The following is a 144,179-nucleotide window of genomic DNA, read 5'->3' on the forward strand; positions in this document are numbered from 1 at the left end:
TAAAAATATTTAGGTTTAATTAATTTTTAGGTTAGTATTTTCATTTAAAAATCTTAAGTTAGTCATTAAGTTTTTTCTAGTCTTAATTTGATTCGACTTTTGAAAAATTGATACAATTTGGTTATTCTCGTTAAATTATTGAAGTGGATAAACAATTTTCATCAAGATTGATAGCGAGATTATGTTAATTACACCAATAACACAACTATTTTTATTTACAACTTTAATTTTAATGAAAAAAGATTTATCTGTTTCAAGAAATTTAATAAAAATAACCAAATTGCATTAGTTTTTCAAAATTCATAACCAAATTGAAACTAAACAAAATTGAAAGACCAACTTAACATTTTTGAACTAAAACAATAATAAAAGAATAATTAAACCAAATATTTATTAAGATATTTTTTATGTCCTTTCTTGTCGTCTTCTTAATTTTACAAAAATTGTACTCATCTCTCATTGTCATATTTTTTTTAAGAAAAAAGGTAATTATTTTTTCTCTCATTTCTCATTTCTCTTATTTATTTTTTGAAGAAAAGAAAAGTAATTATCTTTTATCCTACTTGATAGTGAAATATTAATTTAATAGTTAGCATTGTTTTTTTTATCTCATGAGCATGTGGTATATTCATTTTTATGAATATAAAATAAAAATAATGTATTATGTGTTTTTTCATAACCGATTTTTAATTGTGACTTAACTATAGTATATTTTTCCTTTAATATTTACACTTCTCAAATTTTTTAGTAATGTATGATAAATTATTTTTAATATTATTTTAAAAAATTGGTATATTGATGAAGAATAAAAGAATAAATTCATTATTCAAAAATGATAAAAGTGAAGCTATTCGTGAAAATGGAAACAAGATAGATTATATTTTTCACAACATTATACTAAAGATCAAATTATTCAGTTAGAAAAACCAATTCTTAAAATATTATATTAATAATCCAACAATCTAATGATTAAAGAATTATATTATTTTGGCCCCTCCAAAATTTGTGGGTAAGATCCGCCACTGAATATTGAAGGGTTGAAACGAGAATTGACAAACCAAGATGCACTTAAATGAATGACTTTTACAAATACAAACATGATGTAAGAAATTAAGTGACTTTTGGTGAAAATAAAGGAGAAAATACTATATTATGAAGTAAAGAAAAGGGTTGCGAAAAGTCTTATACATAATTACAAAGGAGTAACATAATATTTATACATAGATACATAGCAAACGCAGATGAGATGAACATGAGCATAACTGCTCTAGCAAATGAAATTATAGATCAATCCTCCATCTTTCATTAGTCATTCCTTTACAACAAAAGGAGTTGTTTTCATTATGATGTAATGTAATTGTGTCCAAATATTTAGCGTGTGATAAGGTATGATTATTCACTGTTTTTTTCTTTTCTTTTTTCTAATTTTTACAAGGGTTTGACAAGTCTATTGTCCAATTTCAATGGTATTTATTTTTGCTAATAAAGAAAAAATTACATTACGATTAACATATTAACTAACTATAATATGATTAACACTAAACTATAACTGTAATATGATTAACACTAAACTATAATGTTGATAATATTTGAATAAATTAGTAGTTACTTACATATATACTATGTTAATGCTTCTTACACCTTCGTTTTCTAAAGACTAACTCAACCCTTTCACTTTATTTCTAATTATTATAACACACAATTATGTAAGTTCTTGCCATCCAAAGAAAAAACAAATTCTGATCGATGTTAAATTTATGTTGTAAAACTGTGAGAGAGTACTCACTTTCTTTATTGAATATGCTGGTATCGAGTTTGGGTGCTCACCAAACATAAATTATATTGGTTATTTATTTTGAAAATTTATATTTTAAAGTGTTATAGAAAAATGATGTGTAGATAAGAAGTTAAACACGATCTTTTCCATATATATATATATATATATATATATATATATATATATATATATATATATATATATATATATATATATATATATATATATATATATATATATATATTATTTTCCCATTTATAACACTTTAACAGATCATTTTTTTAAATTAAAATAATTATAAATTATTTTTTTAGAATTTATTGACTTTTTAAATTAAAACAATTGCTAATAACAAAAACAAATCAGAAAATTATTAAAATAGTATTATTATTAAAATATTATTACTATTATTATTAAAAATACATATAATTTCATTTATCAAAAGTAATATTATTATTATTATTAAAAACAGTAACACACTAATTTTATAATAGATATATATTTTTTTCGATAGATTACAAATAAACTTCAAGATATTACATTTCCATATACTATATCTTTCTATATTTCTATAATACATTATATACAAATGATATATTCTTTTAATATACATTACTTATTTAATTTTACTCTTTAAAAAGTAATATTTTTTAAATTAAAATAATTCTCTTACTAATTTTACTATTAATATTTTAAATAAACTAATTTTAATAAATAATTACTTTATTAATTTTACTGTTAATTTTAGATTATATTTATTCTTAATAATACATGTATTTTCATTTGCTATAAATAAAATATATAGTAAATCAAAACGTTAACTTTTAAATAAATGCTAAGATATATTAATTGTTCAAATGTGAATTAAAATGATTTAATAAAAAAATTAATATGAATAAAGTATTATTTATAAAAATTAATTTGTATAATTACTACCATAAATAACAATAAGTTTATATACATAATATATAATATATATAATAGATAATAAATACTATATAATATAATATATAACATTATATAATATATGATATGTAATATATATAATATATTATTTATCTTCAAATATATAATTTCTACATTTATTTTTATTGAATATTTATGAAAAATAATGTTCTATTTAAAAAAATAATTAATAAATATTTGCAAAAAAAAATCTTAGAAAGAATGAATAATCTAATAATACATTTTCATCACAATATTAATCATAAAACATTATAAACAATATTAATCATAAAGTGTTATGGACAATATAGTCCACAAAATTATGTGTGTAGCAATATGCTTGTTAAAAAAATTAAATCAAAATGCAACTACCATATTCTTTTAATAAATCTAAATTTAATTTTTTTTAATATTTGAGTCTGAATTTATAATTCTTTTTTAAGATAATCTAATTGTATATATAATTATTAAATAATAATTAATAATTTAACAATTAATATTAATTTTGAATCAGATTTTATCCATTAATATATAATATACTAAAAAGGTAATTAATGTTTAGTTTTAAAAAAATGTAATTAAATATAATTAATTAAAAAATTAATTAATCATACAAATTAATTTGTACACCTTAGTCTAAATAGTAATAAAAATATACCTAATGTTAATTAGTTATTACAACAAATTTCTTTCATCAAATAGAATTAATAAATTCCCAATTCGTAAATATAAGCTAAATCAAAGTGTTATCTTTTAAGTAAATGATAAAATATAATTCATGGTTAACATTTGAATTAAAATGATCTAATAAAGAAAAAAATAATATGAACAATTCATATTATTTGTATATAACTAATATCATTATCTTTCTAATCAAGGTGGATATAACAACCGAAATTAATAATTAATAATAGATACATAATACATAATATATATATATATATATATATATATATAATACATATAAATATGAATAATTTAAAAATATTAATTGAATAATTAAAGTTAATTGTTGTGTCAAATTTTATCAATTAATATATAAAATATTAAAATTAATTATTAAAATATTGTAAGTATCATGATTGTAACGTCTCATTTAATCAATAATCTTAATTAAAGAAAATGTCACACAAGGTAATACAGAAACGTAGTCCTAAAGTTTAAAACACTACTCCATACAATCCAAGACACCCAACTATGCTAGAATTAAACCAGATACAATGTTCATCAGAATCAAGATAGGAATTTAAGAGACATACTAGTACATGGGCCATAGCCCTAAAATAAAGTCCAAAGCAGAAGAATCCGACCCAGATGGGCTACACAGCAGAACCATCACCTTCCTGCTGGCCACGGGTGTTTCTCGCATTTACTCCATCAATAAATTGATGATCATCGCAAAAGGAGAAGAACCACACACAAGCGATCAAACAAGCAAAAGGGTAAGCTAGAGTATAAAAACATTTTGTCATGCAGTCATAAAATATTACACAAACCAAGCAGTACTTATCAACCAATCATGTTATGACTTCTCAAGCAATACACTAGACTCAGACTCGACTCATCCGGATTACATATAATCTAATCGGATTCAGCGGATGCTTGCACTTGTGGTGGATTACCCTGCTCACCCCCGAGTTGCTCACTCCCGAGCTAAGTGTTACAAGTGTTATGATGTTTCAATCCCCCACACACAAGGTTAGCCTTTAATGAGTTTCAGGCCTCCTGCTACTCTCACCACAAGAGTCAGTCTGCTCTAAGTGAGACTAACTGACTCCTTAGAGTGTCAAGATGTAACCTTACCTTGAATCCTTACCAAATTATATAGATTTGGCACCACCATGAATTCCCACTAACAGGGTCATGGAATCATGTCCCGACCACTGAAGCTGAAGCACGACCCTAGAGATTTCAAGAAATTACATACTGACCACATACCAAACATATTCAAACAACCACGTAATATATATATATATATATATATATATATATATATATATATATATATATATATATATATATATATATATATATATCATGCATAGAAACTTCATGCCAATATCCGTAACCAATCCTCATTCATATCACATGTTGAATCAATACCAACTCAGTATTCCCAAACCATGAGTATAGGGCTTCCTCTCATACCAATACCATGCCTCTTGATTATTAACCATCTCATTAGCTTCACATGCCAAGACCACACAAGCACATCAATCCAATTCATAACCACAAATTATACCATGCATTTCATAGGCCTCATGCATTAAATAAAGTATATCATCAATTCAAGCAACCCACAACAAAAGTGAAGTAGACAGCGTGGCCTACAGTAGATCTCGCTCAAGCTAGAAGCCCTCGCTTAGGCGAAAGGAGTTCCCTTGCTCAAGCTACAGACTCTCGCTTAGGTGAGATCGCGACAGAGGCACTGGGAGGTTCTCGCATACTCGTTTAGGCAAGCCCTCCCTCGCTTGAGCGAGACAACCCCTCGCCCAAAGGTGAGGTTCCTCGCCTGGGCTAAACTGCAGCGACACCCTAAGGCTTCCACGCCTTCTCGCTTAGGCGAGCGTCTCTCGCATGAGCGAGACACTGTCTCGCTCAAAACAAGAGCACTCCGCCTGAGTGAGACTTCGGGTGTGTCACCCTGGTTTGCTCCTGCAAGTCTCGTCTGGGCGAGTTGGTCTCGCTTGGGTGAGAGCAATAGATCTCGCCACTATCCTTCCTATAACAGTCATATTTCACATCCAAAATAATAATACAAGGCATCTCATATATTCACAGCAACGTACAGTCTATACAAGCACCAAGTAAATTCCAAAACAGGCCAAACATAACTTAAACTTGAAACCCTAGCTTCCCTTACCTGGAAAGGGGTTAGCAGAGGACTTCGCCACCCGAACCGTGACGAGCAGTAGCTTCGAGAATTGGAAAACAGTGGAACAAGCTTAAAACGAGTTCATTAAGACAAACCCTAGTTGGAACTACGGTAAGAGCATGAGTTGGAAACTAACTTTTACGAAAAGTAGAAAACTGGTCTGAGCTCACCTAGTTGGAACTACGAAGAATGAACAGAATGGGTAAGAGCATGAGTTGGAAACTAACTTACGAAAAGTAGAAAACTGGTCTGAGCTCACCTGATGAGAAACAGTGGTTGAACCCTAACAAAGCTCTTTTGGAAAAGTTGAAGGAGATGGCTGTGTTTCTGTGAATGAGTGAAAGTGAAAATGTTATGACAGATTAGGTCTGGACTCCCTTTGAACCAGTTCTAGGCCCAAACAATTTGGGGTAGCCCTTTACATTTTAGGGCAAAGTAAAAATTGAGCCTTACCATCATAATTTTAAAGTTCATGATACCTACAAGTTTCACTTTACTGACTACTAATAACCTACGAAGCTCCAACATGGCGTTGGAGCACACTTCTTCGTTTCAGAGGCACACCGAACACAAACACTTGTCAGAAGCACACATGACGCGGTGTCGGACGCTGTTATTTAGGCCAGACACGGTCTTTTCTCTTGGACATGTGAAAACGACACATTTGTGGTGTTTCAAAAAGGTGGAACACCGTTGCAGAGTTGCCACCGTTGCAAGCAAAATAGGATTACACAGATAAGAGAAGATAGGAAAGGGAAAGTTAGGTGAAAGAAAAAAAAATTGAAAAACTAATCATATTCTTATTAATTTAATACTTTAGTTATTTTATATAATAAATTTGTTTTAATTTCACGGATCATCAAATAAATTTTTTCAATTATCATATTTTCTTTCTTCTTAATATAATATTTTATTTAAAGAAATTTTAATTGGTTTTATTTGTATATAATATATTATATTATAATTAATTTTAATCTATGACATCTTTTATTTTTTATATTTAAATAATTTAATTTCTATTACATTAATTTATATGATTATATAATTAATATATTTTACTACCCGTATTTCAAATAAATTTAAATAAATTATTTTATATAAAAATAAAAATAAAGATAAATACATAAATAATTTTAACTAAAAATATTAATAAATTATATAGAATTAAAACTAAAAATTTTAACAAAATAATCTTCAAATATATCTATTTGAATATCTTTATATCTCATCTTTTAATAATAAAAACCGTATACATATCCTATAAATACATAAAGAGACTTACAAAATATAAGAACTAAACATTATGATTTACATACTTTTTTTCTAGCAAATATAGAATTAAAACTAAAAATTTTAACAAAATAATCTTCAAATATATCTATTTGAATATCTTTATATCTCATCTTTTAATAATAAAAACCGTATACATATCCTATAAATACATAAAGAGACTTACAAAATATAAGAACTAAACATTATCATTTACATACTTTTTTTTCTTTTGCTAGACTTTGTTTCTTTTATAATTGTTTATCTTGATTTCTATTAATTATAATTGGTAAATTGTTTTTTATATAAATATTAATTTTGAATTTTTTAGACTATGACCTGTAATTATTATATATATATATATATATATATATATATATATATATATATATATATCACTGTGTTCGTATTTTATATTTTTTTAATTTAGACGTTTTTTCGTGTCCGTGTCTGGCTTCATAGCTAATGACTTGGTTGTGGTATCATTGTCATTTGATGTCAGGTGAATCAATTATTCGATGGTTTAGACAGCTGAATTTGAGTCTGAATTTGAGACTTAAGTGTAAAAGAAGTGATCATTGGTTGTGATATATTTAATGTTTGTGTCATCATTCAAACCAAGACATTTAATAAAGTTTTGTTGGCTCAAAATTTTGATGGTGTTGATGAAAATTTAAATATTTCAGAAATCATGATTTTGGAGGATTGGGTTAGTATTGTGTTCAAAGATTTTGCTACAAACACCTTTGTAGTATGGCAAATGAATTTGGAAACCAGATTCTTCACCTTTTTGTTGATGCATGAAGAAGAATATTGTTGGATTTATGTTTGTTGAAATGTGCATACAAAATTATAATTTTGTACAAAAAAATTATATAGTAATTTCTGTAGGGTGTATCACCTATCATGAATGCAAGTAATGATAGATTCTGATGTAAATTTGCAATGCATCATCTGCTAACTAAAGAGGTAAATAAGTACTTAGATATTATAAATTTGTGTATAAAATTATAAGTTTGTACAAAAGTTATAATTATTCGTAAGCAAAATTCTAATTTTGTACAAAATTTATATCGTAATTTCTTTAATATTTGAAGGATGCATTTTTTATAATACAAGTGTTTAGAATGATAGATTTTAGTAATAATCTAGTCATAGTTTTATTAAGGACCATGTTCTTATTCATATGTTCATATGAGAACTAATGAAAATTTTTTAGTTTTTATTTTAATTTAAATAATTTATATTACATAAATTAAATTTAATAAAATAAAAAATAAATAATGAATTTGTAAATTTAAGTTTGATTACACGTTAACAAGAGATTAATTTTATTTTTATGACATATTTGTTCTTTTACTATATGGAACCCGGCCACAATAACAAATTTTCGAGTTCTAAGATTTATCTTTCCTTCCTATATATTGAAGTTGGTGATGCTTCTTTTAGGTTTGGATAGGACGACAGAAGTAATACATATAAGGTTGTGACAATAATTTCCTATCTTAATTCTAAATCATCGATAATGTGGTGAAATCTTGGAATGAAGTCAAGATTTACTCTATCAAATAGAAACGATGACTAGAGAACTATACACAAATGTCCTGCAAATTTTACTTAAACTAGTCTTTTACCGTTAAAGAAACTCCTTTATCAAACTCCTTTAAACTAGTCTTTTACGGTTAATCCATTCATGACTTGTTCTGCTTCTTATACATATCTAATGTTCATAGCTGATCATTGACTAAACTATGTGTATTATATTTAAAAGTAGTTGTTAGTACTTAATTTGAGAGGAGTCCGAAAGAAAAGGACAACCCTGTTTCCAGCATTTTAACCGTGACCTCCAAGTGAAAAGAAATAGCAGCAATCTTACTCTTTTATATGCTCGGTCGTAAGTAAAGTAAAAATATCATAATAAAGTATATAAGAAAAGAATAATAAAAAAATGCAAACTTTTGAAATTTTGGTAAATTTTGAAATGAAATGGAGTTATACTTTTGTGACAGAAATATTAAAAATATTAAAATTAAATAATGATAATTCAAATTATAAAATTTATATCAAGTTAATTGATTGTAAGTATTAAAATGAAATAAAGAATATATATATATATATATATATATATATATATATATTAAAATGATATTCACCTTGTTAAAAAACTATAAGCATTGAGTAATTGTAAAAGGTGAATAATTGTAAGGTTGCTTGCACTATTGTTTGGATATAAATAGGATAAGTTCATTGCAACATAACTAATTAGTGAATCACTTAATTTAGTAGTTTAGAGCTTAGGCAATGATAATATCATTTGGAAGTTTATGTGAATAACAATCTTGAGGGCATTTGGAATATGAAAACCAAAATTATTTTTAAGAATTCTAATACGAATACAGTAAAAAGATAATTATATATATAGAAACATTAAAATTAAAGGTGTTCTTAGATGTGTAGTTTTGTTGGTCCCAAGTTCTTAATTAAATTGTAAAATCAAACTTAATTGCAGTTATTTTATTTGATTGTTTACGATTATCTATATTTAGTTTGTGCCTCCTACTATTTTTTACTTAAATTTGATCTTACAATGTTTTAAACGAGTTTTGCATGACCGGAACTTAACATACTCAACTTTTTCGTAACTTTTAAACTAATTATAAGACTCAACACATCTACTTTACTTAAAAATATGTTTCATATTTACATTTCTTTTTTCTGCCTAAAAACCATTTACGTTATAAATTGATGTTATTGGTTCCTGTGCATTGCAGTGGGCAATCTTTCTGTTTTAGTTCTTCAGGAAGAAATTTTACAATTCCTTTCTTCACTTTTGTCTTGTAAAAAAAACTATATTTTGGTCCTTACAGTAGAGACACATTTCCTGAATTCTTTAATATAGTGATCCATGTGTGAAGTTTGTTCATGTACGGACGAAAAACATGTATATTCTGTGTACGGACGAAGTTTTTTAATTCGAACATTTTCTTCTATGTTGGATTGTAATGCTGACTCTTTTAGTCTATAATTTCAGAAAAGAGTACATTTCAGCAATGTATTTTTATTCAGCAATAATATTTATTAATGAGATACCATCCTGTGTGTTATTGTTGAATACTTGCAGGTTTATTCATGAATATTTTTATTATTGTTTTTGGTTGGTTGTTATCATTCAAACCATTGTAGTTGAGTCCTTCATCAATGTCATTAATGTTGGGATGTTACACAATTCCTTCAACAATTCCTCATTATTGTTACTCATTTGACTCGTCACTCGTCTTTTTATTTGCAGCGGAAGAATCATTGTATTGTTTGTTACAACTTTAAAAAGAAGCGTTCATGTTCTTGCTTGCTTCCTCTTGTCACCATGGCACAAACATAGAAGAAGGACAACCCAAAAATAAAGCCACCCCTTTTATTTTTCTTTGCGTTACGGAAGAATGAATATGTAGCTTGAAGTCCGACAATGGAAGATGGGATTATGTATTTGGAGTTTTAAGAAGTAAGGAAGGAAGAAACAGTTGCTTTGCTATTCGAAAAAAAAAAAAAGACTGAAACATCTATGTGACAGCTAGGATTCAATGAAAATATAGGGGTTTTATTTTTACATCTGGTCAGTTCAAATTCTTTTGGGTTTCTTTTTTCAGATCTGTACCCGACCAATTATACATGTTTTACCCGATTTAAAGTATCCAATACAAACCGAATTCATTTAAAACCGACCGAATGTCCAATTTTTTATTTGGGGTGGTCAGGTGCAGATGGGTGAGGGTTTTTTACTCACCCCTACAAAGGTCAACTCACACTAGTGCAGGGAAGGAAAATGACAGCGGTTATTTTTACCTTTTAGCTTCGGGTGACCAACTGAGGCATATACTATCGAAGTAAAAAGCTAGTTCTTTATGCCTCAATTATGGAGGCATATTAAGTAGTTATTGTCTCGGTTCCCGCAAAACCGAGGCCTATTGCGTATCAGGAATAAAAAAATATTAAATAACTCTCCACTCAATCCACTATGTGTAAACCCTAATTCCACGAGTGGTGACTTTGTTGATGTCGCCCTCCAATTCCCTTCCGCTCGCGCCAGTCCTCCACCTCCGCCCCTTTCCAAACCAACCACAGCCACGAAGAATTCCTCTCGCCGCTCTCAGACCTCCTCAAAACGAGCGTTAAGGCTCTGTTCGAGGCACTATTCCCGCTCTCATTCTGGAGAAGTTTTGTTCGAGGCATGAGAAAGTTCTGGAGGCAAACCCTCTCTCGTTCGAGGCGCTGTTCGAGGCGCTGTTCGAGGCATTGTTCGAGAACGCCTTGCTGATGGATCGGTCAGGGGAAGGGGGGGGGGGGCGACTATCTGGTGGCTAAAGGAGGCGTTGTGCGTGGTAGAGGAGGACAACAATAAGAAGGAGGCAAGGGATGTGAGGCTCATCATTGCACAAATCTCATTGTGGAACGCCGCTACGAGATTCAAGGGAGGCAATGGCGCCGGAAATGCCTCTTCGACGGTGCAACGATGGTGCGACGACGGTGCAGCGACGATGCAGGCAGAATGGGACGACGCACAGTGGCTGGATTCTCGAAGAAGAAGAAGAAGGGAGGACGCTACTACAATGAAATGGTTTGGGGTTTTTTAACCCTACGAAGCCCCACTGCCTCGGTTATTCGAAACCAAGGCATATTCAATCAGGTAAATGAAAACAAATATTAAAATACAGCAACTTAACTGCATCGAGTGAAAAGTAACTTAAGCAAAAAACATATTATATCGCGGTTGAAGAGTACCCGAGACATAAAGTTATCTTATAATTTTCAAATTCAAAAATAGTGGGAATCATAAAAATTTTTGAAGTTATATACCTCGATTAAAATCACAACCGAAATATATAAGTTGACTTTAATTTTAAAAATACCATCACATGTTTATATATTTATATATGTTTATATGCTTTAATTATTCGAGAACTGAGACATATGCCGATGTAAAAAGTATAAAATGCACTAATATTATAGTTGCTGCTATGATTTATTGTATGTTTGTTAAAGATGCATTTGATGCAGTTGGAAATTACGACACGTCGCTGCCATGCCATGCAACTTCTGAATTTTAAAATTTTTCATAATATTTTGTAATTTCTATAATTCCTTTCTGTTATTATCATGCAACACGACAGACTCGAAACTCCTTTCTTTTGAATGCTTATCTGAGTCTCTTCACGTCCTTTCCTTTATGGCATTATCTATTATGTACAACTACACTTTTTCTTTTTCTTTTTTTATTTCTTTTCACGTTTAATAATGTATTATTTTTATTATTTCAAAACATTTCTGGCAATATCATAATAATAGTAAATAACAATAGTAATAATAATATCAGAAGAGTAGTTGTGTCAATTTTATTTTAGTTTTATGAGGGGAACAGAAGGTAATAAGAGTAATAAGTTCTTGGCATAGAAAAGTTATAAGTTGATATTTAATAGCCTTACCTAGCAGAATCATTCATGTTCATCAGATATTTTCCAGAATTTTAAATTAAAATATCTTACTAATTAAATAAACCAAAACATTTTACACGTAAGGATAATGTTTATATATGGCAAATTTACTATGTTGGTGGTGTACTTTTCACCAAAATTATCGAAAATGAACAAAGTTTCAAAATAGTACGTGTAACTTAGATAACATGATTTTATTGAAAAAACATTATGTCATGTACAGGCTTCGACATAAAGTGTTATATAATTTCGGTATAAATTAATTTTCGTTATTTTTTTTATTTGAATTAAAGCAAACATAATAACTTCAATTCATATGATACAAACACACTTACCCATATAAATAAAATTTTAATTTTTTTCTGTTTTAATGATTTTAGTGTAGAATTATAGTAGTACGGTAAACTTTCCTTTATTTCGTACCTACTGTGTGTGTGACACTATGAATCCATTCTGGTGGTGGAATTCGGCACAGAGGCCTCTGCACATTCATCAGTAACACTCTTCAAGCAATAATGTAGTAACCATCTGTCTTATGGGAGTGAAAAGAAATTATAAATAGAGTGGATAAGAACCATTTTTACTTGTTTAGCAGAACCAGCTTCTAGAAAATAAAACAAAAAAATAAAAAATAAAAGCTACCAAAGCATTTGTTATTTTATTTTGCTATTTGAGACTTTACAGACAATCTTATATGTAGCATAATGTATAGTTAGATATAAATATAGATTCATTTTCTAAAATAACTTCGAAATTTTAATTTGTCATGAATCAAACATAATTTTAGTTTTATTTTTTTATGAAATTTTAACTGCCACTACCTATTGAATATAATTAAATAAGTTGTTTACAATAATACCTTTATCACATGAATCTGTATACACTTTTTTAATCGCAAATTTTATTTTTAATGTGTGATTTACAATTTTGATTCCCTGTTTTTATTGTAGTCTCTAAATTTAAATAAAAAAATCACAATTTTAAGTTAATATCTCAATTTTATTCATGTTTTATTTTGTATTGACTTTGATTAAACACAAATCTAACATATCCATTCGACATTATTATCAGAATTTAATTAAATCAGTTAGAACATAAAAATAAAATGCAAAATATTAAAATGAAACGTTATATATGTATGCCCCATTTTTATATTCTGTCCTAAAGTTGATGGGCTGCCTTTGTGAGTGGGCCTAAGGCCGGCCCAATGTATAAAATTTTTAGGTCTGCCCTAAACCTAGAGTTCCTTGCCATTTTCAGAAAAAAGCTTTGTCCTTGCCTCGAGCCACAGCCGCCTTTACCTCTGCTAGGGTTTGGAGAAGTCGCAGTCTAGCAAGTTCAGCCGCATTTGTTCCGTTCCGCTTCGCTAAGCCGTTCCTTGGGCTACTGTCCTTCGCCGCTCGAGTATCGGAAGCTCTAGCTTGCATCTCCCAGGTACGGGAAGTTAGAGCTCTTGTTTTCCAGTAGTTTTGTTCTGTAATGGCGTTGATCCCACTTGCATGATTTAAATCCTTCGACTTGATGTATGAGAATGCGTTGTATGCTGGTTTGGTTCGTTTTCCATGGCTGTGCAGTGAAGAACAGTGACGAGACCTGTTAATCTTGCCCAGGCGAGTCAATCTCGCCTAAGCGAGATGAAACAGGGAGCTCGCCTAAGCGAGATGAAACAGGGAGCTCGCCTAGTGCTCCTGCGCAAAAAGTCGCCCAGGCGGCTCGCTCAACTTTTGAGCGAGCAGGCAACTCGCCCAGGCGAGAGGGATCTCGCTTAAGCGAGATCCCGCGTTGCTCATGCACCTGATTTTTTGTGCTCTCGCCTAGGCGAGGGGGAGGCTCGCCTGAGCGAGACCCTCCAGCCTAAGCGAGGTGCTGGGCGAGGCAATGTGATGTGGGATGTTCTTCTGGGTTTTGTGTGGATAATATTTGCTTGGTTTTGAGTATCTGTGCTAAAGGCTTGGTATGCGTGGGCATGATAGAGAAATACAAGTTGCGAATTATGTATAAAGGGTGGGCATGAGTTTTACATGAGATTGTATTGAAAGGGTTGGTATGAGAGAGGCATGATAACGATATGGATTGGAAGTCCTTGGTACATGAATGGTTCATGATGAGACGAAATGTGTTGAGCCTGGAACATGAAAGGCGTTGACTTAAAGGTCGGTACAATTAACGTATACATGCGTAGTGGATATCATTTGGGTTGTGCGGTTATGTCCTGTATGTGTCAGTGCATAAGTCCTTGGGGGTCTCTAGGTGAGGTCTCCGGGGTCGCGCTTCAGTGGTCGGGACGTAATTCCATGGCCCCTGCTAGTGGGTGTTCATGGTGGTGCCCCATCTGTATAACTAGGTAAGAATTCAAGGTAAGGTTGCATCCTGACGCTCCGAGGAGCCAGTTAGTCTCACTTAGAGCGGACTGACTCTTGTGGTGGGAGTAGCAGGAGGCCTGAAACTCATTAAGGGCTAACCTTGTGGTGGGAGAGATTTTGATTCATCGTAACACTGGTAACACATAGCTCAGGATCGAGCAGCTCAGGGTCGAGCAGGGGTATCCACCACAAGTGCAAGCATCCGCTGAATCCGACCGAGTTATACGTATCCGGATGAGTCGAGTCGAGTCGTAGTGTATTGAATGAAGAGTCATAACATGTTTGGTTGTTATATGGATGTGAGATGATGAAAATATATTTGACTGTATGATGAGTATGTGTTGGCTCTAGCTTACCCGTTTTGTTACATGGTTGTGTTGTATGTGGCTGTTCTTCCTTGCGATGATCATCAACTTGGTTGATGGGAGCAGATGGGCGAGGTTCTCGTGGTCAGCAAGGGAGTAGTGATTCAGTAGCTTAGCCATCTGGACTGGAGTCATTTTATTTACGATTTCTTTAGGGCTACGGCCCCTGTATCGTCTTATGATTTCTTACTCTACACACCTTATTAGGATTGTATATGTTTTATGTTGGCATCGTGGTGTGCCAGGTTGTAGGGGTTGCGTTAAGGACCCCAAGACTACGCTGCTATACTTTATCACGTGACGTTTTCTTTAATTTCGTTTAATAATTAAATGGGACGTTACAATATATGTAAATAAAAAAATAAAGATACGCTTACAAATAAAATAATACAGCAGCAAAATTAGAAAAAAAAAAAAAAAATTCTCAGCCCAAGCGAGTTTTGTATATATAACGAAAGATAAATTTTATATTAAAGAAAAATAATTCATGGACATAAAAGGTACATCAATACTTAATATACACCTAAAGAGAGAGTGAAATGATAAATGTATATGTTATATAATGTGAAAAGAAAAATATAGAAAGAAAAAACAAGTACAGATAAAATAAAGATATTGTGTGTTATTATTCTATATTAAATGTCAATGAATTACTTATAGGTACAATATTAAATAGTACCTAATTTTATTAGAAAAAAGGTCGAACCCTGCCTTAAAATAGGGGTAGTAGAACTTTAAAAAAATGAAGTCAACGTTACTTCATAATCTGACATAATTAATTATCATAAACTAAGTGAATGAAATCACCAGAATCATGACTGCCATGTGCTTTTACCATCTTTCAACAAACTAAAAAATTAATCTTAAATAATTAAAATTAACAATTTTTTATTATTTTAGTATTTAAGAGAGATTATAGATTTCTTACTATAACAATTTCAGTCTTTTTATGTGCATTAACGTTAGTAATTACGTCATTTGAATTTGACTTATGGCTTGACACACATTTGAATTTGACTTTTAACCAGGATAACAAAGTCATGCAAGAACTAAATCAAAAGTTTGTGTAATAATTAAAGTTATAGATATAAAAGAAAAAAAAACATGCTTTGTTGTTTTGCTAAGCGACAAACACCACAAATTGTCTTATTATATTTGACGTAAGAAAAGGTGACATGAATTTTATCAAGAACATTATTTGAGGATTATGAAGTCTACAATATTTCATAGAACAAAAAAACAATTTGCATTTATTCTTTATGTAAGTAGTATTTACATAAATATCTTAAGGAATTAGGAAAATTTGGTTTTCTAGATGATTACACTAATATTAAACCCAACGACCCTTGTTAGGGAAATAACCGAAATAACATCTATAAAATTATACATGAAATTTATTTTCTAGATAAATTCTTTAAATTATAATAGTAATCACAGTCATGTTTTTTTTTATTCCTCTAAATAATAGATTTCACATACCGACATGTAGCATGTAACTAAAGGCACGTCTCAACAGTTTGTGCACTTCACACGTGTGTATTGCCAGCTGTACGCAGCCTTAAAAAAGCAAGGCCCACTTTACACATGGCGGTTTCATCTAAGTCATCATCTTTTTCAAGTAAGGATCAGTTCGATTTACCTCCGATTGTTTGATATACGTTTTAAGAAAATTTAAAATTTACTTTATTTGAAGATAAAAAATATTACATTTAAGATATAAATGAATATATTATTAAAACTTTCAAATATAAGACTCAAAATTAATTTTAATCATGCAATGTGCACATATATTTTAATAACATAAATATTTTATTTTTAAAAATTCTAATTATTGATTATATTACCATTTATATAATATTTTTTGAATTATCTTTAAATATAATTATTTATTTTGTATAACATAACATATATATATATATATATATATATTACTTTTTTAAACCATTTTATTTAACTTTTATCATGCAAAATATCTCATACTTTATATTTTTCTCTCAATTACTGTATTAAGATTTAATAATGACTCCGATTATTTTGAAAATTTTTAAAAATAAAACATAACCACCTATATTTTCGCTAATATAAAGTAAACACGTTATAGTAGTATGCTTAGTTCAAATTATTTTTAAAATGATAAATATAATGTAGTATTATTCTTTACTATTTTTAAAACAAAATAGTATTTAACAAAATAAAAAACAAGACTTGGTATATTTAAAATTTTAGTACATCAAAGATTTTTAGAATTTCGTACATATTCAAAATTTACCCAATCACAACGGTCGCAATGTCTGTAGAAAAACCAATCCTGACCGTTGGATGGAAAAACATGTTCGAGCTTTAAGTCCCTTTCTCCGTTGACAGTGTAAAATAATGCCTTTTACAGAGAGAATCTTCATCTTCGAGACAGCGAGACTGACATATTATCTTCCATTTGTAGAGAGAGAGAGAGAGAACGGTTGGAAGAATCAAGTTTGATTTTTGAATTGTGGCTGGCTGTGAACCTTGAAGTGAAGTGAATACTTCTATACTGCACTTGGTAGTTAACTTGGTTACTTTCTCAGGCTTAGCTGGTAATTTTTTTTGTCTCTTAATTTTTATTTGAAATTTCCAGACTTTATTGTAACCTTTGACTCTGGGTGGAAAGATTCTTTCTTCTGATATCTTCAGTTTTTTTTTATAGTATTATTAAATGAGATTTTGAGTGTTTTGTGTCCGTTTCTCAATTATGAAGCAGAAACCGTTTCTGGATGTTTCTGAGTCCGCTGAAACTGCTTCTGGTTTGTAGTGTTGTGTGATTTGAGCATGAATACGCGTTTTTTTCAGAATATCAAGGTTTTCCTTGATTGCTCTAAGCGTTACATTTAAATGACTCAATGTTGTCGAGAGTTGTCAAAAGCAAAGGCTTGGGGTTGGTTTGTGATCCTTTCTGGCATTTCTGTGTGTCACTACTTTAGTGTGCGTCTTTGTCAGAGATATACAGTGTGTGGTTGCTCTGTGAAGTTTGAAGATTAAGCTACAGCAATTTGCTTTCTCAGTTATCTATTCTGAAAAGGTCGGTTGGTTGGTTCTATAAATTTTTCGATATTTTTTATTTTTGCTTTTGGGTTTGTTGCTTTGATTTGATCTTCATTTTCCGGAAAGAAAAGTAGTGTTCTTTTACTCTTTTTTCATGTTTTTGTTTTTGCAAAATCAGATTTTTGTCTTTCTAGATGTGGGTAGCTATCACCGATCATATCATGGAACATGGGACTCTAATGGTTTTGGGTTTTACAGAAACATTGAGGATTGAAGAACAAGGATGTTTTGTGCATCATCCAATGTCTCTCAGGTGGATAAACTCTTGCAATATTAAGCAAATCACCTTAATTTGAGGTATATATCATATATTATTTATAAATATTTTGTCTGGTGATGGTTCATTGTACGAACTAGCGTGTATACAACTGTAGACAGGGACTTGTGTCTTCCCTTCAAAGGAAAGCCTCTCCCTTTCTCATACCAGTTGCCTCATTTATGAGGAGAAAGAAGGGAAAACACACAGCTAAGAAAGACTTCTATTTTTCTCAAACCATTGATAAGGGTCAGAATCTAGCTGATTAAGCTCACTTTTCTCTCTAGATTCATCTTTGACAAATCTCACTATCATGGTTCAAAAGTAAAGTTGGGGTTTTGTTTCTTATTGACCAATATACCCCTAGAAAGTATACCATATTGCATCAGTGCCATGTGTTAGGTGTGCCTTTTGGAAGGGCACTCTTGGATTTGTGTCTAAAATATCTGCCGACGGCTTTTTTATTGTTTGCTGTTAAAAGTATTTATTTTCCTTCGCTTTCAGCAACCATTCTATTTCATCTACCATGGTTTAGCTTCAATGACAATAATAATGTTTAATTTACAACAAATTTAATACGTACTTGTGATTTTTCAAGGGGCATTGAATTGGCAAACTGAGAGAAAAAGAAAAGACTAGTGGGGCATGCTTTGGTACTTCAGTTTTGTTGGTCGAGTCATGCTTTCAGTAAACAAGCTTCTTGTGTGATCATAAGAGATTCTCGAAGTTGTTGAGGTTATTGGGGTGGTTGTTTTTTTGTGCCTCAGAGTTTTCTAATGGAGTCTTAGTTTATAATTTACGGATCATATGATTGCAACTGCTCCACCACAGCCTTATAATTTTCTACGCTGATATCGTTTTTCTATTTTACCAATTTGCATCTGGGTCATTTCTTTGAAGGCTTGGTTTGGTTTTGTTGTGTTCGCCTACCAAACCGAAATCATGGTGGAAGATGGTGATGAGGTTGCAGTTGATGCACGTTCCACAGAAGACTGGTTGTTGCATGCACAGGAACTTGTTCCCGTTGTTCTTGATAAAGCAAGAGAGGCCAAGGGATTTGCCGGTAGATGGAAGATGATCATTGCAAAATTGGAACAGATCCCGTCACGATTATCAGATTTGTCAAGCCATCCATGCTTCTCAAAAAATGCTCTATGCAAGGAGCAGTTGCAGGCCGTGTCAAGGACGCTTGGGGAAGCGATTGAATTAGCTGAGTTGTGTATGAAGGAGAAGTATGAGGGGAAGCTTCGGATGCAGAGTGATCTAGATGCATTGACTGGGAAGCTCGATTTGAATTTGAGGGATTGTGGGCTTTTGATCAAAACCGGTGTGCTGGGTGAGGCTACTTTACCATTGGCTGTGTCAAGTTCTGTGGCAGAATCAGATGTTGCAACACACATAAGGGAATTGCTGGCGCGTCTTCAGATTGGGCACTTGGAAGCAAAGCACCAAGCTTTAGACAGCGTTGTTGAGGCCATGAAAGAAGACGAGAAGAATGTTTTAGCGGCTCTTGGTCGGAGCAACATTGCTGCTTTGGTTCAACTGCTTACAGCTACCTCTCCCAGGATAAGAGAGAAAACAGTAACTGTTATATGCTCGCTTGCAGAATCTGGTAGTTGCGAAAACTGGCTGGTTTCTGAGGGGGTTCTGCCACCTCTTATAAGGCTTGTTGAATCCGGCAGTGCGGTGGGGAAGGAGAAGGCTACGATATCGCTTCAGAGGTTGTCTATGTCAGCCGAAACAGCACGCGCAATAGTGGGGCATGGTGGGGTTCCTCCGTTGGTTGAACTTTGTCAAATCGGTGACTCTGTGTCACAGGCTGCGGCTGCTTGTACTCTGAAGAACATATCAGCTGTGCCTGAGGTGAGACAAACTCTGTCTGAAGAAGGGATTGTGAGGACCATGATCAATCTGCTTAACTGTGGTATTCTGCTAGGTTCCAAAGAGCATGCTGCAGAATGTTTGCAGAATCTCACTGCAAGCAATGAGAATCTAAGGAGGAATGTGATATCAGAAGGTGGTGTTAGGAGTCTTCTGACATATCTTGACGGTCCACTTCCTCAAGAATCCGCTGTCGGAGCGTTGAGGAATTTGGTCGGATCGGTCCCTGAGACATCCTTGGTCTCTCTGGGTTTGGTCCCCCGATTGGTTCACGTGTTAAAGTCCGGATCTTTAGGTGCCCAGCAAGCCGCGGTCGCCGCCATATGCAGAGTTTGCAGCACCACAGACATGAAGAAAATGGTTGGTGAAGCTGGATGCATCCCTCTCCTTGTGAAAATGCTTGAGGCCAAGTCAAACAGTGCTAGAGAGGTTGCTGCTCAAGCAATTGCAAGCCTTATGGTTGTGTCTCAGAATAGGAGAGAAGTTAAGAAGGATGATAAAAGTGTGCCAAACTTGGTTCAGTTGCTTGATCCGAGTCCTCAGAACACTGCAAAAAAATATGCAGTTTCATGCCTTGGATCACTTTCTTCAAGTAAGAAATGTAAGAAGCTAATGATCTCGTATGGGGCAATTGGGTATCTCAAGAAACTTACTGAGATGGACATTCCAGGAGCTAAAAAGCTGCATGAACGGTTGGAAAGAGGGAAATTAAGAACTTTTTTTAGCAAGAAATAGAGAAAAAATTTGTTAATTTCCTTTTTTGTACCAAGAAGCAAAATGCCGAGTTGCAAACTTGAATGAAACAAGTTTGTTAATCTATGTATTATAATCAGTGTTAGTTTATATTATAAATATTTAAATTTCTGTACACTTTTTTCTTCTGAAATTCTTATTGGAACTCGAATAAGTTAAGTTAAATCTACTGATTTTTCTGTAGTTTATACTAAATCAGTGTGAAAATTTCAAACTATAGATGATTCTGTTTTGTCTTCATGCAGTGATTTTTAATTTTTTTTTGTTATTTATTGGCCACTTTGTGAATCTATATAATGATTGTAATCAATGTTGGATTTATGATAAATCATTAAAGCTTTTGTCTCCTCTGCTTTCGATGCTAACATGTGAGAAAGTTAAAACTTCTGATGTAGTGATTCTTTAACCATGCAGTGGGTTTTCTTTTTCATTGTGTATTTTCTCAATTAGAAGTAAGGGTTCTACAAAGAAACTTAAAAAGTACAAAATGCATGACAGCAATTGATTATGGGATCTGAATAAGCAAGGAATATAAAAAAGGAAAGAAACGTAAGTGGCGATGATGAGATAATGTAATATTTGTCGTTCTTTTTCCATTTCCATTTTGGATTAGTGGTGCTTCTAGTTATTGAAAAAGTTCTGAATTTGATTTTAGTTTCTAGGCGTGGCAAAACGGGAGTTTCTGACATTTTAAAACTTTTGTTTTAGTTATCTATTTTGAATAAACATGTAAACTTTTGATTTTTGTATGATAGGAAAATTAAAAAAAAAATACAGAATAAAAAATATTGATTTCAATAGTTAAAAGTTAAAATAAAAATATAAGTAATCACCTTCCAACAAAAATATTGATTTCAATAGTTACCTTCCTTATATATTATTTTAAGTAATCACCTTCCAGCACTTCAATTATTTTATAATTTTGACCTGTTGTTGTGCTCGGATGCCTTCGCATGAAAGAAAAAAAAAATCATTTTTAAAAATATATTATTTATTAACAAAATAAAAGATTAAATATATTTTATCCTTTAATTTTTAATAAAAATTAAAATTAGTACACTTATTTTCCAGAAATAACATTTCTATATATATATATATATATATATATATATATATATATATATATATATATATAAAGAAGAAAATATGGTATTCATTTTACTTCGTATTTTACATTTTTATATCTCAAATTGGTGTACTTTTTGTGTTCTGATATATTTAATAAAGTCGTATATCACTTAAGAGTCAAAGTTAAGCGAAGTTTAAATATTTTTATTTCTCTATTTTTTGATACGCCTTTTAAGAATAATCTGTGACAGAGTTTCACACTACTTCAAAAAGGAACAATATCTCGAGAATGCTGTTTTTGTTTCTAACGATATCTCAGAACACTTTATTTTTGTTTCCATTGTTCAAGTCTCATAATAGAAGAAAATTTAAAATATCATATTTTCCTTAGTTAACATGCTTTCGTAATGTTGTCCCTATCATCAGGATGTTTCCCTCTTCTGAATGTGCAGCAAGATTTCTGAAATCAACTTCTAATAATCTTCTTTTTGCATGCCCTATTTGTATGGTGAAACCCCTTTTAAAAATTGTCCATTTCTTTTAGCACACTACAAAAAGCACCAAGTAAAGTTGACTAAGATAAGTTGGACATCAAATCAAATAAATAGTACACAAAACACATGCACATAATTAAAGAGCTAAAACCACAGGACATCAAATAAAATATATAAAATTATTTTTGGGTCTCAATTCTTTAAGTTATAAATTTGTAATAATCAATGCAATAAAACTTATGAAAGAATGAAACCATTACAAGTATTATACATTTTAGAAATGGTAAAAAGTGTAAAACATTATTTTAAAATAAAATAATTAACAAATCCAATTAATTAGGAACAACCATTAGTCTTTTGGGTACAATGTTTAAACTTAAGTGAAATGTAATTACGAGTACATTTTTTCTTTGCAAAACATATTTGCTCTCTCTCTCCCTCTTCTTCATTTTGTTAATGTATTCTCTTAATGAAAAAGAAAGAGTTGTATATCCTTCTTACTAAAACAAAATAAAATGTGAGATTAACCGTTAACCTTTTCTCCAAGAAAACACTTGAAGCTCAAAGAAGGGTTGACTAAAAAGATGTACCTTGTTAAACATGATTTGTCTTGGGTGGGCAAGGTGAAGGATTGTCAAGTAGCTCTCTTTGTTATCTAACTAATACTAAAAACGTATTAGTAACATTTTATTTTATAATTTTAACTATTTATTATAGATTAAATATATTTTATTTGTATCGACCTACAAATTAGTTAAAAGAGTAAAAGTAATCTTCTAAATGACACTCATTTTAATATTAAAATATCAAACTATAAATAAAAAAATTAATTAATCAAGTTTCAATTTATAGAGGTTACCTTTCCTCTAAAGACTACTCTCTATCTTTTCTTTACCCTTTTTCTAAATTTCTGACATTATCTTTTATCTTTTTAAAGACCAAAATCTATCATAAGAATTATTGTTTAGAGCACAACAAATCTACTTGATTAAATTTGTGATTAGAGTAAGTTCATCTTTTATTCTTTTTTACATGTGATTCAAGAGAGTCCAAGATGAATTTTTGTCTGAATGTGATCATGAGGGTATGTTCAAATCATTGATTTAAGTTTTCTTTGTGTAAATAGAGTGCCTTGTGAGAATTAGAGTTTTTTGAACAAAAGTTGAGTTAGGAACTCCATCCATGTAAGAGAAGTTAGTATATTTTCCTATTAGTAGTATTGTTTTAATGAACTAATTTTCAGAATTGGGATTTGTTAGTGTGCTTAGTAGTGATTGTTGATAGAATGTGATTGTATATAAGTTAGTGAACCGTTGAATATTAGATATCCAAAAATTGAACTGAAATTTGTGATGATTATTATGTTGATTTGATTTTGATTTATCATTTTGGTCAATTTATTCTATCTGGAGGTTTTTGAATTAAGTGGTAATATTTTATAACCTAAAAAAGAAATAGAATAGTCTGAATAGACAAATAGGCAATTTGATATATCAATTCAACTTTTGAAAATTGTGCAAACTTGTTTGAAAAGTCAGTCAATTATTGGACAAAAATGTAATTTTGAGATTACTCAGAGCTTGAGTGATCTTACTCGTTGGACGAGCTAAGACTCATTAGGCTAGCTTTAAGAAAGGCTTCCAGAGGTTTTATTTGTTGGGTGAGTAAACCACTCACTAGATAACAATATTTTTGTGAATTCTAGTGAGCTCGAGGTGGTTGGATTATTGGGTGAGAGATGAGTATAGTTGAGCGAGAAGAGAATTTACATATGAAAATAAATGCTTTTATATTTTGAAATAAAATAGGTGGGTAAGGTGAGTAAAGCCAAGGCGTTAGCCATAATCTACTCTTTTGTGTGGGTGAGTAGTTGAGAGTTAGGTCATGAGTCATAATCTACTCTGAGATGTTTGATGTGTGAATGTAGTTATTTTCAAGGAGATAATACTACATTGAGATGCTATAAGATGTGTATTAAATGGTAATTCCATGCATGAGATTACCCTAACTCTACTAGCATTGAAATCACATAAATGAAGATGCTACGTTGTGAGAGTCCAAGAAGGCTCCAATGTCCCGAAGGAGCAATATGAAAAAGAATCGCGCCTCACAAATGATATAGGAATTTACCTTGTCGTATGAGTGGAAGACAATTGCTTATATATGTGGCTTTATGTGAGCATGATGTAGTATGACAATTACAAAATCTAAATCTATTCATTCAATACACTCGTCTTCCAAATGTAGAGCCAAATGGATTGTTATTGATGGATATTTCATTTTTGATATTGTGAATGAATAATTGTGATATATATGACTTTATGATGTTTTTATGAATCATTTAGCTTGCCCTTTTTTTATGTATGTGTTCGTTGTAACTATAATGACATGTGATACACAAGAATAGATGATATTTCATGTAGGAGTGACTTAATAGTAAGAAGTAGTGAAACAAATGATATTTTAGATTCATTTATGTATACTTGTATGATTATAATATCTCCTATTTAATTTTCTTTGTAGTTGATTTTGAAAAATTTACTTTTATATGATAATATGCTTATATATATATATATATATATATATATATATATATATATATATATATATATATATATATTTCCATCTTTATATATAAATATTATAATATAATCATTACATTACTTTTTCAAATTGCAATATAATGTATACGTTAAAATAAATATTTTATTATAATTTATAATTATTTCAAAATAGACATTTATCCTTTATACCACTTATAACATCTTTTTTATACCAATTAAAAGTGACAGTTAGTATAGTACTTTTAGTAATTATAGTAGTGGTGTAAAAATTCATTATATTTTTTTTCACTTCTAATACTCAAATAAGAACATTTGTATAAACACTTTTAAAGAAAAGAAAAAGAAAAAGTTTACCTTTGTTAAAAGTTAACTTAAACACAAATCATTTTATGGAAGCTATTTATTTAATACTTAAAATCTTTTAAAAAAGCATTAACTAATTTTAATTTACGAGAGAATTATTATTTTTTTAGTAATTATATTTAGAAGTGTCAATTTGGCCCCTAGTTCACGGATCAGTCCTGACTCACTTTTCATAAAGTCTCCTTTTAGGGGGGTCCCAAATGAGGGGGTCAAAAAAAAGTCCAAACCTCTAAAGCCCCCTCTCTTGTGGGTTAGGGTTAGGACTAAGGTGGGTTAGGCCTCCCAAATAATACTACATTAAGTTAAAGTCAAAAGATCAAGCCGAGCGACCCGGACAGGTCTGAAGAACCAGACAGGCCCGACGAGCCAAACAAGTCTAATCACCCGGACAAGTCTGAACACCCAAGACGAGCTTGACGATCCGGACGGACCTGATGACCCATACAAGCACGATGACACGGACAAGCCAAATGAGCCAAACGACCTCAACGATCCAGACGGGCCCAACGACACGGATCAGCTCGAAAACCTGATGATCTGGACGGGCACGACGACCTGGACGGGCCTGACGATTCAGACGACCCAGACGACCCAGACAAGCATGACGATCTAGACGGGTCAGACGACCCCAACGACCCCAATGACCCCAATGGGATCGACTACACGGACGAGCCCGACGATCCAAACGCTTCTGATGACCCGAACGGGCCCAACGATCCAGACGGGCTGGATGATCCAAACAGGTCCGATGATACGGACGTGCCTGACGAACTGGACGGGCCCAACGACTCGGACGTGCTCGACTATCCAGACGGGCCCAATGATTTGGACGGGCCCGTCTATGTCATTTAGCTCGTCAAGTTTGTTGGGCCCATTTGGATCTTTAGGACCGTTCTAGTCGTCGGGCTCCTCGTGGTCATCGGGACCATCTGGTTCGTCGGGCCCTTCCGGGTCGTTATGCTTGTCTGGGTCGTTGGGCCCGACCAGACGGGCCCATCCAGGTCATTTGGCTCGATCGTATCTTCTGGCCCGTCCGAATCGTTAGGCATGTTCTGGTCATCGGACTCATCTTGGTCATTGGGCCTGTCTGGTTCGTCGGGCTCATCCGTGTTGTCGGACTTGTTCTGGTCGTCACGCTTGTCCGTGTTGTTGGGCCGTTTGGTTTGTAGGGTCCATCTGGGTGATCGGGGCAGTCCGGGTCATCATGCTTATTCGATTCGTTTGGTTCGTCCAAATTGTCGAACCAGTCAGAATCGTCAGACCCCTCTGGCCCGTTCATGCTGTCGCGCAGGTTCGGGTTGTTTGGCCTGTCTGGATCGTCAGACACAACCGAATAGTCGGGCCCAACTGGATCCTCAAGCCCGTTTGGATAGTCGGGCATGTTCGAGTTGTTGGGCTCGTTCGGGTCGTCGGATCCGTTCAGGTCGTTTGACTTGTCTGGGTCATCGAGCCCGTTTGGGTCGCCGTGCTAGTTGGGGTCGTTGGGTAGGTCAGGGTCATTAAGCCTAGAGCCGTCAAAATGGGTTATAACCCACGAGTCAACCCAGCTCATCACGTGTTCGGATCGGGTTGGGTTGAAAAAAAATTACAAATTTTAGTACGGGTTAAAAATGAACCCAACCCACTAAAAACTCAACTCATTCGTGTTGAACCCCATGATGAACCGGATTGACTCACCAACCCACCAATAAATTTTAAATATTAAATTAATATATATATATATATATATATATATATATATATATATATATAATATATATATTATATATATATATATATATATTTATTTATATATATATATATATATGCATATATATTAATATATAAATATAAATATATATATATATATATATATATATATATGTATATATATATATATATATATATATATGTATATATTGTTAGTGAGTCTGCTTTTATATTGGTTTTCATATACTAATTAAATATCGTTTTTCTATTATTCTAGAAAATATTGAGGTACTCATTTTAATATAAAATTGGTTGCATGGTTTTGAATTAACAGGTAATATTATTGTTAGTACTGTAAAATTAATTTAATTATATAATACTTAATCTTTTAATATTATTAGTTAACATTATTTTTGTTTTGTTTTATTGTAGATGGGGATAAAGAAGATGCTTCAAGAGATGAAAATGTTGTGGATTTATCCATTCAAGATTCTAATACTATAGTTTGATAAGTGACAAGAATGATTTGAACTTAGATAGTAATTTATATTTTTGTGATTTTGGTTTGTATTTGAAGTTTAACATAATTTGGGATTTTATTTGGATTGTATTGAAGTTTATTTAGATTTTAATCGGAATTATAATTTAGTTTTCTTGAGATTGAAGAAAAAAAATTGTGTGTTTTTTTTTTAATTAAGTGAGCCAGTGAGCCAACCCGTTTAACCCGCCAACCCGTGGTGGGTCGAGTCGAGTTCTAATTTTGTTGGCTCGCTAATTAGTGAGCCGGGTTGGGTCGGGTTATCCATTTTGATAGCTCTAATTGGGCCTATTCGGGTTGTCGTGCTTGTCCGGGTCGTTGGGTCTGTCCCACATATATTTTTCATGTTGAAGATGAAAGCCCATGGGTTGGCCCTGACCCACAGGACTTTTGTGGGATTTTTGGTCCTTTGAACTTCTTTGATGGGGTTTTTTTCGACGTAAACTTTTTTGGCCCTAACCCACATGGGCAGGGCCAAACCCTGTGGGCTGGGTCAAATTGACACCTCTTATACATTTTCAAATATGACCAAAACCTATCTTGACAATGAGGTGTATATACTTCAGACAACTTCTTACCTTAAGAATCTAAAAGTTTACATTTGGTTAATTAGTCGGATAGTATTCATTTTGTTTTAAATTTGTTAGTTTGATATCCGTTTTTAGAAGAATGTCAATTGAGTCCCAAATTTTAAAATGTCTCAATTAGATTTTTTAGAAAAAAATTATTAACGCGATTAAGGATATTAATATTTAAAATAAATTACAAAATTAAATATTAATATTTATATTAAAATTTAGTAGTAAAAGTCACAAATAAATATATCAATATTAAGAAATTTTTTTTTTTTTAGAAAAGAAATTTTTTTTTGACAAAAAACGAGATACTATTGGAATTTGATTAACAACTTATTAAAAACATATATCAAATCGATACATTTGAACAAAGAAAAGATGGTATCATCTATTAATTAAACCTTTACATTAAGTGATTAATCTCCAACATTCTTCTTCGTTTATCAGCAATCCATGGTGAAAGACTGGTGCACAGAAAAAGAAAATATTAATGCCATTATCATCTCCCTTTAAAACAAATCTATTTATTTATTCTGTGAAGATAAGCTTTTACGTCACGACATTGTGGAGGGTGTTGGGGTGCGTGTGGGAAAAACCAAAGCGACGCAGTTGAGTTGAATCCCTTCACAATACTGATCCAATCCAAGCCCAATCAAACGGAGTTAAGAACTTTCAACGCGTGGCACGTTGACATCGGAATCATCGAACGGTGCAAGATTGTTCCAGCCAATAGAGCACAACATTTCCATTTGTTGCGTTGCTCCGAAAAGAGAGGACCAAACAAGCCCTTATCACAACTCTATCTAACATAGTACAGGCCCAAACCAAAAAGCTTCGTCTCTCAATTCGGATTCTCCAGCACAATTCCCTTCCCCAAACAACCTTGTTTTGGTATTCTCTCTCTCACACTATTGTTTTTCTTTTATTCGTTTAATTAGTGTTGGGAATTCGCGTGCCCCGGTTGTTTGATCCTTTGACCTTGTAACTTGAGATACTAAAGTTGCAATCTTTAAAGGTGGGGGTTGCGCCTTTTGATTTTGGGTCAACTTAAAGGGGGTATCGATTTGATACGGTCGTATGATTGACTTGATGGGTTGGCTATTATTATTGTTGTGTTGTTTGTAGTATGCTTGGTTGCTTTGGAAAATGATAGAAACGATGAGGGAAATCGAAGATTTGATGATGTGGTTGTTGTTACGACATAGGAAAGGGATTGATGTAACTGTACTTTGGGGTAGTTTAGATGGATTGATTCTCTTTCTCCCTTTATACTATATCATGTGCCAAACATGGCGTAATTGAGTTAAACCTTTTTGTTTTAGCAATATGAATCTTAATCCTGGTTAATGGATTCAATGTGATTTTGTTGTAGTCTGATGTTATTGGAGAAACTTGGATGTTGTTGCTTTCAATATTTTGACCTAGATAAACCGGAGGGTTGTTCTTTTGGGTGAATTCTAAGTGCTAAGTACCCTGGAGACCGGGTCAATATACAGAAGTTTGTCTTGGTTTTTGTTTATTCTCGCAAATAAACCCTCTCTTCTCTTGGCTTTGAACTTGAATAGATTCTTTTGAAACCCTATTCTATTGAAGCTAGCTAGAATTAGAGGTATTCGTGCAGTTCTGCTAATTTATTCGTCATATTTGTTGGTATGGTGAAGAAAAACAGATTCATAGAAAATAATGGTTTAGTGATTCTATATAAGAAAAATGTGTAAATTTACCTACCATGGAGTTTCAAGAATACCTCTAAAACCTTGCAAGATGTGATCTAAAGTAGTCACATTTGGAAGCACTAATACAATAAGTATGGAATTTTATTCTTTTCTGCTGAGCCAGCCTCATCAATTATCATGTTGTCACTTACTCTATATATTTCCAAGGGTGACAGTTTAGGAGTTGCCTTCTTGATTATGACAGAACACAATTACATTATTTGATCCATGTAGCTGATGCCACTTAGTGGCAAAAACACTTTTGTTGTTGAGGAGGGTTAGATGGTCAATTAGTGGCTGCTTGAGTGCTTTGAAAAGGTTATTGAATTGAGATTGCTGTCGTGAATCGCCAACTATTTATTGTATCACCAAATTCAGGTAAAATGAAAAATTACTTCAAATATATATAGATGATATATAATATTCAATGCACATAATGTAAGCTAGAAATAGATAAAACAACTTAAGTAGAAGTTGTACAAAACAATACTATTAGCTATGTCTAAGCTTAAGAAGTCTTTAGTTTAGAAGAATGGCTAGAAAACAATTAAATAGTTAAATGGACTACATGCATTGAATGATTGGGTGAAAAAGAAAGGTGAAATAATCAAATAGGATATGTTCACAAGTGTTCTTTAAAATTCTTTTTCATTTACACATTTGAGCTCGTTTTCTTTTCATGATAATTGGCAAAAAGGTGAAAACATACAGAACATTGAATTGAATGTTGATACGAATTACATAGGTTCATTATGTATCATAATATACAAAGTATTTAAGATTCTTCTTGTGGTACGAATAGGTAGACAACCAAAATGTATCAAATCATAAGACTCAAATAGTGAATTGTAAGATTCTGAAAACTATGCTCTAACAAGTACTTGTGAGAATGGATTTGCGGTTTGAAGAAATTGAGGAAAATTCAAGCAAGGAACAACTAGGAATTTGGTAGGATGGAGATTAAAATATTTGTGTTTTAGTATTCTTTATGAAAACTATAAAGCTTGGCTACTTTGTTTTCAGAATGTGTATATATAAATTTTCATTCTCAATTTAGATTTTTGTCATGATGATTTTTGTATAAAGGAATATTTTCTAGCTTCCCAACTGAATTAACAGATCCTGATTTGATCTGATAGAGTAAATTTTTACAGAATTGAGGGGATGTTACTTGGTGTTTGTGAGGTGGGTAATAAAAATGTAGAACCTACTACATGATTTTGGCCCCATAGTTTACCTACTACTTGAGCTTTGAAGCTACTGTAGTTGAAGATTTTATGCCCCAATAAGTTAAAATTGGAACTTTACAGGTTATACGATACTATTGTTTAACATTCTCAGAACAGAATACTATTGTTTAGTTCCTTGCATGAAGGTTGAGAGAATAAATGAAAATGAGAAGAAAAATGACCTTAGTAGTAAATTGAAATTTGATGAGATTGTGTTTGCTTGTGTTCTTCAATTTTTAAATACAAATGGTGTTACTGTTGGATTTCATGTTTGCAAGAAGTATGGGTCTTCAAATGCACATGCATTATAGAAACTCAAACTACACATTATCACATGAATGATGCCACTTAGATGATTGGAAGGTCTACTAATTATTCCTGCTAATTGATTATCGTGCTTTTGTGATCTTCATGAAGTATTTGTGGAGGTGCCAAATTGTAATTCTCAGAATTATTTTCACATTTAAAAATTTTGATGATAACTTAGTTCTTACTGTTTTAATATTAGTACCGTTTAGTTTATGAGTTGACATGTTTAACAACTTAATCTGACACCTTTTTTTTTATAAAAAAAAAAGAAGAAAAAAACTCTACACAAAAAATTGCTATATCAAGTGAGAGCTCTAAACACCATCACCCTCCCTATTTAATATGAGAATATCGCACTTTACATTACCTACTCCTGTTTCTAATTTAGTTGACATGAACTGTGTCATTTGTTATATAACAGCAATTAGTAAAGAAGATGAGTACGTTGGATGCAACAAGGGCTGAACTTGGTCTTCTTGTTTTATATTTGAGCAAGGCTGAAACAAGGGACAAGATATGCAGGGCAATTCAGTATGGTTCCAAATTTGTTAGTAACGGGGAACCTGGTACTGCTCAGAATGTTGACAAATCAACCAGCCTGGCACGAAAGGTCTTCCGTCTTTTCAAGGTTAGGTTATTTTCATTTTCTGAGTTTTGAAACATTCTTTTTCATCTGATCATAACTTCGGTATAGGAAGTTATTTCATATTTTCTGTTTGTCACTTAGGGAGTTTCTGTATATTAATGATATTCCTTAGATTGGTTTGCGCTCAGAAAAGACTAGAAATCTGTTGTATGCATAATTTTCTCTTTTTGTTTTAGGTTCCATGGCCATGATAGGAAAAAAGGATAAATCAAAGACAGTCAAATACTGTTAATTTTTCAAAGTACTAGCCAGTTATAAAATTCAAGCAGTCGTTTTGGCAAAAAATTAGGTGTTACAAACTATTGAGTTCATGCAATGACCATCACTCTTATACTTCACTCTTTAATTCGCAGTTTGTCAATGACCTACATGCTTTGATAAGTCCAACGCCACAGGGCACTCCCTTGCCCCTAATTCTGTTGGGAAAGGTATGGGCACTGCAAGAACATTTAACCTTTTATCATCCTTTTCGTGTTTCTATATTTTACTTATTTTGCTTATGACTAATCTCCATCAGGAAACTTAGTTGGCTACCTATAATGAAGTTTCTCTTCCCAACCATTTTCTTTCATCTTTTGTTTTATGTTTCAGTCCAAGAATGCTCTTCTCTCTACTTTCTTGTTTCTTGATCAAATTGTGTGGCTTGGCAGAACAGGAATCTACCAGGTTGGAAATTATAAAATATATGTTTTGTTTAGCATCATGTTTGTTTCTACTATCATATAGAAATCATCTAGCAGTGTGTTAAGAGTTTTTCTGTCCAACTACAGAATAAAGAACGCACCGAATTAATTGGCCGGATATCTCTTTTCTGTTGGCTGGGTTCCTCGGTGTGCACCACCTTGGTTGAGGTTTGTGGCTTACCTACCTTCACTGATTTTAACATTTGTGCATTTATGCCCTCAAGTTCCCTCACTGTTTACCCTTGTAATATGTTTTACTTTGATCAGCTCGGGGAGCTTGGGAGACTCTCTGCATCAATGAAGAAGTTAGAGAAAGAACTCAAGAACAAGAATAAATCTGATGTATGTTGTCCATGCATGTGTCCAAATTCTTCAGACTTCTGTTTTTTTGTTTTACTTTTGGACTGTGATTGCATTACTTTTCTGTTTATTCCATTACTTATGTCTGCAGGATGCGCAATACCGTGGCAAAGTAAAACAGTCAAATGAGAGGACTTTATCACTCATCAAAGCAGGAATTGATATAGTGGTAGCAGCTGGACTGCTTCAACTGGCACCTAAGACAGTTAATCCACGTGTCACTGGTGCATTCGGATTTGTATCATCTCTAATATCTTGCTATCAGGTACATGCTTGTAAACTTGTAGTATGCTTCGTTTGTGCTTTTATTTTCTATCCCTAAAATTTTGTATCCGTGACCTTTCTGTGTGCACAAACATACATACCCTTTTGCAACTATTGACCAAGAAACAGAAAAATGCAGACAAAATGAGCTCTTGACAATTTTTTCTCAAAAACAGTAGTAACCTCGTTGGCAATGTTTCAAATTAAGTTTTGTAGATAGTTGTCTCTCTTGATCTTTAAGGTTATGGTTTCTTTACATTCTTTAGAGTGCCAGTTTTACTGACAAGAATTTCTGGTTTGTGCTATGCAGCTGCTTCCTGCTCCGGCCAAATCCAAAACCTCGTGAAGTGTGGAAGAATAGAATGGTTTTCATGAGGTCTCACTGTTGTCAAATAATTATATGAATTGGTCAGAAAATGTTGGTCGGTGTGATCATTGACCAATTTTCATCATAGTCGCAGTTGCTCCCAAAAACTGCTATGTAGGGTTATCTATGCAACAATATTCATAATTTACATACATAAATTTAAGACATCCAACATCAAATTAGTTCACCCTTTCCCCTCAATGCCTTATTGTGTTGTCAAAACGGTTCAAATTGATCTTTGAGGGACAAAATGAATGCGTTGATTTTCTCTATAAAGGACTCATTTGATGTTTTTATAAAGGATAATTGTGGTTTTGTTTTGTGTATTGAACAAATGAATGAATAGTCTGTTCCATTGTCATGAGGAAATGAGTTTGGAGTGAAGACAGTTTTGAATTGGATTAGATCAATAGGATTCCAGAAAATATATTGAAACGAACTTCAAATTTTTCAGATTGGCAAGAGATAGTTTTGAAAATTAAATCGTATTGAACGAATTAACTAGTTCAACAAGGAATTTGTCAACTGTTTATTGACGTAAAATTATTAATTTTATATATTACATTTCTAAATTACCATGAATTATTAGAACTTAAGGAATGTTGTCAATCATCAACATCATTGAATGATTAGTAAGTTAATTACGATTAACTTTATACTAGTTATTATTGAATTTATGAAGTCACATATGGACGAGGACTCGATCTTTTAAATAAATATAATTTATCTAATAATCAAATTAGTGGGTTTTGTTTCATCAAAAATAAACATTTTAGTGAATTTATAACTTAAATATTACTAAAATAATTTAGTGATATTATAAATATTATAAAGTACGACAATAATTATTAAATTTGATGAAGATACGAAAAGCTTCGACTATAATTCCTTAAGGAGATATTTGTTGACAAGGAAAACAAAATAAGTTGATTATTTTCAAAAGCATTTAGAAGATAATGCCAAAAGTTTTGCAAATATCAAATTAAATATGCATTTAAAGATACATATTTAAAGTCTTTTTTATAGTTCTATTCATCAAATAGTTATAAAATCAGTAGTCATAGAATACAAGTATTATATCTTCGTGCAATTAAGAAAAAGATTTTGAAATTCCAAGAACAAATATATAAATACACCCTTTCAATTTTTCTATTCTATTGTCATATTATCATTCCGCAAGGCAAACTAATATTAATATTCTCTAAAATATTTGGAAATTTTTTACATAGACAATACATGTAATAAAATAACATCACTGAAGTTCCTTCCCAGTTGAGGTTATTTTCAGCCAAAGCCAAAGATTTGCTCAAAGTGCATTCATTTTTTTCTTCCACGAGCACGTAATTCGAAACACAACAAAAGGTTAGTACAATAAATTAGGAACGAAGTCGATTAACTTATCATGCTTAGTTTGTGACAAATGATGTTGTCAGCACGTAGCATCAGATGCTAAAACCCCATAATTGGGTAGATGATACAAGTTTACGACTTGTGAGAGAGCTCAAGTTTCAAGCATCATGTTAAACCTCAGACAAAAAAGGCGCAATATTTGTTCAACACCATATCTACAAGAGGAATAAATTCTTAGTATCAGTAGCAAACCAGAGAAAGACCAGAGTTTTTGAAGGGTAAACATTAAAAAAAAAAAAAGGAAAACTAGTTGGAATGTAATCACTCCTTGCCTGGGGAGATTATAATTTTTTTTTCCCTTTTCTTTATTTGGGAGGGGATCATAAAAGCAAGCAAAGATCAAAGGGCAAATTCTGGATCAAAATCATCAATATCATATTCTTCATCATCCCACTCATCTTCCAAGACTCCTACTCCTTGTGCACGCAATATAGTCACAATTCGTTGGATATCTCTCATTATTCTTGGCTCCTCGGAAGCATCTTCAGATTCATTTCCAGATGTCAATACAGGTTGATGGTTAGCCAGCTGGTCCCTCTTCAACACAAACATTCCAGAGGGCTCAAGAATTTCCACATTGAACGGTGGTGACAATGAGCCTCCCAGAACTTGAACATGGGAAACACTGCAATCACAATTTTCAAGTAAGGAACTGAACAAAAACAATATGTGATATGACTTGTATGCTACATTAGGAATTCTTTTCAAATGAAAGTGCCAGCATAACAACTATGTCATAAATTGTCGCAAACATTTTTGGCCAATATTCACTAATTCGTGATGTGTCACATTTTTAAAGACAGCAACGACATTAAAACCTAGCACTGCATAAGGCTTATTAGACATTGTTTAAGATACTGAATCAGCTCTGCCACTAATTAAGTTTCATAAATCCTCAACAACAAAACAAGTTTGACAAGTAGAGACCAAATGGAAGAACAGAACGCACCAAATGTATAACAAACCATCCATTTCTTGTCTCTGTACTCTTCCCAAAAGCTCAATCTGCAAGATACCCCCAATACAAAGCACAGGTTCTGGAAGCTTGAACTTCTGTAGTTCGTTTTCCTGTTCACAAGGATTTTTCTCTCTAAGATTTATGTAAAGGGATACACAAACCGAATCATGATGCTAATAATTTTAGTCATGCAGTTTTCTTTAGTATTTCACTCAGCAACGACAATCCGGGTTATTCTATTTTTTAGGGAAATAGATGTTCCCATTCTCCAACAACTTTTATTTTCAAATTTGTAATATTTACATTGAATAATGCATAGACCCAGAATCAAAGTCATGGAAGTGCGTCAACAATCTAATAAATAAATCAAACTTGATATAATTCATTCTCCTCATCACATGCATAACACATTATGAACTGACAAAAGCCTGAAGGGACATTGGATCTTCCCAACTAAAGCATTTCAATATAGGATTGGTGTAGTTTCCCACTTTATGTCAGCCAAATATTCTTTCTTATTGCGTAAGAATGTGACTTCTGATAATTCATTATGATTTATGAAATGTGAAACTTTTTTTAGTTAGTTTTTATATATATGTTATATAAATTATTTAACTTGTATGCAGTTGGGGAATTGACCCCTCCATATCTGTCAACATGATGGATAACTACGATTTTCAATGTTATGGCTAACGGAACTTATTTGTAGCATAGTGTCACTAGGGAAGTAACCATTTGAATAAAAGGAGAATATCAAATGACAGGTCATGCTGGAATTTGAATAATAGGCTCCTTCTGAAACCTAGGATTCTAATGACAATGAGAAGTGAAGTAACCATTAGTTAAAAGGCCCAATCAGAAGATTCCCTTACTAGCATATCTACCTCCCAATAATTTGATATAATATGTTTTAATTTGATAAAAAATAACCACCAATTTACCATCTATTGCCAACAGTAAGATTTAATGTACTCTTGACTGAATGAATGTGGCATGCCTAATTATTTATTTACTTCAATCATTTTAGCCAACTAGAGCATAAGAGAAATTTGGGGTCAGGCCATCTGATTGCTTTTCCAATGCGGATATGAGCCACAAGGGCATGGTTTGGTCCAATAGACCAAGGGTGTGATTCACGTTATTTTCAACAGTAGAAAGGGAACTGGGAGACAAGCAAATATTACTTATGAGGCGACTTCTTATTACATCATATAATGTGGTAAAGGAGAGGAAGAGTTATGAAGCCTTCTGACGATGACACAAGCGACACTCTTAAACAGAACTTAAAGAGATTTGAATTAGATGTAGATCTGCGATATGGACCTGGTTTGTCCAATAGATGTTGGATAATTCAAATCATTTTTAACAGTGGAATGTAAATTAAGTAACCAAAGAAATCATTTCCTTATGCAGTGATTTCTTATTAATATATATCATGCAGAGAGTATATGTTGTCTAAACATAAGGGAGCTTGAATAAATTTGACAATATAATTGTGGCTGTACTAAACACCTAATAAGCCAGATGATAATGATGACGATTGATTCATAAAACCAGGTCTTTCTTATCCAATGCTAAAAAAGAAGCCTAAGTTGCATTAAGACTTTTTTTCAATATTCTGTTCAGTTCAATCAAAAGCATCACAATTATAACACTAGGGAGTTCACTGGTTATAGAAGGGGGTTATTACAATTTGGGACAAACTTTGAGTACAAACCTGCAGAAGGATAAGGCATCCTTTAACAGGAAAGGATCTACTTTTTCACATCAACCATTGGGCAATCAATGAAATAGATATTATTCATTGGAAAAACAAGTTGACAAACTAGATAAGATGTAAGTTAAATACCTGAGACATTGGAAACTCCGGTGAAGTATAGGTCCACACAAACAATTCATCATCTACAGCATCTAAAGAGGCTTTAGGATGACCCATTTTAAACCGAACAGAGCTTGCGGAGTATATTGGTGACCCCAGCTGAAAGTAAGCTAGAAAAGGCATGATATTGTTAGCAAAAAGATGAAAGTATAGCATAAATGGGTCAAGCCATCATCTGTGAATATTTCAAAGAGCACCTTGAAAAGGCTGGATATTGATTTCTGTAATAAGACAAATTTGAGAGACCAACTCGTATGTTAATGTCTCGGGCACATTGGGATTACTTTGTCCGTTACTTGACCAGTAGGAATATCTACCACCAATGACATCTCTTGGCTCAAGTGTATTATCAATGCTCTCCTGAGGAAAGTTATCAGTGCTAGAAGCACCAATTGTCTTAGCAATGCAATTCATTGCAACAGATGACATGAGAGCTTTACCTAAATAAGAAAAAACTCTATGTTCTCTCTGTAGCACTAGCCATTCCATAGAATTACTAGATCCAACCTCTGCATTTTCCTTCCCTCCATGTTGATTGAGTTCAACAACAAAAGCAACTCTAGATAATTGAGGAAACATTCTCAAGCACAGCTGCTTGCAAAGACCATTTGCAATCACTGCAAACCAAAATAGTGTTGATCAAATTTGAAACGTAAAATTCAAGGCAACAAGGAACTAGAACTGAATTTTCATGAAACTGATGCATCAGTTGAGAAACAAAAGCATACTTTGAACTAGTGTAACTCACCAGATTGTCTCCAAGATCGGGAGACACAGGTCACACGAACAAGATCAGCAGGATCATCCAGGCACATAAGTATCTTAAGAGACGTATCAGAATCAAGATAGCTGATAAAATCTTCATGATATTCCATTGTGGACATTGTGATGATGAACAAAAAAAACTACGAATCTTCTCAAGACGGATTGAATTGCCTAATAAAGTCAGCTGTAACACCCACTTTAAAGTGAAAAACAAAGATACTTAAAACAAAAAGTATGGTCTTGTTTTACAACCTTTTTATGGACAAATTGCTTCCTTTTCATGAATGCTTAAAACCAAATTTGAAATAAATATACCCATATCTCAAAAATTCGGAAATTTCCACCCCTTCATTTTCTCATAGTTATAGCATAACAATGGGATACAGAACTCCTCCACCCCACAGGCTAATCAAACAATGACACAAACAGGAAATGATTGAATAGATTGCACGTGAAGGGTGAAAAACGTTACCAAACCAGCACAAAACCAAAAGATAATAAAAAAATGAAACCCGATTGAGTAATGGGCTATGAAATTCAGACCTTTTGGGTTAAATCTTTCGCAATCAACTCAACAAGGAGGAAATTTCGAAAATAAAATTGAATATAGAGTAAACAGAAATGAAACTAAGAATGGAAATTTCTGAAGATACAGGGGAAACTTAGGGTAGAGGGCAAAAGGGTGGGTGTGTTGAAGGGAAATGAAAAAAAAAAAAAAAATCACCTTTGATGTGTGTAAGAAGGCATACCCGTTGCTGCAGAAGCGAAACCCTAGAAATGGATGGGCGAGAAAATTGAACAGATAAAGAGAGAAAGGTAAGTTTGATGTTGGTACGTACTGAGGAACGGCAAATAACCTTACCAAACACAAACCTTCATTATTGCTCTATTGGTTTATACCAAAAAAACAAAAAACAGGTTCAGAACTGTTTCGTTTATGTTTTGTTTGGTTTTGTATATTAAAAAATAATCAAAATTCTACGAGTACGAATACCATATCGGATAAAATATGTTTTTTACAATAATTTATAATATAATTCTATTGTCAATACAATTATTGTGTTTACTGATTTTCATATACAAATAATTACCCCGTTTCATTTGTAACTGCTACAGTTAACTTAGTTTTAAACATGTACCCATATGTGTCTTTATTTTTTTTAAATATACCGGAAATTAAATTAGTATATAAATTCTTTTAAATTGTATAAGAGTTTTAATCTATACCATTATACGAAAAAAAATATCGTATTTGATAATTTATTTTAATGCATTATTTTAATTAATTTTATTATTTATTAAGGAAAAAAAATATTTTTAAATAACAGCTATATAATACTTTTTAATACTACTTTTACAAAATTATATATATATATATATATATACACGTATATATTAATCTATTTCTATTTTATAACAAAATTACTCATGAAAATAATAAAATTATACAAATTATAAAACTGTTTATACTTTAATATAATAAAAATATGAATACACGTCTCCTCGGATTTTAATTACACATTAGTGTATTTCTCAAAGTTAAGTATTTTTACTCGCAACATTGAATATGTCAAAAGAATGTGTTTTTCTATTGCCTGGCCTTCTTAATATGCTCGAAAGAATTATCCAACTATAAAATAAAGGTTTCAGTTTGAATAATGTAGTTTTACAGTTTAAAATGAAACACACGGGATTGATATTTTATAAATAAGTGATGGACATTTTTTCTATCAGCATTTATATACAGGGTCTTTAATTTTACTTTTTTTCACACGTATTTTACAAGTTAGGGATCAACATTTTTCCTATCTATATTTACATTTTCCTTATCTACATTTATTTATAGGGTTTTCAATTTTCTTCTCACCGACATTTTATAAGTAAGGGATAGACATTTTTCCTATCGCAAAGAAACATCATCTTTCAAGATGCTTGACGAAATAAATAACAAAACATCTTTCAAATATCACTGCAAAGTAATTTGAGAGTTCTGGTGATCAAATTCTAAGAAATCAAGTAAAAGAAAAAGAAGAGATATGGAAAAGGGAGAACGCACATTTAAGTTTTAATGCAAAAAAATTGCTTTTGCAAATTATTCTTTTAAATAATTAATGTAACATCTAAAAAACAATTGTAATGCAATATTAAGTTTGCAATCATTATTCTAATAACCAACAATTTTAAGCCTTATTTGACATTTTAACACTCATATGTATTGGATTTGATGTCCAAGTCAATTTAGGTAGGTCTTCATGATTGTCACGGTTTAGGAAGGTTACTGCCACAGTTTGGGCAAGTTGTAACATTCCTAAAGAATATTACTAATATTAAATAAATAAAATTTCTAATTAAAAATAAATACCACATTGATTATAACCATTTTCCAAAAAACGCGAGAAATTAAAAACTTTAATTGCAGCATAACTCAAATATTCGCAATTACTTTAATACAAAATATACCAAAGTTTCAACATAATTATAAATTACATCAAAATCCTTTAAATGCAAATCCTTTCAAAAGCCCCAGGTAAACCCTGCTCTCCGTCTCTAAGTAGCTCCTGGCTCACCTATTACACCATTTGCTCCCAGATAACAAATTATTCGATCATCGCCATACACACACAGATAGGGTGAGCTATGCACAATAACAATATAAGAATACATATGAATTAAATATGTTTTCCCCAATCCCAAGAGAATACATAATTAAAAATCCTCATACTTTTCAAATCACCCAACCATGTCCTCATAGTCCTTCATGAGTCATATGCATGAACTAAGTCTTGGGACTTCCCTGTGCTCCCATGAAACTAACTCATTCGTGGTTCAACCCTATGAGCCTATCTCGCTCATAGTCCTGCCCTACAGACTTCTCGTCTGTAGTAAAACATCTAAGTCTCACACTTGGACCCTGGCACACACGCAATCACCATACTATGGACTCCTCGCCCAATAGTAGCCGACGGGAACATCATAGTTCCTTGCCCATCGTGCGCCCGACACATGCAATCACCATACTAAGGACTCCTCGCCCATTAGTAGCTGACGGGAACTCAACCAGTTCCATGCCCATCATGTGTCCAACCACCGAGCACAACCTAGACCCCTATTGGACTTAGTCCTTCAAGCCCAAACATCGCACCACATGCATATACAATCTAAACTTGGTATAAACAACCAAGACACACTCACAAGCACATAAAAACATAGCAATTCACATAAACTCACTTAAGCTAGGGACCCTTCGCCCAGGCTAAGCCCTCAGCCTCGCTTAAGCTAGCTCACCTCACCTGAGCGAGCTTTAAACAACAACAACATCAAGTTATCTCGCTTAGGCGAGATCCGCTCGCTTGGGCGAGATCATCTCTTGCCCAAAAACACATTTCAACTCGCCTGAGCTAAAATACACGCAAAACACCAAAAAATGACCAAGACATCTCGCTTAGGCGTGCCACTCTCGCCTAAGCGAGAGAGTTCGTCGCCCAAACCCAGAACCCCTCGCCTGGACGAGAAGTCGTGCTCAATACGCACACATTTCATCACAATCTCGCTTAGGCGAGTCCCACTCGCTTGAGTGAGAATTGCAGGTTCTACGCTGTTTTACGCGAGTCCCACTCGCTTGAGTGAGAATTGCAGGTTCTACGCTGTTTTACGCACACCAACGCATCATCGACCAAACACGCTCCCAAAACCCACCAATGACCTTCCACTCCTAAGGCCAAAGCACAACCACTATGCCAAATCACATTTGATGATATCCTCCAACCCAAACAGTTTACATCATCAATCCCATACTCATACGTATTATTAAAAGGCAATAATAAAATAACAACACATAATTGGCATACATAGGACTCGAACCCAAGTCCTCTCACAAAATCAAAGTACTCTCAACCATTTGAGCTAGTACTTTCCCGCACCAAATTAAACAACAATAATTATCACAAAGACGCCTTTTACCTACATTTATTAATTAATTAATTTTCCCGGGTCTTACACAAGTCTCCATGATTGCCCTGATTTGGGCAGCAGGGTGTTGTAACTGCCACAGTTTAGGTAGGTCTTCATTAATACCATAGCTTGAATAGGTCCACATGACTGTCACGTTTTGGGAAGGTCCCCATGACTGCTACATTTGGGAAGGTCTCCATGACTGCCACAGTTTGGGCAGGTTCCCATAATTGTCAAAGTTTAGGCAAGTCCCCATGACTATCACAGTTTGGGCAAGTCCCCATGATTGTCACAGTTTGGGTAGGTCCCCATGACTGTCACAGTTTGGGTAGGTCCCCATGACTGTTACTGAATGATGTGATTGACATATATGTAACATCGACAGTTCTTTTATTGTAATCATTGTTATATTAGTTTACCCTTTTGTTGATGGTTATGATTTCCACCTGTGATGACCGTGTATGTTACACGGAACAAATGATGAAACATGCCTAAATGCACAATATTGACAATGAGTTGAGTATTAGGAGCTGGATGTTCATGTTTTATAGGCTTTTCAATTGTTTAAGAATAAGGACATACATGTTCTAGATGTCGAATATTTTTCTTTAACATATTTAAATGTTAACCAATTTTTTCCGAAAAATATTTAACTCTCGTTCTTTTGCTTAAGGTATCTTATTTCTCTGTACATAAAATATCATACTTTAGAGGACAATACTATTAGACTTTGTATTTCAAGACGAACCAATTTTGAAAGGTTTTTCGATCAAATTTTTTCTGATCTTGAATTAGCAACTCATTTCTTTAAATAATATACTTTTAAAATATTATGAAAAATAGGAATGTTACATTTTTCATAATCTCTAGGTATTTATTCCTAACCTCTACGAATTTGTCTGTTTATCTGTCTTAAAATCATCAATTTACTTTATGGACAATGATTATTTTTTTTCTAAATGCTTACAACATAAGTTGAACTATGAATATAGTTTTGTGAAATGTATATATAAATTGTTATAAATTATTAAAATAACAATATAATTTATTTTAACTAATGTCATAATCTTTAATGTTATCTACAATAAAATAAAGTCAATTTTATATTTTCGTACTAATCAAATAAAATAGGTCAAAACTTTCAAATAATTGCACATTTACATGAAATAATAAATTCCAATGGCCAAACTAGTTTTAGTCTAAAAAAATATGTTGATCTCCAAAAGAAAATTATCAGTTTTTTTTTTTCTAACATAGGCAAATTTGCCTCCATAATTACAAAAATAGACAAATTTAAAAAAAAATGAAATTAGGCAAACACGATTTCATCATGAAGAACTTGTGTCCCTCCTAAACGATTTTCCCATGTCAAATGGTCACCTATAAAATTGAGGGGACCAAGACGATTTTCGATTTGAAATCATATGGAGTGTCAGACGATTTTTATTGTAATGGATTATGAAAGAGCGTAATCGATTACAAAATGCTATGGTGTGTCCATGTGATTCTGTAATCAATTACAGACTCCATCTAATTGATTACTAGAGAGGTCAATACCTAAAGGATATACAAATACCACCTCCTTTATCTCTACTTTTACCTTTATCTTTCTTTTATTATTTTCCTCTAACCTTGACTGCATACCACATTCTTATGCGCATTTATAACCTTCCATGTCTCCATCTCACACACTCACAATCTATTAATGCTTTATTATTGTCTTTTATTCAAAATTGAAATAAGAAAAAAAATAAAATTGAAAAAGAAAAAAAGTCTTAACAAAATTGTCTCTTAGATCAATATGAAGGTAACAAGAAAGAACGTTGATAATTGGATATGAACGCTTTCAGCTTGCTTTCTTTTCACGGGCTGCAGTAAGTCCTGCAAAATAAATGAAGTTAATTCAATTATACGAAAAAAAAAAACCGTGAAAGAGAAATTGACATCACACAGCCAGAGACCAGATCTTAGTAGTAGTGTAGGGGCCATGTAGAAATTATCATATTTTTTTTAAATAATTAGATCTCTCAAATTTTTACTACATATGTAACATTGGTCTTACACATATAAAACATTTGATATCATTTTTAATAAAAAACTTTAAAACAATGAGATTATGATTTTTCATCTTATATAATGTTTAACTTTGTCTTTTCTATCTGATGTGAGACTTTGATTCACACTTAAATTTTTTTCGACAATATCCCCTCAAGGGTTTGTCTTTTCTACTAAATCATATTATGGATGGAAATACGGTGATACAAATGTTGGTCGTGTGATAATTCTTCATTTATTTTTACTTTTACAAAGTAATTATATTTATTTTTCTTACTTATAAATTTAAGCATAGATTTACATTTTTTTATAGAATTTAGGAGTTGTAATGACTTTAGTATAAATATTGTATTTTTTTAAACTACATTCTACGATATTGAGCTTTGCTGGTCGTTGAATTTGTGATTTTTTCTTTAGATGTTCAATTGAGCTAATTTTTATTACAGAGGATTCTTAACTTATAGACTTTTTTTTTTTAAATTTGGATATTAGAACGTGATGTTTTGGAGTCTTGAGCAGATTGTAATAAATCTTACAAAGTCACAACACAGTAATTTTCAGTTAAAAATATACTTAGGGGTGGTTTCGTATTTTCACTCAATACAGAATCTGCGTGGGCCAATTTCAGTTTATTTAAGGCCCATGAATGTTTAGACATTAGAAATATATAGTGTAGTTGAATGGACAAAACACAATTTACTTCGGATAGTACAATTCAGTTTTTCAGTTGCTGTTTTTAGTTTTCCGGTGAATGCAAAGATTTTGTCTATTAGACCTTCCACTGTTTTCAAGTTTCTGAAACCTTCTTTATTGTTCGTTTCTTCTTCCTTTCTCTTTACTTATGCATTTTCAATTTTGCTTGGGTTTTCAATTACAGATTCTTACCGATTTCTGTTCTATTTTTATCGATCACTTTCTTTCTTGTAATATGTTCCAATGTTCTTTCTTGTAATATTTTTATCATTTTCAATACGGATTCAATTCAATCCCACCGTTTACAATAGTTTCTTGAATAGTTTTTTTTTCTCAATTTTAGTTGTGTTTTCTTGGATAGGTTTTTCGGATTTCAGTTTTAATTCTCTGTCCACGGAATTCAATTCTCGAAATAATAAACATCAAAAACATGTTAAACGGTGGGTTTTTGTCAAGTTTATTTCACTTTCTTGAATCCCTAAAATTTTTAGTTCTTGATAAAAAATTGTCTTCTTGAGTTCATTGTTGGAAGGGATAAAAGTGAGAGTGGCAGTAAAGAAGAAATCGTTAGAAGGGATAAAAGTTGGAGACAAAAATATTGAGGTGAACATATTGCAATTTGCATACGATACATTGTTCTTGAGGGAAGCAAGAATTCAAAATATAAGAGTCTTTCATTTGAGGCTTGATTGAACTCTAATTAAATTTGCCCCTGAGGTTTGAACTCACGCAAATCAGGTACATAAGAGTATTTCATTTGAGGGCATTCCTTTAAAGTCACTTGATCCAAGCATGGGAACTTTAACTTGAAAGTCCCTGAGTAAATTCCTACTATGTTTGGTAAAGATTCAAGAGACAAAACACTGAGCTGGTCAAATGTTATATATTCATCTTTTGATTCATCATCTCCCTCTTTCGACACTATTTCCTGTATTGCTTCACAATCCTGTATAGAAATGTGCTTCAGTTGACGTAGTCTTTTGGCCGTTGAGGATGTGAACAAAAATAACATTCCATGGCATTCACCAATACTCAAAGAGGTAAGATTTGAAAAAGACAAGGTGGATGGTACCAAAATTTTCATGGTAGGACATGAAAACACTTCCAATGTTTCTAGTGTTTTTAGTAAGGGTTCTACCCATGAGTGCTCTAATCCGATGGCACTAAGCTGTGGGAGATTCTTCAAATGTAATCTTTTCAACTTTGAAAGTACTTTGCTACGATCAGTGGTAGGTATTACTTGAGAGTAGAATAATTCGTTAAAGGAACTGCAAACCACTTCAAGATTTTCAATGTTGGGTATCTCTTCAAGTAATCCACTGGAGAATATATTTGAATCATCATCCTCATGATAGCACATTAACTTGACAAGTTTTAAATTTTGCAGGAGGTATGCAGCATTTGCTCCAAATTGTCCTTGTCCAATCATAGTCTCGTTGTAAGTGATTGCTTGATGCTCCATGCTTGGCATAACCTATGAAATTTCGGAACAGAAAAAGGTACATTAATACCAAAATGTGCCATTCAGGGAGAGTTATGAAACCAGTAAAATTTGAGAAATTGTCCTTGCCTGGAGCTGTCTTTGCGAAATTGCCATGGCGTCTTCCTTTTTGAGTGATAATTGCACCAACTTTGGAAAAACCTTGCAATTGTTCGAAACATATATAGAATAAAGGAAAAATTTACATAAAACCCTCTTAATATTTCTAAGTGTTAGATGGGTGTTGAGTAAAAGATGAGGTGTTTGTCTATCACTATGATAAATTTCGCAGTAATATGAAGACATGCAAGCAACATGAAAATGGGGAGGCAATGTTTGGTACCTTTTCAACCGAAAAAACTACTTGCTGATGTATTGAAATACCGAGTTGATCATCTGTATGAGCAACTTCATGACTATGATGCTCAGTTTTAAACAATTTCAACTGATCACAATGATATATATCTATATGTGTTAGCATCGGCCATTCCAGAGTGTGTTTTCCAGGGTACAAGTGCTTGAGCTCTGGCAATTCCCATAATGTTAATGAGGTGAGACAATGGAAATTGAACTGTTTAGTTTCTCCATTGATGGCTGCATCAGCTTCTTCAAAAATTTGCACCAATGTTGCACAAGCTCTCACATCAAGCTTAACAAGATGATTGGCCACTGATGTTGGAAACAAACTTTTAAGGGTTTGACAATTGGAAATTGACACTTCTTGCAACTCTTGAAGGCTCAGAATTTCATCAGGATTCAGATTCCAGATATGCTCCAAATTTGGCAACTGATTTAGAATGAGTTTCTTCAAAGGAACTGTAATCGACATCATTTTTGCTGCTTCTACTTTCACATCAAAAATTGCCTTCACAGATTGACAGTTGCTTACCTCAATCTCTTTGAGGTTAGAAAGAAAGCGTAGTAAATAAAAAGGAATGACATTGGAGAGAGATTCACATTCAACCACAGCTAAAGATTTCAAATTGTTGAAACAATTGTTTGTTGGGATTGGAACCACACCAACCCACATCTCTTCTAGCCGTGAATGATCACTAAATTTTAAATGCTCTATATCACATGCAGACTTTTCCACCTGTACATGACCTCAACATGTTACAATATATTCACATGGTGCTTGTAATATTCTTATTCGAGACAAAAATTTCACTTATTTCAGATAATCATAAAATGAATGCTTATGCATGTGTAGTATGCCAACATGTTTTGGATATATAGATATATAGATGTAATACAAAACTATTCACATTTTTGTATTAACAGAATTAAATATTTTGTACAGAGACCATTTTTTTTATTGTTGTGAAAACAAAATATATCAATAGTTAATATACTAAGCACTAAATTTATCCTAACTAATTATACGAATGACTTAAACTAATAGTAATTTAAATAAATATTTAAAACTAATAATATTGGTATCGTAAAGTCTAACACTAACTTAAATACATACGAAAATAACCTTACCTGTTTTTGAAACAGCCTCTGAAATGACGTGTTTAGATCATCATTGAAGAATAAATCTGAATCCTCCAATGACGTTTTAATCCCCAAAAACTTTGGCGCATTTAGGACTCCTTCAGAGAAAGTTTTCATATTGGGGCAATCAATTACATTTGCGTTTTCCAAACATGGAAATTGCAGAGTGGCATTCCCTGACAAGAAGCTTTGAACTCGAGGTAAGCAATTCAAACTTAACGTTCTGAGTCTTTCAAATATGATCTCATCACAATCATCTTCATCTTCCTTTTTTGCTATTTCTTTTATCGATTCACAATTCTTTATAGTTAGGGTTTCAAGTTGCCCCAAACTTTTTGCAGTTGAAAATGTGAATAAATACTCCATTCGACCACAGTCCTTCACAAACAACTTTTTAAGACATATGAAAGACATTGCACGATACCCTAAATTTTCCAACCGAGGACAGCTGATAACCTTTAATGTTTGAAGGTTTTCACAGAATGGCTTTACCCATGGGTGCTGGAACCCTATTGATTCTAGCTCATTTAGTTCAAATAGGGTTAATTCATTCAATGTCGCAGGAATTCCATCATGAACTTGCAATTTCTGAGATGAAAATATCTCCTTGATACCAAAGCATCTCTGCACTTGAAAATGTTCTAAATTAGGTACCTTGTGTAGGAAATCAAAGGGCAAAGTACCTTTCTCATTTTTATCATCCTCAAAGCACAATCGGAGAAGATTTAATTTGCTGAGATAGTCTTGTTGCACATGTGCATCGCTAAACAACATCATGTTTTTCTCATTCAGTGTCAATCCCTTAAGTTTAGGAACAACCTAGATTCAATTCAAACCAATTCAAAAGAAAACACATGGTGGAAGTTAGAAGGGAAAAGTTGGAAAATATACAATGAAAAGAAAAGCAAGCACGAAGAGTGAAAAATATACAACGAAAAGGAGGAATCTACTTAATGCTGTCACCTTTTCAACAAGGAACAGAGGTTGTTGAAGGCAACTTATTGGAGCCTCTGTCATTGCTTCTTTGTGACTGTCATGAATTTTTGATGTGAATAGCTTCAACTTGGGACAGTAGGCCACATGTATGATTTCTAATTTGGGGCATTCCAGATGGTGTTTTTCAGGATAAAAGCAGCTCAGATTTGTTAGGTTATAGAGAGTTAGCAAGAACAGACAGGGGAATTCAAACATTAATATTTCAGGTGTTCTGTTTTCAACTGCATCTTCCTTTCCAACAATTTCTACCAACTTGTCATACCTCTGCAGTTCATGTGTCTCGATCATCCCAAGTTTTGTGGCAAACAGTGTTACCAAGCTTCCACAACCATCAACAAACAACTCATGCAAATTAGGAAAACTGACACTTTCTTGTGGATTTTTGTTCAATATACATTTCAAATTTGACAAGTCTTTCAAAATAAGTTTTTTCAAATGAAAGACTGTTCCTTTGGTCTTGGTGTGGCTGTCATTCATACCAAATATTACCTTCACCTCATCAGCGTTATGCACATTCAATTCTTCCAAACTCTTCAAATGAGAAAGTACATCAGATGGAATCACAGTATCTCCTTTACTTGTTCCATCAAATTCCAATTTCTTTATATTGCCAAAAGATTTCCCCGGAAAAGCTTGTTTTACAGATCCAAATCCCCTCATCTCAAAATAATCCCGTAGAATTGTATGCTTTGAATATTCGAAAAAATCCTTAAAATTTACACAAAATAAAAAGTGTTAGAATAATTGACAAGTCTAATGCTTCGTAATTAAGAACGCTTGCATACAACATATATATACCACTTAGATTTTCCTTTTATTGTAGAAAGCTATGTATGTGCCTCGTTAATTTATATGTGTGCAATAAACTCGTATAGGAATTCATTTTTGTTGCATTTTTTATTAAATAGTGTGTTTAATTTTGATATATATTGTTTATATACCAATTTTATATTGTAAAATAGAAATTAGCTCAGCTATAACATTTAAAGGAGTAATTTTGAAGAAGCTATTTAAACTACGTTTTGTAATTGGCAGGAAGCTTACTTTTATTTATTTATTATTACTACTATTTATATTATTATTATTAAAATTTAGAATGCGTTAAAAAAATGTAGAAAGAGAAAAGTAAGGAAAAATCGTTGCTAAAGGTCTTGGCCTAATTGTCCATGACGACGAATCATGATAATGAAATGAAAAGAAGAAATAATGAAAACTAAACTCATTTCACCCATGCAACCCAAAACGTAAAAGTTAGAATGTAATAATGAAAAGGAAAAAAAATAAAGTTGAAGAAAAAAGGAAAAGAAATTATGGAGCGATAGAGAACCAATTAATATATATATATATATATATATATATATATATATATATATATATATATATATATATATAAAATATACATACATACACACAGAGTGAGAGAGAGAATCCATTTTGTGTAAAAAAGTAGAATAAAACTAAAAAGCACAAGAATAATAGAAAAAAAAAGGATAAAACAAGTGTTTAAGTTTAGGATAAAAAAGAATGCATAAATATGAAGAAAAAGAAAGATTAATAAAATTTAGTAAAGTAAAACAAAAAATGGTACAACGGACGGTGAAGAGAGGATCAAAGAAAAACGAATTTTGAATGTACTTTAACTCAAAAGAATAAAACAAAGTTACAAATAAAGGAATAAAATACAGTTTGTCAAAAATATATAAACAATTTAAGGGCAAAATATATAATCATATCTTGGTTATATTTAAATAAAGAACAAGTGATAGTGAATTTCTCACCTTCTCGTAGAACAAACTCTGAATTGTTGTGTTGAGATCATAGAAGAAGATTAGATCAGAATCATTCATTGAAGGTTTGATTCCATGTAGCATTGGTGCATTTATGCTTACTTCAGAGAAAGTTGTCATATTGGGACATTTAAACAAGATCACATATTGTAAAGATGAGAAATGTAGAGTGGCATTTCCTGAATAAAAACTTACCAGTCTTGGTAAGGAACACATGCTTAAATTTATCAATCGTCCAAATACGATCTCACCATTAACATCTTCATCTTCTTTTTCTATTATTTCTTGTATTGACTCACAATTCTCGATAATTAGAACCTCAAGATTCAAGAGACTTTTGGCCGTAGAAAATGTGAACAGACACTTCATTTTTCTACAACCCTTCACAACCAATTGTTTCAGATTAATGAAAGATGTAGCACAAGACACTAATCTGTCTAACCGATGACACTTAACAATTCCTAATACTTTTAGCTTTTCAATGTATGGCTTTACCCAAGGGTGTTCCAACCCTATAGACTCCAACTCAAAAAGATTGTGTAGGCTTAATGTTTTCAATTCAGTTAGAATCCCATCATGACCATTGAGTTTTTGAGAGGGAAATAACTCCTTCAAACCAAAACATCGTCTCACAACAAAACATTCTAAATTGGGTACCTTGTGAAGGAAATCAAAAGGTAAAGTATCATTCTCATTATCATGATCTTCAAACGATATATCAAGGTAATTTAGTTTGTGAAGGAGGTCTTGTGGTGAATGTCCATCGTTCAACAAGATAATATTTTCCTCACTCATCATCAGTTCCTTCAATTTGGGAACAACCTAGCAAGAAAAAAAAATTCAATTAGGAGAAAAATACTTAAAAAAAAAGAAATAAAAACATTAATTGCTAATGTTTTCGTCACCTCTTCAATTGAGAACATATGATGTTGTAATGAACTATGATGGAATACTGAGTTGAATAGCTTCAACTTACGACAATAGGCCACATGTAACCTTTCTAACATAGGACATTTGAGATGGTGTTGTCTAGGATAAAAGCAAACAAGTTGTGGCATATTCCAAAGAAACAATTTTGACAAACAAGGGAATTCAAATGTTTCAGTTGTTCCATGTATAGTTTCCTCTTCCTTTTCAACAATTGCTATCAACTTGAAACACTGGTGCATTGTAAGTGTCTTAAGTTTCCCAAGATTTTTGGCAAGAGTTAAAGGGAATAATGTTACCAAGGTTCCACAACCATAAACAAACACTTCTTTCAAATTGGAAAAATTGACTATTCCTTGGGAGTGTTTGTTCCACACACATTTCAAATTTGACAAGTCTTTTAAAGTAAGTTTTTTCAAACGAAAAACTATTCCCTTAGTCTGAGTCTCACTCTCATCTAGGTCAAATATTACCCGTGCTAGTTTGCAACTCTCCACATTCAATTCTTCTAAGTTCTTCAAGGAAGGTAGTACATGGGACGGAAGTACAATGTCTCTCTTACTTACTGCATCAAATTCCAATTTCTTCAAACTACCAAAGAAGTTGTCAGAAAAAATAGGTTTGCCGTAACGAACTTCCTTCATTTCAGGATAATCCACTAGCTTCATATCCTTTGAATGCTCAAAAAGCACCTGAAATAGGAAAGAAACTCGTTATTAGATGTGTATGGAAATAGGAAAGAGTCATGTAAAAAAAGTCTTATATGGTTGACACATTTTAATTAAAATTTCAAAGTAAATATTAAAAATATTAATAATCATAACATACACGACAATAAAAAATTAATGGAATGACACGAAAATGTTTGAATTCCTATATTATATCGTTAATTTATTAAATTAAGTATAATACAAAAGATGATATGTACAAAAGTGAATATTACTTTCTCACTTGGATATCATAAAATAAGTCTACAATTTTGGACATAAAACTTGATTACTACGAATAAGAAAACATCAACCAATCAACTATAGAAGAAATATATCTTACTAAACCTGTATAAATGTGCATGCTTAATATAATTTTACGCATAAATGCTACACCATACCATTTATGAATGTTTGTCACTATCACATAGCTATCCAATTGTAGAATATTTTGTTAACGAAGTTTGAAATGAAATGAAAAATAGTTATAAGTGGAGGAATACATTTGATCAAAATTAACAATAATGAATAAATATTATGATTCGTACCTGATATGGAAAATGTTTTTGCAGAGTTGCATTCAAATCACCTTCCCAGTACCATTTGTCTTTTTCTCCGACCACAACATGTACTTTTTGTAATTGTGGAGCACTTAGGACATCAGAGAACTTAGTCATTTGAGGACATTCACTCACTACTAAATTTTCCAATAGTGAAAAGTTTAAGACACACTTATCAGCAGTCAAAAAACTTCTGAGATTTGGTAGAGAAACCAATTCTAATGATCGTAACTGTTTAAAATCAATCTCTTGTACATTTTCCTCTTCATTTTCTGCAACAATTGCCACAATCATTGGACAAGAACTTACCTTCATAGTTGTGAGTTGATCCAAGGTTTTAGCAGTTGAGTATGTCATTAAATTTCTCATCATACAATTCACCACTTCCAAATATGTCAAGCGACGAAAAGATACCAAGGATGATACCAAAGTTTTCAGTTTTGTACATCGTTCGATGATTAAGTGTTGTACCCTTTGAAGAAGCATGTCATGCTCAAAACCAATCTCCTCTAGAAACCACATGTCTCTTAATTCCAACTCTTTAAGCTGCATAACAACTCCTATTTTTTCACGTGAATTATGAGTTATAGGAGCCCAAATCCTTCTCATGTGACAAAATCTCAATATTAACCTTTTCAAATTTGGAAGCCTATGTAGAAACCAAAAGATTACTTCAGCATTCTTCAACCCATGCAACACAACTGATTGCAGGTTGTGCATTCTGTGAACATTAATAATGTACTTTTGCAACCACTTTACTTCTCTGAAGCTCATCGCCATAAATTCCAAGTTGTATATCACCTAAAAAGTATATAAATAAAAATAGTATCAATATCTAAGTATATTGAAACAATATTTTTATAAATATCTTTTTAGAATAAATAAAGGGCATAGTATTCTTAGATCTTGTAGTGTGAGGTTTTGAATTAGCTACCTTTTCTGTAGCCAAAACAATTGGTTTCGCTTGTGAGTTTGAGATTTTTGTAGTGATCCCTTCTAGCTTACCACATCTTAGTATTGACAATTTCTTCAATGATGGCCACTCCAAAGTATGAGTTCCCTCATAGAAACTCACAAGTTCAAATAATGAACGTAATGATACAGTTTTTAGATGAGGAAACTTAAAGGTGATAGCATTTTCATTTGAACCTTTGTCCCAGGCAACAATCTCTTTCATTGTCCTACAGTTCCATACCTCAAGCGATTCCAAATTTTCTAGGTCATTGGTAACAGAAAGTGGGAAAACATATTTTAAATTTGGACTCCCAACAATTTTTATGCTTTGCAGATTATTATGTTTTAATATTTCACCAGTGCCATCCTTCCATAAGCTCACTAAATTTGGTAGCCCTTGTAGAATAATATTGTGCAAGTTTGTTTCATTTTTATCACAAGTTTGTGAAATATTTGTAAAGTCAAATATGTTTTCCACTAACTTGCAGTTAGTAATTGTCAAGCTTTGAAGACTCTGAAATCTTTGCCTCATAAAATCGGGGAAAATTGTTTTAAGCTTGTGGCACTCTTTTATTGTCAAATAGTCTAAGCTACGAAAGGAATGAAGGCCAATATTAGGTTGCCAAATGGTATTGAGTTTCTCCATGCACATGATCTCCATTTTCTTCAACTTAGGAAAAACATAATCAATATTTCCCTACAATAGAAATTGGTAGCTAGATAAGCAATTAGAATATCTCAGGAATTAATGTAATTAAACGACAAATAATAGTAAGAATCAAAGTCAATACTAAATGAATCCACACACCTCAACATCTTCTGGAAAAAATATATCCTCCATCATTTCACATTCACTGACGAAAAGACTTTGGAGATTCTCCAAATGTTTAGCCATAGAGAATGACAGTAAATATTTCAAACTACCACAATCTGTCACATTTAATGTAAGCAAATTTTTAAAACAATGTTCAGTTTGGTCACTCCATATCTTTTGGATGTTGATAGAGGATAACTCCAACCACTCTAATTTTGGAATCGACACCTGTAAGAACAAGTAATGTCTTAGCAGCATATTTTGATGTTCACAAATTGATTTGTCCTAGAGAAATGACAAAACTTATTCAATTTAAACTAGAGATTATAAAGGATTGAAGAAGATAGATATATTACATATTTTTGGATAATGTTTTACATTACCTTTTCATTGAAGAGTGAATGACAAGAATTGGTGCCATCTTGGTCAACTTCAACGATGATATCTTTGTTCATGTTTTGCCCTTTGTCTTCAAATGATTGTGCACAAGGCAACTTATCATAGGTATACAAACAAGTAAATGCATGTAAGGATTTTAATGTTAAAGTTCGTAACTCAGGGAACTCGATATTGTCACCGTTGTCAGTATGGGTTTGTCTTCCAACTGAAATTATATCCTCCAAAGAATCACAATCACACACTTCAATTGTTTCAAGCATGGCGAGGTGTCCAACCATGCAATATGGGAAAATATTTTCCAACTTTCCACATGATTTGATCTTGATGATTTTTAGTCTGCAGAAAGAGGCCTCAAGAAGTTGATTGTTGCATATTTTCTCCAGATTATGAAGTTTGTAAAGATACAACGACTCCAATTTGGGAAAAGCCAATAAAGGATGGAACTGTTCCATTGAGTTAATGATATATTGAATGCCAAAGTTGTTTACAATGGATAGATGTTTCAATTTCAGAAATCCTTCAACATTTAACTCATAGAAAACGTCATGAACATTAATGAGTTCTCCCAGCCACAAATATTCAACATTTTTTAACAATATTTTAATCCATATTTCAGAATGAATGTCAATACCTTCTTTTAGGTTCAATACCAAAAGTTTCACCACTTCATACTTGTCAGGGATTTTGAATTCTCCCTCCGTGAGCATGTTGAATTCACCGATGACAATCTTGTAGCTATCCAGCTCATCAAAAAACAAGTTTTGTGGAACATAGACAACATTCTGAATGTGTATGTCTAGGTTTCGTAACTGATTTAAGTGACTCAACTCGCATAGACTACAATTTTGACTTTGGATATTCTCTTCTGTCTCCCATTGAATCAAGCTGTCTCCTATATAAAATTCTTCCAAAATGTTCATCCTTGATATGACATTGGAAGGTATTAGTCTCAATTTTGAGCAATTACTTAAGTCTAGAAGTTGCAATTTATCTAGCTGTCCAAATTCAAAGGGAACACATTCAATGTTGGATCCTGAAAGAGTAAGAATTCGCAGTTTCTTTAACTCTCCAATGATTGATAAGTTCTGCCCTAGAGTGCACTTCTCCAGACTGAGCATTCTTAGTTTTGTTAAGCATATCATTGAAGAAGGTAAACATGGTAAATTCAAACCAATCAATATCAAGACTCTGAGTTCAATCATGTCTTTAAAAAATTCATCTGGTATTTTCAAAAAGTGATCTTTATTGTCAATATGTAAGATTTCAAGTCTAGGACAGTATATACTCCCTGAAAGATCATCAATGATATAACAAGAGTGTACAAAAATAGCAGTGTACCTCTCAAGTTGATTTTTGTGAGGCCACTCATCGAGTATGCTATTCTTCATGAAAAATACATGCTTTTCTTTCGATGATATTGAAAGAGCAACATCACGCACAATGTCGTGCATGTTAAAGCGATTGCTAGAGTAACTTTCCAACACCAAACTTGATTCTTTTAGCTCTTCTATCAGCATACTCACTTTGTTTCTCGCTTCTCTAATTGTGTGGACTCCTTGTAATAAACCTAAACCAATACAAAACTTCACCAAGTCCATAACCAAAGCATCGTTTCCCATTCTTGCACATTGTAAGAAAATACACTTAAGTTGTTCATTTTCTAGATGATCATAGCTCAACTTTATAGAGAATTCAATAGGTTCTTTCCCTTCTATATAACTTTGCCTTTTCATTTGTTGATAGACATCCTCCCATACAAAGGAGCTTTTATTCTTTAATGTCCTTCCTATGGAAACCAATGCAATAGGCAACCCATCACACATTCTTGCAATTTCAATGGCTTTCTCATCATACACTAAATTTTGGATTTCTATTCCAGCCACTTTCTTAAGCAAAATCTTTGCTTCATTTTCATTAAGGACTCCAATAGAGAAAGTTGATCTCTCCTTCACATCCATTTGATTACACAATACTTGTTTTCTTCTAGATGTTAGAAGAATTTTGCATCTTTTGTGATTGCTAGATAAATTCTCTTCTGTCATGTTATTGAAATCGGAAGGTAACTCTTCTTTTTCCATCTTATGGTAACCAGAATCAGATATATCATTGGCATCCTGTTGGCTTCCATCATCTTCATCACTGATTGGAATCCCCAATCTATTCAAGTCCAACCTATCCCATAGATCATCTAGGATTATAAGGATGTTCTCCTTTTCTTTCTTTAACCTTTTCCGAATGCGATCTGCTCTTACAATCTCACTTTCCTCTTCCAATCTCATTCCTAACATCTCACCAATTTGTCCTTGAATTTTTATGATGTTAGGATTTCTGGTTATATTTGCCATAACCACCACAGTGAACAACTTCTTTTCTTGAGCTTTCTTAGCAACTTCTTTGACTAAAGTGGTCTTACCTACACCACCAACACCATAAAGGCCAATCATATTAACCGTAGTATCTTCCAATGCTTGCATAAACATATGGATAGTTTTTGTTCTTGATGCAAAGCTTTCATAGCTAGTGTTTGTCAAAGAAACATTAATGGATGGGAGTACCCGATAGGAAACTTCATCAAACCTTTTATTCCAAAGTTCTTCCACTTTCATTTCCTCTACCATTTTTGTAGCATTTCTGCCCAATCGGTACCTTAACGACAAGTTACTCGGAAAGAAACCAATGGAACATCTTGTCTTCGAATGATATTCATCGTGGACAAACTGCTCATACTTTTCAATCTTCTCATCCAACTGTTTTAAGCAATGTTGAACTTCATGTTCAATTTCTTCTGCATTCATTTCTGCATTATTAACTTGATGTTGTATCCTTTTCCTAGTATTATCCATCAACTCAATGTAACATTTAACCTCTTCAAATTTGTCATTGTAATTAAAAAAGTAGCTCAACTGTCGTTTCACTACACGTCCTGCAATTTGCAGTGCACTTTCAGTTGTCGTAGAGACAACTGCTTCCATGCTCCCTTGACAATTGATACCTTCTCCTTTGCTTTAATGGTTTCTACTAGGGCTACTTCTTTTTTCTGATACAAATGCAAAATTTAAAAGTTTTTGACTTATAAGGGAACCAATATATAAACATTAAGTAAATAGAATTGATAAAAGTTGATGCAAACATCCAGGAAGTTCATGTAAGAAAATCTTAGAAACTAGAAAATATAGAAATAATACCACACTATAAAGACTTGAAAGTTGTAAATGTGTTAAAAAATTGTATAACTGACATTTGACATTAATTGTAGTAAGTGGAGTGATGTTTTACGCCATGAAATTGTATCAAGCACGGAATCAATATATTTTTATCATTGATAGCAACTACCCGAATACTCACACTATTTGATAATAAAAAAATTCGTATTAACTCTTAATGCATATAAAAAGGTGTTGGGTTGTTTTGAAATATATCTTCAGAGGTAAAATTGGACGGTTATGGTGGAAAATAATGTAATGAAGGGGTTTGTGACTATTTTGAATTGTTCCGACATGAGGATGCCCTGTATGTATCTAGGGAGGAAAATAATAGGATGAGAGAGTCTGTGGTTATTTTGAGTAGTGCCAACATGAGTATATATATATATATATGGGCGTGATGGGTGCAAACCCAATAAAAATACAAACTTGAGAACCAATTTCAGTTGAAACAGGAGAGATACTAGTTAGATGGAATGGTTGATTTTTGTCCTTTGTTGGTGGAGCTTGCTTGATTAGCTCAGTCCATTATCTGCTTTGCCTTTGTTCTTCATCTCTCATTTTAGAGTGTTGGGTGAAATTCTGATAAAACAGTGACAAATTTCAGAAATGACCAGGACACGGACATATCCTTGAAGATAAAATTAGAGAGATAACCACACTCATCTATTCATCATTTCGCAGATTTTCTCAATTAGAGATTCTTATTTCTAATTCGTGAACTTCTTCTAGTTACTGCACTTCTCTGCATTCCTTTGGCTGAAGCATATGAAGTTCTGAGACTATGTAGGTGTTAAAGTGCAGGATTTGATTGGTAGGAGGGAACTCATTATAAAGAATGGAATGACAAAATTATGCAAAACTTAGACTGCATAATGAGCAAGCGTAAAGAATATGAGGTAGTAGTTGAACATAGAAGGAGAAACATCTCTTTATTTAATGCACGTACGATCGTATGTAAAGTTGAGGCTAAGGCAAAAAGATATACGATAGGTTGGTGACTTTGGTGTAGGGACACTTTGTGATGTGTTAGCTGCAATGGGAGATGTGTGAAGATTAATACTATACATTCACGCCATCTTGTTTGATTTTTTTTGTCGATGTATAGTCTGCTAATTATTAGAGCTGTCAAAATGGGTCGTCTGGTCCGGCCCAACCCGGGTCCACCATGGGTTGGTCACTTAGTGGGTCAACCAAATCCGATTCACTTATTAGCGAGTCGAAAAAATTTGAATCCGGCTCGGTCCACCACGGGTTGATGGGTTAAACGGATTGGTTCACTAGCCCATTAATTTAAAAAACATAATTTTTTTTCTTAAGTCAGAAATTATATTTCGGATTAAAATTTAAATAAATTTGAATACAATATCAATATATTCCAAAATGATGCTAAACTCCAATACAAATCAAAATAAATAAATAAAAATACAAATTATTATCTAATATCAAAGCATTCTTGTGAATTACTCCATCTTTTATTAAATGCAATACTTTTTTCAGCAAATTAATTATACTTTTTTTCAATAATCATACTTTTATTAGTTGAAGCTAGGTTTCCATTTGCCAACCGATCAATGTGTTTGGTTAAAAAAATAGTCCAACATTGCAAAGTTCAACATAATGTGTCACTATGTGGGTTGTGGGCCAACCTGGCTTACTACTGGTTCAATTCGGTGAGCTGGATTCTTGGTGGACTGGGTCAAAAATTGACCCATATTAAAATTTGTAAAAAAATTTTAATCCAACCCGGTTTGAACTCGTGGTGGACTGGGTTGGCCCACGAATTCTGACCCACTTTGACGGCTCTACTAATTATGGTCATGAATGCATGCATGCCTATCACTGTTTGTTCATAGCATAAATGTCAAATGCAGTGATAGTTTTAGGGTATGCTCAAAGTCTAGATAGAAGATACATACAACTAATATTTACTACAACTTTTGTCCTGTGAAACTATTTTAGGTTCGAAGATGAATTTGAGAGAGAATGAATAAATGGATGTTAGAGGATCTAAAGGTAAAATTTGTGGTGTTTGTTTTAAGAGATTTTGAGATAAAGATTAAGATATTTAAAAGTAAATTTTGTGAAAATTTGTAAATTATTGGATTAGATAAAAAAATGTTCTAATAGATTAAAATATAATATTACAATTTTATAATTATGATAAAAACTAATCTATAAATTATTAATATTATTATTTCAAATAAAAAAGTTAAGAAGATGAATCAAATAGAAATAAACTGGACAAACAATAAAGTAAGAAATATAAGCACCATATGCAGAGGAAAAGCTTCATGTACACAGTAAAAAGTAAAAAAAATTGCAAGTTCTGCACCATGAAATTATACATAAGAGTGTAGACCAATTTGGTAAAAGAACAAGTATTTACCTTCACATTCCCTCTCCAGATCAGAGATACTTTTTTCAACCCATCCCTTAAATCAGTGCCTGAAAACATATGCAAAAGTAATTTCGTCTGTAGGAACAGTATATGTGGAAGTAGATTTTATACTTTGTATTATTTCGAGTTGTGTAAAAGGGTTGGTGCTCATAAATATTGTTTTTCTTTCTTGACACATTACATATTCAAGAACTAAAAGTGACCACTAACATTCCTTATTTCATAGTAAATAAATCTTCCAAACAAAAAAGAGGTAAATCTAGAATGGTTTACAACTATAAACGTTTAAACGATAATACAGTTGAAGATGGATATACAATTCCGTCTAAAGAAATTTTTATAAATTGTATTAAAAATGCGAAATGGTTTTCAAAATTTGATCTCAAAAGCAGATTCCATCAAGTAAAAATGGAACCAGAATCTATAAAATGGACAGTCTTCTCCTGTTCTGAAGGATTATACGAATGACATGTAATGCCTTTTATTCTTAAAAATGCTCCTGCAATTTTTCAAAGAAAAATGGATAACATCTTCAATGACTGCAAAACTTTTACATGTGTCTATATAGACGATATACTAGTTTTTTCTAAAACAAAAGAAGATCATTACCTTCATTTAAAACATGTATTATATAAACTTGAAAAATATGGTTTAATTGTATCAAAAGCAAAAGTGGAGATTTGTAAAAATTTCATAGAATTCCTTGGAACATAAATAGGTAATGGAACCATAAAACTTCAACCTCACATTTCTAAAAAAATCCAAGACTTTCCTGATAAAATGGAAGACATAAAAACCCTAAGATCTTTTTTAGGACTCTTAAATTATGTAGAAGTTTTATCCCAGATTTGGGAAAATACACTGCCCCTTTATACAATAAAACTTCTCTGAAAGGGGAAAGAAAGTTTAATTCTGAAGATATAAAATTGGTTCAGGATATAAAACAAAAGGTAAATAAATTACCTACTTTACAACTACCATTAAATTCAGATTACTTAGTAGTCGAATGTGATGGATGTGAATTAGGATGGGGAGCTATCCTAAAAAGGAAGAAAAATAAATATCTATCAAAAGATAATGAACAAATATGCAGATATGCCTCTGGAAAATATACTGTTAAACCACAGGTTTACCAGACCAGCACTGACTACGAAGTCAATGCAATTATACACGCCTTAGAAGCATTTAAATTATTTTTGATAAATAAACCAGAAATAACCATTAGAACCGATTGTGAAGCAATTGTTTCTTATGGAAAAAAACCAAATAAATAATGACAAAAAACCTCACAAAAGGTGGTTACTTTTCCGAGATTACATAAATTTTGGAAAAATTATAAATTTTGAACATATCAAAGGATCTGACAATATGTTTGTTGATATCCTTTCCAAGTACATCATACAAAAGTGAGACTCAAAAAGTCTTCTATATAGTCATAATACATGAATATTTTACACATTGAAGACCCTGAACTTCCTCCTGGATTCTGGGTCAGAGTACAAATACAACCACTAGGGATTAGTCCTGTCTTTAGTCCTAATCCTGCCATTAAAATCACTAAACAAATAAAAAGGTTTAAAAGAAGGATATTCTGCCTAAGGCTACAAAAAACAAAATTATGCCAACAAAATCCTTTCCAATATTATTCTACACTTACCTCCTACAAAGCTAACATCAGAGTTTTGGAGTATCATCTACAAAGGCTCAGACATTTTATTGCTTAACCCGTTTGCTTCTATATTGCAGGTACAAATATTCCAAAATGGAATTTATACAAAACACAAAGAAAGGATCTTTAGGTCCTAAACCAGTAAAGTCCCCCTTTGTGGTGGAACAATACACAAAGTATGGCAAACAAGAATTGTCAATACTCACAAACACCTACCATTTTCCTAGTAGAGATAATACAAATGTCAAATTAAATGTTTTAATTGACAACATTTGGAATATTCCAAAATACACAGTTCAAAATGAACACCAAGTCACTAAGGTGAAACAAAGTATCATTAGCGCACTATACAATTTCTGCTATGCAGATAACAAAGGAGTTCTGTTAACTTCACCAGCCTCTCCCTCTGGAAAAGGATTTACACATTATGCCCTAATTACAGGGCCAAATAAAGGAGTTTATACTTCCTTCAAAGACCTCTCTGAGGCAAATCAAGACCAATTTTTGTCTACTTACAAAGGCTTTAATTCTTTAGAAGAAGCCCAGATGGCCTTAAAGTTGGGAACCATTGATGAAGAAAAAATAAAAACAGGGTTGACATTTGAACTAAGAACCCAAACACATACCTATGCTGCCTCCTGTAGCTTCTCACCACAAATGAACCCAAACATTTTCCTTGCAAAGTTCGAGGTCATACAAGAATTCTTGTTTGAAGTTCATGCGGAAACACAAAATTACAATGGATTATTTGTAAAACCCCAGACTTATTTTGACACAAAAACACCATGTCAGGAGTCTTCGGACTATTGCAAAACAATAACCACAAAGTGCACATGCCAAATAAAATTCATTTTTAGAAAGGCTCAAATTGATTTAAAAACCTTTAAAAATCAATTATATAGAGACATAGTCATATGTCCTTCACTATTATTAAAGGCAGGATGTCTCCAAACACTTCTTATCCCACCTACCGAAAAATTCAACTCTCTAACCCAAGAGATAAACTCGGTAGTAAATGAAATACAAGCAGAATATATGGTCAATATCTGCTTACAAATCACCTCCTCACCAAAAAGAGCCACAACCCCTGATAGTGTGGCAACACATGTCATAAAACTATTCACAGAGTCAAATCTAGAGGCCCATGTCCATCTAGAACACGGTCCCTTGAACGGGTTGTCACTCAACAAAGAAAAGCTATACCAGTACCAACTCTGGAAAGCTTACATTGAAGGGTCAAATTGGAATTTCTCGAGAAAGGATAATACAGAATATATCCTTTTGAAAGAAACCATAAACACAAAAATATACTGGAAAAAGTTTATGGGAAACAAATTTCATCCTTTTCTATAAAGACTCTTTTATAGAAAAATTTTGAAACTTGTAACTTGTTGAACCAGTTTTCAAGTGACCGGTTACGTAGAGTCTAAGTCATCTGGCTTCTATAGGGAAAGGATGAAATTTGTTTTCCATAAACTTTTTCCAGTATATTTTGGTGTGTATGGTTTCTTTCAAAAGGATATATTATGTATTATCCTTTCTGGAGAAATTCCAATTTGACCCTTCAATGTAAGCTTTCGAAAGTTGGTACTGGTATAGCTTTTCTTTGTTGAGTGACAACCTTTTCAAGGGACCGTGTTCTAGATGGACATGGGCCTCTGGATTTGACTCTGTGAATAGTTTTATGACATGTGTTGCCACACTATCAAGGGTTGTGGTGCTTTTTGGGGAGGAGGTGATTTGTAAGCATATATTGGTCATATATTCTGCTTGTATTTCATTTACTACCGAGTTTATCTCCTGGGTTAGAGAGTTGAATTTTTCGGTACGTGGAATAAGAAGTGTTTGGAGACATCTTGCCTCTAATAATAGTGAAAGACATATGACTATGTCTCTATATAATTGATTTTTAAAGGTTTTTAAATCAATTTGAGCCTTTCTAAAAATGAATTTTATTTGGCATGTGCACTTTGTGGTTATTGTTTTGCAATAGTCCGAAGACTCTTAACATGGTGTTTTTGTGTCAAAATAAGTCTGGGGTTTTACAAATAATCCATTGTAATTTTGTGTTTCCGCATGAACTTCAAACAAGAATTCTTGTATGACCTCGAACTTTGCAAGGAAAATGTTTGGGTTCATTTGTGGTGAGAAGCTACAGGAGGCAGCATAGGTATGTGTTTGGGTTCTTGGTTCAAATGTCAACCCTGTTTTTTTTTTCTTCATCAATGGTTCCCAACTTTAAGGCCATATGGGCTTCTTCTAAAGAATTAAAGCCTTTGTAAGTAGACAAAAATTGGTCTTGATTTGCCTCAGAGAGGTCTTTGAAGGAAGTATAAACTCCTTTATTTGGCCCTGTAATTAGGGCATAATGTGTAAATCCATTTCCAGAGGGAGAGGCTGGTGAAGTTAACAGAACTCCTTTGTTATCTGCATAGCAGAAATTGTATAGTGCGCTAATGATGCTTTGTTTCACCTTAGTGACTTGGTGTTCATTTTGAACTGTGTATTTTGGAATATTCCAAATGTTGTCAATTAAAACATTTAATTTGACATTTGTATTATCTCTACTAGGAAAATGGTAGGTGTTTGTGAGTATTGACAATTCTTGTTTGTCATACTTTGTGTATTGTTCCACCACAAAGGGGGACTTTACTGGTTTAGGACCTAAAGATCCTTTCTTTGTGTTTTGTATAAATTCCATTTTGGAATATTTGTACCTGCAATATAGAAGCAAACGGGTTAAGCAATAAAATGTCTGAGCCTTTGTAGATGATACTCCAAAACTCTGATGTTAGCTTTGTAGGAGGTAAGTGTAGAATAATATTGGAAAGGATTTTGTTGGCATAATTCTGTTTTTTGTAGCCTTAGGCAGAGTATCCTTCTTTTAAACCTTTTTATTTGTTTAGTGATTTTAATGGCAGGATTAGGACTAAAGACAAGACTAATCCCTAGTGGTTGTATTTGTACTCTGACCCAGAATCCAGGAGGAAGTTCAGGGTCTTCAATGTGTAAAATATTCATGTATTATGACTATATAGAAGACTTTTTGAGTCTCACTTTTGTATGATGTACCTGGAAAGGATATCAGCAAACATATTGTCAGATCCTTTGATATGTTCAAAATTTATAACTTTTCCAGAATTTATGTAATCTCGGAAAAGTAACCACCTTCTGTGAGGTTTTTTGTCATTATTTATTTGGTTTTTTTCCATAAGAAACAATTGCTTCACAATCAGTTCTAATGGTTATTTCTTGTTTATTTATCAAAAATAATTTAAATGCTTCTAAGGCGTGTATAATTGCATTGACTTCGTAGTCAGTGCTGGTTTGGTAAACCTGTGGTTTAACAGTATATTTTCCATAGGCATATGTGCATATTTGTTCATTATCTTTTGACAGATATTTATTTTTCTTCCTTTTTAGGATAGCTCTCCATCCTAATTCACATCCATCACATTCGACTACTAAGTAATCTGAATCTAATGGTAGTTGTAAAGTAGGTAATTTATTTACCTTTTGTTTTATATCCTGAACCAATTTTATATCTTCAGAATTAAACTTTCTTTCCCCTTTCAGAGAAGTTTTATTGAATAAAGGGGCAGTGTATTTTCCCAAATCTGGGATAAAACTTCTAGCATAATTTAAGAGTCCTAAAAAAGATCTTAGGGTTTTTATGTCGTCCATTTTATCAAGAAAGTCTTGGATTTTTTTAGAAATGTGAGGTTGAAGTTTTATGGTTCCATTACCTATTTCTGTTCCAAGGAATTCTATGAAATTTTTACAAATCTCCATTTTTGCTTTTGATACAATTAAACTATATTTTTCAAGTTTATATAATACCTGTTTTAAATGAAGGTAGTTATCTTCTTTTGTTTTAGAAAAAAACTAGTATATCGTCTATGTAGACACATGTAAAAGTTTTGCAGTCATTGAAGATGTTATCCATTTTTCTTTGAAAAATTGCAGGAGCATTTTTAAGACCAAAAGGCATTACATGTCATTCGTATAATCCTTCAGAATAGGAGAAGGCTGTCCATTTTATAGATTCTGGTTCCATTTTTACTTGATGGAATCTGCTTTTGAGATCAAATTTTGAAAACCATTTTGCATTTTGAATACGATTTATAAGAATTTCTTTAGTCGGAATTGTATATCCATCTTCAACTGTATTATCGTTTAAACGTTTATAGTTGTAAACCATTCTAGATTTACCTCTTTTTTGTTCGGAAGATTTATTTACTATGAAAGCAAGACTCCTGTGAGGACTTTCACTTGGAGCTATTACTTTTAGTTTCAGAAGATGGTCAATATGCATTCGAGATTCCTCCTGTTCCCAATTATTGAATTGTATATCTTTAGTTTTTATAATTAAATCAGGGTTGATTATGTTTAATTTACAAGTAATAGGATCACGATCCAAAAATTTTATAGGATCTTCTCCTATTATACTAGTTTTATTTAACCTATCCAAAATCTGTTGGATATTATCAAAAGTGATTGTTTTGGATATTTTTATGGATGAAAAAGAGTCCATAGTGTCATCTGGATAGTAATCTATGAATTCTAAATTCTCTTTCATACAATCACATTTTTCTGAGGATTTGGGGCTTGTACATGAACATTCATCAGAGGATTGTTTTATATAGCTGTCTCCACTAATGATGGGTGACATTTGTGTTTTATCACTAATAATGACATAATCTTTGTTTATAGTGATAGTTCTATTATGGCCTAAAATAAAATCTAGACCAATAATCATGCTTTGTTTGAAGGGACTAAATTTTCTACACGCATGGTTTTAAGATGTATTTTTTGGCCAAATAGGTCACAATTTGTACTAAATTGAAGAGAAATATTGTTTATCTCTTTGTCGTTTATCATTACTACTCCAAACAGAGTTCTTATTTTTTGTATATGTTTACTTTTAGTAATCATATATGAAGGTTTTTTTGTTTTACAGACGATTGTCTCAGAACATCCTGTGTCTAAGAGGGCCTGCATGATTTCTTCTTTAGCAGGATTTTTGTTTTGTTTAGGAAAATTTAATTTTACTAACACTTTAACATATATTAGTTGCTTTTCATTGCAAACTAATGGGATACATTCTATGGTTCCCATCATGTTGTTTTGTATGTTTTTTGAGATGATATCTGTTCCAGAATCTTGAATTATTTGTTCTAGACGAAGAATTTTTTCTTCAAGGTTGTTTATTCTGGTTTCTAAAATTGAAGTCCTAGTGTGAATTATGTTTTTATCTCTTATATTTTCTTTTTGTTCTAAAAAAATGGGTGTGTCTTGTATTTTCAGATGTGTTGTAATATATTTAATACAAAAATTTTTGTAGCATAAAGGACAATGAGCCCTTTGAGATTTATGAAAATATCTATCACAATACTGGCAGGGAATAGATGCTGGTCCTGAAAAGTATTGTAATGTATGAGGACAAATATTTGTTTCAGTTATATTCATTAGATAATATCCAGAATCATCTAATATTTCGCCCAATTCATTATATTTGTCATTTAATTTGAAATCATATTTTTTGGGGTAAATTTGGATAAATTCATTATTTGTAAAATCATTTATTAAGTCATAATTTTTGGGTTGTTTGTCTAAATTAATTTCATCAATGTATTCTGTTATACTAACTATTGATAATATTTCAGAATCAGTAGATACATCTTCGTCAATTGGAAGAAGATTCATGTGGCAAGATTTGATGAGCTCTGCTTCTTTTGTATAAAGATTTGCTATGTTTGGATAATATCTTGAGAAATGTCCAGTTTGGCTACAAGCATAACATTTTAGTGTTTGTTTGTAATTTTTATTTTCTCTAAATTTTCTGACGTGTCTATTAGGGTTTAGAGTGGGTTTCCTAGAATTTGAGGATCTTATAGTATAAGTCTTTCTAGAATTAGTAGGTCTTTGTACAGTCGATTGAGACCTATGACTATAAAGTTGGCTATGTCTAGGTTTTCTTCTGGGCATATATTTTTTGTTAGTTTTATTATGATTGTATTGTTGTGGAGTGTATATTTGTTTACAAATTCCAGAATCAGAATTTTTTAGTTGTTTTTGTATTGCAATATGTGTGCAAGTGTCTTCCATTACTTTCATAATATGTTGTATTCTTATTGAGAGGTTACTTAACATGGGAGTTACCTCATCATTTTTCCAGGATTCTCTAATTTTCTGACCTAATTTTCCTGGAAGTTTGAGAAACATTTTTTCTCCAACACTTATATCATGAAAACATCCGGCTATGGAGGCATACATGAGATAATCTTGTAAAAATTCTTTAATTTTTCCAAAATATGTTATAGACAACCTTTCAAGATGTCCTAAATAAATTTGTTGTCTGAGTGTATTCCCATCGTTTGCAGATTGAGAAGTGAGTAATCTTTGTATTAGAGAGCGAAAATTGTAAATGTTAGGACCTGGTTCGATCACTAATGTACTTAATTCTATTGGGTAATTTTTTTAGAAGATTCCCAACATACTCTGGCTATATCACCTAAGTAGGTTTCACCTTTGGCAATCATGTCTTGTGAAGACTAAACTTCTTTTTCGTAATGGATACCATAATCACGGATTATAGTTGCAGTCCACTGTTCAATGTATGTTGGTAATAATTGAGGGTCAATTCCTCCTATGTTTAATAAAAGATTAGGCAATGGGAAATTTGGTTCTATTGGGAGCCTCTTTCCATGTGTTGTATATTGATTATCTGTAAAAGTAACATTTGTTGGGGATTCCCTGGGTATGAATCCAGTAGAATAACTTTGAGTACCAACATGTTCTAACTGATAACTGTTGGGGTTTACTGATCCTACACTTGTATTGACGAAACCTATTGTAGATAAAGGTTCTGATATTACTGAAGAGCTATCTTCTTTATCTAAACGCAGGCTATCAAGAAAATTATTTATGATATCGTCTGTTTCATCGTAAATATTTTCAATATTTGTGTTTGTAGAGGAATCCAAAGATCCTTGTCTATACATGGCTATAATTGCCTGATGATGATTCCATTCTTCATCAGTCATTTCATCATTTTCATTTTCTTCGTATTGTATGATATTCATCATGGAAATGTGTTCGTTATCAGGAATGGCTGAAGTGCTATGCCTGTTTTCGGCTGACCTATCTTGTTCTAGGTCAAGTCGTGGTATATTTGTGTAGTCTACAAAACTTAGATTGAGTCCTCTAGACCTATTATGTAAAATAGCAGATGAAGGGACTGTAATTGGATTATTTTCTTCTTTGGGTAAATGTGTTTGCCATAAATGTTCTTCATTTTTTTTTGTGAAGGCTTGGGCTGGTAAGAATTGTGTACCATAAGAGCTAATGGCCTCCTCTAATGGTCTAGTATTTATTCTATACACAGAAGAAATATGGTTACTTATTCTTCCTATGAAGGTTATGTCTAAATGTAGATTTTCACCCATCCAATTGGGTCCAAAACCTATCGTTTGTACTTCTAAGTTTATATGATTTATAAAATCTTGTAAAGTTAATGTGAAATTTGGAGCAAGATAAATAAGGGAAAAGGGTTGATTTAAATCTACCTCTAAAATCCCTATTACACTTTGTGAATCATTATTCTGGAATCTTGAATCATGTAGAACTATCAAAGCTCTAGCTCCAATCATATGTCTGGCTAAGGATCTGACTCCAATGGTAATTAATCCCATGTGGACATATCTTTCTTGTTGATTTTGTAATTATCTACCTGTTTGTGGAGATATTAGAGGGATTATCTCATAGGTGTTGTCAGGGAGATAAAAATCTTATATTCTCCTATATCGATGGAGGCTTGTTCGTTCAGAACTTAACCATCCTATGTTGTATAACTGTCTAGGATTTAGAGAATCTATCCTTGAGTTAGATCCTATATCTGTATTTTGTTGTATGTCTACTAAGTCTTCTAATCTTCTAATGTTAGTAGTTCTTTGTCTATTTAAGAATCTATCTAAGATTCCTGGATGTTGTATAAGATTTTGACTTCTAGTTTGATGTTCTCTTAATCTTCTGGGGGTTCCAGGGAATCTTTGTGTGCTGCTAAGTTCTGTTGTACTATTCATATTAATATTATCAATTTGTGTTTGTGTAGAAGTATTGGGTTGTGTTATCATTATAAACTATTATCATTGTTTGAAGAAGGTGCTGCGTTGGTACTTGCAGCTTTTGAATCTTTTTTAGTTGTAACTTTGATAAATTTATGTGAATTTTTAGAAATTGTTTTTGTATGTGTGTGTGTTCCTAAAGATAGTTTTGATACTTGCTTTATAAGACCATCTATGTCTTTGGATAAGTTCGTCCCTTTAGTAGAATCAATCAGATGATTCAATTTTCTAGAAACTTCTTCTAGAAGAGCTATTATAGTGTTATTTTGCCCTATAATAACTGTGTGTATAGGGTCTACTTCTGAAGTAGGTTTTTTATAACCTACAGGAGGAGAGTTTGTAATTTTTTCAACCGTAGTTAGGACTGATTTGTAGTCAGTGCCTAGAAATGGTTGTATGTTATCCATTAAAAAAAAAATTTAAACAGAAAAACAAGAAAGCAGTATAGAAAGTAGGAAAGCAATAGTAAGTAGACAAAGCGGAAAAACAGTAGTAGAAGATAAAAGACAGGAATCTACGGAATACACTGTAGAGTAATACTTATAAAAGAATATAAATGGTCAAAAAAACTCAAAAATCTCTTTTTTTTAGATCTGGGGAGATAAAAAAGGGTCCATCACAACAAAACATTAGCATGATATGTACAAGATAAAAGCAAGACAGAAAAGTTTTATATATATATATATATATATATATATATATATATATATATATATATATTTTACGTAACATAAAATTAAATTTTAAATTTTACACTTTTTTATAATATTATTTAAAAACTAATTTTATATTTTACTTTTGGCAAAGTAGCACTGAGATTTATAATTCTACAAACAATTCAACATGCTTACCCCACCACCCCCACAAGCGATCCTAAAGCCGGATTTTCCTATCAAGTACAGTACACTGTCTTTGTAAACATAATGACGAAACTTTGACAATAAAAAAAACAAAGACACTTCAAAATGATATGTTTAACCCTACCAGCGATTCTAAAGCCAATTTTTTCTCTTTTTCTTTCTTCCTTTATCGTATCTTCAACATCTAGCATTTTTTTTTATAAAAAAAAAAATGCAAAAACGCGTCTTAATTACTAATAATACTTTAAAATCTAAAGTTTTATTATATCTAGCCACAAAATAGTTAAAGTGACAACAGCTGTCACACACAATTATTGTACTTGTATCCTATCGTCACTCACCATTAGGCCCATGGCTGATTCAGACGTGTTTGGACAAATATATATTGAAAAAGAAACGACAGCAACAAAATAGTAGGTCATATTTATCCCTTTCCATTTCCACCACTTGCTTTTATTATTATGATGCCAAATAATACTACTTTAATTTCTTTATGATATCAAAATATTACCTCCTAAGAGTAATAACTTTTATGAATTATGATTTGTTAAACCATATAACTTGTATAATATGAATATATTGAAGTAAAAATTTTGTTGTATCTAAGATTGAAAATTTAATATAGTATTTCTCATTTATTTTATTATAACAAATACAAATATTGATAGTAATAAAAAGACTAAAAATGCTTGTTGCCTTGTCATAACCTTAATTGGGTTTTTTTCTGGTGCTTGATGTCATATTAAATCATATAGCCAAAAATGTAATATTCCGAAAGATAAATTTAAAAACTTTTAATCTTTATAAAAATAAAAAATAAAAACAATCAATAAGTGTTGACAAATTGTCGGATTGTTGGGCGAATTTCTCATAGCGCAAATAAAATAATAAACGAAAAAGGGTTCATGCCATTTAACAATGATTCTTATAAAAAATAAAATAATCTTAATAAAAATTAGTTTTTATATTTTAAAAAAAGGAAATGAATAATAATAAAAGATAATGTGAAATAATAAAAAAAAATGTAATGTTAAAATATCAATATCAAATAATAACTAAAATAATGATGGCTTATGTTATGCCGTTATTGGGTTGGCGACTGTCTTATTTTTTTATTTATTAATAGTTGTTTGTTTATTTATTTTTTTATCATAATGTGTCTTTCTATATATGAAATATAAAATTTAAATAATTTATTTTTGATTTCAACGACGTATTTATATTTAGTAATAAAGGATGCATCACAAAAGAGCACTCAACCATAACAATTTTAAACAAATTCAATGCCTTTCGTGTTCCTACTCGTCCACAAATTTATTCTCACAATTTATACTAAATAAAGCATAATAATGAACCAAAAATAGAAAAATAGAATATATATATATATATATATATATATATATATATATATATATATATATATATATATATATATATATATATATATATATATATATGAAAGAAAAAATTGTACTGCATATCCGTCACCGAAGCTTAGACACATGACTGACTTACAGTAAATTAATTTTAGTACATCAATTCGTTTACGGAAAAATTACAATTAGTTATTTTTTAAACGTGAATTTTTTATACGATTTAGTCGAAAACTAAGCACACTTTTAACATATATGAGATTGATGTTACCTTGTATGAATTTGACAGTTGTCACTTAATGCATCTAAATCTTTTACAGGGTTCCTGGAGAAAGAAGATGGTGAATAGTTCCGAAACCCTTGTAATTTGGAAAAGTTGAAGTTAAATAATGAAAAAGGAAGGAAGAGAGATATGAGAAGTCAGAACTCAAAGTGTGTTGAGTGTATATGAACAGAAGAAGACTTACAGATTGTGTTGCAGTGAGGTGATCTAAGAAGATGAGTTTTTGCAGAGGAGGAGAATGAAGAGTAGAGTTCTTTCTAACACAGACAGTTGAAGATGTGAATCAGATTTTAACATAAGAAAGAGAATGTTGGTGTTCTTGTGACTATGAATATAAGGTTAGTAGTGTGTGGGTCCTTCTTATTTGTTTTTGTGATATAAAAAAGTTGTGTTGTTCACACTAAACATATTGCAAATTGTTTCATGTGGATATTTATCAATTTATTTGTTTATTGTTTTAAGTAAAAGTATTTGAACATTATTTTAAAATATAATGTCAAATAAGTTTTTTTTATCTTAGATTATATAATAATTAAAAATTAATTTTATAAGTAAAAGTAAAAGAATATAAATTTATAACATCATTCAATTCTCTATAATTCTGATATTATAATATTTTTTAAACAAATTTATTTTAATCCTTCAATTATAAGAAACGGGTGGTTGATATGTATATTACAAGTAGATAAATTTGTTTTTGTCCGTTATGAAACACAATATTTTATATGTATTTAATAGAAATAATTGCCTTATATATACTATCAATTTAAAATAAAAAATTTAGAGACGTAATAACGATGGAACGTAACTTAACAAAATTTTAATATTTAAATATTTTAAATATAAATTTAACCTGACAAAAAAGTGTTCACATTAATCAAAGAGTAAAATGTCATTTCCTTCATCAATAGTTTAGGTCTACTTTGCTGGTCCATGGTCCATTTATATGGGTCCATCAAAGAAAACCGAAGTCAAGTAGTTACTAATCTATAAATAATACAAATTGAAGAAGGAAGTTTTTTTAAAGTATCTTAATCAGAAAATATTTAAAAAAGAAGAAAACAAAATAAAACTTAGTTAAATGAAGAAACTAATATTTTTTCAAAGACTTCACAGACCTATTATTCAAAAATTCCTCTCACATGCCTATTGTTTAAAAATCTTCATCTGTTTTCACCAAGCTGATATTCAAAGACTTCATATTTTTGGGTCAAATACTTATCTTTTTCTATTTTTACTTTCCTCTATTATAGTTCTCTGTTTCGGTAAAACTTACATGGTAACATTTTTTTCATTTTAAGGAGTCCTCTGCGGTGTGATTTTTTTTCTTCTTAAAGTTTAAAATTGTTTTTAATTTTGTTTTTGTTTTTTAGATGAAAAAATGTTGGAGATGGAGATGCTGTAACAAACGTGCTTCGTGAGTTAGCACATGTGTATCATAATAAGTGGGAAGGTTTGATTTTTTATTATTTTCCTGTATTTTTTTTTATGGTGGGAGTTTCACTTGATTTTTTTGTGAGAATTTAATGGCTGTTGGTTGTGAATCTCCGGTTTGCTTTGATTTTTGTGATACATGCTTTAAATTAAATTAGTGTTGTTTTCATTTTTTTGTGTCATAAAGTATGAGTTTGCTCTTGGTCCTAAAAATTTTATTTCACTTTCCATTGTAGAGAGAAATTTTGGGATGGAAACAAAGAAAGACATGATCAGATTTAGTCTACGTTCTTTTGTTGATTCATGGAAGACTTCATAAATTGAGTTGACCGAGAAAGGTAAATAATGGTTGAGTTATCTAGGTAAGTGCTGGATATGCTTATTTAATCCCAGGTTCCTGTTATTGTGTTTGAGGTCAAGATTATATGTAATAAAGTTAAAAAAAAGGTTTAGTATAATTCAAAATGAATAATTCACTAATCTTTAAATATACTACCATTTGAAGCATGATCAGCACAATCAACATTAATCTTTAACCAGCTAACGTTAGACTTAAATCAACATACTCATTTAACTCTAGTACTTTTAAAATTTTTGTTTTGAACATCGAAAAACTTTAAAATGCAAAAGTCAATATCATTATAAACATTCTTTTATTTTTGTCATATGAATGTTTCATTAAACCAAATGAAACACCAACTGAAAGAGGTTAGAATAAAACTGTATCAGACTATTGAAGGAAGTGTGTCATAATAAAACTGATATTTGTGTTTCCATAAGTTGCCTCAGACAGAACGTAGCATATACGTTCTGTTGAAGTGTGAAGTGTGGAGGAGCAAAGAAGACTCTGATATGCTTTTAGTGTGCTTTCATAACCTATTCCTTTGCTTGTAGAACGAGGCAAGTCTTCCAACTATACTCTTAGCTGATAAACAAAATTAATTTGAGGGTTTAATTGGGATGTTAGAGTTTAATATCAAAAAAAGACTTTTAAAATATTAACCTAAAATTGTGAGAAAAATTAAAAAATATGAAACAGTTGAATGTAGATAATAAATTCTTCACCTGTCTTTGAAGCAACCTTTGGAAGATCATTACTACCGAGGAATGAATCCGAATCCTCGAATTGTGTTTCAATCCGCAAAATTCTTGGGGCATTGAGGACTCCTTCAGCGAAAGTTTTCATGTTGGGGCAATCAATTACATTTGCATATTTTAAACATGAAAATTGCAGAGTGGCATTCCCTGATAAAAAGCTCTGTAGTCGAGGTAAGGAATACAACTTCAATGCTGTGAGTTTTTCAAATATGATCTTATCATCACAACCATCTGCATCTTCAATTTTTGCTATTTCTTTTATTGATTCACACTTTTTTATAATTAGGGTTTGAAGTTGCCCCAAACATTTTGCAGTTGAAAATGTGAATAAATACTCCATTCGATCACAGTCCTTCACATACAACTCTTTCAGATTGATGAAAGACATTGCGCCACACCCTAAATTTTGCAACAGAGGGCAATTGACAACCCTTAATATTTGAAGCTTTTCAGAGTATGGACTTACCCATGGGTGCTCCAACCCTATTGACTCAAGCTCGTTAAGTTCAAACAGGGTTAATCCTTTCAATGACGCAGGAATTCCATCATAAACTTGCAATTTCTGAGAGGGAAATATCTCTTTGACACCAAAACATCTCTGCATTCGAAAATGTTCCAAATTGGGTACCTTGTGCAGGAAATCTAAAGGTAAACTATCTTTCTCATTTTTATCATCCTCAAAGCATAGCCGGAGAAGATTTAATTTGGTGAGGTAGTTTTCTGGCACATGTTCATCGCTCAACAACATCATGTTTTTCTCATTCAGTGTCAACCCCCTAAGTTTGGGAACAACCTAGATTCAATTCAAGCCAAACCAATTCAAAATAAAGTTAGAAGGAAGAAGTTGAAAAATGAACATTGAAAAGAGAAGCAAACACAAACATTGAAAAATATATATACAATGAAATTGAGGAATATACTTAATGTTGTCACCTTTTCAACCATGAATAGAGGTTGTTGTAGGCAGTTTATTGGAGCCTCTGCAGCTGTTTCTTTGTGACTACCATGAATTTTTGATGAGAATAGATTCAACTTGGGACAGTAAGCCACATGTAAAATTTCTAACTGGGGACATTCTAGATGGTGTTTCCCAGAATAAAAGCAACTGAGCTGTGTTAGGTTATAGAGAGTTAATGAAGACAAACATGGGAATTCAAACATTAATATTTCAGTTGTTCCATTTTCAGTTGCCTCTTCATTCCCAACAATTTCTACCAACTTGTCACACTTGTGCATTTCAAGTGTCTCAAGATTTCTCGCAAACAATGTTACCAAACTTCCACAAGCATCAACGAACAGTTCTTGCAAATTGGGAAAGCTGACACTTCCTTCGAGATTTTTGTTCAATATACATTTCAAATTTGACAAGTCTTTTAAAATAAGTTTTTTCAAGTGAAAGACTATATGTTTGCTCTTGGCCCGGCTATCATCCATACCAAATATTACCTGCACCTCATCAGAGCTATGCACCGTCAATTCTTCCAAACTCTTCAGGTGAGGAAGTACATTAGATGGAATAACAGTATCTCCTTTACTTGATCCATCAAATTCTAATTTCTTTAAACTGCCAAAAAATTTTGGTGGAAAAAATCCCCTCGTCTCAAGATAATCTCCTAGAATCATTTGCTTTGAATATTCGAAAAACCCCTTAAAAGTCACCAAAAGTGAATGTCAGAATAATTGACAAGCCTCATATGCATAATTAATTTACATATATACAATAATTTTGCAGTAAAATTCAAATTGATGTTGTTTTTCAAGACTAAAAGTAAAATCTATAGAAAATTTAAGTGAAAAATATATAGTCACCTCTTAGTTCAATATAAATAAACGACACTCAATTTGGATAATAAATTCCTTACCTGCTCGTGGAACAAACTTTCAACAGTCATGTTGAGATCCGAATGGAAGGTTATATCAGAATCCGTTGAAGATTTAATTCCATAAAACATTGGTGCATTTGTGTCTCTTTGTGAGAAACTTTTCATATTGGGACATTTAAATAGTCTCATTATTTGCAGAGATGAGAATTTCAAAGTGCCATTTCCTGAATAAAAGCTTACCAGTCTTGGTAGAGAGTACAACCATAATTTTGTGAGTCGTCCAAATATGATCTCATGACAACCATTTTCATCTTCTTTTTCTATTATCTCTTTCATTAACTCACAATTCTCTATACGTAGAGTCTCAAGCTTTCCCAAACTTTTGGCTGTTGAAAATGTGAATAGATACTTCATTCTTTTACAGTTTTTCACAATCAGCTGCTTCAAATTGATGAAAGATGTAACACAATTCACCAATTTGTCCAAACGAGGACACTTAATAACTGCTAATCCTTGAAGTTTTTCAGTGTATGGCTTTATCCAAGGGTGATCTAACCCTATAGACTCCAACTCAAGAAGTTTATTTAGGCTTAATTTATTCAATCCAGCTAGTAATATTCCATCATGATCATCACCATCTAGTTTTTCTGAGGGAAATATCTCTTTCAGACCAAAGCATTGTCTCACAACAAGATATTCTAAATTGGGTACCTTTTTAAGGAAATCGAAAGGTAAACTATCTTTCTTATTTTCATAATCTTCAGAAGACAAGTCAAGATAATTTACTCTGTGAAGGAGATCTGGTGAATGTCCATCGTTCAACAAGGTCATGTTTTCCTCATTGAGTATCACTTCCTTCAGTTTGGGAACAACCTACCAAGATCAAATGATTTCAATTAGAAAGAGAAAAATTATGAAAACAAATGGAAATGAAAACATTAATCACCTCTTCAATCAAGAACATATGATGTTGTTCACTATGCTGAGTTTGTGATGTGAATAGCTTCAACTTACGACAGTATGCCACATGCAACCTTTCTAATGTAGGGCATTTGAGATTGTGTTGTCTAGGATAAAAGCAAACAAGCATTGGCAAATTCCAAAGAAACAACTTCGACAAACAAGGAAATTCAAACATTTCTGTTATTTCCTCCTCCCTCTCTTCTTTCTTTTCAACAATTTCTACCAACTTGCAACAGTTATGTATTGTGAGTGTCTTAAGCTTACTAAGATTTCTGGCAAGAGTTGATGGGAACAATGTTACCAAGGTCCCACAATTATTTACTAACACTTCTTCCAAATTGGGAAAATTGACTATTCCTTGAGGGTTTTTGTTCCATATCCATTTCATATTTGACAAGTCTTTTAAAGTAAGCTTTTTTAAACGAAAGACTGTTTCCTTGATCTCACAGTCATCTATGTCAAATATTACTCGTGCTGATTTACAGCTTTCTACATTCAGTTCTTCTAAGTTCTTCAAGTAAGGTAGCACATAAGATGGAAGTACAATCTCTCTTTTACTTGTTGCATCAAATTCCAATTTTTTTAAGCTGCCAAAGAAATTATCTTGAAAAACAGGTTTGCCTTGACAAATTTCTTTCATCTCCGGATAATCCTTCAACTTCATATGCTTTGAATACTCAAAAGACACCTTAGACGCCAAAAAAACTCATCATTAGAAGTGAAAATAATGTACAAGAAATATTACTGAAGTTTTCTTGAAAAAAGTAAAATCTGTTTTGGTATTCCACAAAGGCCTTGCTTCAAATTATATTACACAAACGCAACAACATGCAATTTATATATGTTTTTCAACTATGACAGTTACCCCTGTTTTAAATGAAATGAAAAGTATTGATGGTTTACCGATCATAAATAAATATTATGATTCGTACCTGATGTGTGAAATGTTTCTTCAGAGTTGCATTTAAATCACCTTCCCAGTACCATTTGTCTTTTTCTGTGGCTACAACTTGTATTTTTTGTAGATTTGGAGCACTTTGAACTTTGGAGAATTTCGTCATTTTAGGACATTCACTCACTACTAAATTTTCCAGCACAGGAAACTTTAAGTCACACTTATCAACACTCATGAAACTTGTGAGATTTTGTAGAGAAATCAGTTCTAAGGATCTCAATAGTTTAAACTCAATTTCTTGTACTTTTTCCCCTTCATTCTCTGAAATGATTTCCGCAATCATTGGACAGGAACTTACCTTCATCGTTTTGAGTTGAATCAAGGTTTTAGCGGTTGAGCATGTCATCAAATTCTTCAACATACAATTTGTCACTTCTAAATATGTTAAGAAACTAAAAGATACCGAGGATGACGCCAAAAATTTCAATTTGGTACACCTTTGAATGATTAAACGTTCTACCCTTTGCAGAAGCACCTCATGCTCAAAACCAATCTCCTCCAGAGGCCAAATGTTTTTTAGTTCCAACGCTTGAAGTTGCATAACAACTCCAATTTTTTCACGTGAAATAAGACTTGCAGGGGCCCAAATCCTTTTCAAATGACAGAACCCCAATGTTAACCTTTTCAAATTGGGAAGTCTATGCAAAATCCAGAAGAGAACTTCAACATTCTTCAACCCGTGCAACACAACTGTTTGTAGATTTTGCATTCTGTGAACATTGTAAATGTAATTCTGCAACCACTCTACTTCCCTGAAGCTCATTGCCATATATTCCAAGTTGTATATCACCTAACAAACATATAAATACAAATATTATCATCACCAAAGCATATTTGGAACCAATTTTTCATCAAGATATTTTCACATCCTATAATGAGAGGTTTTTAATTCATGTTTTCTATTATTTACCTTTTCTGTAGCCAAAACAATTGGTTTCACTTGTGAGTTTGAGATATCTGTATTGATCCCTTCAAGCTTACCACATCTTAATATCAACAATCTCTTCAATGATGGCCACTCCAAAGTATGAGCTCTCCCGTAAAAACTCATAAGTTCAAATAATGATTGTAATGATAGATAGTTTAGACGAGGAAACTTAAAGGTGATAACATTTTCATTTGTACCTTTGTCCACAGCAACAATCTCTTTCATTGCCCTACAGCTCCTTACATCAAGAACTTCCAAATTTTCTAGGTCATTGGTAATAGAAAGTGGAAAGAGATAACTTAAATTTGGACTCCCAGAAACTGTTATGTTTTGCAGATTATTATATTTAAGTATTTCACAAGTGTCATCCTTCCATATGCTCACTAAATTTGACAGATTTTGTAGAACTATTTTATGCAACTGTGTTTCATTTATATCAGAAGTTTGTGGAATCATCTCAAAATCAAATATGTTTTCCACTAACTTGCAATTAGTAATGGTCAAGCTTTGAAGACTCTGAAATTTTTGCCCCATAAAACTAGGAAAAATCGTTACAAGTTTGTGACACTCCTTTATTACCAAAGAGTCTAAACTGTGAAAGGAATGAAGACCGATATGGGGTTGCCAAATGCTATTGAGTTTCTCCATGCAGGTGATCTCCATTTTCTTTAACTTAGGAAAAACATTATCAATATTCCCCTACAGGAAAAATTCGTAGTTAGATAAGCAACTAAAAGACCTCAACAGTTAATGCAATTAATTCTACAACAAATGATAATAAGAATCAAACTAGATACTAAAAAATCCACACACCTCATCATCTTCTGGACGAAATATATCCTCCATCATTTCACAATCACTTACAGAAAGACTTTGGAGATTCACCAAACTTACAGCCATGGAGAATGACAATAAATATTTCAAATTACCACAATCTGTCACATTTAACGTAAGCAAATTTTGAAAACAATGCTGACATTGGTCACTCCATATCTTTTGGATGTTGATCGAGGATAACTCCAATGATTCTAGTTTTGGAATCGAAATCTGTAAGATTAATAAATTTCTAAACAATAAGATTTTGAAGAATAACAATCAAATTTAATTAAAGATTGTAAAGGATTTTAGAGGATACATATTTTTGATAATGTTTTACATTACCTTTTCATTGAATAGTGAAAGGCAGGAATTTGTGCCATCTTTCTCAACTTCAATAATAATATCTCTGTTCATGCTTCTCCCTTTTTCTTCCAGTAATTGTGCACTACAAGGCATCTTATAATTGTAATACAAACAAGTAAATGCTGGTAAGGACTTTAATGTCAAAAGTCGTAACTGAGGAAACTCGATATTGTCATCACTGTCATTATGTGGTTGTCTTTCAATAGCAACTATGTCTTTCAAAGAATCACAATCACACACTTCAATATTTTCAAGCACGGTAAGGAGTCTAACCATGAACAATGGGAAAAGGTTTTCCAATTTGTCACATGATTTAATCTTGATAGTTTTTAATCTGCAGAAAGAGGCCTCTAGAAGTTGATTGTTACATAGTTTCTCCAAACTATACAATTTGTAAAGATACAACGACTCCAATTTGGGAAAAGCTAATAAAGGGTGGAATCGATCCACTGAGTTAATAATATATTGAAGGCCAATGTTGTTTACAATAGATAAATGTTTCAAATTTTGAAATCCTTCAACATTTAACTCATAGAAAACATCATGGACATCAATGAGTTCTCCCAACAGTAAATACTCAACATTTTTGAACAACATTTTAACCCATGTTTCAGAATGAATGTCAATACCTTCTTTTAGGTTCAATACCAAAAGTTTCACCACTTCATACTTGTCAGGGATTTTGAATTCTCCCTCTATGAGCATGTTGAATTCACCAATGATAATCTTGTAGCTATCCAACTTATCAAAAAACAAGTTTTGTGGAACGTGAGCAACATTCTGAATGTGTAAGTCCAGGTTTCGCAACTGATTCAAGTGTCTCAACTCAGAAAGACTAGCATTTTTATTTTGGATCATCTCCTTGGCCTCCCATAGAATCAAGGTGTCTCTCATATAGAATTCTTCCAAAATGTTCATCCTTGAAATGACGTTGGAAGGTATGACACTTAATTTTGAGCAATTACTTAAGTCAAGAAGTTGAAGTTTATCTAGTTGCCCAAACTCAAAGGGCAAACTTTCAATGTTAGACCCTGACAGAGTAAGAATTCGTAGTTTTTTTAACTCTCCAATGATTGATAAGTTCTGTCCTAGAGTGCACTTTTCCAAACAAAGCATTCTTAGTTTTGATAAGCATATAATTGAAGAAGGTAAACATGGCAGATTAAAACCAGTCAATATCAAGACTCTGAGTTCAATCATGTCTTTGAAAAAGTCATCTGGTATTTTCAAAAACTGATCTTTATTGTCAATATGTAAGACTTCAAGTCTAGGACAATATATACTCCCAGGAAGATCATCATTGATATAACAATAGTGTAAAAAAATAGCAGTGTACCTCTCAAGTTGATATTTGTGAGGCCACTCATCGAGTATGCCATTTTTCATAAAGAACATTTGCTTTTCTTTGGAAGATATTGAAAGAGCAACATCACGTACAATGTCATGCATGTTGAAGCGGTCACCAGAGTAACTTGCCCCTACCAAACTTGATTCTTTTAACTCTTCTATCAACATATTTACTTTGTTTCTCGCTTCTCTAATTGTGTGGACTCCTTGTATTAAACCCAAACCAATACAAAATTTGACCAAGTCCATAACCAAAGCATCATTTCCCATTCTTGCACAATGTAAAAAAATACACTTGAGCTGCTCATTTTTTAGATGATCATAACTTAGCTTTATAGAGAACTCAATAGGCTCTTGCCCTTCCATAAAACTTTTCTTTTTCATTTGTTGATAGATATCCTCCCATACGAAGGAACTTTTATTCTTTAGTGCCCTTCCTATGGAAACCAATGCAATAGGCAACCCATCACACATTCTTGCAATTTCAACGGCTTTCTCATCATACACTAAATTTTGGCTGTGTATTCCAGCGAGTTTCTTAAGTAAAGTCTTTCCCTCAGTTTCATTAAGGACTCCAACAGAGAAAGTTGATCTTTCCTTCACATCCATTTGATTACACAATACTTGTTTTCTTCTAGATGTTAGAAGAATTTTGCATCTTTTGGGATCTTCAGATATATTCTCTTCTGTCATGTTATTAAAATCGGAAGATAACTCTTCTTTTTCCATCTTATCGAAACTTGAATCAGATATATCATTGACATCTTGTTGGCTTCCATTATTTTCATCACTAATTGGAATCCCCAATCTATTCAAGTCCAACCCATCCCATAGATCATCTAGGATTATGAGGGTGTTCTCCTTTTCGTTCTTTAATCTCTTTCGAATGCGATCTGCTCTTACGATCTCGCTTTCCTCTTCCAATCTCATTCCTAACATCTCAGCAATTTGTCCTTGAATTTTTAAGATGTTAGGATTTCTTGTTATATTTGCAATAACCACCACATTGAACAACTTCTTTTCTTGAGCTTTCTTAGCAACTTCTTTGACCAAAGTGGTCTTACCCACACCACCAACACCATAAAGGCCAATCATATTAATTGTAGAGTCTTCTAGTGCTTGCATACACACATTGATAGTTTTTTCTCTTGATGCAAAGCTTTCATAGCTAGTGTTTGTCAAAGCAGCATTAATGGACGGGAGTACTCGATAGGAAACTTCATCAAACTTCTTATTCCAAAGTTCATCTGCTTTCATTTCCTCTACCATTTTTGTAGCATTTCTGCCCAATCGATACCTCAGCGACAAGTTATTTGGAAAGAAACCAATTGAGCATCTTGTCTTTGAATGATATTCATCATTAATAAAAAGTTCATACTTTTCTATCTTCTCATCTAACTGCTTTAAGCAATGTTGAACATCATCTTCAATTTCTTCTGCATTCATTTCTGCATTATTAACTTGATGTTGTATCCTCTTCCTAGTATTATCCAACATCTCAATGTAACATTTAACCTCTTCGAATTTGTCATTGTAATTAAAAAAGTAGCTAAACTGTCGTTTCACTACACGTGTTGCAATTTGCAGTGCATTCTCGGTTGCCGTAGAAACAACTACTTCCATGCTCCCTTTACAATTGAGACCTTTGCTTTATTGGTTTCTACCAGGGCTACTTTTTTTTTTTTTCTGATACAAATGCACAATTTAAAGTTTATGACTTAGGAAATCAATACATAAAAATTAAGTAAATAGAATTGATAATAAAAAATTGATGCAAACATCTAGAAACGTTCATGTATGAAAATCTTAGAATCTGAAAAGTTGTAAATGCTTTAAAAGAAATGTATACCTGACATTTGACATTTGTTGTAACTGGAGTGATGTTTCACATGAAATTGTAACACTATATTTTTACCATTGATATTAATTACACGACTACTCACAGTCTTTGATTATAAGAAATCTCCTATTGAGTCTTTCTTAATGTATACAAAAAAGATTTAGTGAATAAACACAACTATTCAAGGCATTATTGATTCTACAATAACTTCTTTAGAATAATGGTAATAACAAGTGCCAAAAAGAAGTACGAAGAACATTATATGAAGTGTTTCATAGAAGTGTTTGGGTGCATATTAGTATGAGTTTTGCAAAACATGAAGTATTAAAGCTCGTTGGAGTTATTCATAAAAAATTCAATCTTCTTGATCCAAACTACTTTTACTCTAATGCAATCTATTTAAGATTCATTTTATTAAAAATTCAATCCATTTAAAATCTATTTTATTGGATATCAATTTCAATTTAATTTATATTTTATATATTTTATGGATTGGATATCCATTCTCTAAATCTAGATTTTCAAATATAGATAATTCAAAAAATCGAATCTAAATTATGAATCTAAATTTTTATTTGAGTTAGGCTGAAGGTCGAGATTTTGGTCGTATTTAGCCAAGTCAGTAAGGTTGAAATTCGGTCGAATTCAGTCGAGTTGGGCCCATCTAAAATTTGGCCGAGTAGGCCCTAACCCAAACTTTGTCATATTCAGCCAAATCAGTCTCAGACGAAATTTGGTCGTATTCAATTGAATCGATCGTGACCAAAATTTAGTCATATTCAGCCGATCGATGAATTTAGTCGAGCCAACCTCGACCAAAATTTGGCTGAGTAGGCCCTGACCCAAATTTGGCCATATTCAACTGAATCAGTCCAGAACGAAATTTGCCCTTATTAGGCCAAGTTGACCGTGACAAAAATTTGGCCATATTCACCCTAGTTGGCTCCAATCGAAATTCGATAGTTGACCACGACGAAAATTCAGTTGAGTCGGCTCTAGCAAAAATTTGGCCATATTAGGCTAAGTTAGCTCTGGCCGAAATTAGGCCGAATTTAATCAAGTCAATCCTGACTAAAATTTTGCCGAGTTGGTTGTGTCTCAAATTTGGTCATAGTCAACCACGTCATCCCCTATTGAAATTCGGTCGTAATCGAAATTTGGACATATTTGGCTAACTCGGCCTCGATAGAAATTCGTTTGAATTTGGCCAAGTCGACTCCAACCAAAATTCGACCAAATTTGACCAAGTCTTTCCCAACCAAAATTCGGCTGGCCTCAACCAAAATTCGGCTGAGTCGCCTACGATTGAAAGTCAATCGAGTCGATCCCATGCTGAAATTTGACCGAGTTGGTCCTGACAAAAATTCTGTCAAATTCGATCGTGTCGATCCTAAGGACACAACTTTTAGAAAATTCAATTCAGATTTCTTTTATAAGAAATGGATTCTGAATTTTGAACTTAATCCAAATATTTAAATCTGGATTTAAATCGTGATCCAAATATTTGGATCTGGATTTTAAAGAAAAATCCAAATTAGTTATGCTGAAAAAATAGATTTGGATTAAAAATCTGATCTAATTATTTGAATCTAAAATTTTGATATGATTTGCATCATTAAAATTATAATCCATGATCACTTCTAAGTCATATATAGACACTACATATATGTAAGACCCCCTTTTTATTTCTGTCCTAAAGTTAGTGGGCTGCCCTTGTAAGTGGGCCTAAGGGCTGGCCCAACATATAAGACCCTACTATGTTGCCCTAATCCCCCACCCACTTTCACTCTTTCAGAATCGTAGTCGTCACCTTCCTTAGTGCGCCAAAAGTACGTTCTGCTAGGGTTAGGCACTTGCCGCTGTCGAGCTAGTTCGAAGTTGTCTCCTACTCCATGTAAGTACTATGCTAGCCATTCTCGTCTCCATTGTTCCTTTTCGTTTCTTTCCGTTAGGGCTTCCAAGTAACCCATATCGTGCTTCTGTTTCACTATCCTTTCAGTTCTTCCATTCGCTCCTTGAGCTGTTGTGCTCGTGCGTTCGGTGTCGAGGGAGTGTTGGGTCGTTTGCTAGCTTATTCCAGGTACGGAGAGCTAGAATCCTCTGTTAGTTTAGTGCGAGTATGCTGTTTTGTGTGCTTGGTGATTCTCTTTTGTGTTTACCTATTGATTTGGATGTATGATACAGTGGGATTGTTGCTTGCGGTATGTCTTTGCGTCTGTTGCAGGTGAAAACAGTGGCGGGCACTGATAAACTCGCCCAAGCGAGCTAGTCTCGCCTAGGCGAGATTAACAGAGGCTCGCCTAAGCCTTTTTCTCCATGAATGGTCGCCCAGGCGACCCGCTGTGACTTTTGATCGAGCAGGCAACTCGCTCAGGCGAGAGGGACCTCGCTTAAGCGAGATCCCGCGTTGCTCTTGTTCTTGCGCCTCGCCTAGGCGGAGGGGGTGGCTCGCTTGAGCGAGACCCCTCAGCCTGAGCGAGGTGCTGGGCGAGACAGTGCTGCGATTGGATGTCTATTTGTTCCTGAATGATCTGTTTTGGTTAAGTATGATTGTATGATGAGTGATATGTATATAATGGAATATGAGGTATGTTTGGTATGATTCATGAATTGCGTAGGACGGGTTGGGTATGATATTGGCATGTGAAATGAATGAGTGGTTTGGAATTAAAGGGGCACGTGTTTAATATGAGATGAGGCCCTAGATTCATGGGGTGGTGATGATCATAGGTATGGATTCCAAATATGATGCGTATGAGGAATTAATCTCAAGGGTTGGTATGGAAATGTAAATACGATTGTATGTTCGTTTATTGCTGAGCTATGAATGTTGGTCCGTGTCAGCGTATAAATTCCTTGGGGTCTCTATGTGAGACCTCTGGGGTTGCGCTTCAGTGGTCGGGACGTAATTCCATGGCCCCTGTTAGTGGGTGTCCATGGTGGTGCCCCATCTGTATAACTAGGTAAGGATTCAAGGTAAGGACTGCATCCTGACACTCTAAGGGGCCAGTTAGTCTCACTTAGAGCGGACTGACCCCTGTGGTGAGAGTAGCAGGAGGCCTGAAATTCATCAAGGGCTAACCTTGTGGTGAGGGAGATTTGATTCATCGTAACACTTGTAACACATAGCTCGGGGGTGAGCAGCTCAGGGTCGAGTAGAGGTATCCACCACAAGTGCAAGCATCCGCTGAATCCGACCAAGTTATACGTATCCGGATGAGTCGAGTCGTAGTGTATTGATTGAAAGTCATAACATGTTTGGTTGATTATTTGGATGTGAGATGACGAAAATGCTTTTGACTTTATGATGCATATGTTGTTGGCTCTAGCTTACCCGTTTCGTTGCATGGCTGTGTTGTATGTGGCTGTTCTTTCTTGCGATGATCATCGACTTGGTTGATGGGAGTAGATGGACGAAGTTCTCGTGGTCAACAAGGGAATGGTGATTCCACTGCTTAGCCGTCTGGGCTGGATCTTACACTTCTCTTCTTGATGTCTTCTTTAGGGCTATGGCCCCTGTATTCGTTGTCCTTGGATTGTAAACTCTTAGTTAAACTGTTATCTTGTTTTTGTTGGCATCGTGGTGTGCCTGGTCTTGTAGGGGTGATGTTGGGAACCCCAGGACTGCGTGATTTTACTATCTTATGTGTGACGTTTTCTTTAATTGTGTTTCTAAATTAAATGGAACGTTACAATATATCTAAGGTAATGTGTCGAGAAAGTTGAAGGAATATTTTAACTACTGTAATTTGATGTTGCACAATGTGCCTTTAGGCAACTACAGAAAAATACATATTTAGCTTCAGTCAAAAGTTGACTCAAATAAGTTGACTCGAACAAGTAGAAGCTAATCCATACTGATTTAAATAAATAACAAAATAAATATAACACTAAAATAGCCTATTTAATATTAATTTTATTTATTTTAATTAACATAGATTAAATTGACTCTAATCTAGCAATAAAATAAAAATTTCTACTTATTAAAAAAGGTTAAAAATAGTTAATGACAACTTATAATTGATTAAACCAACTTTATTATTGTTTAACATTAAGCGAACTCTATTAACATTAACACTAACACAAATATTTTCATTTATTGTTTATTAAAAAGTTATCGTCAACTTAGAATTGATCTATTCTTACATTGAGCGTCAACTTAATTGATATTTACATTTTACATAATATAATATTAACATAAGTATATTTAACATTATGAATTGTGACAACATGAGTATATTTAACATCAATTATTATTAATATGGTATTAACATTATGAATTGAACAACCAATTTATCACATTATTCATAATAAGTGTCGGCGAAGATATACATTTAAATTATATAATATAAACGCATCAAACGAGCACACAACATAAGCAAATGGTCCTACGCTATAATGCTTACACCCACCACCGATCCTAAAGCCGGATTTTCCGGATTTTCCGTATGATGGCTTAATAAAGATATTCAAATACAAATATCTTTTTGTTATTAGGCACATACTATATTTTTTTTTACTGTGTATTAACATCGACTGTGAATGGGAAAAATTTATAATATAGTTTTATAATATTAGATTGAACTTGAATTTTATCTTTTAAACATATAAAATTTAGGGTAAAATATGTTTTTGGTCTTTTAACTTTTATTGAATTTTAGAATTAGTCTATTTCGAAACTTTAGACCAATTTAGTTTTTCATCTTTCAAAATACGTGAATTTAGTCATTTTAATCAAATTTTATTAGATTTATTTGATGTTTGATACACACTTCAAAATTATCTTTGAGTTATTTTGACACATCTTTGTTTTAATGTTAAGTCAAATATTATTATAAAACGTACTTGAAATGTCAAATAAACTTAATAAAATTTGATTAAAAAGAATAAATTCTATTTCGTAAGATGAAGGACTAAATTGGTCCAAAGATTCAAAATGATTAATTCCAAAATTCATTGAAAGTTAAGAAAACATATTTAATCCTAAAACATATCGTAAGACTTGTTATTTATTAGATTTGTCAAACTTAGGGTAATACTTGTTATTTATTAAATTTATCTTATTACCTATTATTAATTTTTATTTATTAATATCTAATCCTATATTTAAAATATATGTACCTCTAGATAAAAAAGTATTTTAGTTATCTATTATGAATAGAAGATAAAATACATTTACTTAAAGTCTACCTTTTAAAACTATTAATTTTCTTTTTACCCCTATCTTTAAATTCTATATGAACGATTTAAATGAAACATTACCTAAGCATAGTCGTTGAGAGATGTTATAGTTTCCGATTGTTTAATATATAATTCAAAATAAATAATTCACTCGATGTTGAAGAAGTATGGTGTGAGGTTATTCGAGAAATTAATTCTGTAGGGATATAAGAGTTGATGATCATAGATGTGATGTTTAAAATAATAGAAGTAGTTGATGATATGTAATGATTGAACCCATTTGCGAATCGAAAAGTAAAGGTTTAATTAATCGTAAGGTACCCAGTTTGGTACTAGAGTGTCAAATTGGTATCCGCTTTTAAAAAAGTGTCAATTGCATTCCAACTTTTGAAAATTGCTTCAATTAGGTCCCTTTCAGACAGAGTTGACTAACGCCATTAGTCAACGTGCCACGTGTCAATCTGTGGTTTTTTTGATTTTTTTAAATTTTTTTTTTTTAAATTTTTAATTTTTTTTTTAAATTTTTTTTAAAAAAAATTAAAAATGCCACGTGTCAAGTCCCTTGTGTGACACATGGCATTGTCAGTGCCACGTGGCATTGTAATGCCACGTGTCAGTGTCACTATTAGATGTCATTATGTTGATTTCGATTTGGTCCCCACATATGTCTTTTTGTTTCAATTTAGTACCTAAGTATGTGTATCTGATTCAATTTTGTCCCAATTTTTTTTTAATAATTAAAATATTTTTGTAATCCATTTTTTATAAGATTAAAAATAATTAAGTATAAATATTTTTACAAAATTAAGTACTAATATTTATAATGTTTCTCTCAATTTCAGACCAAATTTATTATTTGTATGAATGTTATGCTATTTATAAGTACTAAAATGACTTTTACTACTAAATTTTAATATAAATATCAAATACTTAATTTTTTTTAAACTTTTATACTTAATTACTTTTAATTTTATTAAAAAATATTTTAATTATTAAAAATTATTAGGTCAAAATTGAATCAAATACACATAAGTAGGTACTAAATTGAAACGAAAAAACATAAATGGGGACTAAATCGAAATCATCACAATGGCATCTGATAGTGACACTGACACGTGGCATTACAATGCCACGTGGCACTGACAATGTCATGTGGCACTGACAATGCCACGTGGCACACACAGGGACTTGACACGTGGCATTTTTAATTTTTTTTTAAAAAAAAATTAAAAAAAAAAATTAAAAAATTAAAAATTAAAATTTTTTTAAAAAAAAATCAAAAAAACCACAGATTGACACTGACTAACGGCGTTAGTCAACTCTGTCTGAAAGGGACCTAATTGAAGCAATTTTCAAAAGTTGGGATGCAATTGACACTTTTTTAAAAGCGGGTACCAATTTGACACTCTAGTACCAAACTGGGTACCTTACGATTAATTAAACCAAAAGTAAAGAGGAACATGGAATGAGATTGGTACACAAGAGATAAGATGAAGAAAAACAACACAAGAGATAAGATATTACCTCACTGCTTCATTCAAGCATGGAGATCCATAGCATCTTCAGGTCTCATGTGAACTTCAAAATGAACAAAACTGTACCAGCATCCTGCAACTTTGTATGTGAATGAAGTGTTTTTTTTTTTTTCCTTTTGTTTTGGTTACCACGAAACTAAAATCACTAAGAATAGAACACAAGGGGTTGGTTATGTAGGTTTTATGAAGGTGAGTGAGTGTGTGCAGAAACGATGAGAGTGGTGATAGAGTTTGAGATGAATCTGAGAGGAAAAAGGAGGATTGAGGAGTGTTGTTATGGATCTGATGCAGTATAAAGAAAAGGAGATAATGTGTTTGTGTTCTGAAATTCAGAAGAGAGAGGAGAAGAATACATAAAAAACAAATTAATGTGTGTATGCACGTCATACAGTGTACTCATTAAGAGACTACTCTTGTTTAAACCAAAAGAAAACATATAAAAAAAAGAAGCTTCTGAGAAAGAGAGAACGGTTCCAACTTGGTGGCAAGGCAAGACCTGCATTATTTCTTTGTCTTAATTTTTATTGCATTTTTTTTATTTTGCTATTTTGCATGTGTTTATGTTTTAATATCATATGCATTGTTCTCATTTTAAATATATAATTAATGCAGTTAACATTCTCAAGCATAGAAATGTTGACGACGGATAAATTTATAAATTAAATAAATATTAAATATATTTTTAATTCTTCAAGCATTATAAAATATTTGATTCATCTTTTAAATTAAATTATACAATTTGTCCATGTAATTTATTAACGTTATGTAAAAATAGTATGTGAAAGAAATATTATAACTTAATATTCATTTATTATTATTTAAGTCAAAATCAAGATTAAACTCTTAAAATTATAAGATAATACAATTTTATATAATTTTTTCGATTCATATATCAAGTATAATCAAAATATCATAAAAATCATGTAGAATTCTATTTATTTAAGCATTATCTGTTGCATCATCTATTCACCTTAGGTAAATGAGTTCAGTAAAAATAAAACTCAAATATCTAATTACAATTTAATATAACTAAAATTTTAACTATTGTCCACGATTAACTGTAACACCAAAAAAATAATCTATTATATATAAAGTAACACTACAATTTCATGATTTACTATTTTTCAAGTCTTTCATTATTTTAATCATAATCTTAGTTATCTTATTAATATATGTAAGAAATTACTATCAATACTATATTAGATCAAAAAGAATTTGAGATTTTGAATTATCAATCTGTTCTTTTATATTTTTTATGGTAGAGTCTGAAATTGCTTTGCATATATATATATGAATAAATAATATTTTTAACTTTTGTGATATATGAGAATGTAATATTTATATAAAATAGGATTAGTACGAGAAAAGAGATCATACAAGTGTTAATATTTTCGTTTTCTTTTCTTTGTGTATTTTTATATGGATTGAGGTAATTCCATTATCTCATTAATTTAATTTATATTTTTCGATAAAAAAATCTTATTAGTAACAGTCTACATATAATTTATTAAAAAGAATATAATAATTAAATACTTTATTATATTTTATATACTACATATTAAATATATAAAATATTTTATAAAAATATTTTACATATAATATCTTAATTATTATATATATATATATATATATATATATATAATAACTAAATACTTTATTATATAATTTGAAAACAAAATATAATTTTTATTATAATTTTTAAATTAAAAGTAGAGTTAATTCATAAAATAAGTGTAAGAGTATTTTCGAGCATACTTTAGAGAAAATTAATTTGATATCATGACTCGATAAATAAAAGTAATACATTTTTTTATTTAACCATATATTTTCAAATAATTATACAAATGATCATAATTAATTATAGAGAGAGTGACACGATGGATTTGAGAAACCAAAAAAGAGAGTGAAGTTATTATTTCGGACTATAAGATTTGAAAGTAAAGTTTGTGAGAGTTTATAAATAATTTAATAGATATGTAACATAAAAAAACATATTTCATATTATTGTTAGATCACAATTTTATCTTTATAATTAAATTAATATAAAATTAAATGTTATTACTATTATTATTATAATAATAATTATTATCATTATTAATATTAATAATAATATTATTATTAATTTTAATATTATTTTTTATAATTATGCACGTAATTTAATATTAATAATAATAATTTAATTTAACTCTTTTTCATGTATTTTAATTTCACAATTAACATCAGATGTTATGTTATCATTGTTATTATCATTGATATTATTATTAATCAAATTTTGTATTATTGTAATTATTATTATTGTTAGTAAATTTTATAACTTATATTAATAAAATTATTATTGTTATTACGGTTAATTATTATTAGGTATTAAAATTAATTATTATAAATTATTATTATTATTATCATGTTGATTATTATTATTATTATTATTATTAATATATGAAAAATAGTTAAATTTTATTTCTACATTAATTTAATTTATAACCTGTAAACATTAAAGTATGAAACTATAATAACAAATAGAGTATTACTTAAAAATGATAAAGAAATTAATAAAATAATATGCAATAATGTAATTTTGTCAGTAGATTTCTATAAATCTTCTCTATAATGAAGAGATGGATTTTATTGCCTCTCTCCCAAATTCATTCTCCCAATCCTTATCCTACAAATTTCTTAAAACATATAAAATATATTCTCTCTTTCACTTTTTATCTTTTTATTGATCACTAAATCCCTATTATAAGCAAAAATAATATTATAATCTTATATTTAATACATATAAAAACAACTAGTTGTATTTTGGCAACAGCTGTCATACACAATTATTGTATCCATATCATTTTCCATATGGTGGTTGACAGAGTTGGCCATGTGTCTACTTACTATCACCATCATTCGGCCTAGGCCTGATTCAAACGTGTTTGGATAAATATATTATAAAATTACATTCATTTTACAATTTCATTTAATAACAGAACATTATATATTAAAATTTTAAATTAAAAAACAAAGCTAATGTATCTAAAACTTACTATTTTGAGTTTTAAAAAACATGTTTTTAATTAGATATTTTTTATTTAGTAAATGTTAAAATATCACCTCTTTTATATAATTGTTAAATTATTATAAAATATCATTTGTTAAACCACATAAACTATATAATATCAATAAATTTGAATAAAAAATTGTATTCATAAAACTGAAATTTTTTACTTTTTATTTTAATAACATTTTATTATAATAAGTAAGAATATAGATATTAATAAAAAAAGTAAATATAATTGGTTTCTGGAAAAAATGTAATCATTTTAGATTGTAATACATAACATATTTTGAAGACATAATTATGGATACATTTATACTAAAATCTTGGGATAAAATCTTCAAATTCTGTAGATGTTGATTTTGTTTTTCACTTTTCTTTTCTTTTTCTACGCATCAAACCAAATCTGCGGGTTTGTTTGGAGTTATAATTGGTTTGAAAAGCTGGTTGCAATTTGGTGTCGATGATTTAAGGGCAAGAAGTGCTACTACTTCCAATCTTTATTGAAGTATTTAATCAAATTCACCAACTATAGTTACTTGTTACCTTGCCATAACATTAATTGGGTTTTGTCTGGTGCTTCATGTCATATTAATTAGTTCATAATATGTTTTTCTACACATCACCAATTAACATAGGTAAACTATACTTGTGGTTGATAGAAAAATAATAAGGGTCGCAAAATTTCAGATAAAAAAAAATAAAAATAAAGAACTATAAACTCAAAAACAGTAAATGTTGGATGAGCATAAAATTTTGAAGTCTGAATTCAAACACATTCTTTTAAAAGGATGGTGGCAGAAATGACAGTGTCACCAAGTGCAATCTTCAAAGTATTTAACTTCAGTAACTCATAGCATACAATACAACTTAATTGAACACAATAGAAGGCCATGTAGGTCCACCTTATTCATATTTGAACCACTCAAAAAGAAAAGAAAAAGACACTTAAAATAAACTTTAGTTCTTCATAATTCTTCATAATACATAATAGTTATCGTCATTGTTCTCTCCACCTCTTATTGCACTTCAGAAATCCAGTTAACCTAAAAAAATAGAAGCACAATTATATGGACGGACAACTTTAACTAATTTGTTTCAAATAAAGTAATCAAATTCATGCAATGACATAGCTAGTTTTGTGGTACGAAATCCTAACCCAGGAATGAAATATGTTGCGAGCATTAATGAATGTGAGGCTTATTCATGAATGTGAACTAAAATAATATAGACATATATTTTATTTTTTGCATGGCTTAATTTATTATTTTTTGGTTTATTCACAACGAAAGTATACACCTTTATTTTAGATATATCTTATATCTACAAAGACTTTAGTTTCTCATTTTGTATACTAAATCTATTTCGGACAATGATATTATTACTCTTATTTTTTAACTTTTATTTCTCTGACGTGATTTAGTGTGAGTCATTGATTAATATACCACTATTTTTTTAAAAAAAATCAATGACCCACACTAAACCACATCAAAAAGTAAAAGATGAAAGTCTTAATATAGTTTTCCATCTATTTCATGTGCCACACCATTCCATTGAACAAGAAACTGCCTTATTTTTTGCACTACATGCATAAATGAGTAATTGCATACGGATTTATACACTCTATACTAGAAAAGGAAAAAAATCTACAATCAACATTGAAAGGTATTCATGAATAGAGTAAAATAAATAGAAGCAGAGTTGATATTTATTGAATTTTTTTGAGGTATTAGAAGTACAATGATTTTGGTATGTTATAACTCTTTTAATATATATCAAAATCAGTATCACTCGTCATATTTTATAAGACAAATTAAAAAGATAATATAAAAATCCAACAGAAGATCTAAATTAAAAAAAAATGAAACAAATGGGTGGATCAGTAGGTAATGATCGATGTATATCGTATATCATGTGTGTGGTTAAATGAAGAAAATAGTAAATCACCCATTTTTTAAGAGTGTGAAATATGTGTAATATGGGTTGGTGTTCAGCACAACATGACCAAGCAAAGAACAATTTTGAACACTTCAACACTCTTGAGAGTTCAATGACAAAGGTAATTTTGTTTGGAGGTATAGGTGGATAACAATAATTGGAGCATTTAGAATTATATTTAAGAATATATACAAAGAAATTTTTAGTATAACCTAGATATTTGGTGACGTTGAAATATGTTATGGAAATGTAACATATGTTATTATCTTTGCAGGATATTATGGAAAATACAATTGAACATTGGGAATTGTTGAATGCGACTAATCTTTGAATTTTGATTTTCTGTTGAATTTTTTTATCTTGTTCCTCTACTGTACCTTTATAATACATTAATTATTATTAATTTTAACGTTTTAAAATATATTAAAAAGATATTTAAAATATCAACACAATATAATTTTAATACTTAGTAAAGAACAGTACCAGAAAAATCAGTAGAGAATCTAAATTTCTAATCTTTCTATTCTGTTTTATTTAGTATTAATTAATTTCAATTTCTAGTCTATATAAATATGAAGAAAGGGAAATTAAGCTGAATAAAATATCAAAAACTATTTTTAAAGGGAAGTGAATTTGCAGTATGGTTGACTTGCAGGAAATGTAGGAATACATATATACTTACCAAATGCTACAGGAAGAACAACTCCAAACGCTCATTACTGTCATCATGACAGATGGATTACCTGAATATATGAAAAAAAGTTAGTTGATAGGAAAAACTTTATATAAAAGATTCATTTTTTTAAGCTAACAGATTTTATATATTAACAAGTATTGAATTTGAATGTTAGTATCATGGGTGAAGAAAAAACTTAAGATATATAACATCATTGTAATATAAAATTATTAGTTAAATATACAAAAGAAAACAATGCATTTAGGATATTAGTGAATTCTTACCTGATTGTGAAACAATTTTTGAATCGTTGTGTTAAGATCGCCGTGAAATGTTGAATCAGAATCTTTTGATGTCTGAATCTCCAAAAACCTTGACACTTTAATGACTCCTTGAGAGAAAGTTATCATATTGGGACATTCAGCTATCATCAGGGTTTTCAAATATGAGCATTGCAGAGTGGCATTCCCTGAATAAAAGCTTACTAGCTTTGGTAAGGAATTCAGCTTAATTGATCTGAGCCGTCCAAATACCATCTCATCACAACCATCTTCATCGTCCTTTTTTATGATCTCTTTGATTGATTCACAATTTTCTATGAATAGAGTCTCGAGTTTCACCAAACTTTTGAGTGTTGCAAATGTGAATAAATATTCCATCTTCTCACAGCGCTCCACATATAACTCTTTAAGATTGATGAAAGACACCGCACCATAAACTATTCTTTCTACCAGAGGGCACTCGTAAAGCTTTAACAATTCAAGCTTTGTGGAGTATGGTTGTACCCACGTGTGCTCTAAACCTATACACTCTAACTCACTTAATTCCCACAAAGATAATCGTTTCAATCCAGCAAGTACATTGTTGTGAACTTGAAGCTTTTGAGAGGGAAATATCTCCTTCAGACCAAACCATTTCTGTACTGCAAGACTGAATAAATTGGGTACCTTGTGAAAGAAATCAAAAGGCAAACTATCTTTCCCATTGTTATCATCCTCAAAGGACAGTATAAGAATGAATAATTTAGAAAGGTCCTGTGGCCAACGTGCATCACTCATAAGCTTAATGTTTTCCTCATTCAGTGTCAATCCCACTGGTGTGGGAGAAACCTAGCAATTGAAGTCAAACAAATTCGTAAGACAATGTGTTGAGCTAGTTAATGAAAAGAAAAGGAAACACAAAGGGTTAAATTCTAATGCTTCATTACCTTTTCAATCGAGAATAAAGGTTGTTGTAGCCGGTTAATTGGAGCCTCTATAACTTCATCTTTATGACTATCATCAAAGCTTGGTCTGAATAGCTTCAGCTTAGGACAATATCCCACATATAACTTATCTAACAAGGGACATTCTAGATGATGTTTTCCAGAGTAAAAACAACTCAACAGTGGCAAGTTTACAAGAATTAGATATGACAGACAAGGGAATTCAAATGTTATTGTCGTTCCATGTTCCATTTCATCTTCCCTTCCAACTATTTCTTCCATCTTCTCACACTCCTCTATATCAAATGTCTCCAACTTCTTAAGATTTTTCGCAATTGATAAAGGGAACAATGTTACTAGGCTTCCACAACCATCAACATTTACTTCTTCCAAATTGGAAAAGCTCACAATTCCTTTGAGTTTTTTCTTCCATACACATTTTAAATTTGACAAGTGTTTTAAAGTAAGTTTTTCCAAACCAAAGATTATTCCCTTTGTCTCAACCTCAGTCTCATCACTGTCAAATATTACTTGCACTGCATCGGAGCTATGCACATTCAATTCTTTTAAGTTCTTCAAGTAAGGAAGTACATGATATGGAATTACGAAGGATCTATTGCACGTTGTATCAAATTCCAACTTCCTAAAACTGCCAAAAAAATTGTCTGATAAAGTAGGTTTTGTGTGTAGAACTCCCATCATCCCAAGATAATCATCAAGAATCCTAAGCTTTGAGTAGTTGAAAAAATCCTTACAAGACAAGAAACTTAATGTCAGGATAATCGACAAGCTTCATATGCTTCATATTTGATTAAGATCACTTGGATTTGAATGAATACTTAAGTCACATTTTGGTAATAGCCTGCAGCTTGATTGTTATTTATTTAAGTAATGCTAAAGGTTTTATGACCAAAATGCAAAAGAAGTTATAAAAGTTGAATTTTAAGCAAATTTTGAAGTTTTTTTATTTTTTTTATTTTTAAGTTATGATATTATATTCTTAATGTTATTTTGTATATTATTACATATTGTATTATTTATTAATACTAATTTCAATCACGTTCAACTATGACAATTTAACCAATAATCCTTGTGATGTCCCGAATGGTTTGGTTTTCAAAACATAGAATGACCAGATAACAGTCTTAGCCCATGCAAACTCAACTCAATTCATTTTTTTTTTCACTACTAGGTGTGACGTTTGGTTTCGTATATATGTAACTAGCCATCTAAAATGTCTTTGGCAAATCTTTTCCACAAAAGTACTCTTGAAATTATAAAAATCTAGTATAATTCTTCAAATTTCAAAAGTATGATTTTACTAGATAAACAATAACTTTAAGGGTTAAAATCATTTTAGTCCACTAAATTTAGTGTTTGAAATTAAAATATATTTTTTTTTCAAATATTAAATATTTTTTTAAAAAAAAATTTAAGAGTCCAAAGCCACATTTATCTTAAATTTCTATTAATTAAAACATAATTAGACCTTCTTTTATCGAGAGAGATTCAAAGAATAAAAATATTGAAAAAGAACAATACTATATCTCATTAATATTTAGGATAGTTTTCAGAGAAAAATACATGAATTTAAAACAAATTTAATCATATAACTGAATTATATATTTTTTTTAATAAAGATGAATCAACTAATCAGATCTTAAAATAGGAGAGGAAGAGTAATAACGATAGAATGTTTTGAGAATTAAACCAGAAGATCTTGATAATAAAATGCATGGAGATTTATTAGAAGCGAAAGAAATGTAGTGTTTAAGGCCAAGAGATCCAATAAGAATGAAGACGGTAGAAAATAACGAAGGAAAAGTATAAAAGAATAAAAGCTGTGTTGTTTGGGTTCAGTGCACCCATCGGGGTAGTTTTCGCATTTCTTACATTTGTCCATTAATATCTTTTATTTTGTTAAGAATAATTTAAATGTGAGTGAAAATTTTATATTAGATTTTATGATGGAGAATAATTCAAGTGTTAGTCAAAATTTTATATTGGATTTTACGATGGAGCGGAAGCTCCAATAAAATACTATAACAATTTTTTACTATGGTTTTCTTACTTTGATTTATTATGGAGTATGGTTTAATTTTTTATAATAATATAAAGAATTTTGTTAGTTTATCTATCGAGGTGTTACGGTAAAAAGATGGATTTATGATTCTACAAATCAATGGTTTAAGAATAGAGTATAATTATCATCAAAACTATATAGTCCACAGAAGTTGTAACAGTTTCGAAAAGGTGGATGACATCTCTAAATCTAAATTACATGATCATGTGTAATGGATATATTTGATGTAATTTTACATACTCTTCAATTATTAGTATTATATTACTAATACTGATTATATCAGTAATCAACCTTCCTATGTGTTTGACATCGAAAGTAATCAACCTTCCAATGTGTTTGACATCGAAACATATGAAAGTAGAACTGTCAAAATGGGTAACCCGACTCGATCCAGCTCGATGCACCACGGGGTGATGATTTAGTGAGTCAACCCAACCCGGTTCACTTTTTAGCTAGCAAAAAAATTCGAATTCGGCCCGACCCACTACGGGTTGACGGGTTAAACGGGTTGGCTCACAGGTTCATTTAATTAAAAAAAAATACATTTTATTTTATTTTATTTTAAGTCAAAACTAATTCTAATTAAAATCTAAATAAACTTTAATACAATCTAAATACAAACCAAAATAAAAAAAAATACAAATAATTTATGTGTTGGTGAGCCAACCCGGCTCACCACGGGTTCAACCCGTATTGAAATTTGTAAAAAAATTTCAACACAACCTGACTCATTGTGACTCGAACCCGTGATGAGTCGGGTTGGCTCGCGAGTTCCAACCCATTTTGACAGCTTTATAAGTGATCTCGAAGCTAAATCTTTTAAATTTATTTGCGTGGTTATGTTAATATAAAATTTACATTTACAATTTTAGAATAGATCTGTATTATTATTTACGTTTCCCTATTTTGCCAACACTAAAAGTAAGTTTTTTTAGTGATTACTTGTTAATGAATTAACCTTATAATTTTTTAAACTTGTATTTTTTTAGAAAAAATATTAGTTTTAAAGAATACTATTATGTATTATTAAATCTTAAACTTAAATGTGATGATATATTTGATTAAGTATACTTTGAATATTAAATATTTATTAAATATATTAATTTTAATTTTTAGAATTATTAAATTTTGGTATTACACTTTTAATGTAATTTTACATACTCTTGAATTATTGGTATTCTATTTCTGATACTGATTCTATCAGTAATCAACCTTACTTTCCAAAGTGTTTGACATGTCTGCTTTTGGAAAGATATGAAAGGGTAAGATATTACATAATTGTAATAGAAACTTGGTATAAAATAATAAATCAATTATTGCTTCTAAAAAATACGCGACAGTTTTGTCATAAAAATAACAACTAAATTCGGATAATGAATTCATACCTGTTCGTGAAACAATATCTCGATTGTTGTGTTAAGATCGCCTTGAAATGTTGAATCAGAATCTTTTGATGGTTGAATCTCCAAAAGCATTGACACTTTAACGACTCCTTGAGAGAAAGTTATCATATTGGGACATTCAACTATCATCAGGTTTTTCAAATATGAGCATTGCAGAGTGGCATTCCCTGAATAAAAGCTTACGAGCTTTGTTAAGGAATTCAGCTTAATTGATCTGAGCCGTCCAAATACCATCTCATCACAACCATCTTCATCGTCCTTTTTTATGATCTCTTTGATTGATTCACACTTCTTTATGCTTAGAGTCTCAAGTTTCACCAAACTTTTTAGTGTTGCGAATGTGAATAAATACTCCATCTTTGCACAGTGCTTCACAGACAACTCTTTAAGATTGATGAATGACACTGCACAAGAAACTATGTTTTCTACTCGAGGGCAAGTGAAAAGAGTTAACATTTCAAGCTTTTTGGTGTATGGTTGTGCCCACGTGTGCTCTAAACCTATAGACTCTAACTCACTTAATTCGACCAAAAATAATTTTTTCAATCCAGCAAGTACTTTGTCCTCAACTTGAAACTTTTGAGAGGAAAATATCTCCTTTAGACCAAAACATTTTTGCAAACGAAGATATTCTAAACTGGGTAGCATGTGAAACAAATCAAAAGGCAGAGTATCATTCTGAATTTCATAATCCTCAAAGCATAACAAAAGATGACTTAGCTGGCAAAGAAGGTCATGTGGCAAACATCCATCTCTCAACAACATCATGTTTTTCTCATTCACTGATAATTGTTTCAGTTTGGGAGAAACCTAGTAATTGAAATCAAACAAGTTCAAAAGAAAATGTGTACTTGTAGTTAGTTCGAAACTATAGAAGAATATATAATGAAAAGAAAATGAAGCACATAGTTGATGCTTTGTTGTACCTTTTCCAGCAAGAACAAAGGTTGTTGTAGCGGGGTAATTGGAGCCTCTGTAACTTCATCTTTATGACTGTCATCAAGATCTGATGTGAATAACTTTAACTTAGGACAATAGGCCACCCATAATGCTTCTAATATGGGGCATTCCAGATAATGTTTTCCAGGATAAAAGCAACTCAACAGTGGCATATTCCAAAGATCTACTAAGATCAAACAAGGAAATTCAAACGTTAATGTCCTTCCCTGTTCCCTTTCATCTTCATCTCCAACTATTTCTACCAAACTTTCACACATCTCCATGTGAAGTTTCTTAAGCTTTTGAAGACTTTTGGCAAGGGATGAAGACAACAGGGTTACCAAGCTTCCACAACCATTGACAACCACTTCTTCCAAATTGGGAAAGCTAACAATTCCTCCCACATTTTCCTTCCATACGCATTTCAAATTTGACAAGTTGTTTAAAGTAAGTTTTTTCAAATTAGAGATTATTCCCTCTGTCTTGATCTCACTCTCATCAATGTCAAATATTACCTTTATCGCATCAGAACTATGCACATTCAACTTTTCTAAGTTCTTCAAGTAAGGGAGTACATGAAATGGAATTACGATAGCTCTTTTGCATGCCGCATCAAATTCTAATTCCTTGAAACTACCAAAGAAATTCTCTGAAATAGCAGGTTTTATGTGCTGAACTCCCGTCAGCTCGAGATAATCATCAAGAATCATATGCTTTGAATGGTTGAAAAATTCCTAAAAAACCAAGAAATTTAATATCAGGGTATAATTAATAAGTTTCTTGTGATTCGTATTTAATTAATTTTTTTTATCAACAACTTCTCACTCACACCTTTTCTTTCGCACTCTATAAACCATCTTATTCAATTTAGTCCTCCTTCTTTTAAAATGAAGCAATTTGATCCCTCTTCAATCTGAGATCAAATTAATAATTGAATTTAATTACAACTTATATGCGTTTAAAATATTTTCAAAAAATTTATATATCAAATCACTCCACCTAAATATGCAAATTAGTCTTTTTTTTTACATTTTTTCATAAAACATTCCCTATTTAAACTCATAATTTTTTAAAAAATATTAAAATGTATATGTAAAGGGACACATGTAATTTTTGAATATTTAATGTGATAAATATTTTTAATGTCACAGGTGTCACTTTATATTTACATTTTTTATATTTTTAAAATATTATAATTTTAAATATGGTTTTTTATGTAAAAATGTAAAAAAATAATAACTTAAATATTTATGTGGAGTGTGGAAGACCCTGAAAAATTAAATAAAAGAATAAATATTTAATTATAGATAGTTATGGATGGAAGGTACATCTAAAAGAATTAGTTCATTGAATTATGATAAGGAGTTATGGTAGCTTAAGTGGTTGAGTGTATTGGATGGTTTTGAGAGGTCTTGAGTTTGAATCTTAGGTTAGTTTGATGTTTTAATTATTTATTTTATTTGGCATGTATGCAAGATCACATGGTATGGTAATTATAATTGTATGTATACATGAAATGTTATGAAACATGTAATGGCTTGATGATTGGGCATATGCTTGATAATTGGGTGAATGAGAGTTCGAATATTGGCTAGCTTTAAATAGTTCTTTTTAGTATGAACCTTTCTCTTTTGTTTTCGCGATTAAAAATCAAGTTTCTGGGTTTTCGCACAGAAGAAACCGCCTAGTGGTGTTCTTGGTCCGTTAGGAGACGCATACCAGATGAACCTGTTTTCTGGATTTTCCCAAAAATTGCCTGGCGGCAATCGTGGACCACCAAGCGACGCGATGTAGCCATGGTGGTTCATTTTCTTAATTTTATGGATGTTGGGGCAAAATTGATGTTTTGGATTCAATGTGTTTGATTGTGTTGTGTGATTTCCATGATCAATTGGTGATAATTGTGATTGTTTGATGTATTTGGTGACTTTACCATTTCACATGCATGAGGGTTCCATGAGGGCTTTGGGAATGAATTTGGAATATGATTTATTGTGCAAAGGATAGTGATATTATGTTTGTATGCGAGTAGTGAAGATACATGAATTTTGGAAGCATGATTCAATGTAATTTCTGGTATAGTTGCATGGTTTGGTTTGAGTTTTTGGGTTTTAGGTTTTTCTCGCAGGTGCAGGAAAATTTGGGTTTTTCCCAAAAACTAATGAACCGCCTGGCGGTACATGCTTATCGCCAAGCGATAACTAATGTCCAACAACCTTTTGGTTGGCTGTGTTTGGCAGCGAGTTGGGGTCCTATTGGGGTTCATTTGGTATCATGAAAATGGTATGATGATAAAATGTGCGGAATTATATAGTGGCATCTCTAATATGTGATTGGTGAACATGGAATAACACTAAACTTGATTTAGTTGAGTCATATGAATAAAAGGATTAGAGGAGGTTCTATCTGGGATGATGGTATGAGTTGCACGACTTATGAGTCTTAGGGCGTTGCTGGTTTTGGAGTCTTTAAATTGCATGAGTTGAATTGCATTATTTAATTCCTGGTTTGTGTTCCCAATAAGGGACTAATGTTGTATTGTTTAAGTATTGTATGGTCCTAATTGGTGAACATATGTGAGTGTATAAATATGATTAATGTGTAGGAGGTGTAACATTGCATTTGGGTTATATTGAGATGATTGAATATGTATCTTGATGTACTGGAATGGTGTTCTTTGGGTGCTAGGTTCATTAGTGTAAGACCCGTGAAATTTAATTAATTAAATAAATAATTAATTAATAAATGCGGGTGGGAGAATTAATTATGACATTAAATTATGAGGAGAATGATGTGGCAAAGTGCTAGCTCATATGGTTGAGAGTACTTTGGTTTGTGTGAGAGGGCTTAGGTTCAATTCCTATGTATGCCATTTTGTGTATTATTCATTGTTATTTTAATATAGCCTAACCTAATATGACAATTGAATTATGATTGTTAGCATGAAATCTGAGTTGGTTAAGTGGTTTGATATTGATTTGGGGAATTTCATGGTTGTGGATTTGAGTCTTGTGTTGGCAGGGGGAGCTTTTCTTCCATAAACGAAGAACAATTTTGATGATGTCTACTGATCTAGGATAAAACATAGCTTAGTCCAGTTAGGTTATGCATTAGGAAATTAGCTTCACTTTATCATTTGTTTTTCAGGCTTGTTGTGTAACTTTGTATATGATTAGTTCTTTAACTAATGGATTAGCTGTGAGTATTGTACTAAGTGAAAATATACTCACGATAATCGATTAGGTAAATAGCTAATTGAATTAGTGACAACAAAAATCTTTGTATAAAAGCTGTCTTGTAATCTGTTTTGGGTCAGGATTTTTTTGAGATAGATCACACAGTCTGCATCTGGAAAAGAGCAATCTGAGAGACACAAGAGCTTCAGAAGATTCTGCAGTAACCCAAGCACAGATCCAAGAATGATTGATGGTTGACTCTACCATGATGGATCTTGCTTGATTCAAGGAGCATCAAGTCAAATCTGCACATTTAGGTGTTTTCGTTTCTTGTTTTGTTTTCTGTATCTTTGATTACAGTAGCTTCAGTGGTTGAAGTGTGGACCTAGGTGCAATTGTGTGGATGCATTGCTCCTAGGGGAAGTTCTTGATTGTTGAATCAAGTTCTTGGGTTTTGGGGTTAGAATTACATAGGTGTGCTTGTAATTCTTGGAACCTCTGTGTTTAGTGGAATCCTCCTAAGTGTATCACTTAGGAGAAGACTGGATGTAGATTCGCCTTGAATCGAACCAGTATAAATTGTGTGTTTTGATTCCTCTTCTCTCTTTTAATTCTTCTTGATTTTTTTAAAACAATCTATTAACCCAGAACTGTGTGATTGATTAACTAAGCTTTAAACCTTAAAGACTCCTTCAAGATTCACATTAAACAAGTGAGAAACTCATTAATCAACACAGATCCCTTTGTGGTTAAGAGTATTAGACAGATCTGTTTTTAACAATTGGCACCAGAGCTGGTTAATCGCACGCTAATCGATTAGAAAGATCCTGTTATGTCTAATACATCTCAAACCTTTGCTGAAGGGGCATCCATTAATAGGCCCCCTCTGTTTGCTGGGGAAAATTATCCCTTCTGGAAAATTCGAATGAAAATCTTTCTTGAATCAGTAGACAAAGGGGTATGGGATGCAGTGGTGAATGGACCTTTTAAACCAATTAAGATAGTGGATGGAGAGACTTTTCCTAAAGAATTCTCACAATGGACCCCTGATGAAAATAAGAGGGCACATTATGATGTTAGAGCCAAAAATATTATATCTTCTGCACTAACTTTGGATGAATTTTACAGGGTATCCGTGTGTGAATCAGCCAAAGAAATGTGGGATGTCTTGGAAGTAACCCATGAGGGCACAAATGAAGTCAAAAGGGCAAGGAAGAATACTCTCATTCAAGAGTACGAGATGTTCAGAATGAAGACTGGAGAAAGCATCTGTGATGTGCAGAAAAGATTTACACACATAGTAAATCATCTTCTAGCTCTTGGCAAGACTTTTGATAAAGAGGAACTAAATATCAAAATCTTGAAGAGTTTAAATAGGACATGGCAGCCCAAAGTGACAGCAATTTCTGAATCTAGAGACCTCACTAGCATGAACATAGCCACTCTCTTTGGAAAATTAAGGGAACATGAATTAGAGCTTGGAAGACTCAAGGAAGAAGAGGATGGAGAAAAGAGGCACACTATAGCCTTGAAGAGTGCAGTGAAATCTGCAGTAAAACAAAAAAGGGCAGATTCTGCAGATGACTCCAATGATGGAAACTCTGATAGTGAAGCTTTGAGCTTAATGGTGAAAAAGTTCTCAAAATTTCTGAAGTATAAGAATAAAACTAATAACAGTCATGCAGGAAACAAGAAGCAGTCCAGATCTGGAACTCAAACCTGCTATGAGTGTGGCAAGACAGGACACATCAAGGCAGATTGCCCTGTGCTGAAGATGAAGCAGAAACTAGAAGAGAAAAATGAGACAGAGAAGCACCTGAAGAAAAAGAAAGCCTACATTGCTTGGGAAGAAAATGATTCCAGCACATCCAGTGAATCTGATGACAGCACTGAAGAGGAAAATAATCCGTGTCTGATGGCTAAAGCAGAATCATCCAAAAACAGTGTAAGTAATTTCACATCTGACCATGATGAAAATGACTATGATGAGCTGCTTGATGCCTTTAATGAACTGCATAAGGAAGCCACAAAACTACAAAAGTCAAATAGCAGACGTAAAGGAGAGATTAAATGGCTGGAGGGTAGAATAAAGCAGTTAGAAGAGGAAAATGAGAATCTAACAACCTGCTTGGAAAAATTAGAACAATCTGAAAACCACTCCAGGTCTAGATGCAGAAACTGTCCAGGACAGCTAGAGAAGATAGAGTACTTAATGAAAACACTATCAAAATTCACTCTAGGAAGATCCAACCTAGATGCTGTTTTAGGATCCCAAAGGAGTGTGCTGAATAAAGAGGGAATTGGTTATAGTGACAACCCTAATCGATTATCGTGCAGAAACTTTCTCAACATCAGCAAACCATCCTCCATTATTTGCACCTATTGTTCTGAACCTGGTCATTTCTCCACATCCTGCTACTTTAAAAACAGTGGGGTTCCTAGAGGGAAATTCAAATGGGTGCCTAAGAGAACTGCAACACAGTCTAACACAAGAGGACCCAAGTTTGTTTGGGTACCTGCTTCATCAAAATAATCTGTTTTGCAGGAAAATGCTGAAGTTAAGGAGACTATGTGGTATCTGGACAGTGGCTGCTCTAGACACATGACAGGTGATAACTCTAAATTCAGCAAAATCTCATACAAAGTAAGTGGACATGTCACGTATGGTGACAACAACAGAGCTAATTCCTCTGGGTCAAGAAATAGTGCAGATTTAAATGATACAGGTGCAGATTTGACACACCATGAGCCTGAAGCAGCAGCAGAATTACCACCTGGAGCATCTGAAGCCTCCACCTCTGCAGCAGACTTACCCGCTGACTGGACAGTGCCCAAAGACATGTCTCTTGACAACATCATAGGGGATATTTCTAAAGGCGTTTCCACACGCAGGCAGCTAGGCCAATTCTGTCTAAACGTAGCATTTGTCTCCCAACTTGAGCCAAAATTAGTGAATGATGCTCTCAAGGATGAACACTGGTTTTTAGCAATGCAGGACGAACTGGATCAATTCAAGAGAAATGATGTTTGGGATCTTGTTCCAAGAACTCAATCACAGCAAATCATAGGCACCAAGTGGGTTTTTCGCAACAAGCTGGATGACTCTGGTGTGATTATCAAGAATAAGGCTAGATTGGTAGCAAAAGGATACTGTCAAGAAGAAGGGATTGATTATGATGAGACCTATGCTCCTGTAGCACGACTTGAGGCCATCCGAATTCTTCTTGCCATCTCATCCTTACTCAAATTCAAGCTCTTTCAAATGGATGTGAAGAGCGCCTTCCTAAACGGCTTCATTAAGGAAGAAGTCTATGTGGCCCAACCCCCTGGTTTCACAGACTATGAGTTTCCAGATCATGTGTATAAGTTAAAAAAGGCTCTCTATGGACTTAAGCAAGCCCCTCGCTCATGGTATGAGAGGCTAAGTGAATTTCTGATTCAAAACTGTTTTCGAAGAGGGCAGGTGGATTCTACTCTCTTCATTAAGAAAGCCAAAAATGATCTACTATTTGTTCAAATTTATGTGGATGACATCATTTTTGGTTCAAAAAATCCTAGTCTCTGCAAAGATTTCTCAAAAACCATGCAAGATGAGTTTGAAATGTCCATGATAGGGGAGTTGCACTTCTTTCCAGGACTCCAAATTAAGCAGGGAAGGCATGGACTCTTTATTCATCAATCTAAATACTGCACTGAGCTACTAAAAAAGTTTCACATGGAAGCTTGCAAGGAATCATCAACCCCTATGGCTACAAATTGCTATCTAGACTGTGATGAAACAGGGCCTACAGTGGATCAGACTAAATATCGTGGAATGATCGGATCACTTCTCTATCTCACAGCTAGCCGTCCAGATATTATGCACAGTGTGTGTGTATGTGCCAGATTCCAGTCCTGTCCCAAAGAATCACACCTAACTGCTGTCAAACGCATTTTTAAATACCTTAAGGGCACTAGAAATCTGGGTCTGTGGTATCCTCATGGCTCAAATATCTCCTTAGTAGGGTACAACGATTCAGATTTTGGTGGTTGCAAAACTGACAGGAAGAGCACCAGTGGCACCTGCCATCTCCTAGGTGGTTCTCTAATTTCATGGCACTCAAAAAAACAGGCCTGTGTTGCTCTGTCCACTACTGAAGCAGAATATATAGCTGCTGGCAGCTACTGCGCTCAATCTATTTGGATTAAGAACCAGCTTGAGGATTATGGCATTTACCTCAATCACATTCCGTTAAAATGTGACAATACCAGTGCAATTAATCTTACAAAAAATCCTGTACTGCATTCCAAGACCAAACATATTGAAATCCGTCACCACTTTATCAGAGATCATGTATCCAAGGGTGAATGCAAGGTTGAGTACATTGACACACAACATCAACTAGCAGACATCTTCACTAAACCTCTGGCCAGAGAGAGATTTTACACTCTTCGAAATGAATTGGGTATTTTGGACATCACTTGCTCAAATTAATTCTGTCTACTTAACTGCTGTTTGTGTGTGTGTGTCATTCTTGTGTTACTACTGTATGCATAGTACCTTTCTACTACAATTAAGTTCAATCTCAAATCATATGCATTTTGGTTCTGGTTTCTGCATATACCTGTATGTTTAATCTGTTCAAACTGTATAGCTGCTTACCTAATCTTTGTCCTAATTCATTATCGTGCCTTGTCTGAAGCCTTGTTTTAAGCTAAGTCCTGCATCACATAGTTACTACTTAATCTCTTAAAAAATGCCCGCTAATCCATTAGGTAAGTATATTCCCTGCTCTTAATAGCAGCCTTAACTTCTGCTCCTAGGACCCTGGTACCTTCTAATCCCTCAAAAAGAAAAAAAAACCCTAGGTCTCCCTCCCTCTCCACCTCTGCTCCGCCGTCACCTACACCCTCCATCACTCCGCCATGGCATCCTCCTCTACCTCTCGCAAACGTGTCAAGCGCATGGCCACCAAGCAATGGGATCCTGATATTGATGGTTGGATCAGTGACAACGCCGCTCAAGAACACTTCAATGAATCCTTCCGCAATCGCAAAATCATCAACCACAAGCATGTTGAAATATCCTTCTTTCGCAATCACGACTTTACCTTCCCAGAGCTTATCTCCCACCAACACCTGGACACGTTCGTTCAACTCACCGGTGACATTTACCCCGATTTGGTTAGGGTTTTCTACGCAAATCTCGCTTGTCAAGATGATCTCCTCATCTCGCGTGTCAAAGGGGTAGACATTTACCTCACTACAGATGTTTGGACTGACATCGCTGGCTTTCGCATCTCTGGCATTCCAGCCCATCGAGGGTTTCCTGGGGCAAATCGCTTGGATGTATACCAGGGTTGCTTGAGGGATCCCAAAGCCAAACGCGATTACAGTATTTTTCGCGCTGGTGGAATGAAGAAGGATGAGCGCGTACTCGCGTTCTTAACTGCCTGGATTCTGGTTCCCCGCAACGACAACCATGCTCAACTCACCACAGAGGACGTCTTCCTTCTCCATGCCTTCAAGTCAAATGTTCTTGTAGACTGGTCTGAGGTTATCTCTGATACAATGCAGAAAGCCATCAAGTTACCCAATTATCCTCTGCCCTATGCTGTATTCGTGTGCAAAATTCTCGAGCTTTACAAAGTGGACTTCTCTGGCGAGGCTTCCTACACTCCAAATCACACAAGTCTGATTGGGGCAAATGCCCTTCATCACATGGGAATGTCTTTTAGGGGCAACGCCTGGCGCTTCAAGGATGAACCAGATAGTGACCCTGAGGATACTGCTGATGCCTCTTCCCCTGCCACAAGGACTCGTTACGAGCAGGACATGTTGCGCATGGTCACGGCTCTTTTTGATCAGCATCACATCTGGACGACAAAACTGGAGTCCATTGAGCACCAGCTAACCTCTGTTCAACAACAACTGGCGCAACTCAACACTGGTCGTGCCTCACCTACTCCTGAAGCTGCTGTGGACACTGCAGAAGGTAGTGAAAGTGAGCACTTTGAAGATGCCACTGACGACGAATAGCCTAGCCTTCTACCCACACACCTCCCTTTTGTGTACCATCCTTCACAGCTTCAGTCTGTAGCTCTTGACCTTAGGATCTTAGTAGTCCTAGCAGGGTGTGTGTTTCCTTGTTGTAGTCATCCTAGCATCCTAGCTACCTTAGCCTAGGAATATTTTGGTTTAGCCTATAATGTGTTATATACTATGCTTACTCTGAATGCTATGCAAAGTTATTAACCTGGTTGGTATGCATTATCTACTGCTGTGTTTTTTACCTGCTGCGCTGTTTAGTTTTTTTTCTCCCATCTTGATTATGTTTTTTGCTACTGTCCAAAAAGGGGGAGAATTATCTTGCCACTGCATTGATAGGCTATACTGATAGGGGGAGCATAAAATGAAAATGATATCTGTTATATGTCTATGCTGTTGTTTGCATTGTGTGCCTGTACTGTGTACTGCTGTTGGTGTTTGCTTAATGTGCTGCAGGTCGTTTTATCTCAATCCATGTTTTGGACATCATCAAAAAGGGGGAGATTGTTGGCAGGGGGAGCTTTTCTTCCATAAACGAAGAACAATTTTGATGATGTCTACTGATCTAGGATAAAACATAGCTTAGTCCAGTTAGGTTATGCATTAGGAAATTAGCTTCACTTTATCATTTGTTTTTCAGGCTTGTTGTGTAACTTTGTATATGATTAGTTCTTTAACTAATGGATTAGCTGTGAGTATTGTACTAAGTGAAAATATACTCACGATAATCGATTAGGTAAATAGCTAATTGAATTAGTGACAGCAAAAACCTTTGTATAAAAGCTGTCTTGTAATCTGTTTTGGGTCAGGATTTTTTTGAGATAGATCACACAGTCTGCATCTGGAAAAGAGCAATCTGAGAGACACAAGAGCTTCAGAAGATTCTGCAGTAACCCAAGCACAGATCCAAGAATGATTGATGGTTGACTCTACCATGATGGATCTTGCTTGATTCAAGGAGCATCAAGTCAAATCTGCACATTTAGGTGTTTTCGTTTCTTGTTTTGTTTTCTGTATCTTTGATTACAGTAGCTTCAGTGGTTGAAGTGTGGACCTAGGTGCAATTGTGTGGATGCATTGCTCCTAGGGGAAGTTCTTGATTGTTGAATCAAGTTCTTGGGTTTTGGGGTTAGAATTACATAGGTGTGCTTGTAATTCTTGGAACCTCTGTGTTTAGTGGAATCCTCCTAAGTGTATCACTTAGGAGAAGACTGGATGTAGATTCGCCTTGAATCGAACCAGTATAAATTGTGTGTTTTGATTCCTCTTCTCTCTTTTAATTCTTCTTGATTGTTTTAAAACAGTCCATTAACCCAAAACTGTGTGATTGATTAACTAAGCTTTAAACCTTAAAGACTCCTTCAAGATTCACATTAAACAAGTGAGAAACTCATTAATCAACACAGATCCCTTTGTGCTTAAGAGTATTAGACAGATCTGTTTTTAACATCTTGGAGAACTCATATTAAACTTTAATTTTTGATATTTTTGGCTTTGGCTTGAATATGAAGAGTTGAGGAACATCCTAGTGGAAGGGCAGAACAGAGGTGGCTGTGAAACAGAGTGAGAGAGAGCACGAAATTTGGAGTGTCTGTATCGTGGTTTTGCTGAATTCTGGAATTTTTTCAGAAACCGCCTGGCGGGCTATACTTAGCCATCAGGCGGCTCAACCATTTGAACATGTATTGTGGAGTTTCTGGGTGCAGCGCCTGGCGGTGAATCCCTGTACCACCATGCTGCTCAAGGTTCCTGAGCATTCTGGGTTTTTACTAATAAACTGCCTTGCGGTGATGAATTTCCGCCAGGCGACGCGGGTCTGAGTTTTTGTTTTCGTCATTCTAGGTGTTTTGACATAATTCTGATCGGAGGGAAATCATGGGTTGGTGAGCTAGGGATGATGTAACGTCGTATTTTATTGAGATTCAATATAATTAGTAGATAAAATTGATGAAACAGTGTGAATATGATTTTAGGGTTATAATTGAGAATTTTTAGATGAATCAGTGGTGATAGCGAATTGGTGTACTCACGTTGTGAACTATTAGAGTTAAAGTTAGAGGGTGGTGTCACGATTAAGTATTCGAGGGTGAAGGCAATTCGGGAATGCAGAGAGAAGTGCTGGAGAATGAAAGATGGATCGCATAGCTGCAGCAAAATTCTGGGAATCTGCCATATTTACTTGAACTGCCTGGCGGCACGGGCTTTGCCGCCAGGCGCCATCTCAGAAGTTGGAGTTTTTACATGTTGCGGGTGTTGCTGATTATACTGGGTGGAGGGAGCCATCTTCACACTATTATAGCAGTGGAAAGGAGTAATAGGATGTAAGAAGGAATGATAATAAATCAGAGTTAGTGTTGATAATTAAGTGTTGAGAAGAGAAAGAGAATTCTGGTGTAGTTGAGGGGGGATTCTAGCGTGAGTGTGGACCTTGTGGTCTAGACCAGTACAGAGTTAGTGGTTGTATACGAAGACGAGAGTCAAGTTATAGTTTATGAATTTTGGGAATTGCCAAATGGTAGGAAGTGTGTGAATCTTAAGTAAGGAGGTTATGAAGTAATGTTGTAAGTGAGGAAAACCGGGACTTGAAGGGAAGTAAATAATAGAGCTTATAGAGGTAGTAGCTGCAGGGGCACATTGAGTATTGGGTTAGTTGAACTTACGTATGTTTAATTCGATAAACCAGTTTAAAATGATACACATGATGTGAAGGGGCTTCATCTGAGTGAGAACGTAATTGCGTAAGACCTTTGTGGTGAACTTGAACGAAAATCACGAAAAAACCAGTAAAGGTATATTTCTAATGTGGCGCTTGGCGGTGCGATCACAACCGCCAAGCGATAGTGAGGAAACAGTGGGACCATGATGCAGGAGGCGCCTGGGCGGCAAGAAGTTTCCGTCAAGCGATAGCGAGAAAATACGTAAATTATGAATCAACGTCCGCCTGGCGGCAAGGAGAGGCCCGCCGGGTGGTGGTTGCAAGTTTTATGGTTCTTGAGGCGCTTGGCGCCTGGCGGTACGTGTCCCCCGCCAGGCGGTCTGGAAGCTGTGGCGCCTAACGGTACGTGTCCCCCGCTAGGCAATTTGGCTGCTGTAAGTCCTAGTTATTAGACTGTGTAGGGTGTTCTACAAGACTTTTAGTGGTGCTTCAAAGGTAAGATTGCTGGGTTCCTTGAGTTGAGCTCGGAACGTATCCCTTGAGTTGAGCTCGGGATAGGGGTTAAGCACGTACATTCCTCGAGTTGAGCTCGGAATGGCATCCCTCGAGTTGAGCTCAGGATGGCGGATGAACACGAGGAACCCTTGAGTTAAGCTCGGGTTGGCGAGTGTTGCCGGTGTGAGTGTGCTGGTTGTGGTCAGTACAGATGGGTCCAGTTAGATTGCCCTCCTCAGTTGTTGGCTGACGAGTTTGGTAGTCTTGGGACATTAAGGACTATGTTCGTAATTGGGAACTCCACCTGGCGTTGCGGTGTGTGATCCGTGGCATTGGTTCCCGAACGTGCTCTGTTGGTTGTGGCGGATAAGTTTGGCAGCAAATTACCTTGGGGTAATCACTAGAAGAGGTAGAACTCGAATAGTCTGGTTGTGGCCAGACGTTAGAGAATTGATTAAGAGATGGTACTTTGATACTTATGGAGCTTATATTTGTTAATTGGTTATATGATATCTGTTATGATGCATGTTGTTTTCATAAGCTCACCCTATCTGCTTGTGTTTGGCGATGACCGTGTACGCTGTATACGTGAGCAGAGGATGTTGATGCAGGTGGAACCGGTGATGCATAGTCGCGAATGGGGTTCTACTGGGGGAACTTCTTATATTTTCTTATTTGCTTTTGGAAACTGTTGTAAACCTTGATGGGTGAAATTATAACATTTTTATTTTGGTTTATGGAGTGGATGTTTATAAACTTTATCCGATCATTTAATAAATTTTAAATTTCCCACGTTTTTGGGAAATGAGGTTATTCATAAATGCGGTAGTGTTATATTTTATTTGTTTTATATATTTTAAATCAGTAATATCCTGACGGGATGTTACAATTAGAACTTGTTTTAAGGTGCAAAACTAGTGTTTTCTCTCGCCACTGGAATAACGCTTGGCGATACGAGGGAACTGCCAAGTGATAAGACTGAACTAGGAAAGCCTGGAAGGAGTTGGCGTCGAGCGGCAAGTCTGAATCGCTAAGCAAGGGCAAATCTAGAGAGTTGGCACCTAACGGTATTGGATGACGGCCAGGCGGTTTGCATATAAGTGTTGTTTGGCGGCGCTTAGGCTATGTTAGGCGGTAGTGTAGAGCCATGGTGCTTTTGTGGTATGTTCTGCATGGTTTGTGGTAATGGTCTGGTTAGGGATATACTTGGATGAATTACGAGCGAGTGGTTCGTAATGGAGTTTGAAAGCGCACTGATCACGAGCAGGAGGTCCGAGATGTTAGAAATCTTATGGGAGAATATGAGCGAGAGGTTTGTATTGGCTAGCTCCACTTGATTGTTACGAGTGGGAGGTTCGTAACGAGATGGATCCATGCATGTTGGACTATGAGCGGGAAGTTCGTAGAGTTGGACCACGAGTGGCCGGTTTGTGGAAGTATATGAAATTCCTATGACCATGGTTGAGTAGGTGTTGATCTCATGTAGGTCAGGTTGATGAATTTAAGTGTTTTTAATGTTGGAGATGACGACCTTGGGCCATGATATGCTTCATGTTGTCACGAGCATGTAGGTTCGTTATTGATGATGGAACGCGTGATTAATACAAGCGAACGAGAAGGTTTGTATTAGATGTCCTCTCGTGTGGAGATATGAGCGGGGAGGTTCGTATACTTGAGGCTATTATGAGTGGGGAGGTTCATAGCAGGTGTTCACGTGTGTTAGACTACGAGCAGGAGGTTCATAGAGTTTGGACCACGAGCGACAAGTTCGTGGAAGCATGTGATATCCTTAAGGCTAGGGTCAAGTGGTGTAAAAATCTGGATGGATCAGGTAGGGGACTATGTGTCCTACTAGAGGATGAGAAAGGTTCTAAAAAGGAGTTTTTGGTTAAGTTAGGATGCTTTGGGTGAGGGTTTATGATATGTTTTATGCATGTTTACTTTCAATGAGCTCATCCTTTCTGTTTGTGTTTGATGCTAATTGTGTGACTTGTCACATGGGAGCAGATGATATTGCAGGTGATGTTGTTGACGCATAGGGTTGGAGTGAGGACTAGCTATGGGAATTGATTTGAAGTATTTTTGGAAATGATTTTTATGTATTTCTTTTAAGTTAACGTTGGATTTTAACTTGTAATAGTTTGAATTATGTTTTTTATTTTTGGCGCGTTGAATAAATTTAAAATTCCCGCATTTTGGGATTGGTTATTAAATTTAAATTCAATTAAAATATTATTTTTATTTTAGTAAATTAAAAATATCCGCCTATGATGTTATAGAGTGTTTTTATGTATAAATTATAAAAAAATATTTTAACAAGTACATAAAAATTGTACCTAAATTTAATTATTGATTTGTTCTCAAAATGAAAATAAGTTCCAAATTGTTTCATTTTACAATTAAAAAGGATTAAATTGAATCAACATTATAAATATGATACTAAATTGAAAACAAACATTTTCATGTGACAGTAACATAGCACGTGACACGACCATGACTTGACAGGTGACCGTTTTTATATTTAAGAAATAAATTAAAAAATATTGAAAATTCCACCAATTAGTACGAACACAAGGTTAAGGTCGATCTAACGAAAAATACCAAATTGAACATTTTTAGAAACTTAAAGGACTAAATTTGTCAAATAAAAACTAGCAATTTGTCTGAAAATTAGAATAAAATTAGAGAGGACCAAATTAACTATCAAGCCTAATTTTTATAATGAGCTCCACCTATATAAGATATTGTACAATCCATCCTTATAATATAATGGTTGGTGTCCAACAACTTTGAACAAGGGACTTCCCTCAAGGAAATGTAATGATTATGATTGAACACTATATCTCCAGCTTAATGAAACATTGAACATAAAGAAATAGGAAATTATTGTTGGTTGAAAAACATCATAGCAATTGAATTCAAATAATAAATTCTCACCTGTTCGTGAAAAAATCCCTCATATATGTAACGAGGGCTACTTAGCTGTGTATGGAAAGCGCAAAAAGGGATGAGGAGACTATTGTAGTTATGAATGTATACTCACCATGCCAATTGAATAAAAAATTTGACATGTGGAATGAAATAATGCATATCAAACAAATCACATTATGCAAGTTATGGTGTATATGCAGTAAGAAAAATCGAGGAGAGAAGAAGATTAAATCTAGGAGTAGTAATACAAGACAGATAATATGATTTAATAACTTCATAGAGAAGTTGGAAATGGATGCCATACCAATGGTCGGGCGAAAATATATTTGGTATAAGGAAAAAAGAACTACAAAGAGTAGGATAGATAGAGTTGTAGTAACTAAAAAGTGGATGGGAAAATGGCAAGACTGTAAACAATACATTCAAGACAAAGTTGTTTTGGATCGTTGTGCAATAGTAGTTAAGATAATATCTATTGATTGGGTTCCGAATCATAGTAGTTAAGACACTACAAATATAATGGTAATAAAAATATCCTTAGATACTTTGAATTAATATCAAGCTTGGAGTGAATTTTCACAAGAGTAAAATTGGAGGAATGAATGTAGATGAGAGCAAAATAAAGGGGTTTTCGCTCATTCTCAATTGTGAAATAATGAAAGTGTCATTTAAGTACTTAGGAATGAATGTTGGAGGATAAAATCGTAGAGTTCCATGCTCCAAAACTAACAATACTTCGAACACGCAGTCATTTTTTGTAACCATGTTGCTAAATAATAAGAAAACCTATTGCTAAATAATATAATATATTCTAATAGATTTGAGGTTAAGAGAAAGAGGATTTTATAACACAAGAAAGAAAATAGTAATGTAATAATACATAAGAACTGACCTTTTCATGAAATAAGGTTTGGACAGTTGTGTTGAGATCGACGTGGAAAGTGAAATCAGGATGTTTCGATGTTTGAATCCCCGAAAATATTGGTAGTTTTATGAGTCCTTCAGAGAAAGTTATCATATTGGGACATTCATCTACCACCACCCATTCCAGACATGGGCACTGCAAAGTGGCATTTCCTGAATAAAAGCTTATTAGCCTCGGTAAGCATATCAAGTAAATCCACCTCAGCCGTCCAAATACCATCTCATCACAGCCATCTTCCTCTTCATTTCTTGCAATTTCTTTGATTGATTCACAATTTTCTATGAATAGAGTCTCGAGTTTCACCAAACTTTTGAGTGTTGCAAATGTGAATAAATATTCCATCTTCTCACAGCGCTCCACATATAACTCTTTAAGATTGATGAAAGACACCGCACCATAAACTATTCTTTCTACCAGAGGGCACTCGTAAAGCTTTAACAATTCAAGCTTTTGGGAGTATGGTTGTACCCACGCGTGCTCTAAACCTATACACTCTAACTCACTTAATTGGAACAAAAATAATTGTTTCAATCCAGCAAGTACATTGTGGTGAACTTGAAGCTTTTGAGAGGGAAATATCTCCTTCAGACCAAACCATTTCTGTACTATAAGATATTCTAAGCTGGGTACCTTGTGAAATAAATCAAAATGCAGAGTATCTTTCTCATTGCTATCATCCTCAAAGCACAACCAAAGAAAATTTAGCTTCCAAAGAAGGTCTTGGGGCAAACGTGTGTCGCTCAACAACGTAAAGTTTTTCTGATTAAGTGCCAAACGTTTCAGTTTGTGAGAAGCCTAGCAATTGAAATAAACAAATTCAAAAGAAAATGTATAGCTGTCAATAGTTAGAAGTTAAAGAAGGAAAATATATAATTAAAAGAAAAAAAGGTCAAAATGTTTATGCCTTCTTACCAATATTTCAATAGAGAACATAGGATGTTGTAGCAGGCTAATTGGAGCTTCTGTAGCTGCTTCTGTAGCTGCTTCTGTAGCTGATGTGAATAGCTTCAACTTAGGACAATTGGCCACAAATAAAATTTCTAATAAGGGACATTCAAGATGATGCTTTCCAGGATAAAAGCAACTCAACAATGGCATATTCACAAGTTTTAGGTAGGATAAACAAGGAAATTCAAACATTATTGTCGTTTCCATTCCATCTTCCTTTCCAGCAATTTCTACCAATTTCTCACACCCCGATATTAAAAGTGTCTCAAGCTTCTTAAGATTTCTGGCAAGGGATGAAGGGAACAGTGTTACCAACCCTTCACAACCATGAACAATAACAATGTTCAAATTAGGAAAACTGACAATTCCTCTCGGGGTTTCCTTCCATACACATTTTAAATTTAACAAGTTCTTTAAAATAAGCTTTTTCAAACGAAACACTATTCCATACGTCATCATCTCACTCTCATCTATGTCAAATATCAATTTTGCTGATTTGCAACCATGCACATTCAATTCTTCTAAGTTCTTCAAGTAAGGTAGTACATGAGAGGGAATCAAAGTATCTCTTTCACATGCTTCGTCAAATTCCAATTTCTTCAAACAACCAAAGAAATTGTCTGGAAAAGCAAATTTTCCATGTTGAACTTTCCTCTCGGGATAATCAACAAGATTTATTTCCTTTGAATATTCAAAATAGACCTTAAAAAGAGAAGAAACTAAATGTTAGAACTACATCACAATAAATGATTTAATGACGATATAAAAAAAGTCTTGATACTAATCCTTATGGTATATGTAAACCCCCCTACACGCACTTTAATCCATTATAATATGTTATAAAACAAATTTGGAAAATGAAAAAAAAAAGTGAGGAAGTTATTTCAAATAAATCAAAGAGTATGATAAAGGCCGCCATTTGCACAAATTTGATTATGAAATTATGATAGGGGATACCTAATACACCTTGAAAATATAATCCATAAACCTTGACCTGTGAAACTAGGAAATTAATATATACTTAAATCTGTACAAAACGACATAATGTACATGCTTCACATTATTTATGTTTTGCACACGAATTCAGCTATCGAAAATTTTCAAAGAAATAAAAAATTGGTCAACACATACTTTAAAAGCATACCTGATCTTTGAAATGTGTTTGTAGAGTGGCATTCAAATCACCTTCCCAATACCATTTGTTTTTTTCTCCTGCTTCAACGTGTACTTTTTGTAGGTTTGGAACACTTTGGACCTTGGATAATTTTTTCATTTGAGGACATTCACTTACTACTAAGTTTTCCAATAGTGGGAATTTTAAGTCACACTTCTCGACACTAGAGAAACTTGTGAGATTTTTTAGAGATACCAATTCTAATGATTTTAATTGTTTAAACTCAACCTCTTGTACTTTTTCCTCTTCATTTTCGACAACAATTTCCACAATTAATGGACATGAACCTACTTTCATAGTTGTGAGTTGAACCAAGGTTTTAGCGGTTGAGAGTGTCATTAAATTCCTCATCATACAATTCACCACTTCTAAGTATGTTAAGTAACTAAAAGATACTGAGGATGACGCTAGCTTTGTCAATTTTTTACATCGTAGAATGATTAAGCATTCTATCCTTTGAAGAAGCACATCATGCTCAAAGCCAATATCCTCTAGAGACCACATGCTACGCAATTCTAACTCTTTAAGCTCCACAACACCACCTATTTTTTCACGTGAACTAAGACTTTCAGGAATCCAAATTCTTTTCATGTGACAAAGTCCCAATGTTAAACTTTTCAAATTGGGAAGTCTATGAAGAAACCAAAAGAGAATTTCATTATTCTTCAATCTATAGCAGGTAAGTTCTTCTAGTTTGTGCATTCTGTGAATATTAACAATGTATTTCTGTAACCACTCTGCTTCCTTCAAGCTCACCGACATATATTCCAAGTTATATATCACCTAAGTAAATAAATAAAAAGACTTGTCAGTATTAAAGCATACTAGTTGAATCATAATGTATTATTTTGATTTAGGAAATAAAAAACATAATCTCATCCTTGTGAAGGGTTGCTAATTCACACTTTCCATTAAAACAAGACATATGTACCTTTTTTGTATCTAAACAAACTTTATATGTACCTTTTTTGTAGCTAAAACAATTGGTTGTTCTTGTGAATTTGTGATTTCTGAAGTGAAACCTTCGAGCATGCTACAGTCAACTATTTTCAATTTCTTCAAGGGTGGCCACTCTAAAGTATGAATTCCTGAGTAGAAACTCCTCAATTCATGCAAGTCTATCAAGGATACAGTGTTTAGATGAGGAAACTTAAAGCTGATAGCATTTTCACTTGAATGTTTGTCCAGAGAAACAATCTCTTTCATTGCCCAACAATCCCATACCTCAAGGACTTCTAGTTTTTCTAGGTCATTGGAAATAGAAACTGGAAAGAGATATTTCAATTTTGGACTCTCATCAACTCTTATGCTTTGCAAATTATTACATTTGAGTATTTCACCGGTGACACCCTTCCATACATTCACCAAATTTGGCAGGTCTTCTAGAAATATATTTTCCAAATTTGTTTCAATTATATCACAAGTGTGGGGAATATTTGCAAGATCAAATATATTTTCAACCAACTTGCAATTTGTAACTGTCAAGCTTTGAAGGCTTTGCAATCTTTGCCCCATATAATTTGGAAAAATTGTAACAAGTTTATGGCACTCTCTGATTATCAAAGAGCTCAAATTTTTAAAGGAATGCAAACCAATATCGAATTTCCAAATGGTAGAAAGTTTCCCCATGCAGATGATTTCCATTTTCGTCAACTTAGGAAAAACATCAATATACTGTTACAATAAAAATACTATATAGGTGAGCAATTGAAAGACCTAATTGCTTAATATAATAATAAAACAAAGAATAACATTAATCATACTCAATATTAAATGAATCAACACACCTCTGCATCTTCTTGACGGAATATATCCTCCATCATTTCACATTCACTTACAAAAATGCTTTGAAGATTAACCAATCTTTCAGCCATAGAGAATGATAGTAAATACTTTAAATTACCGCAATCTGTCACGTTCAATGTGAGCAAATTTTGAAAATTATGGTCATATTGGTCACACCATATCTTTTCAATGTTTTGAAAATTATGATCATATTGGTCACACCATATCTTTTGAATTTTGATTGAGGATAACTCCAACGATTCTAATTTAGGGATTGAAACCTGTAAGAGCACATAAAATGTTGCAACAAGAAGATTTCATTTCAAAATATGTTTTTTCCAATAGAAATGTTAAATTATGGTGCAATTTCTATAAAGTTAAAAATAAATAAAACCTAGAATTAGGTGAACTTCTAAGAAATTCTAGATCATTGTGATGAAACATCTCATGCCTATATATGTGATGACATTTTTTCACTATGCTCAAGTAACTTTATAAAAAACATAATAAAGTTTAGTTCAATAAAACCAATCGCTAACTTATGTAAAACTCCTCCAAACATTACTCGTCATCTTCATATCTACCTTCTACAACATATATTTACTACATTGTTACTCACCTCACTAAGCTTGTCAAACTCTCCTTAGTTTGGTATCTAGTAGGCATAGATGTAATAGCCAACTATTTCTAAGGAAAACTTTCCTACTATATTCCATATCAATCGCAAAATATTTATAAGAAATGGCCAATATGGATCCATTTTCATCTACTTGTGTACCTATCTTTATTGGATAAATTTATGATTTTTAGAAGATTAAAATTAAGACATTTTTCCCTTATGGGAGATTGTAGAAGAAGACTTCATTGCTCCTATAGACATTTCAACACTAATAGTCACTAAATAAAGGAGTTGGTGTTATACCTTTTAAGAAAAGTCATTGTTGATGTTATTTTTCCAAAGTAAAGGATGGCATAAATGTAAAAAAGGTGTGGAGCACATTAAAACGAGTTTCAAGGAAGTGTAAAGGTGTGTACTATTAAATTTCAAACTCTAAAACATGTGTTTGAGTTAATAAATGTGAAGAACATTGAAGATTGTTATTTAGAAGATAAGAAATAATCAAGCAAATTGGAGCATGTGAGGAAAATACTCTTGACAAGAAAATTGTTGAGAAAAATTCTAAATTCTATTCTCAATAAATATGATGCAATCATGACTACAATCAAATAAATCAAGGATCTATCTACCTTGTCAGTAAAAAAACTAATAGACTCTCTTGAAGTAAATACGCAAAGATTGAAAAGTATAATGATGACTTTGTCAAAAATTTCTTTCAATTAAAATAAAAAGTTAAGGTCTCAAAATAAAGAAAGTGGAGGAAAGAAAATAGAGAAAGTTCTAGAAATAAATAAAACATTATAGAAGTTTCTCTAATTCCATTTGAGATCCATGTGACATTTGTAAGAAGTCAAGTCAATTGGAGAAAGAATGTTAACATTGCAAAAAGCCACGGTATCAACACTACAATAAATTTGAACTCATGGAGAATAATTGCCACGGAAAAAAACATGAATTAAAATTTTGTGAAGAGCATGCCTTGAGCAACATCTTTTTTAGTCTACTCGAGATTGTAGTGATGGAACAAATGGAATTGGTTCTTGGATTAGGGATGCAATAGCCACATGGCCAAAGATAAGAGCAACTTTGTCAAAGTGAAAGTTCAATCAAGAAACAACACACAAATGAAGTCAAAAGGGAGGAGGTATTGCTGTGGTGGAAACTTAGAAAGGTATGTGACTAAAAAAGATGTCTTACTTATTCCTAATCTTAAAGAAAATCTCTTGAGCTTTGCCTAAATAATGGAGAAAAGGGTACACTTCTTCACTTCAAAGAAGATGCTTCACTTCAAAGGGTAAATTTGAGCTCTCTCTCAATAAAGTTCATAAACTCAATAAAGTTTATTTCCATTAGAGCAATTGTTACCTTATTCAAAACTACTCCACATTCCTTATCACCAGTAAAGTATCCTTCTATAATATATATTTACTACATAACTATTCAACCCACAAAACTCGTTAATTTATCCTAATATTCCTACAAGAAATGAAAAAAAATTAAATGAATAGTATTTTATGCTTCTTTTAAGGTAATAACAACATACAAATTAAGCATTGCACATTTTATTATGATAATGTTTTCACGTACCTTTTCATTGAAGAGTGGAAGGCAAGAATTGGTGACCCCATGCTCAGCGTTAGTGACAATATTTGTGGTCTCATGTTGTAGTATTTGGCCTTGCAACAATGGTACACTACCAAGCATCTCATCAACGGTATATAAACAAGTAAATGTTGGTAAAGACTTTAATGTCAAATGTCGTAACTGGGGAAACTCAATCTTGTCATCACTAACATTTTGAGTTTGTCTTTCTTTGGAAACTATCTCCTTCAAAGAATCACAATCACACACTTCAATTGTTTCAAGCACAGTGAGGAGTCTAACCATGCAAAATGGGAAGAGGTTTACCAATTTAGCACATGTTTTAATCTTGATCACTTTTAAACTACAAAAAGAGGCATCCACAAGCTCATTGTCACATATTCTCTCCAAATTGTACAGTTTGTAAAGCCATATGGACTCCAATTTGGGAAAGGCCAGCAAAGGGTGAAATCGCTCCATTGGGTTGATAACATAATTAATGCCAAAATTGTTTACAATGGATAAATGTTTCAAATTTGGAAATCCTTCCACATTTAATTCAAAGAAAATATCTTGAACATCATTAAGTTCTCCTAGCAGCAAACATTCAACACTTTTGAAAAACATTTTAACCCATTTTTTTGAATGAATATCGACGTTTTCATTTAGGTTCAATGCCAAAAATTTCACCTCTTCATACTTCTCTGGGATTTTGAATTTTCCCACTGTAAGCAAGTTAAGTAAGTTGAATTCACCAATGACAATCTTGTAACTATTCAACTTATCCAAAAATAAGTTTTGCGGAAAATGGGCAAAACTTTGTATATGTATTTCTAGATTTTGCAAGTGATTCAAGTGCCTCAACTCAGAGAGACTAGCATTTTCACTTTTCATATTTTCTTCAGCCTCCCATAGAATCAAATTGTCTCTAATGTAAAATTCCTCTAAAATGTTCATCCTTGCTATAATATTGGAAGTTATTTTTCTTAGATTTGGACAATTGCTTATGTCGAAAAGCTGAAGCTTATCCAGTTGCCCAAATTCAAGAGGCAAACTTTCAATATTAGATCCTGAAAGACTAAGAATTCGTAAGTTCTTTAACTCCCCAATGATCGATAGGTTCTTTTCAAGAGTGCATCTCTCCAAACAAAGCATTCTTAGTTTTTTCAGGCATTTAATTGATGAAGGTAAGCAAGACAGATTAACACCAGTCAATACCAATACTTTGAGTCGAATCATAAATTTAAAAAGGTCATCTGGTATTTCAAAAGATTCAGTGTTATTGTCAATGTGTAAGACTTCAACTCGAGGACAAGATATACTCTTAGGAAACTCATATTTGATGTCACAAGAGTGTAAAAAAATGGCAGTGTACCTTTCAAAGTCATCTTCATGAGGCCACTCGTCAAGTATGTCATTTTTCATAAAAAGCACTTGTTTTTCTTTGGATGATATCGAAAGAGCAATACCTCGCACAATGTCATGCATGTTGAAGCGATCACTAGAATAACTTCTCACCAACAAACTCGATTCTTCTAGTTCTTTTATCATCCTTTGTACACTTTTCCTTGCATCTGTAATTGTGTGGACTCCTTGAAGCAAATTCAAACCAATGCAAAATTTGACCAAATCCATAATCAAAGCATCATTTCCCATTCTTGCACAGTGTAAGAACACACATTTTAGCTGCTCAGTTTTCAGTTGATTATAGCTCAACTTTATTGAGAAGTCTGTAAATCCCCATTCTTCGGTAGAACTTTGTCTTTTAATTTGTTTGCAAATGTCTTCCCAAGTGGATAAGCTTTTATTCTTTAGTGTCCTTCCTATTGAAACTAACGCTATCGGAATTCCACCACTCCACTTTGCAATTTCAATAGCATTGCTATCAAAATCAGAATTTTTTACATCAGCAACTTTCTTTAGCAAAGTCTGTGCCTCCTTTTCATCAAGGCCTTCCACCCTAAAAGTAGAGCTCTGTTGCACATCCATTTGATCACATAATACTTCTTTCTTTCTAGATGTTAGAAGAATTTTGCCTCCTTTGTAACTCTTGGATGACTTTTCCTTTTTCATCTTATTCAAATCAACTTTTGACCACTCACTATTTTCTGTGTTACCGTAACCAAAATCGTTAGATATGTGACTGACATCCTGTCGGCTTGCATCATCTTGATCATCATCATCACATGGAATACCAATTCTATTCAAGTCTAATCCATCCCAGAGATCATCAAGGATAATAAGGGTGTTCTTTTTTTCTTTCTTTAACCTCTTTCGAATTCGATTTGCTCTACCAATCTCACTTTTCTCTTCCAATGTCATTCCCAGCATGTCAGCAATCTGTCCTTGAATTTTTTCGAAGTCAGGATTTTCTGTAATATTTGCTATAATCACTATCTTGAACAACTTTTCTCGAGCTTTCTTAGCAATTTCTTTAACCAAAAAGGTTTTACCCATACCAGAATGCCCATAAACTCCAACCATATCAACTGTTGAGTTTTCCAGTGCTTTCATAATCGTCTCCAAAGTTCTAGTTCTAGATGCGAAGCTCACATAACCACTGTTTGAAAAAGCATAATCAGGGGATGGGTATTCTTGATACGAAACTTTGTCAAATTTCTTTTTCCAAAGTCCATCTTCTATGATTTCCTCGACCATCTTCGTAGCTTTTCTACCAAGCTGATACCTCAAATGGAAGTTATTTGGAAGGAAACCAGTTGAGCATATTTTCTTTTCATGACATTCATCATTAATATAACTTCTATATTCTTTTATCTTCTCATCCATAAGCTTTAAGCAACGTTGAACGTCATTTTCAATTTCTTTTGCGTTTTCTAGTGCTTTATCAACATCATGTTGTAGCCTCTCCCTATTATCTTCCAGGTACTCAACGTAAGATTTCAACTTTTCAAATTTGCTTTTGTAATTAAAAATGTAGCCCCAATGTCGTTTGACCAAATGTCCTAAAATTTTCAGTGCACTCTCAGTAGTTGCAGAAACAATTGGATCCATGCTCCCTTAGGAATGAACACTTTCGTCTTGACTTTGTGCTTCCTAATACTGTTAGTTCTTTTCCTAATTATTGCAAATGCAAATTTAGACAAAAAAGCAAAATGGATAAAGCATTGAACAGTTATTTGGTAATCTATTTATAGCATAGTTTCTCATACACTACTACAAATTTTTATATTATATGAAATTTATTTTACAAATTTATTAAAAGAATTTACAAGAAAAAACTTTTTTCTGATATTTCTTCTAAGAATATTAATTAACAGATAATTCCTTGTAAATAATTATATCCTACAAAATTATAAAATTCGTAAATATTTTCTACAAAATTTATTGTCAAAAGCGTTTTATACAAAATAATTTTGTAAAAAATTGATAGCAATTTCCTGCAAATTTTTTTTATAACAAAATTTATAAGTATTTTTTAAAAAAAATCAAAATAAAATTGAAAGAAAATATGAATTTTTTAGTAATAATAGCAATTGCATGAATTTTAAATTAACATACTAAGTGACCATAATTTCTATAATCTTCAATCACCAAGTAGTTACTAATTCATGCAACTATTATGTCCTTACCATGCCTTCATATTTTAACACCAACTCATAGCCCTTCATTTTCTAAATTATTATGATAACTTAAACAATGAACCTTTTAATATTATTCTAAACTAACCGTGATACCAACAAATTTCAACTTAGTCATCCAAATTTATTTTCTTTATCCCTCCAGAAAAAAAAAATCTTACCCATCCACCCTCATTTATTGTTGACTCCTATTTTTACAGGAGAAAATCATAACTTTTACACCGTTAAAATGAATAAATATTTTTGCATATAAGGTTTATAAGACATTTAAAAGAAGGATTCACTATTTCTTCAATCATTTATTACGATTAAGAAAAAAGAAGTCGAATGTTAACAAACATAAAAATTCAATTATTTCATAAGTGCATGCCATTGGTATTATTTCACTAGTGTATAAATGGCATTCAATGATGCCTTCCAACAATAATTTTGTGACTATCATGAAAATATGAAGTGGTAAACATTTTGAAATTAGGGTGACCATGTTGAAGATTATTAAAGAGGCATCATCTTATCCTATTTTTGATGACGATCATCAGTATAGTTGTCTTAAATTATCCATTTTATAACTAGAGACATGTTAGAAATAATTCAAATGTGAGTCAAAATCTTATATTGAATGGAAAAGATAAAGTTAAACCTTAAAGTTTGAGTTAAAACTTGTATCAAATGTATTATATAATGTTACATGTATAGAACCACATTTTCTCGGTCACTAGGGTTTTTCTTATGGTTGCTCTTCGCATTCTATCTTTATGTTGTGCATTGTCTCTTTATTTTGTTCTTCTTTGGGACAGATCTTTGCATTGTAAAACCAGCCCTTGTTATCGTTCTTGTGCCTCAATGTCTCGTTTTTCTTTTTTGTTGCTTGCCTTGCTTTTGTTCACGTGTCCCTTTACTTGTGTATCTGCAGCATCTCCTTCTTCCTTCGTGTCTCTTGTCTTCTCTTAGGTATATCAATGTGGTATTATTTATATTAATATTATTTATACTGATTGTTTTGTTGAAAATGTTAGTATTGGATTTGGGGTATTTGCCTATGACAAATGGTATTTTTAATTTTTTCGAAAGTAAAGTGTTTTGCTATCAAAACTTCAGAAATATTTATATTGAATGAATATTAGTTTCTATTTAAGATATAACATATAAAATAAGTATTATCTCCAATGCTTGTTATACTGGTAGTTTGTTTCTCCTAATCAATGTTTTATCTTCATATATATCCTTAGTTTATCTATAAATTTATTTAATTATATGTTAATTAGATATTAATTATGGGTTCTATAGAATGTGAACTCTGACATTTATAATTATGGTACATGGAATTATTTAAATTGATATTATTTTTATTTATTATTTTACTGAATATATTGATATTGGGTCAAGGAGAATTCGACCCTCAACAAAACATATTGATTAAATTATGGTAAGTTTGGAAGTGTTATGCTGCATAAATTTTGATGGGACTTTCTTTCTGCACCTCCAAAATTTTTTCTACACCTTCAAAAAGATTTAAAATTACAAAATTACTCTTTGACCATTTAAGTAAAGTTATGCACATACTACTCCCAAAATTACTTTCGGATGTCGATTCCTAGTGAAGAATACTTCAGGAAGTCAAAATATATAACCGGAAGTCGACTTTTGAAAGGTAAAATATATAACCGGAAGTCGACTTCCAGAAATCAAAATAACTGAAAATCGACATCCAAAAGTCAAAAATATATTATCCGAAGTCGACTTTCAGAAGTCAAAATATATAATCAAAATTCGATTTCCGGGAGTCAAAATATATTATCGAAAATTGACTTTCGAAAGTCAAAATATATTGTCGGAAGTCAACTTCCAGAAGTCAAAATATATTATCAAAAATTGACTCCCGAAAGTCAAAATATATTACCGAAAGTTGACTTCTGGAAGTCAAAAAAAAAAGAAAAAGAAAATATATATATATATATATATATATATTTCTTCATTTTTTTATTTTTTTAAATATTTTGTTAAAAAGTTAATGTTTTTAATTTAATTTATTTGAAAATATTATATTTTAATATATTATATAAAAAATAAACTAAACATATATATATATATATATATTAATATTTTATTTCTAAAATATAAACAAGTTTTAAAAAAAGTTAAAAAAAAGTATAAAAAGAAAAAATAAAAAGCAAATTAAAAAATAAAATAGTAATGTATATATATACAAACGGATTTTTTCAATTTATTTTATTTGAAAATGTAATATTTTATTACTTTAAAATATATATATATATATATATATATATTAATTATTTATTTCTAAAATATAAATTAAACAAATTAATAAAACATAAAATAAAAAATAATTAAAATTTTAAAGAAAAAAACATTAAATAAAATTAAATAAAAACAGAATAAATTTTTTCGTTTTGATTTCCGGAAGTCAATTTCGGGTATTATAATTTTACTTTCGAAAGTCGACTTCCGGTAATATATTTTGTTTTTCAGAAGTTGATTTCCGATAATATATTTTAATTTTCGGAGGTCGATTTTCGATAATCTATTTTAACTTCTGGAAGTTGACTTTCTAGTAATATTTTTTTACTTCTCGAAGTTGACTTCGGGTAATATATTTTGACTTCCAAAAATCGACTTCTGGTAATATATTTTGACTTCCTGTAATATATTTGACTTTCGGAAGTTAACATTCGGAAGTAATTTTGGTGGTGTGGTGTTCGTGGCTTTATTTAAATGTCAAAGGGTACTTTTGGAATTTAAAAAAAATTGGAGTTGTAGAAGAAATTTTAGAGGTGGAAGAAGGACCCTTTTTTAATTCATCAGTTTTATCTGTGGCACACCAACACAAGCCAACCCACCATGATCCACTATCCGTTTAACATTTTATATTTTATTTTTTACTTCTTCCTTCTCAACCACCATAACGCATAGAGACTTACTTTTTTCTTTCACTTAATCATTCTCACCCACCACTAAGGATGGCAATGCGAGCCTGCCTGTAAGACCCGTGAAATTTAATTAATTAAATAAATAATTAATAAATAAACGCGGGTAGTGAGAGCCTTTATGGCATTAAATTCTAGCTTGTATGACGTGGAAAAGTAGTAGCTCAAGTGGTTGAGAGGACTTAGGTTTGAGTCCTATGTATGACAATTGTGTGTTATTTATTTGTTATTAATTTTAAATATATGTTGATCATGTGATGGGATAATATAATCATTTAATTATAATAATCATCATGAAATATGAATTGGTTGAATAGTTGTACATTGATTTGGCATTGGTATGGTTGTGAGTTCAAACCTTGGAGAACCCCATATTAAACTTTATTTTTACTAAACTTAGTTTTTGCATGAATGTGAAAGGGTAGTGTAAACCCTAGCAGACATAGCACCCAAGAGGGGCTGGAGAGTAGTCCTTAATGAGTCATTGAATGGTAATTATCATATACCTTAAGCCATTTTCGTTTTGCCACATTAAGACGCCAATTAAGAGAAAAGGAGGGTGGTTTTGTGGCTAGTTTTACTGGATTGGTTGATGGATACGAAAATCAGAGTGAAGAGAGTGTGGTGAGTGAATCATTGAGGCTGATTGGAGGAGAATCAAGGGAGGCTATTGGAAACAAGGGAGAATCAAGAGTCATTCAAGCTTTTAAGCGATAGGATCCAAGTTTAGGGGAGTTATATCGCGTTTAATTGTAGTTCTATGAATAATTGCATGAGTTATAACTTGTTATGTATGATTTATTCTTGCATTGCTTGAAAATCGTGTTTCTGGAATTTTTCCAGAAGCCGCCTGGCGGGTGATGAATTTTCGTCACGTGACTCATACCATTTGAACTGCATTTTTGGGTTGTGAAGCGAAACCGCCTGGCGGCACGAACGGGACCGCCAGGCGACGCTAGTTGCTCAACCCAATTTTGGGTCTTCTGATGAAAGGCCTGACGGTAGTAAGGGACCCGCCAGGCGACGCGAGCCATTTGGGCTCGATTTTCATGTTTTCTGGGTTTTGGGCAGAATCTAATCAGTGGAAATATTGTTTAGATTATTAGTAGTTTGAATGGGAGCGAATGATCATGAACTTATATGGTAATGCAAAGAAAATTGATTTGGAATTTGACATGAACTTGCTTAGGGTTTTTTTTTAAAAATTGGGAATTCGAGGGTTATAAAAGTAGGATACTTGAAATGTATGATATTATGTGAATTTGATTTGGGTTAAGGAATAGGTGCCTTGAAAAGTAGTAAATTGCGGTTGTAATTGAGTAAAAGATCAAGGTAGGGTAATTGGGAGTTTTTGGCATTCTTAGGTACAACGAAAAAGTTGGGATTTTCTCAGAATTTCAGGTGCCGCCTGGGGGCACTTGTGTCACCGCCAGGTGCCAACGTAGTGGATACCTCACTGCGTGGATGTGATAGTGAGTACTTTGTTTAGGTTCTGATGCAGCCCAAAATGGGACTAAGAGGATGGAAGTGTTGGTGCTTTGAATAGTTATTGGGAAAAACCTAATACATGAACTAAGGAGGTTGACTTAACTTATAATTGATTGGATGTGGTATTAGGGAGGGTGACTGATGCATGAGTTAAACTAAAAAGAATTGGAAGGAATTAGCTATGTTGGAAGAATTAATTATAATGGTATTGTGGCAGAAGTATAGAATATCACAGTGGGTGCCATAGGTTTTCCATAAGCATAATTAGCCAAGTTGAGTGTTGACTTAAATTAGTTGGATCAATTGATATTAGATAAACATAGAGTATATTTAATGATAAAAAAGGGAAATATAGTTGTGGTGTTGTTTTGGAAGTAATACACATGGTACTGTTAATAAATGACAAGTGTGCAGGCTTGGGATGGTCTATATGACTAGGGGATGAATGTACATGTGAGGTGCTATAAGGTCTAGAACATTATAGATGGCAATACTTTTCGTTAGGGGTACTCTAGAATGAGAGCCAGTGAGAGCAACTTGGGTGAAGTGTGCTAGAACCTGAACTAAAACTAGTACTGCATAAGTATTGGTGTGGCTCCTGGCGATGGTGATCGACCCGCCAGGCGATAGCAAAGAAATCAGGGTTCTGAGTCATGGCGACGTCTGGCGGTAAGGAGGGGTGCGCCAGGCAGAGTCTACAGTTCAGTGAATCCTAAGGCACGTGGTGCCTGGCGGCAGAGGAAGTTCTGTCAGGCGATAGTTGCAGTGGCAGTGAAGACTAAGGCGTTTGGCGCCTGACAGTACGTGTCCCCCGCCAGGCGGTCTGGAAGCGGCAGCGCCTAGAGGTATGTGTCCCCTGCCAGGCGATTTTTGTTACAACAGATTGGTATGATGCTTGCTATGATGTGCATGATCTACAAGGTTTTAGTGGTGCTTCAAGGGTGAGTTTGCTGGTGTTCCTTGAGTTGAGCTCAGAACATATCCCTTGAGTTGAGTTCGGGATAGGGGTTAAACATGTGGCATTCCTCGAGTTGAGCTTGGAATGACATCCCTCAAGTTGAGCTCAGGATGGCGGATGAACACGAGGAACCCTTGAGATGAACACGATGAACACGAGATGACTTTACTTAAATGGTGAAAGGGTATTTTTGGAATTTAAAAAAATTTTGGAGGTGTAAAAGAAATTTGAGAGGTGCAAGAAGAAAGACCCTTTTTTAATTCATCAGTTTTATCTGTGGCACACTAACATAAGCCAACCCACCATGATCTACTATTCGTTTAACATTTTATATTTTATTTTTTACTTCTTCCTTCTCAACCACCATAACGCATAGAGACTTACTTTTTTCTTTCACTTAATCATTCTCACCCACCACTAAGGGTGGCAATGCGAGCATGCCCGACCCGTTTAGGCTCGGTCCGACGCACTCCGCATTTTTAACACGGGTTGAAATGTCTTGCCAACTCGCTTTTTAATTTTTTTTTAATTCTTATGATAAAACTTTCAATGTTCAAAACATTGGGAAACTTTAAGAAGTTCACAAAATTATTAAAGCAAAGACTTTGGGAAGTTGGATGATAAATTGGTAATTCAACATTTTCATCATATTCATATCCGTACTTTGACATACAAAATGTATTCTTCAAATTTTAGTACATTAAACAATATATAATACTTTTCTTTTCCAATCATACAAGAACTTAGAACGTTAATGCAAGAGTCCAGAAAAAAAAAACTGATAATGCAAGTTTTTTTCATACGAGCTTGCGGGTTGGCCCGCGCAGGCTATGGGCCAGTCCACGCAGGATATGGTCTTTGACGAGCTGGGCCACTACAAACTTACAGATTCACAGTCATGGCCCGTCCCGCGTTATTTTTGTGGGCTTGCAGACCCGGCCTAACGGACCAAGCACATATTGTCACCCTTACCTAACACGACACAACATAGAAACCTTTTTTTTTTCTTTTACTTCACCATTTCTCACCCACTTACAACACAATACAAAGAGATGACAGAGATCACTACTACTAGCAAGCCACCACCACGCCGCGAACCACAAACACGCCAGGGACCACCATGACGCGAGCCATCACCACCATGCAAGATCGAAAGGAGGCGTGCGCTATGTGACGCGAGAGAGAGTGAGACTAGGAAAGGAGTCTCCAAACAACAAAGTAACCATGATCCTGATTGGAATTTTTGATTATGGGATTGAGATTTTGTTCGCCCTGATTTGGGATTTCTTATTGCCCTTATTTTTAGGGATTGAAATTTTTGTTTGCCCTGATTTGGGATTTCTGATTACCTTAATTTTTAGGGATTGAGACTTTTGTTTGTTCTGATTTTTGCAGATTTCGATTTCTTATTGCTCTAATTTTGCATATCTGGTGCCTTTGCTTTTTGTGTGTATGGAGGTGGGAAAATGATGGAAAAAACAAAGGTGAATGGTGATTAGGAAGAAGAAAACAAAGACGTAGAACATGGATGAGCCGGTGAAGGGATGAAAAAGAAAAGAGTGGCAAAGAATATGGGTGAACTGATGAAGGATGAAGAAAGGCGCCTTCTCCCTGCACCTCCAAGAAATCTCCTGTACCCCCAAAATTTACGTTTCTGCCCTTATTTAATATCCTGTGAGAATGGGTGAAAGTTGGTACGGACGCAGTAAATTTCATTTACTGCGTCAACGTCCCTGCACCCCCAAAACGTTACTATATGTTCCTTGTACTCCGTCTGTTCTCCATCATCCATTCATTGCTTCTTCAGTCCTTCTTTGCAGTGGTATTTCCATCAATCAATCCAGGTTAGCCTTCATACCCATACCCATAAGTTTGTAAATGGAATTTGTTTGAAGAGATTGTTTGGAATTCATAATTTATAGGAAACGGAATACAGAATCCGTTTCAAAACTGTATGAAACGGATTCTGTATTTCGTTACTAAAAAAATTTGCAAATTGTTTTATGAAACGGAATACAGAATCCGTTTCATACAGTTTTGAAACGGATTCTGTATTCCGTTTCATAAAAAAATTTGCAAATTTTTTTAGAAACGAAATACAGAATCCGTTTCACCAAAATTAAAAACAAAAAAAAAACAAAAAACGGAATGCGTATTCCGTTGTATATACTTACATATATACTATTTTTTTAATAAAAAAAACAGTGCTTAATGTGAGTAAATTTTGCTCCAAGGTTTAAATTCTCATTTTCAGAATATTTTTAAATTAACGCAAAAATTACAGATGGATGAAACTAAAAAAAAATGGAGTGGAACACACTATATTGCTATTTGTTGATCTTTTTAAACTTTTTTAAATTTATCCTAAATATTAGCTTTTGTATTTTGGCTCACTTCCATACGTATGCATTTGCTCCAATCATATGAATTTCATTCCATTTTTTACTTTACGGTTTACCAAGAATCACCATGGTGACGTTTTTTCTGCCATTTTTGTTGGGACAATTTCTTAGAACCATCCTTTACTTCTTAAGCACGTGGGGAATGGGTTTTTGAGGCATTGTTTACTCCACACGGCATTCATAAGCCGTTTCAATAAAATTGAAAAAAAAATGAAACGGAATGTGTATTCCGTTTCATACACTCCCCACACGGCTTACAAAAGCCGTTTCAGTTAAATTTAAAAAAAACAAAATGCCAAACGGAATGTGTATTCCGTTTCTCCCTTCCCACACGGCTTACAAAAGCCGTTTCACAAACAATTCAAAAAAAAAAATGCTCAAACGGAATGTGTATTCCGTTTCGCACTTCCCACACGGCTTACAAAAGCCGTTTCACAAACAATTGAAGAAAAAAAAAGCAAAGCAAGTGTGTTCCGTTTCACCATTCTGGAAGTGCACTCCTAAGGGTTTGTTTTGGGGGTGCAGTGGTGCAGGGGTATGCGTTCTTGGGGTTTTATTAGGGGTGCAGCGTCAGGGTTTGGGGGTGCAGGGGTATGGGGTAAAAAACACACAGTAAATTTATATTTAACCATGGGCAATTATGGGAATAAAATTGGTTTTTGGGGTACAGACGAGATTCTTGGAGGTGTAGGGAGAAGCCCCCATGAAGAAATGGTAGGTCAGTCCACCAATCTACCAACCCATCCAATAACAAATAGGACAACTTGTTTTTTAAAGACAGGTTAGCCTGTTCTAACCTGATATGATTTTGCCAGGTCAAAAATGGAATAGATCTAAAGAGGCTGGTTAATCCTTTTTGACATTCCTAATAAAATGAGGATGAGGGAGTATCGATAATCATTATATTGAAACTTAAATTGTTTTCATTTTGGATGGTTAATTATTTTTTAAGTATATATATATATATATATATATATATATATATATATATATATATATATATATATATATATATATATATATATATATTTATCTACATTTCATACATTTTTTAAGCTTCAATTGATTTCTTGTTGTATTGATCTTTTGATATATTTCCTTGTGATTTATTTGATGACACTGCTTTCATTTTGTGGCACTTGAAAGCAACGTAAAATGTTTTCAAAAATTGAGATGAGTTGAGTTGAAGATCAAGATGAGTCGTTCTGACACTACTAAAAGTTCTCATATTACATGAGATTTTTCTTGTAAATTTGTGAGTAATTATTTCCTACAAAATTATAAAATTCGTAAGTATTTCCTACAAAATTTATTGTGTAAAGTGTTTTATACAAAATATTTTTTAAAAAAATTGGCAGAAATTATTTTTTTTATAACAAAATTTATAAGTATTTCTTACAAAAAATATTTCAAAACAAAATTGACAAGAAAGATAAGTTTTTTTAGTAATATGGATTGAAGGTAGAGTTAAGTCCATCAATGTTGAAAGATAGAGGTAACTTATCTAAATGTTTTCAAAATAGAATTTTGCCTTAAAAAAATTGAAGTGCTTTATAAAAAAACTCAATTATAAATAATTCAAATATAATATTTAATTTCTTAGAATTTTTGAAATCTCTAGTTCGGAGAAGGAAAGCGTTAGTGTGAGGAAAATTTTGTAGCTTAGCACCTCCTACAATCATGTGCTTGAGGCTGGTTAAAACAGGATATTCATAAAAAAAATGGTGAAACATTTAATCATTATTTATTGTTGGTTTTTGTATTTCGTATTCAATGTAAATATTAATTTATTAATTTATAGTTATATCTATTGTAGATGCACTTTGATAGTCTTAATGCAGGGATGATGAGACCAAAGGCTTTTCTTTTCGTCGCAACAAAGTTTCATTAGTTTAAGTCAAAATTGACAAAGAACAAGGTTTTTAGTTTTTTTTCATTTTTATCGGCAATGTTTTCGGTGTATGGAAAGGTGAAAATTCTTATATGAAATACATATATTATATATAGATCGGTGAAGTAACTTCGTGTTTGTTCAAATCCATAAATATATTATTATATATGTTAGAGTATATAAGCCAAAAGTTGTGTATTACATGTTTAAGTAAAAATTGTCATAACTAAAAGTTTCTGCTTTACTTTTTGTTATTCCTATTTCTGTATATAAAGCTACTCTGTTCACTTTTACTGGTTAATGAGAATATATCTCCCATTGTATCTCTTTTTCTAAATCCTATATGGTATCAAGAGCTAAGATTGTCCTAAGGTGTTAAACTTTGTTGATCAAAGAGCTGATACGTTTGATTCAGCAGAAGGAAGTGTTCTTCTAGAGTATGTTGCGGCTCTTGCGTATAGAACAAGAAGTTAGACGGAGCTCCAAGGACTGATCAAGAAGTTTCGATGGCTGGTTTAAGAGGGATGGTTCAAGGAGCATTGCCAGTTTATTTTACGGCAAGGATGATTGGTGCATCAGGATGTAAGCCATTTTTTACTTTTAAGATGTTGCAGATATACTGTTTGATGATTTCCGGAGTTAGGGTCAAATGATGAAGAACATGTTCTACAAACTCGATCCCATTATAATGGAAAGGGAAAAGGGTCCAAGAAGTTTTGCAAGAAGAATTTCAATCACAAAGAATCTCAAAAACGGGGAGGGAAAGACTCTAGTGATTCTGATAAACGTAAAGATCATAAGCCAAATCATGCTTCTGATCAGGAAAAAAGACTAAAGGTTTGATAAAAAGAAAGTTAGGTGTTACAAATGCCAAAACCTTGGCCACTTTGCAAAAGAATTTTGGAGCCAATAATAAACCGAAGAACCAGTCTCATTTGGTACAAGATGAGACATCAGATTCTGGACCTGTGATGTTAATGGCAAGAACAAATGAGGATGAGGAGAAACTGTATCTTGGTATCTAAACTCAGGCTGCTCGACTCACATGACTGGAAGAAATTAGTGGTTTGTTAAAACGAAGAAGGTAGCTCATGGAAATATCAAGTTTGTTGATGATAGAAGTCTGGTTGCAAAAGGTTCTGGCAGAATTGTCTTACATGACAGTGATGGAAGAGGAGTAGTGATTGAGGAAGTGCTTTACGTTCTTGGGTTAAAGACAAATATGCTTAACTTGGGCCAACATTTACAGAAAGGTTTTGTGATGAAAATGGAGGACATTGGCCTCAGTATTTTTTACGAAAATTGGAGATTGATTATTAAAGTAAACCTTTCTTAAAATAGGACATTTCGTGTGGTGATGAATGCAGTAAACCATCAGTGTTTTACTGTGTCATAAAACAAGTTGGAGTGGTTCTGGGACATGCGTTTTGGGCACTTAAACTTCAAAGATCTTTTCAGATTAAACCAAGGTACAATGGTTAATGGTTTGCCTCAAGTTAATATCCCTGAAACTGTGGGCAAAGACTGTGTTCAGTGTAAACAAACAAGGGGAAATTTTCAAAAATTTGTGCCACAAAAGACAAAGGCTGGATGTTGTGTATTCAGACGTATGTGGCCCAATGCAAGCTGAAACTCCTGGAGGTAGCAAATACTTTGTCCTCTTTATAAATGACTGGACTAGGAAAACATGGACATACTTAATCAAGCAGAAGAGTGGAGTGCTTGGTGTGTTCAAGAGGTTCGAGGCTATGGTTGAGAGGTTGTGTGATAAGAAAATTAAACTTCCGAGAACAGGTGGGTGAGGGGAGTATACCTCCAATGAATTTAAAAAGCTATGTGAGGATGAAGGTATAGTCCATGAAACCACTCCTCCTTATACTTCTGAGCACAATGAAGCAATAGAGAGGAAGAATAGGACTTTATTGGACATGGTGCGATGCATGCTAATGTGGCCAAAATTGAAACAATCAGGTTAGTAGTTTCCCTTGCTACACAACTCCACTGGTCACTATATCAACTTGATGTTAACAATTTTATTTTTCGTCATATAAGTCTTCAAAGAGGCCATTGGCTTATATAATGTGTCTTTCCCTCCTAATGTGATCAAGGTCATGCATGATAATGTGTCTTTCAAAAGGGAAAAATGTTACCATATTTTGATATTATATTTTAGAAAGACTATCTTACCCTTTACTCGATACGATTAATTTATTAAATTAAAATAATTTTATTACATGATAAAATATATGAATGTATGATATCTAATCACGAATGTATAATCTCTCAATTAAAAAATAACTATTTAATTTTTTTAAAAAATATATTTAATTTTTATATTTTTATTAAATTATATTATTTCAATAAAAATATAAATACAAATATATAGAAGCGCATGTCTTTAATCCCTAGCAATAAAGCAATAATAATTATAGGATCATAAAATATTACCTCGCGAGAGAGGCCCTGAGGAGACTTTGTAGTATTCGGTCTTCACATGCTGTAGATAGCAGGTTAAAGTGTAAGACACAATCTACCCTGGGCGAATAGGATACGGTATTCTTTTGTATTTTATTAGTTAAATAAATATCTCTATTGTATCTCGCTGATGTTTTATAAAATAAATATTTAATAACAAATTTTAACCATAAATTCAAATAAAAATATAATATATAATTTTTATAAATTTCAAATTAAGTGAAAATAATTCATTTAAATTGTGTTGAATGACAGTTCACAAATAAATAAAGATATTTTAAAAACAATTAATAAAAAATAATCAATTCAAAATTTATGTTAACATTTTAATAATTTAATATTTTTTTTTAATTTAAAGTAAAGTATAACGGGTATAGATATCCATGGGTGCAGATATCATGATATCCATACATGTATGATAACATGCAGATATAAAAAATATTCGTACCTATTATCCGCAGATATCAATTTTTAATATCCATTTCATATCCGTTGTTGTAAGGCCCCATTTTTATATTCTGCCCTAAAGTTGATGGGCTGCCTTTGTGAGTGGGCCTAAGGCCGGCCCAACGTATAAGTCCCTAAGTCTGCCCTAATTCCACACTCACTCTCACTATTGCAGAAACTCCGCAGTCGTCACCTTCTCCTTCCGCTCTAGAGCTCTGCTAGGGTTCCTCCCTAAGTCTCTCGAGCTAGCCCCGGATCAGCTTCTACCCCACGTAAGTAACCCCTCTAGACCATCAGAGTCCTATTTTACTTTCCCCTTTGTATTTTCCGCAGTTAGGGTTGGGTACTAATCTGCCTTGGTTTCGTGTGCCTTCTATTTTCAACTCCTGTGCGTTCTAGAGCTGCTGTGCTCCTTGGTCCTGCGTCGAACGCCCTGTACGAACCCATTTTCCAGGTACGGGAAGTTAGGGTTTCAGTCTTTTAGGTGTTGTCTTGGCTGTTCTTGAGTGAGTTACTGATTTCCTGGATGAATCCTTCGTGTTGGCGTGATTAAATGCTTGTTATGCTTGGTTGATTTGATATACATGGCTGTTACAGTGAAGAACAGTGGCGAGACCTGTAAATCTCGCCCAAGCGAGTCAATCCCGCCTAGGCGAGATGAAACAGGGAGCTCGCCCAGGGCTATTGCACGAAAGGTCGCCCAGGCGACCTGCTTGAACTCTTGAGCGAGGGAACACCTCGCCCAGGCGAGAGGGATCTCGCTTAAGCGAGATCCCGTGATGTTTCCTGAGTGCTCCATCGAACCCTCGCCCAGGCGAAAGGGGGGGGGGCTCGCCTGAGCGAGCACGTCTCGCCTGAGCGAGACCCCTCAGCCTGAGCGAGGGATTGAGCGAGGCAGTGCGTTGTTTGGGGTGTTTGTTATTCTTGGATGATTGACATTGGGTTGGGTGTGAATTGTATGATGAGAAACATGTATATAATGGAGTATTATGCGTGCTTGGCATGAATTGCGAATTGTGTATGTCGGGTTGGGTATGTTATTGGCATGTGAAATGTGTGAGAGGTTTGGAACTAAAGGAACACGTTAATGATACGAGATGAGGCCCTAGATTCATGGGGTGGTGATGATCAGATGCATAGATCCAAAATGCGAGGTGTATGAGGAACAAATCCCAGGGAAGGGTATGAAATTATAAACATGATATTTGATGTTCTTCTACTGTTGGTTATAAGTGTTGGTCCGTGTCAGCGTGTAATTCTTTGGGGTCTCTAGGTGAGACCTTCGGGGCTACGCTTCAGTGGTCGGGACGTAATCCCATGGCCCCTGTTAGTGGGTGTCCATGGTGGTGCCCCATCTGTATAACTAAGTAAGGATTCAAGGTAAGGACTGTATCCTGACACTCTAAGGGGCTAGTTAGTCTCACTTAGAGCGGACTGACTCCTGTGGTGAGAGTAGCAGGAGGCCTGAACTTCATTAAGGGCTAACCTTGTGGTGGGAGAGATTTTGATTCATCGTAACACTTGAAACACATAGCTCAGGATCGAGCAGCTCAGGGTCGAGCAGAGGTATCCACCACAAGTGCAAGCATCCGCTGAATCCGACCAAGTTATACGTATCCGGATGAGTCGAGTCGAGTCGTAGTGTATTGAATGAAGAGTCATGACATGTTTGGTTGTTATATGGATGTGAGATGATGAAAATATATTTGACTGTATGATGAGTATGTGTTGGCTCTAGCTTACCCGTTTTGTTGCATGACTGTGTTGTATGTGGTTGTTCTTCCTTGCGATGATCATCAACTTGGTTGATGGGAGCAGATGGGCGAGGTTCTCGTGGTCAGCAAGGAAGCGGTGATTCAGTAGCTTAGCCATCTAGGCTGGAGGCATTTTATTTACGATTTCTTTAGGGCTACGGCCCCTGTATCATCTTATGATTTCTTACTCTACACTCTTTGTTAGATTGGTATCTGTTTTATGTCGGCATCGTGGTGTGCCAGGTTGTAGGGGTTGCGTTAAGGACCCCAAGACTACGCTGTTGTACTTTATCGCGTGACGTTTCCTTTAATTTCGTTTTGATAATTAAATGGGACGTTACAGTTGTGAGTGTTATCTGCGAATACCCGTGGTACAGCTTTTTTGACATCCTTAATTGTACAGTTAAAAAATATATCTACAGATTATTTTATATTTGTAAGTATTTATAAATATTTTTTTATTTTATTCATAAATTTTAAATAAAATTATTCATAAAAAATTAAAAATATAAACTCAAATAAAATTATCTAATAAAATATTAATATAAATAAAATTAATCTTATTAAAAAATATATTTAAATAAATTATAAATATAGAATCTAAATAGAATAAAACTTTTAAAATAAATATCTTTAATTTTATAGATCTATATAAAAAATTATAAAATATTA

The 144,179-nt window shown here is 32.9% G+C and overlaps 6 protein-coding genes across 21 annotated transcripts in view; 2 read left to right on the forward strand and 4 right to left on the reverse strand.

Moving 5' to 3' along the window:
• Nucleotides 1–17,450: 17,450 nt before the first annotated feature.
• On the forward strand, nucleotides 17,451–21,181 carry LOC114183056 (protein CELLULOSE SYNTHASE INTERACTIVE 1). 9 transcript variants are annotated; one of them, XM_028069902.1, is made up of 4 exons: nucleotides 17,451–17,653; nucleotides 18,357–18,455; nucleotides 19,013–19,149; nucleotides 19,315–21,181. In XM_028069902.1, exon 4 carries the CDS (start codon nucleotides 19,357–19,359, stop codon nucleotides 21,028–21,030), a length of 1,674 nt encoding a protein of 557 aa, XP_027925703.1. In that variant the 5' UTR covers nucleotides 17,451–17,653; nucleotides 18,357–18,455; nucleotides 19,013–19,149; nucleotides 19,315–19,356; the 3' UTR covers nucleotides 21,031–21,181. The 9 variants fall into 9 exon arrangements, with proteins under 9 accessions (XP_027925703.1, XP_027925700.1, XP_027925702.1 ...); XM_028069898.1 differs by lacking the exon at nucleotides 19,013–19,149 and adding an exon at nucleotides 17,907–18,135 and having other exon boundaries at nucleotides 17,470–17,653; nucleotides 18,357–18,411; XM_028069899.1 differs by having other exon boundaries at nucleotides 19,013–21,181.
• A 7,771-nt stretch (nucleotides 21,182–28,952) lies between these two features.
• Nucleotides 28,953–34,227, forward strand: LOC114183060 (peroxisomal membrane protein 11C). 2 transcript variants are annotated; one of them, XM_028069913.1, is made up of 8 exons: nucleotides 28,953–29,354; nucleotides 32,014–32,220; nucleotides 32,592–32,666; nucleotides 32,830–32,904; nucleotides 33,009–33,089; nucleotides 33,189–33,263; nucleotides 33,373–33,546; nucleotides 33,856–34,227. In XM_028069913.1, the coding sequence occupies exons 2-8, from the start codon at nucleotides 32,029–32,031 to the stop codon at nucleotides 33,889–33,891; spliced, it is 708 nt and encodes a 235-aa protein (XP_027925714.1). In that variant the 5' UTR covers nucleotides 28,953–29,354; nucleotides 32,014–32,028; the 3' UTR covers nucleotides 33,892–34,227. The 2 variants fall into 2 exon arrangements, with proteins under 2 accessions (XP_027925714.1, XP_027925713.1); XM_028069912.1 differs by having other exon boundaries at nucleotides 28,957–29,230.
• An 856-nt stretch (nucleotides 34,228–35,083) lies between these two features.
• Nucleotides 35,084–39,850, reverse strand: LOC114183059 (F-box protein At4g00755-like). 5 transcript variants are annotated; one of them, XR_003604285.1, is made up of 7 exons: nucleotides 39,649–39,835; nucleotides 38,908–39,108; nucleotides 38,357–38,776; nucleotides 38,130–38,269; nucleotides 36,272–36,390; nucleotides 35,595–35,947; nucleotides 35,084–35,477 (listed from the first exon to the last, which is right to left on the reverse strand). XR_003604285.1 is itself a non-coding variant. In XM_028069911.1 (6 exons), exons 2-6 carry the CDS (start codon nucleotides 39,041–39,043, stop codon nucleotides 35,662–35,664), a joined length of 1,101 nt encoding a protein of 366 aa, XP_027925712.1. In that variant the 5' UTR covers nucleotides 39,044–39,095; nucleotides 39,674–39,850; the 3' UTR covers nucleotides 35,289–35,661. The 5 variants fall into 5 exon arrangements, 4 of the variants coding, with proteins under 4 accessions (XP_027925712.1, XP_027925709.1, XP_027925711.1 ...); XM_028069911.1 differs by having other exon boundaries at nucleotides 35,289–35,947; nucleotides 38,908–39,095; nucleotides 39,674–39,850; XM_028069908.1 differs by having other exon boundaries at nucleotides 35,289–35,947.
• A 6,426-nt stretch (nucleotides 39,851–46,276) lies between these two features.
• LOC114183050 lies at nucleotides 46,277–73,969 on the reverse strand. Of its 3 annotated transcripts, none has more exons than XM_028069887.1 (14): nucleotides 73,844–73,969; nucleotides 73,648–73,735; nucleotides 61,337–61,395; nucleotides 55,729–58,781; nucleotides 55,340–55,573; nucleotides 54,512–55,228; nucleotides 53,566–54,378; nucleotides 52,289–53,002; nucleotides 51,375–52,205; nucleotides 49,564–50,304; nucleotides 48,589–49,419; nucleotides 47,447–48,196; nucleotides 47,194–47,265; nucleotides 46,277–47,097 (listed from the first exon to the last, which is right to left on the reverse strand). In XM_028069887.1, the coding sequence occupies exons 4-14, from the start codon at nucleotides 58,714–58,716 to the stop codon at nucleotides 46,324–46,326; spliced, it is 9,465 nt and encodes a 3,154-aa protein (XP_027925688.1). In that variant the 5' UTR covers nucleotides 58,717–58,781; nucleotides 61,337–61,395; nucleotides 73,648–73,735; nucleotides 73,844–73,969; the 3' UTR covers nucleotides 46,277–46,323. The 3 variants fall into 3 exon arrangements, with proteins under 3 accessions (XP_027925688.1, XP_027925689.1, XP_027925690.1); XM_028069888.1 differs by having other exon boundaries at nucleotides 73,648–73,701; nucleotides 73,844–73,966; XM_028069889.1 differs by lacking the exon at nucleotides 61,337–61,395.
• Nucleotides 73,970–75,708: 1,739 nt separating this feature from the next.
• LOC114183055 lies at nucleotides 75,709–85,012 on the reverse strand. The gene is made up of 9 exons (XM_028069896.1): nucleotides 82,022–85,012; nucleotides 81,674–81,907; nucleotides 80,843–81,559; nucleotides 79,910–80,722; nucleotides 78,961–79,665; nucleotides 78,054–78,887; nucleotides 77,125–77,838; nucleotides 76,159–76,984; nucleotides 75,709–76,018 (listed from the first exon to the last, which is right to left on the reverse strand). Exons 1-9 carry the CDS (start codon nucleotides 85,010–85,012, stop codon nucleotides 75,963–75,965), a joined length of 7,890 nt encoding a protein of 2,629 aa, XP_027925697.1. The 3' UTR covers nucleotides 75,709–75,962.
• A 10,745-nt stretch (nucleotides 85,013–95,757) lies between these two features.
• LOC114183061 overlaps nucleotides 95,758–144,179 on the reverse strand; it is a 50,010-nt gene continuing 1,588 nt past the window's right edge. Inside the window, exons 2-14 of the mRNA XM_028069914.1 lie at nucleotides 141,280–141,328; nucleotides 125,555–128,623; nucleotides 123,351–123,629; nucleotides 122,527–123,237; nucleotides 121,534–122,346; nucleotides 120,354–121,091; nucleotides 119,409–120,236; nucleotides 103,219–103,965; nucleotides 102,275–103,102; nucleotides 98,810–99,556; nucleotides 97,887–98,711; nucleotides 97,609–97,669; nucleotides 95,758–96,034 (exon numbers count right to left, since the gene is read on the reverse strand). Of these exons, the coding sequence (XP_027925715.1) occupies nucleotides 97,652–97,669; nucleotides 97,887–98,711; nucleotides 98,810–99,556; nucleotides 102,275–103,102; nucleotides 103,219–103,965; nucleotides 119,409–120,236; nucleotides 120,354–121,091; nucleotides 121,534–122,346; nucleotides 122,527–123,237; nucleotides 123,351–123,629; nucleotides 125,555–128,560 (9,540 nt within the window). The 5' untranslated portion in view covers nucleotides 128,561–128,623; nucleotides 141,280–141,328 and the 3' untranslated portion in view covers nucleotides 95,758–96,034; nucleotides 97,609–97,651. The remainder of the gene's footprint in view (nucleotides 96,035–97,608; nucleotides 97,670–97,886; nucleotides 98,712–98,809; nucleotides 99,557–102,274; nucleotides 103,103–103,218; nucleotides 103,966–119,408; nucleotides 120,237–120,353; nucleotides 121,092–121,533; nucleotides 122,347–122,526; nucleotides 123,238–123,350; nucleotides 123,630–125,554; nucleotides 128,624–141,279; nucleotides 141,329–144,179) is intronic.

Source organism: Vigna unguiculata, chromosome 5, assembly GCF_004118075.2.
Source record: "Vigna unguiculata cultivar IT97K-499-35 chromosome 5, ASM411807v1, whole genome shotgun sequence".
NCBI classification, from domain to species: domain Eukaryota; kingdom Viridiplantae; phylum Streptophyta; class Magnoliopsida; order Fabales; family Fabaceae; genus Vigna; species Vigna unguiculata.

What these genes read in the sequence shown, in the direction of transcription:
- LOC114183056 (XM_028069897.1), top strand. Translation starts at nt 18,382, where the DNA reads ATGTTTTGTGCATCATCCAATGTCTCTCAG. An exon ending in CATCATCCAATGTCTCTCAG is followed by an intron (nt 18,412 to 19,314) that starts GTGGATAAACTC and finishes ATTTCTTTGAAG; the next exon opens with GCTTGGTTTGGTTTTGTTGT.
- LOC114183060 (XM_028069913.1), top strand. Translation starts at nt 32,029, where the DNA reads ATGAGTACGTTGGATGCAACAAGGGCTGAACTTGGTCTTCTTGTTTTA. An exon ending in AGGTCTTCCGTCTTTTCAAG is followed by an intron (nt 32,221 to 32,591) that starts GTTAGGTTATTT and finishes TTTAATTCGCAG; the next exon opens with TTTGTCAATGACCTACATGC. An exon ending in CTCTAATATCTTGCTATCAG is followed by an intron (nt 33,547 to 33,855) that starts GTACATGCTTGT and finishes TGTGCTATGCAG; the next exon opens with CTGCTTCCTGCTCCGGCCAA.
- LOC114183059 (XM_028069911.1), bottom strand. Translation starts at nt 39,043, where the DNA reads ATGTCCACAATGGAATATCATGAAGATTTTATCAGCTATCTTGATTCT. An exon ending in CAATATCCAGCCTTTTCAAG is followed by an intron (nt 38,270 to 38,356) that starts GTGCTCTTTGAA and finishes TGCCTTTTCTAG; the next exon opens with CTTACTTTCAGCTGGGGTCA. An exon ending in GATGGTTTGTTATACATTTG is followed by an intron (nt 35,948 to 36,271) that starts GTGCGTTCTGTT and finishes TTGTGATTGCAG; the next exon opens with TGTTTCCCATGTTCAAGTTC.
- LOC114183050 (XM_028069889.1), bottom strand. Translation starts at nt 58,716, where the DNA reads ATGGAAGCAGTTGTCTCTACGACAACTGAAAGTGCACTGCAAATTGCA. An exon ending in TTGTTTTGGCTACAGAAAAG is followed by an intron (nt 54,379 to 54,511) that starts GTAGCTAATTCA and finishes TATACTTTTTAG; the next exon opens with GTGATATACAACTTGGAATT. An exon ending in ATATGTTCTCAATTGAAGAG is followed by an intron (nt 52,206 to 52,288) that starts GTGACGAAAACA and finishes TTTTCTTGCTAG; the next exon opens with GTTGTTCCCAAATTGAAGGA.
- LOC114183055 (XM_028069896.1), bottom strand. Translation starts at nt 85,012, where the DNA reads ATGGAAGTAGTTGTTTCTACGGCAACCGAGAATGCACTGCAAATTGCA. An exon ending in TTGTTTTGGCTACAGAAAAG is followed by an intron (nt 80,723 to 80,842) that starts GTAAATAATAGA and finishes TATGTTTGTTAG; the next exon opens with GTGATATACAACTTGGAATA. An exon ending in AGAAACATTTCACACATCAG is followed by an intron (nt 79,666 to 79,909) that starts GTACGAATCATA and finishes TTGGCGTCTAAG; the next exon opens with GTGTCTTTTGAGTATTCAAA.